This window comes from Bufo gargarizans, chromosome 3, assembly GCF_014858855.1.
Source record: "Bufo gargarizans isolate SCDJY-AF-19 chromosome 3, ASM1485885v1, whole genome shotgun sequence".
Lineage (NCBI taxonomy): Eukaryota > Metazoa > Chordata > Amphibia > Anura > Bufonidae > Bufo > Bufo gargarizans.
Genome location: NC_058082.1, coordinates 357,935,404 through 358,079,582, shown reverse-complemented (window position 1 = coordinate 358,079,582; position 144,179 = coordinate 357,935,404). Strand labels below are relative to the sequence as shown.

Sequence of the window (144,179 nt, the reverse complement as noted above, 5' to 3'; positions counted from 1 at the left end):
GGGGCCATTCATTGTGAGATTTTGAGCAACAACCTCCTTCCCTCAGTCAGAGCATTGAAGATGGGTCGTGGCGGGTCTTTCAACATGACAACGACCTGAAGCACACAGCCAGGATAACCAAGTAGAACATCTTTGGAGGGAGCTGAAACTCCATGTTGCTCATCGACAGCCACAAAACCTGACAGATCTAGAGGAGATCTGTGTGGAGGAGTGGGCCAAAATCCCTGGTCAAGAACTACAGGAAACATTTGACCTCTGTAATTGCAAACAAAGGCTTCTGTACCAAATATTAACACTGATTTTCTCAGGTGTTCAAATACTTATGTTCAGTGGTGCAAGACAAATTCTTTAAAAATCATACAATGTGATTTCCTGATTTTTTTTTTTTTGTATTCTGTCTCTCAGAGTGGGAATGCACCTACAATGGGAATTTCAGACCCCTCCATGATTTCTAAGTGGGAGAACTTTCACAATCACAGAGTGTTCAAATACTTCTGTTCCTCACTGTATCTAATGTAATTGAATAAGAAATAGGATCCAGATGAAAGCACAGAGCACAGCAATGTCACTGCTCTCTCTCTCTCTCTCGGAACTGCAAAAAAACTGCAGAAAACAAGCAAAAAGGGAGGTTACTGATGAAAAAAAATCCAGAATATTCGTGATTACAAATATATAGCTCTATATTCTACATCTTTGCGAATTCTCGAAGTGCCAATATTCGCAATAAAAATGTGCGATTACAATATTCGGGATCAACACTATTAATAATCTGGTCATTCTTCCCCAAACCCTCTCTAGCTTTTCTATGTCCTTTATAGTTCACTCTTTAACATTGAAATTACAACATAAAAAAGGACAAGGTGTTAGGGGTTATGCAAATTGAAAAAAGTATCAGTTGTCGCTTAGATCTGATCAAATTTTAAAGCACCTAGCTCCAAACTGAGACATGTAGGAGGGACATAAATGAAAGCAAAGTTTTTCAGCCACATGAAACCTCAAAAACAGGATCAAGTCAAGTGGGATGATTGTCCGATGGCTTCTGTTCATTGATGTGCCAGTTATTGTGACTTGTTGCAAACTGAGAGGGACAGACTTCTTGAACTGAGAGACCTTGGTTTATCACTCTGGATGATCGCACCTAACACTGGTTAAGGTTGTCTGCCCCGTGGTTGAGAAAACAACGATCAACTGAAATAGCAGCAAAAGGCGAACCTCTGCATGGACAGATCATCTGATTTGAAGAATGGCTGGGAGGGTCTATTCTCTTCATCAGTGAGTTCTACTTTTCTCCCAGATACAATGATAGCTGGAGATTGGTCTGGAGACCACGTGGGCAACGTCATTTAGAGGCGTTCACAAGGCAATGTCATATCAGTCAGTCCTGCTCATGGGATTATGCTGTGAGGCGGCATAATGTATGGTACCTGGACCCTTCGAGTCTTCATTTCAGGTACACTAAAGAAAAGCTTATACATAGGGACATAGCATCACAGGTGTTTTGAAGCTTGTAGTCAGTCAGTCTGCCTATTTGAAGGTTCATGGACCAAAGAAAGCTAAGGAAGGAGTCTCAGGAGATTAGAAAGAAAATTATAGACAAACATGTTAAAGGTAAAGGGTATAGGGGCGTGGCTAGCTGGGCATGTGTACAGACGCGCGTCTGCTGAGCTCCTGCACATCCTCACCAATTTATCCTGCATAATACACTGTTTCCCCCGCAAACTGCCTTACCAGGTTCCTGAAACATCCAGGACCCCTACGGTAGCTGGTAGAATCACCACACAGCGGCCATGACAAAGAGAAAGGAGGTGAGAGGAGCGGATAAAGATATTCAAGATGGCGCCGGAGCAGCAACTCCCGGACGCTCAGACGGCGCAGGGGAAATACAGCGAGAGGCTGCGGTCCAGTTGGCTAAATATGCCCGCTCAGGGACAGCTCCTACCATAAAGGGGAGCCGTGAAAAACGTTTACATCCGCAGGATGAGAACGGCCCTGAATCGGAGGAGGAATGAGCAGGGGCTGAAGTGAAAAATGTGTATAGCCCTAATAGATATGCATAGTTACAAGCATGTGAATTGGTGATGGAGTCTGGAGACAGGGTGACAGATCCGGATGAACCGACCCTCAAAGACGTTATGAGAGCCATTGCTAAATGTGCCATTGTAAATGCTCTAACTGTACAATAGTCAGACATGACTTAAGAAAACTGTCTGACCGTACAACTGATTTGGAAAACCGCATGGGGCATGTGGAAGATGTCATACACCCTCTTAAAAGACGTGTTTCAGATCATGCTAGAAGAATTGATTTACTAGCAGCCAAGCAAGATGACCTGGAAAATCTGTCACGCTGAAATAATGTGCGACTGGTAGATGCACCGGAAAAAGTAGAGGGTACGAATCCTACAGAGTTCTTTGAGTCATGGTTGAAAGAACTGTTTGGTGTAGATATCCTAACCCCTTTATTTGCGGTTGAACGCGCACACAGAGTTCCTACTCGCCCATTACCTCCGGGCGCACCACCAAGACCTGTGCTCATGAAAATACTCCATTACAGAGACTGGGATATTATCCTTAGGAAAGCCAGAGAGATGCCAGAACTTCCCATCAATGGACACAAGGTGTCACTATTTCCTGACTATTCCTTAGAGGTGCAGAAAAGAAGAGCCAGAGGTGAAGAGAAGGCTGAGAGCTCTCAATGTCACTTATTCTATGGTATTTCCAGCAAAACTAAGAGTGGCTGCGTTCGGTACCACCAGTTTCTTGGAAGACTCAAAAGAAGCGATGAAATGACTGGACAGATGAAAGACAACTAAGGGAAGAAAGGCGCCAAGACAATTAATAGCTGGTCTGTATGGTCAAGTGCAAGTATTCTAATTGCATACAAGACAGAGGGATGTGTGTGAGCGTGCCTGTGCCTTATTAGAAAATGTTTACGATATATGTCATGATAGGCTATATACATTAAGGATGTACCCATGATATTCAGATGTGGGGGAAGCAGTGTATGTAATGGATTGGCTTTGCCACCAACTCAGAGTCGAGGTTGTGAGGGGGAGACAAGGCACGATCTAGTATTCTATTAGAGAGTATATAATTGCTGTTTAGTTTTATTAGTGTTTTGTTATACTCTGTTCTATATACGCTACCGATTCTTTTGGGTGGATTAATTCACCAGTTTTTACTGGCTCCGCCAATATGTGCTCTTTGCTCCCACAGAGCTGGGAATAGATGAACTGGCGGGAACCTGTCGGGGCAGTCAGTGTTTTCAACTTCGGTTCCTGATTGCCATGGAAGAGGCTTTTGTTTGGGGGGGGGGGGGGGGTTTGGGGCTATATTCATAAGACTGTAAGAATGTTAACTAAGGGCTTATGGAATCCAACTAAGGTCCACAATGTAATCAATATGCATACTTTAAAGGTGTACTTGTATGGGAGGAGAAAATTGGTTGCATACAATATGTCCCGGGATAGCTATGGCTAGTTTAGTTGAGTTGGAATGTTAGAGGTTTTTGAGCTGGAATGTTAGAGGAATTAAAGAAGCTAATAAGAGAAGGGCTATCATGGATTGCATTAAGGCATATCACCCCTTCATATGCTGCCTACAGGAAACGCATCTATTGGCAGAGCAGGTCCATTTACTTACTCCCAAATGGACAGGACAGTGCTTTCATGCCACTTATTCCACCTATGCAAGGGGAGTGAGTATCCTTATCCATAGGAGTGTAGTATTTGAATGTATGACACAACAGTTGGATGAGGAGGGGCGCTACATCTGTCTGTATGGAAAGCTGTACACAATTCCCTGTGTTATAATTGGGATCTATATTCCTCCACCATACTCGCCGTTAATAGTTAGAAAAGTGATCTTCTTTTTGGCTGAACTGCCGGATGTAACTGCAATACTGTTAGGGGATTTCAACAATGTAATATCTCCAGCGTTATATAGAATGAACAGATCTGGACATACGTTAGTAGGGAAAAGCGCCCCGTTTGGCCGGATTCTATGTGAAGCCTCCTTGATAGATTTCTGGAGAGTGAGAAACCCACAGGGAAAACAATATTCCTGCCACTCCACTACATATGGAACACTGTCTAGAATATATTTAATATTGGGTAACGTTATGATGAGCCACCTTATTTGGGAGATCAGATATCTTCCGCGACAGATTTCTGATCATTCCCCAGTGCTTGCTGCTAAAGGAGTTCTTGCTGTTAAAGGAGTTCTTTACGTATAATTTGCCTACGACAGCTAGACTAGTTGTGTGGGACATGATGAAAGCTTTTCTTAGAGGGGTGTTAATAAAGAGGAGGTGAATAAAAAAATGAATGAAACCTGGGCCACGGTTCGTAAACTGTTAATGGAAGTAGAGATGGCAGAAGCTAGGTATGTAGAACACTTCACAGTTGAGTCTGAAGGGCAATGGTCAGAAGCACAGCAAAGATTGAATAAGCGTTTACTACTAAATGCTAAAAATAAAGCTTTTTTCAGAGACAATCGTATTATGAAGAGGGGGAAAAGGTGGGTAGAGTATTGGCACTGGTGACTAGAGCACAACAGCAGCCAACCTATATAGCTTCCCTACGCAATGTCAGAGGTGAGTTATGTAATACACCAGAACAGATACTAGAAATTATGCATTTATTTTACTCCTTTCTGTATGTTTCCAAAATCTGTGCTTCAGAAGCAGAGATTAATGACTTTCTTGACCCGTTAAGACTCCCAACTCTAACTGTAGAGCAGAGGTCTATGATGGACGCTCCTATCACAATAAAAGAAATGGAACTAGCAGTGGGGGATATGACCAATAATAAGGCCCCTGGAGGAGATGGACAGCCCGTAGAAATTTATAAAACTTTTGCTTCCATACTTTTGCCACAATTATTAGAAGGGTATAACGAAGCTCATAAGTTGGGCAGATTGCCCACTTCCATGAATGAAGTGATCATAGTGGTGATTCCGAAGCCAGGCAAGGATGTCCTGGAGGCGGAGTCTTACAGGCCCATCTGCTGAAAGTGGACGTAAAGATATTGGAGAAAGTACTTGAACATTCAGGTGGGTCAGGTTCACACCTTGAATGCAGTGGTCGTGTCTCTTGACGCGGCCAAAGCATTCGACAGTGTGTAATGGCGATATTTATGGAAGGTTCTTAAAGTATTGGGGTTTGGGTCAGAGTTTATCAAGTCGATACAAATATTGTACGCCACTCCCACGGCAAAAATAAGGGTGAATGGGAGATTTTTTGAATCTTTTACATTGCATAGAGGGACTAGGCAGGGATGCCCTCTATCGCCCTTATTGTTCGCTATGGCAATAGAACCTCTGGCAGAAGCACTCAGGAAGGTGATTGGGGTGAAGGGATTTCAATATGGGTCTTTGACTGAAAAGGTGGCTTTGTATACGGATGATCTGTTAATATTCTTGGACGAATGGGGCTCCTCTCTTCCAGAAGCTATGTCCATAATAAACGGTTTTGGCAGACTGTCAGGTTTAGTCATAAACTGGACGAAGTCAGTTCTATTGCCATTATCGTAGAATGTAATAGATGATACTACTCCTGCAGCAGGCTTACAAATAGTGTCCTCCTTCAAATATCTTGTCATTAATATATCGGCTAAAAACCAAGAATTTGGATAACTGAATTTGACACCGATACTTGATAAGTTTAGACAGAAGATTCAGGCATAGACACGTCTGCCACTTACAATGTTAGGACGCATTAACTTAATAAAAATGATTCTCATGCCTCAACTTCTATATCTGTTACATAATGCCCCAACCGAAACAATTTTTTAACACTGTCAACGCGATCTTTAGAGACCTTATCTGGAGGAGAGGAGTCCCATGTATAAAGCTATCCACACTATGCAGACCAAAAACACAAGGGGGTCTTAAGGTCCCGGATCCACGGATCTACCTTTTGGCGGCTGAACTGCAGCATATTTGAGGATGGGGAGACGAGAATAGGATTAATACAGCTGGGAGAATTGTGAGACATCTCCTTAAAGGCAAATGTCTGATGTCAGCCTTAGAAGATGGAACCTTTTATAAAGGTACTTACTTTATAGGAGGTACTTACCAATTGTTACGAACAATCCATGAGGTGTGGTGGAAATCCAGGAAGGTAGCGGATGTTCATGGGTTTACTAGGTTTACACCGATTTGGCTCAACCACATGTATGGGGAACTGAATAAAGTAGCTAATGCACAAGTGTGGGAAAAATACGGTCTTAATCGTATTCACCAATTGCATAATAATGGGGCACTCAAAGAATTTGGCCATTTGCAACAAGAATTAAAATTACCTAGAACCCTCTTCTATGTCTACTTGCAGATAAAACATGCCATGAGTTCCCAGGAGCAATACGGTAAAATAACACCTGCCGCAGAGCATCCTGTTATAGATCTTACCGCTTCTCGTGGAGCCACTGGTGGAGTAATTTCACTTCACTACTGGAGTCTTATGGAGGCAAAATGGAAGGGATGTCCATTGGCTCTATATGACAAATGGTGTCAAGATATGACAGAACTGACAATGGGAGAAACAATGGGAGACAGGAAAACGGCTGACTTCCCAGAATATTTAGTTTTCCAAGTTCTTGTCCCGACGCCACCAATCCAGAGAGTTTTTTTTCTTTTCTGGTCAACATAATTCTCTTTTCAAGAGTCATTTGAGATCTGTTCCAACTCCTGAGAACAAATTGCTGAAGGGGTCTCATAAGAAACTGGGCCGAAGCTACTGTCGGTATACATGAGGACAGGGTTCCTAAGATTTCTAATGCTCTCCCTGATTGTGCACCTTGGTTTTCTCTGGAACTGGTGTATCTTGTCTTTGAGATCTTGAATCTTTTGAGCAGGTAGAAACGATCTCTGGAGATGAGAATCCAGCAAAATCTCTAGAAATAGTTTTCGGCTGTCTGGTATCAGACTGGATTTTTCCCAATGTATTATCCATCCTAGTGTCTGAAAATGTGACACGACAATCTAAAGATAAACCTAGAGAAGCTCTTTGTTGTTTGCCACTATTAAAAGATCGTCCAGGTATGGGATTATTATAATGCCATGTTGTCTGAGGCCTGTTACCACTACTTTGGTGAAAACCCTGGGGGCTGACGAGATTCCAAAGGGGAGACAAGTGAACTAAAAGTAAAGGGTGTGATTTTTTTTGCTGGGCTGCAAACGGCATGAGATGCCTGGAGCTGGGATAGATTGGAATGTGGTAATAGGCATCTCTTAGATCTAGAGTGGCCATTACCACGTCTTTTTTAAATTAATTTTACTGCTGACTTTACTGCCTCCACCTTGAATCTTTGGTATACAATACATTTGTTTAGAGGTTTTAGATTTATTATAGTTCTGAATTTCCCATTCGGTTTCCTTATAACGAAGAGCCTGGAATAATGACCTTTGCCCTGTTCTGTAAAAAGGACGGGTTCTATTGTTCCTAACTGTAGAAGCTCTGAAATGCTTGAAATTAGGTAGAATTGTTGACCAGTTTTTATAAACTTTTGAGGGAGAGGAGACTGTAGTTCTATTTGTACAGTGTTCATTTTAGGACATGGTCAGATATCATAGTCAAGTATCAAAATAATGCCAATGTGTCACCTGACTCTGACACCTGACTCTGACACCTGACTCTGACACCTGACCCCGACACCTGACACCGACACCTGACCCTGACACCTGACCCTGACACCTGACCCTGACACCTGACCCTGACACCTGACACCTGACCCTGACACCTGACTCTGACCCCTGACACCTGACCCTGACACCTGACCCTGACACCTGACCCTGACACCTGACCCTGACACCTGACCCTGACACCTGACTCTGACCCTGACACCTGACACCTGACACCTGACTCTCATAGGTCAGGGTCAAAGTGAGAATGAGTTATAGATATATACTATGTATTTGTATGCTAAATCACACAACCAAAGTATGTCTATTGCTGAGCTTATAGCTCTGTGCCTAAAATGCTGTAAGCTAACACATTACAGTGTTATGAGCGCAGAGCTGATAGCTCAGTGGTAAGGAAGGAAACAAAGGATTTTAGGTTTACTGTGGTTTTGAATGCTATATCACATAGATGAACAAAAAGCCTAAGCTCATACAAGGCAAGCTGGTGGCTCAGTGGTAATGCTGTTGCCCCATGTCCAGGCCTTCTGAGTTCAAAGCCCCTTTCAGCCTCAAAAAAAATATTTACATTTTATTATGCCCTAGATAAGAGGCAAATTTAAATGATGTGTGACGCTGACGTGTGACGCTGATATCTGACGTCCTTCACTTCTCAGTGTCACAAGGGATTTTAGCTTTACTGTGGTTTTGTATTCTACATCACATAGATGAACAAAAATCACAAGCTTATCTAAAGCAAGCTGGTAGCTCAGTGGTAATGCTGCTGCCCCATGTCCAGGCTTTCTGAGTTCAAAACCCCTTTCAGCCTCTAACAAGTGTTTATATTTTATTATGCCCTAGATAAGAGGCAAATTTAAATGATGTGTGACGCTGACGTGTGACGATGATATCTCACGTCCTTCATTTGTCAGTGTCGCAAGGGATCTTAGGTTTACTGTGGTTTTTGCTATACTACATCTCATAGATCAAAAAAATCACCACCTTTAGTGTCTAAAGCTATAGCTCAGTGGTAAGACACTTGCTTTGCATGTAGTGTTCATGGGTTCAAAACCCCTTTTAGGCTTTTAATAAAATTTATATTTTATATTTTATTGAGCTCTAGATCAGAGTCAAATTCAAGTGGTGTGTGATGTAAGTAGTCCTTTTTTTTATTTTATTAAGAGTACATGGGCAGCACTATAGTAAAGGGTGCCCTGTATACAGAGCTGTATCCTGGATTTTACATATATACTGTATATATGTGTATTATACACACAGTGTGCTACAGCTTCACCACACTGAGATCTGCTCAGAAAGCTGCTATACATTACTGGTTTATCCACAGACACAATATATGGTCATACAGATGGCAGTACTATGTGATAGCTTCTAAGTATAGAAAACCATGTGGTAATGTTATAGCTCGGAGGTTACATTAATGGCTTTGCTTGTTGAAGTCCCCAGAAAGACATATGTATTTTTCTTTTATAGCATATACTATAATAAATAATATGTCATTAACCCATAGGATACCAGAGCTGTACATGTATGTCGCTGGAAACACAGTCACAAATCCCAGCGCCATACAGGTACAGCGCTCTGATCGGGCGGCCACAGGAGCTACTCCCGCCTGATCAGCTGCAGGGGTCCGGCAGGCACTTATAGTTGGACCCCTGCTGTATGCACCGGCATCGGTGAAAACACTGATGCCTGCTCATTAACCCTTGCACTGCCGCAGTCAGCGCTGACGGCTGCATGTGCGGTATCCCCGTTGTGCTGTCATGTCAGCCTGCTGTCTAGCCCTGTCAGTCAATGGGGGGAGGGGTGTGTGTGCAGAGCACAGGGGGTGTTATAGAGCATTGCTCAGAATATTAAGCCCCGCCTCTGAGGGCTCCAATTGTTTATTTGCATATGAATCTCTGCATATCTCTGCAGCTATTTATCATACATAATCAGCATAATGAGCCCTACCAGGCAGTATGTATGGTCTAATAGGGTTGATTCTGGCGACAGAGCCTCTTTAGCCTCTTATGGACACAGGGCGTACCTGTGTATTTCCGATCACCGCTGCACGGCGGGCAGTGTTAGGAACGGTGTGCCTGCTGAAATCATTCAGAAGGCACCCTGTGACAATGCCGAGGGGGGGTCCTGTGACCCCCCCTCCATACCGGCGATTGCTGCTAACCGCAGGTCAATTCAGACCTGCGGTTTGCAGCATTTCCAGGTTATTCAGGTCTCCGGTGACCCGGAATAGGAGGGGGATCAGTGGTGTAATATACACCACCAATCACCCTCCGTAGATCCTGTGAGGTGGCGGTGACGGAGGATGAGGGTGAGGATCGCCTGTGATTGGTTGGAGGGACTGACCTGGAGATAAGGTCCTGGAGCTCCTCTCTCCCCGCCCACAGACTTCTGTGTGAGTAAGGAGAGAGGAGCCCTGTGTCGGTCCATTTGCATCCCACACGATCCGCCGCCATCCGTGGCCCCTGAGACCCCATAAAGTGCCATCTGGCATATAAACATTTAGGGAGAGCTTTAGGTTAGGCAGGGGTAGTGAAAAAAAAAAAAAAAAAAGTTAATTTTTGTGTGCAGCACCCGGATCTGAGGGTGTCTGGGGTCCCCAGCAACTTGTGCGACCCCCGTCCCCCCAGGGGTGCTGCAGCTTGCCCCCCCCCCCCCCCACATATTTTGGGGCGCAAGCGCATTTTTTTTTCTTTTTGTAGGTGCGCTGACTGTGGCCGGCACTCTTAGCTGTAAAAGAGCGCCTGGCCACTGTTAGCGCATCGCTCACCCCACTGCTGATCAGCGAGTTTTTGGGCTGTGAGCAATTTTTCGGGGATTCTGTTAGGTTAGGGTGGGTTAGGGTAGGGTATACATAAAAACACACCGCCCCCCCCCCCCCCCCACACACACTAAATAAAGTTTTACACACACACGCACTCCCCTTTAGCGTTCTAAGATGGCCCGCCGGATGTTCTCGGCCGAGGAGGCATACGCCCAGCTGCTCTCCGACTCCGAGAGCCCCAGTGAGGACGAGGATGACCCCACTTTCCTGTTGTCATCCTCGTTCTCCTCATCATCTAGTGATGATGATGAGCCCCAAGGCGATGGAGACGCCGCCAGGCGGAGCCCCCCATGCCAGGAACCCTGTGGCCCACACTAGTATGAGCAGCCCTGGGGCTTGTACTAGTTTTCCGGCCCACCAGGCAAATTCACCTGATCCCTCTAGCGATGAACTTGACTGGAGTACCCCAGAGGATTTTGAGCCCTTGATTCCTGACTTTTTTGGCCAACCAGGAATCCAGACACAGTGGGCTTCACTGAATATGACATTTTTAGGTTTTTTTCAGTGAACAATTTGTGAATCTGATGGTGGAGCAAACTAACTTGTTCACCCAACAGTTTATAGCCCAATTTCTCCCGAGTCAGAAAATACCTCATATGTGGATGTAGAGTGATCTGCGGGTGAACTACGCGGCTCAGAAGAGAAAGAGCGCTATTGGGATTTTGGACAACCAAAATCGCAATGGCGCTCCTTTTCTTATGAGCCATGTAGTTCGCCTGCAGAGTACTTTACGTCCACATATGGGGTATGTCCTTACTCAGGAGAAATTGGGCTACGAATTTTGGGGCGCGTTTTCTCCTATTACCCCTTGTAAAAATTAAATAAAAGGGGCTACAAGAACATGTTAGTGTAAAAAAAAGGAGATTTTGAATTTTCTCCTCCACTTTGCAGCTATTCCTGTGAAGACTGTGAAATAAATTAAAATGGGGGAAGAGCAGGGGCGGACTGAGAACCCTCAGGGCCCCCGGGCAAAATAAATCAAGGGCCCCCTTACAGGCCCCACCCATGTTCTGCTGCAAGACCCACCCTTGTCCCGCCTCCATGCCCCGCCTCCAGCCACACCCTACACAATCTTTAATAAGATTTCAAAGTTAAAGCGACACAAAAGGCACCCAGACCACTTCAGCTCATTGATGTGGCCGGGGTACAGTGTCCCTTTTGCAAATCGAGCTGCAATGTTCTAGAGAAACTGCATTGTTTACGTTCCAGCAATAAGTCGGCCTCTAGTCGCTGGCGGCCACCTGAGGGCTTCCTGGAGTAAAACAGACCTTTAGTCCGGTATCTGACGCTGGACGTCCTCACACTCTGCATGATGACCTCCAGGGTCAGATTTTTCCCCATAGGAAAGCATTGATTCAATGCTTTCGTATGGGGTGATCTAATCTCAGCGTCCATTAGTGAGCCTCTGTTAGAAACAGTCCCCTCCACCTTGTACTTGTTCCACTGATCTGCTACTTGCGGGCTACGTGGGCATGAGTTCAGTCACTTCGGCGCGTGATCCCGCGAGACCCGTGACCTACAGCGGCGGGTCTCGCGAGATCACGCGCTGCAGGACGGGATAGCGCACCGAAGTGACTGAACTCATGCCCGAGCAGCCCACAAGTAGCGGAACAATTACAAGAGGGGTGGGGAATAGCCAAATTAAAAAAATATTTTGAACCAAAAGGTGTGCTTTTGGTGGGTTTTGAACTAATGGTGGTCTGTGGATGGCACTGTTGTGGGGGCTCTGTGGATGGCACTGTTGTGGGGGCTCTGTGGATGGCACTGTTGTGGGGGCTCTGTGGATGGCACTGTTGTGGGGGCTATGTGGATGGCACTGTGGGTGACACATATATAGCACCTTATGCTATATATGTGTCATCCACAGATACCCCCATAACAGTGTCCTGTGAGTGAATGACCCCCAATACAGGGTCTGGGGGCCGGCATCTGGTGTTGTAATGGTAGCGGGGCCCGGTGCAGTCACTGTATTCTATTGCACCGGGCCCCGCTCACTGTAATACTAATTTTCATATGTGAACAAGAACAAGAGAAATCCTCTGCGATCCTCTCCCTCTCTGTACTCACAAACTCAGTAGCAGGCAGGCCGGGCGGCAGCGCAACTCACTGACGTCACGCGCCTGCTCCTCCCACTTTATGAATGGAGCAGGCGCGTGACGTCAGTGAGTTACGCTGCCGCCTGGCCTGCCAGGCTGTTACTGAGTTTGTGAGTACGGAGAGGGAGAGGATCGCAGAGGATTTCTCTTCTTGTTCACATATGAAAATTAGTATTACAGTGAGCGGGGCCCGGTGCAATAGAATACAGTGACTGCACCGGGCCCCGCTGCCATTACCACCATTACCAAGCCAGCATAACATTCGGAATTGGGGCGCTGGGCATAACACATTATGCTATTCTGCGGCGGGCCCCCATCCCGGCCGGGCCCTCGGACCATGTCCGAAGTGCCCGACCGGTCAGTCCGCCCCTGGGGAAGGGAATTATAAATTTAGTACTCCATTGAAGTGTGGTACTCCCTGAAGCAACCGTCAATACAGAGGCATGTGATCGGGGCACGTGTCACACTGAGTGGTGGTGTCCTTCAGTTACCCCCTCCTGTTACACACGCTGCACTTTTTTGGGGACCGTCCCTTCTTTCCAGTATGGGGGAACCACACCTTGAAAGTGTTGGCCAGGGACGATCCGGGCGCCTCCAATTCCCAAGGTACTCCGGCCTGCTCTTTCCCGGTCAGAAAAGATCAGGTCTTTGAGGACTGCCTCATAGAACTGACGGAATTTCCCTGTGCTGCCAGCGCTCCGTGACAGCACAAAAGAGTTGTACAAGGCAACCTGCACCAAGTAGACCGCAACTTCTTTGTACCATGCTCGGGTTTTGCGCATGGCGTTTAGGGTTGCCACCTTTTCTTCAAGCCAAACCTGAACAGAAGGGAGGGAGGGAACCCTTCCAGGCCCCACCCATGTCCTGCCTCCAACCACGCCCATGTCCCGCCCCCAGCCACACCCATGTCCCGCCTCCACCCCTGGTCGCTGTCGCACCACGATCGTTACGCCCCTGATCCCGTCACTACAGAAATACAGCGCCTCATACCTCTTACATCCAGTGACGTCTCCTTTGATGTAGATGTTCTCTTTCCTCATCTTCTCCTTTCAAACCTTCAGACCAGACACCATTTTTCAGCCATTTCTCGTCAGCCAATCTTAGTTTACTACTTTTCCATCATCCTCCCATCTTCTGGACAAATCATCCTACTACCCCCAATACTGTGCCGCTGTGCTCCCCAATACTATACTGCAGAAACAGATAAACCCCCTGATAATGGTAGTTCCACACAGAGCCCCCCATATAAAATACCCCTTCTTTGTGGCCTCAGTAGAAGCCCCCAAATAATGTGCCAGTAAGAAGTGCCCCCATAGATGCCCCAATGTGTCAGTAAGAAGTGCCTCTTTTCTCCCGCCCAATATGTGCCAGTATAAGGTGCCTTTTCCCCCCCTTCCCTTATATGTGCCAGTATCAAGTGCCTCTTCCCCCCCTTCCCTTATATGTGCCAGTATCAAGTGCCTCATTTATCCCCCCCAATATGTGCCAGTATAAGGTGCCTCTTTCCCTCCCTTCCCCCCATATGTGGCAATTTCAAGTGCCTCATTCTCTCCCCCCAATATGTGCCAGTATGAGGTGCCTCTTTCCCCCCCTTCCCCCATATGTGGCAGTTTCAAGTGCCTCATTCCCCCCCCAATATGTGCCAGTATAAGGTGCCTCTTTCCACCCCTTCCCCTATATGTGCCAATTTCAAGTGCCTCTTTTCTCCTCCACCCCCAAATATGTGCCAGTATAAGGTGTCTCCCCCCCCTTCCCCCATATGTGCCAGTTTCAAGTGCCTCATTTCTCCTCCTCCCCAATATGTGCCAGTATAAGGTGCCTCTTTCCACCCCTTCCCCCATATGTGCCAATTTCAGGTGCCTCTCTTCTCTAAAAAAAAAAAAAAAATAATTTTTACTTACCTCCAACGATGCGATGCAGGCCTCTTCCCGGCCTGTGTACCGTGCTGTATGGCTCAGGCGGCGTGATGACATAATCGCGCCGCCTGCACCAGCCTCTGATAGATAGAATAAATAATATGTCATTAACCCATAGGATACCAGAGCTGTACATGTATGTCGCTGGAAACACAGTCACAAATCCCAGCGCCATACAGGTACAGCGCTCTGATCGGGCGGCCACAGGAGCTACTCCCGCCTGATCAGCTGCAGGGGTCCGGCAGGCACTAACAGTTGGACCCCTGCTGTATGCACTGGCATCGGTGAAAACACTGATGCCTGCTCATTAACCCTTGCACTGCCGCAGTCAGCGCTGACGGCTGCATGTGCGGTATCCCCGTGGTGCTGTGACGTCAGCCTGGTGTCTAGCCCTGTCAGTCAATGGGGGGAGGGGTGTGTGTGCAGAGCACAGGGGGTGTTATAGAGCATTGCTCAGAATAGGGTTGCCACCCATACGGGAATGACCCGGACAGTCTGGGTTTGCAATCCTGTGCCCGGGTACATGCCTTTGTCAGACCCAGGCACAGGATCAGCTGTAAATGATGGCGGCGGTGGCTGGGCACAGGGAGATGAGCGTTTCCATTGTGGAAGCGCTCATCTCCATAGTCATCTGTATCGCCGTCCTCAGGACAGCGATACAGACAGCTGTGCTGCGGCAGGGGAGGGAGAGGCGTCTCCCTCCCCTGTTCCTCTGATAGGCTGCAGGCACAAGGTCCGCAGCCTATCAGAGGCTGGTGCAGGCGGCGCGATTATGTCATCACGCCGCCTGAGCCATACAGCACGGTACACAGGCCGGGAAGAGGCCTGCATCGCATCGTTGGAGGTAAGTAAAAATTTTTTTATTTTTTTTTTTTTAGAGAAGAGAGGCACCTGAAATTGGCACATATGGGGGAAGGGGTGGAAAGAGGCACCTTATACTGGCACATATTGGGGAGGAGGAGAAATGAGGCACTTGAAACTGGCACATATGGGGGAAGGGGGGGAGACACCTTATACTGGCACATATTTGGGGGTGGAGGAGAAAAGAGGCACTTGAAATTGGCACATATAGGGGAAGGGGTGGAAAGAGGCACCTTATACTGGCACATATTGGGGGGGGAATGAGGCACTTGAAACTGCCACATATGGGGGAAGGGGGGGAAAGAGGCACCTCATACTGGCACATATTGGGGGGAGAGAATGAGGCACTTGAAATTGCCACATATGGGGGGAAGGGAGGGAAAGAGGCACCTTATACTGGCACATATTGGGGGGGATAAATGAGGCACTTGATACTGGCACATATAAGGGAAGGGGGGGAAGAGGCACTTGATACTGGCACATATAAGGGAAGGGGGGGAAAAGGCACCTTATACTGGCACATATTGGGCGGGAGAAAAGAGGCACTTCTTACTGACACATTGGGGCATCTATGGGGGCACTTCTTACTGGCACATTATTTGGGGGCTTCTACTGAGGCCACAAAGAAGGGGTATTTTATATGGGGGGCTCTGTGTGGAACTACCATTATCAGGGGGTTTATCTGTTTCTGCAGTATAGTATTGGGGAGCACAGCGGCACAGTATTGGGGGTAGTAGGATGATTTGTCCAGAAGATGGGAGGATGATGGAAAAGTAGTAAACTAAGATTGGCTGACGAGAAATGGCAGAAAAATGGTGTCTGGTCTGAAGGTTTGAAAGGAGAAGATGAGGAAAGAGAACATCTACATCAAAGGAGACGTCACTGGATGTAAGAGGTATGAGGCGCTGTATTTCTGTAGTGACGGGATCAGGGGCGTAACGATCGTGGTGCGACAGCGACCAGGGGTGGAGGCGGGACATGGGTGTGGCTGGGGGCGGGACATGGGCGTGGTTGGAGGCAGGACATGGGTGGGGCCTGGAAGGGGGCCCTCCCTCCCTTCTGTTCAGGTTTGGCTTGAAGAAAAGGTGGCAACCCTAAACGCCATGCGCAAAACCTGAGCATGGTACAAAGAAGTTGCGGTCTACTTGGTGCAGGTTGCCTTGTACAACTCTTTTGTGCTGTCACGGAGCGCTGGCAGCACAGGGAAATTCCGTCAGTTCTATGAGGCAGTCCTCAAAGACCTGATCTTTTCTGACCGGGAAAGAGCAGGCCGGAGTACCTTGGGAATTGGAGGCGCCCGGATCGTCCCTGGCCAACACTTTCAAGGTGTGGTTCCCCCATACTGGAAAGAAGGGACGGTCCCCAAAAAAGTGCAGCGTGTGTAACAGGAGGGGGTAACTGAAGGACACCACCACTCAGTGTGACACGTGCCCCGATCACATGCCTCTGTATTGACGGTTGCTTCAGGGAGTACCACACTTCAATGGAGTACTAAATTTATAATCCCCTTCCCCAGGGGCGGACTGACCGGTCGGGCACTTCGGACATGGTCCGAGGGCCCGGCCGGGATGGGGGCCCGCCGCAGAATAGCATAATGTGTTATGCCCAGCGCCCCAATTCCGAATGTTATGCTGGCTTGGTAATGGTGGTAATGGCAGCGGGGCCCGGTGCAGTCACTGTATTCTATTGCACCGGGCCCCGCTCACTGTAATACTAATTTTCATATGTGAACAAGAAGAGAAATCCTCTGCGATCCTCTCCCTCTCCGTACTCACAAACTCAGTAACAGCCTGGCAGGCCAGGCGGCAGCGTAACTCACTGACGTCACGCGCCTGCTCCATTCATAAAGTGGGAGGAGCAGGCGCGTGACGTCAGTGAGTTGCGCTGCCGCCCGGCCTGCCTGCTACTGAGTTTGTGAGTACAGAGAGGGAGAGGATCGCAGAGGATTTCTCTTGTTCTTGTTCACATATGAAAATTAGTATTACAGTGAGCGGGGCCCGGTGCAATAGAATACAGTGACTGCACCGGGCCCCGCTACCATTACAACACCAGATGCCGGCCCCCAGACCCTGTATTGGGGGTCATTCACTCACAGGACACTGTTATGGGGGTATCTGTGGATGACACATATATAGCATAAGGTGCTATATATGTGTCACCCACAGTGCCATCCACATAGCCCCCACAACAGTGCCATCCACAGAGCCCCCACAACAGTGCCATCCACAGAGCCCCCACAACAGTGCCATCCACAGAGCCCCCACAACAGTGCCATCCACAGACCACCATTAGTTCAAAACCCACCAAAAGCACACCTTTTGGTTCAAAATATTTTTTTAATTTGGCTATTCCCCACCCCTCTTGTAATTGTTCCGCTACTTGTGGGCTGCTCGGGCATGAGTTCAGTCACTTCGGTGCGCTATCCCGTCCTGCAGCGCGTGATCTCGCGAGACCCGCCGCTGTAGGTCACGGGTCTCGCGGGATCACGCGCCGAAGTGACTGAACTCATGCCCACGTAGCCCGCAAGTAGCAGATCAGTGGAACAAGTACAAGGTGGAGGGGACTGTTTCTAACAGAGGCTCACTAATGGACGCTGAGATTAGATCACCCCATACGAAAGCATTGAATCAATGCTTTCCTATGGGGAAAAATCTGACCCTGGAGGTCATCATGCAGAGTGTGAGGACGTCCAGCGTCAGATACCGGACTAAAGGTCTGTTTTACTCCAGGAAGCCCTCAGGTGGCCGCCAGCGACTAGAGGCCGACTTATTGCTGGAACGTAAACAATGCAGTTTCTCTAGAACATTGCAGCTCGATTTGCAAAAGGGACACTGTACCCCGGCCACATCAATGAGCTGAAGTGGTCTGGGTGCCTTTTGTGTCGCTTTAACTTTGAAATCTTATTAAAGATTGTGTAGGGTGTGGCTGGAGGCGGGGCATGGAGGCGGGACAAGGGTGGGTCTTGCAGCAGAACATGGGTGGGGCCTGTAAGGGGGCCCTTGATTTATTTTGCCCGGGGGCCCTGAGGGTTCTCAGTCCGCCCCTGCTCTTCCCCCATTTTAATTTATTTCACAGTCTTCACAGGAATAGCTGCAAAGTGGAGGAGAAAATTCAAAATCTCCTTTTTTTTACACTAACATGTTCTTGTAGCCCCTTTTATTTAATTTTTACAAGGGGTAATAGGAGAAAACGCGCCCCAAAATTCGTAGCCCAATTTCTCCTGAGTAAGGACATACCCCATATGTGGACGTAAAGTACTCTGCAGGCGAACTACATGGCTCATAAGAAAAGGAGCGCCATTGCGATTTTGGTTGTCCAAAATCCCAATAGCGCTCTTTCTCTTCTGAGCCGCGTAGTTCACCCGCAGATCACTCTACATCCACATATGAGGTATTTTCTGACTCGGGAGAAATTGGGCTATAAACTGTTGGGTGAACAAGTTAGTTTGCTCCACCATCAGATTCACAAATTGTTCACTGAAAAAAACCTAAAAATGTCATATTCAGTGAAGCCCACTGTGTCTGGATTCCTGGTTGGCCAAAAAAGTCAGGAATCAAGGGCTCAAAATCCTCTGGGGTACTCCAGTCAAGTTCATCGCTAGAGGGATCAGGTGAATTTGCCTGGTGGGCCGGAAAACTAGTACAAGCCCCAGGGCTGCTCATACTAGTGTGGGCCACAGGGTTCCTGGCATGGGGGGCTCCGCCTGGCGGCGTCTCCATCGCCTTGGGGCTCATCATCATCACTAGATGATGAGGAGAACGAGGATGACAACAGGAAAGTGGGGTCATCCTCGTCCTCACTGGGGCTCTCGGAGTCGGAGAGCAGCTGGGCGTATGCCTCCTCGGCCGAGAACATCCGGCGGGCCATCTTAGAACGCTAAAGGGGAGTGCGTGTGTGTGTAAAACTTTATTTAGTGTGTGGGGGGGGGGGGGGGGGCAGTGTGTTTTTATGTATACCCTACCCTAACTCACCCTAACCTAACAGAATCCCCGAAAAATTGCTCACAGCCCAAAAACTCGCTGATCAGCAGTGGGGTGAGCGATGCGCTAACAGTGGCCAGGCGCTCTTTTACAGCTAAGAGTGCCGGCCACAGTCAGCGCACCTACAAAAAGAAAAAAAAATGCGCTTGCGCCCCAAAATATGTGGGGGGGGGGGCAAGCTGCAGCACCCCTGGGGGGACGGGGGTCGCACAAGTTGCTGGGGACCCCAGACACCCTCAGATCCGGGTGCTGCACACAAAAATTAACTTTTTTTTTTTTTTTCACTACCCCTGCCTAACCTAAAGCTCTCCCTAAATGTTTATATGCCAGATGGCACTTTATGGGGTCTCAGGGGCCACGGATGGCGGCGGATCGTGTGGGATGCAAATGGACCGACACAGGGCTCCTCTCTCCTTACTCACACAGAAGTCTGTGGGCGGGGAGAGAGGAGCTCCAGGACCTTATCTCCAGGTCAGTCCCTCCAACCAATCACAGGCGATACTCACCCTCATCCTCCGTCACCGCCACCTCACAGGATCTACGGAGGGTGATTGGTGGTGTATATTACACCACTGATCCCCCTCCTATTCCGGGTCACCGGAGACCTGAATAACCTGGAAATGCTGCAAACCGCAGGTCTGAATTGACCTGCGGTTAGCAGCAATCGCCGGTATGGAGGGGGGGTCACAGGACCCCCCCTCGGCATTGTCACAGGGTGCCTTCTGAATGATTTCAGCAGGCACACCGTTCCTAACACTGCCCGCCGTGCAGCGGTGATCGGAAATACACAGGTACGCCCTGTGTCCATAAGAGGCTAAAGAGGCTCTGTCGCCAGAATCAACCCTATTAGACCATACATACTGCCTGGTAGGGCTCATTATGCTGATTATGTATGATAAATAGCTGCAGAGATATGCAGAGATTCATATGCAAATAAACAATTGGAGCCCTCAGAGGCGGGGCTTAATATTCTGAGCAATGCTCTATAACACCCCCTGTGCTCTGCACACACACCCCTCCCCCCATTGACTGACAGGGCTAGACAGCAGGCTGACATGACAGCACAACGGGGATACCGCACATGCAGCCGTCAGCGCTGACTGCGGCAGTGCAAGGGTTAATGAGCAGGCATCAGTGTTTTCACCGATGCCGGTGCATACAGCAGGGGTCCAACTATAAGTGCCTGCCGGACCCCTGCAGCTGATCAGGCGGGAGTAGCTCCTGTGGCCGCCCGATCAGAGCGCTGTACCTGTATGGCGCTGGGATTTGTGACTGTGTTTCCAGCGACATACATGTACAGCTCTGGTATCCTATGGGTTAATGACATATTATTTATTATAGTATATGCTATAAAAGAAAAATACATATGTCTTTCTGGGGACTTCAACAAGCAAAGCCATTAATGTAACCTCCGAGCTATAACATTACCACATGGTTTTCTATACTTAGAAGCTATCACATAGTACTGCCATCTGTATGACCATATATTGTGTCTGTGGATAAACCAGTAATGTATAGCAGCTTTCTGAGCAGATCTCAGTGTGGTGAAGCTGTAGCACACTGTGTGTATAATACACATATATACAGTATATATGTAAAATCCAGGATACAGCTCTGTATACAGGGCACCCTTTACTATAGTGCTGCCCATGTACTCTTAATAAAATAAAAAAAAGGACTACTTACATCACACACCACTTGAATTTGACTCTGATCTAGAGCTCAATAAAATATAAAATATAAATTTTATTAAAAGCCTAAAAGGGGTTTTGAACCCATGAACACTACATGCAAAGCAAGTGTCTTACCACTGAGCTATAGCTTTAGACACTAAAGGTGGTGATTTTTTTGATCTATGAGATGTAGTATAGCAAAAACCACAGTAAACCTAAGATCCCTTGCGACACTGACAAATGAAGGACGTGAGATATCATCGTCACACGTCAGCGTCACACATCATTTAAATTTGCCTCTTATCTAGGGCATAATAAAATATAAACACATGTTAGAGACTGAAAGGGGTTTTGAACTCAGAAAGCCTGGACATGGGGCAGCAGCATTACCACTGAGCTACCAGCTTGCTTTAGATAAGCTTGTGATTTTTGTTCATCTATGTGATGTAGAATACAAAACCACAGTAAAGCTAAAATCCCTTGTGACACTGAGAAGTGAAGGACGTCAGATATCAGCGTCACACATCATTTAAATTTGCCTCTTATCTAGGGCATAATAAAATGTAAATATTTTTTTTGAGGCTGAAAGGGGCTTTGAACTCAGAAGGCCTGGACATGGGGCAACAGCATTACCACTGAGCCACCAGCTTGCCTTGTATGAGCTTAGGCTTTTTGTTCATCTATGTGATATAGCATTCAAAACCACAGTAAACCTAAAATCCTTTGTTTCCTTCCTTACCACTGAGCTATCAGCTCTGCGCTCATAACACTGTAATGTGTTAGCTTACAGCATTTTAGGCACAGAGCTATAAGCTCAGCAATAGACATACTTTGGTTGTGTGATTTAGCATACAAATACATAGTATATATCTATAACTCATTCTCACTTTGACCCTGACCTATGAAGAGCATAAGTCAAACTCAGATATGAGAGTCAGGTGTCAGGGTCAGGTGTCAGGGTCAGGTGTCAGAGGTCAGGTGTCAGAGGTCAGGTGTCAGGGTCAGGGTCAGGTGTCAGAGTCAGGTGTCAGAGTCAGGTGTCAGAGTCAGGTGTCAGAGTCAGGTGTCAGAGTCAGGTGTCAGAGTCAGGTGTCAGGTGTCAGGGTCAGGGTCAGGGTCAGGTGTCACATTGGCATTATTTTGATACTTGACTATGATATCTGACCATGTCCTAAAATGAACACTTATTATGTTCGTTATCCAATATTATTTGCTCCCAGATGTGTAACATGAAGCTCTATAGCCCAGTGGTTAAGGTTCTTGACTTTAATGTAGATGGCTGTGAGTTTGAATCCCAGCATAATCATTTCAAAAACAGAGGCTAAATAAAACTTAAATAGACACACCATTTTTAATTTGTGTAACTATTATTTTCTGTTGGGAAAGGGTGGCAACCCTAACAGAACCCCTGCTCCCCGATGACCCCTATAACCTTTTTTTATAGTTATGTCTACAGAGATGTGTGGGGGATCATTTGAGGGATATGTGTCTTTTTTGACAATACCATTGTGGGGTGTGTATGACTTGATTACTTTTTATTCAATTTTCTTGGAAGACAAAGGGTTGAAAAAACTGCAAATCAGCCTTTTTATTTTTTACTGTTACATCCTTCACCATATGGGCTAACTTTTTAAAATATTTTAATAGTATGGGTGTTTTCGCATGTGACAATGCCCATAATGTGTAACGGGGCTCCGAAGGTGCACTTGGTCTCAAATTAGCCGCAGACCTGCTGCTTAGCTTCGGGAGCGAGGAGCTGTGCTTGACCTCGTTCCCAGGGCGGATTTGCTAGTTGGGAGGTTCCCTGCTCCTAAGTCTGCCTTGAGCGCCGAGCGGATCACTCGGTGCTCGACTGGTTGGTCTGTCGGTGAAGGCCTAAAGTCAAGCTACTCACTGTTCCCTGTACAGTGGCAGGCTCCTGTCCTGATCCCAGGGTGGTAGGGGTGCTCATGGTGGTAGTCCAGCCCACGCTGCCTTAACTACTGCCACTCCACTCTGGAAGCAGGGTATTTTCTGCTGGACGCCATCTTTCCCCAGACCCTGCTCTTTATCCCCATGTGGCCTGCACCAGGGCCCAGGACGTGACGTCAGTACGCTGACATCACCACCCGGCAGCCGGAGGGTGTCAGAAAGTTTGATCTCAGTCGCAGGTCATGGGTCCTCCAACAGGATAATGTCCCAAAACACACAGCTAAAAACGGTTAAGAGCAAAGTATTGGACTATTCTGAAGTGGCCTTCTAGAAATTAGTTGAAACATGCAGTCTGGAGAAGGCACCCTTCAAACCTGAGATAGCTGGAACAGTTTGCTCACGAGGAGTGAGCCAAAATACCTGTGAACAGGTACAGAATTTTCATTGAGAGTTACAGAAATCGATTGATTGCAGTGATTTTCTCAAAAGGTTGTGAAACAAAATGTTAAGTTTAAGGTACCATAATTTTTGTCCTGGTCAGTTTCATTAGTTTGTTTTAAAAATTATTCTATTCAAACACAATTCATAAGCAATGTCTGCAGCGTGGGAAAACGGGAGCGAGTGCAGCAGAGTTTAAAAATCCTGGCAGCGCTCCACTCAACAAACAGAATTCCGGTCACCCCCCAGATGTTAGGAGAGCGCCTGTGGCGATCAGAAAAGCAGACTGGCACCCCCTCCACCAGGAAAAAAAAGCGCAGGCGGCGCTGCGCTAAAGGAAAAAGGGAGAAGAGACCAGCACCATTAAGGATGGAGGGAGGGAGAGAGAAGGGGAGCAGAACAGCCCCATGGAGGACAAATGAGCTCGCTAAGTAGCATTAACCCCTGATACCCCTGCCCTGTATTGCTAACCCCTGCAGCAGTAACCCCTTCACTGCTGCTGCCCTGAACCCCTGCTGCAGTAACCCCTTCAAGGCTACTGCATTAAACCCTCAGCTACCAGCAGCAGATTAACCCCTGTACCCCTACAGCAGTGTGTTAGCCCCTTCACTGCTGCTCTATTCCTGCTGAACCCCTGTACCAGCCCTGACCCTGTGTTAACTCACCAATCTTAGGTTAACCCTTGCTGTACCACTCCCTGTAAATATATCCCTGTCCTGCATCATATATTAACACTTGCAGTGCCACTATTGTGTTTCTCCATAGGGGCAGTATATAGACAGGCTGGGTGGGTGCTGAGATTAATGTGAGTGTAATGTATAGCTTGTGGGGTGGAATTGTGGATTGTACTGTGTGTAGCGTAGTTTAGGTATATTATAGTGTCATTATTGTATTGTGCGTCTGGTGTGTGCGTCTATATGTACAGTACAGACCAAAAGTTTGGACACACCTTCTCATTCAAAGAGTTTTCTTTATTTTCATGACTATGAAAATTGTAGATTCACACTGAAGGCATCAAAACTTTGAATTAACACATGTGGAATTATATGCATAACATAAAAGTGTGAAACAACTGAAAATATGTCATATTCTAGGTTCTTCAAAGTAGCCACCTTTTGCTTTGATTACTGCTTTGCACACTCTTGGCATTCTCTTGATGAGCTTCAAGAGGTAGTCACCTGAAATGGTTTTCACTTCACAGGTGTGCCCTGTCAGGTTTAATAAGTGGGATTTCTTGCCTTATAAATGGGGTTGGACCATCAGTTGCGTTGTGGAGAAGTCCCCAAGTGCAGTCACAAAAACCATCAAGCTCTACAAAGAAACTGTCTCACATGCGGACTGCCCCAGGAAAGGAAGACCAAGAGTCACCTCTGCTGCGGAGGATAAGTTCATCCGAGTCACCAGCCTCAGAAATCGCAGGTTAACAGCAGCTCAGATTAGAGACCAGGTTAATGCCACACAGAGTTCTAGCAGCAGACACATCTCTAGAACAACTTTTAAGAGGAGACTGTGTGAATCAGGCCTTCATGGTAGAATATCTGCTAGGAAACCACTGCTAAGGACAGGCAACAAGCAGAAGAGACTTGTTTGGGCTAAAGAACACAAGGAATGGACATTAGACCAGTGGAAATCTGTGCTTTGGTCTGATGAGTCCAAATTTGAGATCTTTGGTTCCAACCACCGTGTCTTTGTGCGACGCAGAAAAGGTGAACGGATGGAGTCTACATGCCTGGTTCCCACCGTGAAGCATTGAGGAGGAGGTGTGATGGTGTGGGGGTGCTTTGCTGGTGACACCGTTGGGGATTTATTCAAAATTGAAGACATACTGAACCAGCATGGCTACCACAGCATTTTGCAGCGGCATGCTATTCCATCCGGTTTGCGTTTAGCTGGACCATCATTTATTTTTCAACAGGACAATGACCCCCAAACACACCTCCAGGCTGTGTAAGGGCTATTTGACCATGAAGGAGAGTGATGGGGTGCTGCAACAGATGACCTGGCCTCCACAGTCACCGAACCAATTGAAATGGTTTGGGATGAGCTGGACCGCAGAGTGAAGGCAAAAGGGCCAACAAGCGCTAAGCATCTCTGGGAACTCCTTCAAGACTGTTGGAAGACCATTTCAGGTGACTACCTCTTGAAGCTCATCAAGAGAATGCCAAGAGTGTGCAAAGCAGTAATCAAAGCAAAAGGTGGCTACTTTGAAAAACCTAGAATATGACATATTTTCAGTTGTTTCACACTTTTTTGTTATGTATATAATTCCACATGTGTTAATTCATAGTTTCCAGCTCATCACCACGACGGATACGAGGAGATTGACCCCTGACCTCTGTAGGGCAGGAACAGAGAGAGGGTTTAAATCACCCCCTCCCACCACCAACACCAGTGTTTCCTGTCCCTACAGAGGACAGGGGCAGAGAGAGTCTCCCTGTGGGGAGATGAAGACGGATCCTTTTCCTGACACCTACCGGTGTTCCCCCTGCCCTCCTGCGGTCGGCGTACTAATGCTGGGCAGGGGTGAAGGAGGGAGGCCTCACTCCATTATTAGATGAGAGCCTGCTCCCGGTCGCGATCTCCCGCTGAGCCCCCGGGGCGTTCGCCGGGTGCGCACCGAAGTGCTTCTGAAGGCGGCTGACGTCACTTCCGGTGGACGGGGGAAGTGACGTCATCCAGGAAGTGTCTCCAGTTTCAAATTTCGGCGCCAGCAAGCGCTGAATGTCTCCTGTACTGGTGTACTTCGGAGTCTGTGTGCAGTCATGTCGGCTGAACCCCGCTCCCCTGGAGACCCTCCTGTGCCTCCTACCGTAAGTCCCCTGTGGGGAAGCGCTTATTGCTCTGTTACTTGTTCCCTAAAACACTGTACCAGGTTGCCTACTCCTCCTCCTCCACTTCTCAGGCTTGGGGCTGTTATCTCCATGTTATCTGATAGGGATTATTTCCCCCAGTTTCCTAAGGAGGCCCAGAAAAAAATCAGGAAACAGGCTAAGTGCGTGTCCTGCCTCAAACAGCTTCTGGACGACTACCGCAAGAAACTTTGCAAGGACTGCATTTCTAGCGTCATTGCGGAAGAACAGCCTTCCTTCCTTGATGAATTGAGGTCTATGATCCATGACTAAGTAAAGACCTCCTTTATCCCAAATTTCCCCCTCTCTCAGGGACCCGCCTCCACCTAAAAAGCGAAGGGAACCCTCTCCCTCCTTATCTGACCCGGAGGTAATAGAAGAAGATGCTTCTACATCTAGAGCCTGGGAGGACGAGGAGGCTTCCTCTGGTATTGACACTACTGAGTCAGAGAGGAAATTTTGTTTTTCGCTAGATGTGATGCCAGACCTTCTAAGGACTGTCCGGGCCACAATGGGGATAGAAGACACCCCAAAAGCCCACTCAATTCAAGACGAAATGTTCGGGAGACTCCGGGTTAAGAAAACCCGTGTGTTTCCGATTAACAAAAATATTCGAGACATGGTACTCGACGAATGGTCCAACCCTGAGAAATGGTTGGGGGTATCCAAATCCTTTAAGAACCGTCTGTTATTTGACTCTAACGAGGGGAAGATTTTCAATGAGACACCCAAAGTTGACATTCAGGTTGCTAAAGTCAATAAAAAGACTGCCTTGCCCTTTGAAGATACCTCCCATGGATAGGAAGGCAGATAGTCTCCTAAAAAAATCATGGGAAGCGGCCATGTTTAATCTAAAAGCAAACATCGCGGCCATCTCGGTAGCTAGGTCCATGAGGTTGTGGCTAGACGAGTTAGAATCTCACATCAGAGATAATACTCCCAGGGAAGAGATCCTTAGGTCCCTTCCCTTATTGAAGTCCGCCACAGCCTTCATGGCAGACGCCTTGGCTGAATCCGTTAGATTCGCCGCAAAGGATGCTGGGCTTTCCAACGCAGCCCGCCGCGCCTTGTGGATGAAGAGCTGGTCGGGCGACAATACTTCAAAAATTAAGCTATGCTCCATTCCGTTTTCAGGGGAATATGTTTTTGGCCCGGTCTTGGACCGTATCCTTGAAAAGGCTGCGGACAAGAAAAAGGCCTTCCCTGAGGAAAGATCCTATAAGAGGAAATATCCCTTTTGGGCCCCCACTAGCCAGAATAAACCCTTCAGGGATAAGGGGAAGTCAGGACGTTCGAGCTATCCTAAAGGGGGCAGGGGTAGAAGTAACCCCTCTTCCTCCCAAAGTAAGTCCTCGGACAAACAATGACGCCAGCGTGGGGGGGAGATTGAGGAATTTTCTGACTACGTGGGAGTCCATTACCCCGAATCCTTAGGTCCGGGACATCATAAAATTCGGTTACCAAATCGAACTTTCCTCATCTCCCCCAAACTGCTTCATCATTACGAATCCAAGCTCCTCCAGTATACGCATAAAAATTCTGCAGGGAATTCAGAGCCTTCTAGCAATGGATGTGATAGTATGGGTCCCTCCTTCACAACTAGGTCAGGGCTTCTATTCAAATCTTTTTCTGGTAGAGAAGAAAGAAGGGTCTTTCCGTACAATTATAAACCTAAAAGCCTTGAACAGATTCATAATTTATCGGAAGTTCAGGATGGAATCCCTAAAGCCCCTGATCCCCCTAATAGGGAAGAATGCCCTGATGTGCTCAGTGGATCTTCAGGACGCCTACTACCATGTCCCAATTCATCCGGAATCCCAGAGGTTCCTAAGATTTGCTATCCAGGACCACAGGGGGGTAATCAGCCACTTCCAGTTTACGGCCCTCCCCTTTGGGATATCATCTGCGCCCAGAGTCTTTACGAAACTGGTAGTCGAAATGGTAGCCTTCCTGAGACACAAGGGATTAGTGATTATTCCATACCTGGATGACTGCCTCTTGGTTGGGAATTCAGAGGACAATCTCAGATCAGACTTACTAACCTTCCTATCTCTCATCCAGGATCTAGGGTGGTTGGTGAACCAGAAAAAGTCAAATCTTGTACCTTCCAGCACTATCCAGTTTTTAGGTGTCATCCTGGACTCCCGGGCTCAACGTACCTTTCTTCCACCAGACAAGATCAAAAGCCTCCAATTGAAGATTCGTCGGTTTCAGAACAGGAGGTCTTGTCCCATAAGGGAAGCCATGAGCCTCCTGGGCCTTCTCTCGTCCTGCATCCCGTCCATTCCCTGGAGCCAGTCCTACTTCTGATCTCTTCAGTCATGGATCCTCTGAACTTGGGACAAACAACAGTCCGCACTGAATCACAAGGTTCTGATCCCTCCTGCGGTGAAGGCCTCCCTGAACTGGTGGAAAAGCACAGCCAACCTGTCCTTGGGAGTCGCCTGGGAGAAGACCCCCTACATCCAAGTTCTTACGGACGCAAGCGAAAAAGGATGGGGAGCGAAAGTGGGAGATCATTTCTTTCAGGGTTCCTGGATTCCGATAACCCGCTCCCAATCTTCCAACTTCAGGGAGCTGGAAGCGGTCCGAAAAGCTCTGAAAGTGGCAGAAGTCCCACTTGTGGGTCACCACAGAAAAATACTTTCAGACAATACAACGACGGTAGCATACCTCTCTCACCAGGGAGGCACGAGATCGGAGAAGCTGATGTCCATCGCAAGAAAAATCTTCGCTTGGGGAGAGTCCCGCGTGAGGACCATCTCCGCAATTCATTTGAAAGGGATACTGAACATGGAGGCAGACTATCTCAGTCGCCAGTTGATAGACCATGCCGAATGATCTTTGAATCAGGACGTGTTTCAGACTCTGGTGGAAAGGTGGGGCACTCCACAGGTGGGCCTGTTCGCCTCCAAGAATGCAAAAGTGCCATTTTGTTCATTGAACCCACAAGACAATCCTTGGGCTCTAGATGCACTCACGATTCCTTGGGACTGGGATCTCTGTTATGCGTTCCCACCCTTGCCTCTGCTTCCCAGGATAATTCAAAAGCTCAACCTAGAAGACTCGACTCTGATCCTAATAGCTCCCTATTGGCCGAAAAGGAGCTGGTTCCCTTCCTTAAAGAACCTATCGATAGAGGACCCATGGCTTCTTCCCTCCAGGAGGGACCTTCTTCATCAAGGGCCGATACTTCACCCAAACTCGAGTTTCCTCAAGTTATCTGCTTGGATCCTGAAGTCCAGAGGTTGAAATCTCAAGGGCTTTCTGACCAGGTGATATCTACCCTGAAAGCAAGTAGGAAGAAAGTTACCTTCTCGATATATCTGAATATATCTGAAGATCTGGAAGCGATTCTGTTCCTGGATCGGCAGTCCTGACCCCAAATCTAGAGCCGCCCAATTTCCAGAAGATCTTAGATTTCCTCCAGCAGGGACTTGAATTGGGTCTTAGACCTTCCACCTTGAAGGTACAAGTCTTGGCCCTAGCTTGTTTTTTTGATCAGGATCTAGCCAATCATCGCTGGATCAGAAGATTTATGAGAGCTGCTTCTCGACTACGCCCCTCTCTGAAAACCAGGATCCCCAACTGGGACCTCAATACGGTGCTCACAGGCTTGACCCTCGCCCCGTTCGAGCCCCTAGCTAGTTGTTCTACCAAACATCTTTTTCTAAAAACAGCTTTTTTGGTGGCCATCACGTCCGCAAGAAGGTTAGGCGAGATTCAAGCTCTATCGATTCAGGAACCCTATCTCCGTATCACCGATGATCGAATTGTCCTTAAATTAGATCCAGGGTTTTTACCTAAAGTAGTATCGGATTTCCACCGTAACCAGGAGATAGTATTACCCTCATTTTGCAGTAATCCCTCTAATGATAGGGAGTCTAGCTTCCATTCACTTGATGTAAGACGCTCAGTCCTGCGATATCTCGAGGTGTCTAAAGATTTCCGTAGATCCAATAACCTATTTGTCCTATTCTCAGGTAAGAATAAGGGTCTAAAAGCCTCTAGGTCCTCCTTAGCTCGGTGGATCAGGGATTCCATTTCCATTTCCTACGAGTCTCAAGGCCTTCCTTGCCCCACAAATCTGAGAGCCCACTCTACCCGAGCTATGTCCTCCCCCCAAGCCGAGCGGGCCGGAGCTTTCCTTGAAGATATCTGTAAAGCTGCTACTTGGTCTAACATTCACACCTTCACTAAGCACTATAGGTTAGACCTATCCAGTTCAGACTTGTCTTTTGGACGTAAGGTCCTTCAGGCAGTCGTCCCCCCCAGGCTATAATTTTTTATATCTCCTCGTAGCCGTCGTGGTGATGAGGTGGAAAGCTGGAATTAGACTTACCGGTAATTCAGTTTCCACGAGATCACCACGACGGCACGTATATTCCCTACCCTTTATTAAGTTTCCTTGGGAGGTTATGAAGTAATACCCTCTTGACTTGTTATGTTTTTTGTTCTCACCACTTATTTTTGTCTCTGTAATTTTGGACACACTGGTGTTGGTGGTGGGAGGGGGGATTTAAACCCTCTCTCTGTTCCTGCCCCTACAGAGGTCAGGGGTCAATCTCCTCGTAGCCGTCGTGGTGATCTCGTGGAAACTGAATTACCGGTAAGTCTAATTCCGGCTTTTGATGCCTTCAGTGTGAATCTACAATTTTCATAGTCATGAAAATAAAGAAAACTCTTTGAATGCGAAGGTGTGTCCAAACTTTTGGTCTGTACTGTATATATATTTATAACCATTAACATATATATATATATAAATATATAGAGATATAGCGTAATAGTGGACTGTAGACTTGTATTTGTTTTAATAAATACTTTATTGTTAAACATACACTCAACTAAAGAATTATTAGGAACACCATACTAATACGGTGTTGGACCCCCTTTTGCCTTCAGAACTGCCTTAATTCTACGTGGCATTGATTCAACAAGGTGCTGATAGCATTCTTTAGAAATGTTGGCCCATATTGATAGGATAGCATCTTGCAGTTGATGGAGATTTGAGGGATGCACATCCAGGGCACGAAGCTCCCGTTCCACCACATCCCAAAGATGCTCTATTGGGTTGAGATCTGGTGACTGTGGGGGCCATTTTAGTACAGTGAACATTGTCATGTTCAAGAAACCAATTTGAAATGATTCGATCTTTGTGACATGATGCACGATCCTGCTGGAAGTAGCCATCAGAGGATGGGTACATGGTGGTTATGAAGGGATGGACATGGTCAGAAACAATGCTCAGGTAGCCCGTGGCATTTAAACGATGGCCAATTGGCACTAAGGGGCCTAAAGTGTGCCCAGAAAACATCCCCCACACCATTACACCACCACCAGCCTGCACAGTGGTAACAAGGCATGATGGATACATGTTCTCATTCTGTTTACGCCAAATTCGGACTCATTTGAATGTCTCAACAGAAATCGAGACTCATCAGACCAGGCAACATTTTTCCAGTCTTCAACAGTCCAATTTTGGTGAGCTCGTGCAAATTGTAGCCTCTTTTTCCTATTTGTAGTGGAGATGAGTGGTACCCGGTGGGGTATTCTGCTGTTGTAGCCCACCTTTCTTTCCCATTCTGACATTCAGTATGGAGTTCAGGAGATTGTCTTGACCAGGACCACAACCCTACATGCATTGAAGCAACTGCCATGTGATTGGTTGACTAGATAATCGCATTATTGAGAAATAGAACAGGTGTTCCTAATAATTTTTTAGGTGAGTGTACATTGTATAGTCATTTATTGTAGTAGTCGCCGCCGTAGTATATCGTAGTAATAATTTGCACGTAGTTCAGTGTAGAGTGAGGTAATAGAAGTAATTATTTATAGCATAAATAGGCGGAGTCATCAATAGACGCCTATTTATGAATAATTATTAAGATTAACACAAAATATCAATGATTAATATTTCCTTTAACATTGGCGAGGAGACTAGATAGGCGGGGTCACAGTAGATGATTGTACACTATTTATGAATATTCATTATTGACATTAACCAAAATATTAATAATTAATATTCCCTTTAACATTGGCGAGCTTACACTGTGAACTAGTCAGGCGGGAGGGACACGGTCAGTGGATTCTGAGCGTCCAGAGCCTGATAGTTCTGACAGGTAAAGCGTTTTTTTTTCAATCAGAACCAAACACAAGGCAATATCTACAGCAGAGAACATAAAATCTTTAGATTTTAGGATTTTAAAGATTTTCTGATTGCCTTACACGAACCTCGAACACGTGCGAGCAATTGCGGGAGAAGCATACCGTCACTGTGAGAGTACCATCGCCATTGGAGCTGAAAAGAAGAAGTCCGGCTGGACGGGAGAAGGCGTTCCTGGTACTAAAGGACCTCCTCCACGCAGCGACAAGGACAGGAAAAGTCCGCTCCAGAGAAGATGGATTCTCAACAAAACGTAAGTATGGACTTCTCAACACTGCAACACCTAGCTAAACATAGTACATTTAACCCCATCCTCCCCACCACTTACAAGTCAGCAGAAATGCAGATTTTTGTGTATTAACGATTTTCTGATTGCCTTGCACGCCCACTGAACACTTGCAACTAGAAGAAGTCGTCACATACCGCCACTGGAAGAGAACCATCACCATTGGAGCTAATCAGAAGTCCAGCTGGTCGGGAGAAGGCGTTCCGGATACTACAGGACCTTCTCCACGCAGCACACAAAGGACAAGAAAGGACAGCACCAAAGAAGATTGCCTCTCAACAAAAAGTGAGTATGGACTTCTCCACACTATACCACCTAGCAAAACACAGCACTTTTAACCCCATCCTCCCGACCACTTACAAGTCAGCAGAAATGCTGTGGTCCGATTTGTTAGCACAGTCTTGTAGCTTTGACAAGCTATGTGTTAACAAACGGACGGAATTGAATAAGGCAACCAAACGGCATCAGATGCTAGCCAAACTTGTGCATACATTTGAGGTTAGCATCTGCAAGCCAAAGCAAGTTGCGCTGGTGTCTCGGTCAACTGAGAAAATTCCTCCGACCATTCCTTGCCAGTGCTGTGCCAGTAATTCGGACCAGGATTCGGCATTGCGGGTGCAGCTAGCAGAGAATGTACAGTATACTGTTGACCAAGATACGCAGGTGGCTAGGATAGAGTCACAGTTAGTAGAGCTGCAAAGGCAGAAGGAGGAAATTGAGGCTCAGTTGACTCAGTCCTTCGCCGAGATCAAGGCCTTCAAGGAACGGGCGGCCTCTACTGACGTGACTGTAGCCAAATTGAAGGATGAGGTTGCTGTAAGATCCCAGCTAAGTCATCACCAATTTTTCCAAGATGGTGCCGGCCCTTTCTTTTTCCTCAATGTCAGGGCCAAAATCTCCCCAAATCTTGCCCTGTGCAGGGCAAAAAGGGGGGAGAATAGTATGTGACAGGCCAAATCTCCCAAAATTTGAGCCTGTCCAGAATAACAGAGATTTTTCCCTGACTTTCGGAAAAAGAAATATTGTAAAGAGTGCGTCTATGAGGATGGAACAGTACAAGAGAAGGGAGCACAATGGCAATATAGACAGACCTAAGCCATGCAGGGCAAACATTAGATGTTTTATATGTGGTGGCCTAGGGCATATAGCAAGACACTGCGAATCAGGAAAGAACAAGGCACATAGGACAGGAAGCCAAGTCAGGTGCTTTTGGTGTGGGAACAAAGGACACATTGCAAGGAATTGCCCGTGTGCAAGTAATTGCAAAGTGTCCAATAGTAGTAGCCAGGCAACAAATTGTGCAGTGGGGTCTAGTCAGTTTGGCCATAAAGGGCCACATGCCTTACCAGGCGCTGAGGGGTCAGAAAGGCCAAGCTAGGTTAGGGAATAATTGATACCCCTGTACGTTTTGTTACACCCTTTGTTCCCTGTGTATGTCCATGTCATGTGTTTTTGTTATCTGTTTGTATGTTTTTGATGTTGATGGCGATAGTCCTTTTGTATAAATGTGTTTCAAAATGCTGATTTTTGTAGTTTGCATTCCCTGCTGTGAGTCCAGTCGCTGCTGTTTTTTTTATCCATTCTTGTGTCCCCTTTGGGTAGAACTGTGTTATACTGTGGACCGAGAAAGTTGTTGGATTGCGGAAAAGGTGACACTGGTACACGGTTAAGTGGGATGTCACGGATGTGCAACCAATGTCTCTGATCGATGCGGGTAACACTGTTTTGCTCAAGGTTTTCGGTAGGGTTGTGTTATACTGGGGCGGGCAGACAACATCAGTGATGTTGCACTGCGCACTCACTTTCTAGTCCGATCAGATAGAATCAGATGGGGATTGGACTTCCATGGCATGATTTATGCCATGGATTCTGCTGTCCTCCACAAGACAGGATGACAGGGAGAAATCAGCCTGAGTATGCATGAGTAAGCCGGGGATACAGTACCTCCAAGAATAACATGGTGCTTCATCCACAGCTCCCCTCGGATATCCTAACCTATTAGAGTGGCCATCCTTATTTGTTGATGCAGAGGGATGTGAAGCAGAGGGCGCGATCCTCTAAAGGGTGGGTGTTCATACACCAGTGTTAGGATAATGAGAGGTCCTGTGAGATGAAGGTCAGGCCAATACCTTTCTCTTCACTACGGTCAAAGGTATTGGTGCTGGGAATTGGCAACTAATTGCACAGTGAGGGGAGAATTCCCCCAGGAGCGCCTGGTATTTTCTTCTGTCATAGGTATGTTTACTATGAAGCAGAGGGAAAAACCCAAATGAAGCCACAGAAGAGACTTGCTATCCGCCCTGACACTCTTGTAAGGCTCCAAAGGATCCCACTGGGTTTTGGCAGTCAGCTCAAGCGACCCTTGTTAGACTTCCGCTCAGAGGGCTTCAAGAGACAGAGAATTAAGCCACAATCTAGCGGGAGCATTACTACAACGGGAATCTCCCATGGCTTGGAGAAAGACTTGGAGGTGTTAGGATGGAAGAGCTTGTTCAATCTTTTTATACACCCAGTGTTGGTTCTCCTGGTTCTGGTTATCCGGAGGGTCAAGGGACTTGCTGACCAATTACACCAGAACCAGACAGAACTGTACAGAGCTAACCGGAGGAGGCTCAGTACGTAACTCCAGTAAAGTCCCGAAGCCAGGTGACTCATGGACATGAGAGACAGCGAAGATGAAGGTTCTGGGTCTAAGTTTTGAGAGGTCCGGAACATTAGGACTCAGAAATCCTGTCCTGAACACCCACGACCATACATATACCTGGTCCTGAAAACCCATAATGTCATATTTGTATGTTTGTTAATTGTGTACCCATGGACACTCTAGGTGCAAATGTGTGACAGCCTGTACTACAATATGGCTGTATACATTTGCATCCTATAGAAGTTTCCCATTGACACGTGGGTCTGTGATCTACCTGTGTCTTTGGAGGTGTAGAGTCATATGCCCTGTTGCATGAGTCTATGGGTACACACACTAAATTTAATTTGGTGGTGTTGGGAGGGGGAGGGATGTGATCTGTTGTGTGTGAATGGGGAAAAGAGTAGATCCCCTAGGGACAGGCCCCCTCCTTTACAAGTTATTTGACACTTTAACCCCAAGAACGGTGAAGTTCGTAAGGGTTGGACTGAATGTCAGATAGGGCGGTGTTCTTTCCCTCAGTTAGAATTTAGGTACTATGACATCGCCTCTTACTCCAGAAGTTCTGACCTGCCTTGTAAAGACCTGCGTATCTGTCCATGGGAGAACCTCCTCAGCGATAGATTCTTCAATCAAGATGAAAGAAGATGTCTCTGTGCGGAGGCAGGGACGGCCAGGGCGCTTGCGTCATCAGCGCGCCCGGCGTCGCCCATTCCTATGGTAACCGCAATGGGGCTGAGCACCAAGCTGCTCACTCGGCTCTCGGCTGTATTAAAACTCAGAAGTCATGTGACGCTGGCCACGTCACATGACTCCACCAGCGCCCTATTTAAACAGGCAATCTGCTGGCCATAGATTGCCTGTTATTGACGTCCTTCCTGCGATTACTTACCTGGTTTTCTGTTCTCCTGCTCTTGTTAGACTTCCGTCTGTCTCATCCTTTGGTATTGGTGTTCCCTCCTGGTTCTGACTTTGGCTTCCTCCTGACAATCCTCTGCTTGCTCCTCTGGTACCTTGCTACTCTCCAGGTTATGACTCGGCTCGTTTGACTATGACACTCGCTGTTCTACTTGACAGACGTGTTAGGGAGAGGCGGCAGGAACGTTTGCTTTTTCCCCAGGAGGTGGTCCAGCCAGAGGTCTGTTCTTTGAGCAGAGCCGATATTTCTTCTGAGGAACCCATGCAGGTCAGGATGACTCGTAGAGATCAGCGTTGCCGACGTGGGGCTTGTTTCTATTGTGGAGACTCAGACCATTGGATTAATCAGTGCTCCAAGAAGCCTTCCTCTTAAATCGACCAAGACGGGGGAGCCTAAGAACCAGGTATATCCAAACGTGCTCAAGAATAAGGTATTAGTACCTATTACTATCGCCGTGATTAATAACAAATGTTCTGGTATTGCTTTTATCGACTCTGGTTCTGCTGCCAACTTTATTGATCATAAATTTGCACTAGGGTTGGGCATTCCGATTTTGACACTACCCACTCCCATCCACATCATGGCGATCGATTCCACCCCCCTGCAATATATGGATGTGTTCTCCTCATCTGACCCCGAGTCTTTACCACCCCATAGGTCTTACGATTGCGCCATTGAATTGGTAGAGGGTGCCAGGTTTCCCAAGGGATGCATTGATTCTTGATTTGTTTAATCAAGTACAGGGGGCTTCCGGGTTTTCTAAAATTGATTTGAAGGGGGCTTATAACTTAATTCGAATTAAGGAGGGAGACGAGTGTAAGACCGCTTTCTATACTCCAGCTGGACACTTTGAATATCTTGTAATGCCTTTTGGACTCAGCAATGCACCAGCGGTATTCCAAAATTTTATGAATTATATTTTCTTGGGTAAATTTGTGAATGTTTACCTTGATGATGTTTTAATTTTTTTCCCCCTGACCTTGAGAGTCATGTGTTTCATGTTAAACAAGTGTTGGAGATTTTGAGGAAGAATCAATTAGCTGCCAAACTAATATTATATCTAGGGTATGTTCTCACTCCTCATGCTTTTAAAATGGATCCTAGCAAGGTATTAGCAATTATGGATTGGGTAAGGCCATCGTCCTTAAAGGTCTTACAATGTTTTTTGGGGTTCGCCAAATTTTACCGCAGATTATTAAAGAATTTTTCGGTAATTGCTAGACCCTTGACCGACCTCATAAAAAAAAAGGGGCGGACCTGGATAACTGGTCTGTTGAAGTTACTGAAGCATTTGAAACTCTTAAAAAGGCCTTCAGTAGCGCTCCTGTTTTGATTCAGCTGCCTCAAGAGAGACCTTTTATTGTGGAGGTGGATGCCTCTGAGGACAGAGTAGGGGCGGTCCTCTCTCAAGGCCCTTCTACTCTTACCAATTTAAGGCCTTGCGCCTTCTTTTCCATAAAATTTTCTCCCACTGAGAGAAATTATGAAGTAGGGAATCGGAAATTGCTAGCCAGTAAATGGGCGTTTGAGGAGTGGAGGCATTTTCTTGAAGGGGCTAAACATTGTGTCACCGTTGTCACTGATCACAAAAATCTAATGTTTCTGTAGTCTGCTAAGAGGTTAAATCCCCGTCAAGCCAGATGGGCATTGTTTTTTACACGTTTTAAATTTCTCCATCACCTTCAGGCCAGGAAGTAAGAACGTGAAGGCCGATGCCTTATCTCAGAGTTTTTGTGCTTTTCAGCCTACGGATGCACCACCTGAAACCATACTGCCAGCTAATGTCTTTTTAGCAGCCTTGTCCCAAGACCTTACAGCTCTTATTAAGGCAGAACAACACCCACACATACAGATAAGTTGTTTGTCCCCGAACAATTCCGTCTCCGGCTGTTGAGTGAGTGTCATGACTCTGTATTGTGTGGACATCCTGGTATTGAGAGTACTAAAGACCTGGTATGAAGGTCTTACTGGTGGCCCACCCTAGTCAAGGATGTCAAGTCCTATGTGTCGGCCTGCAAGGTTTGTGCCAAGTCTAAAACCCCTAGAACTCGCCCTGCTGGTGAGTTGCGAAGCCTACTCATTCCCAGTAGACCCTGGTCTCATATTTCTATGGATTTCATCACGGACCTGCCACCTGCGGAGGGTAAAACTGTGGTTTGGGTAGTGGTCGATAGGTTCAGCAAGATGGTACATTTTGTTCCTCTTTCTAAGCTTCCTAATACTAAGACTCTGGCCGCTGTATTTGTAGAACAAATTGTATGTTTGCACAGTATTCCCAAAAACAATGTATCGGATAGGGGGGTCCAGTTTGTGTCTAGATTTTGGAGAGCCTTCTGTCAGAGGTGCCAAATTTAATTGTCTTTCTCGTCTGCCTATCGTCTTGAGAGTAACGGGCAGACTGAACGACTTAATCAGTCTGTGGAACAGTTTCTCAGGACATATATCTCCTATGATAAACAATTATGGGTTAAGTACCTTCCTTTGGCAGAATTTACGATAAACAACCGTGTCAATTCCTCCGCTGGTGTCTCCCCATTTTTTTGTAATTACAGTTTCCACCCTCGATTTAATTCTGGGTCATCTGTCTGTCTCCTCATCTAACCCCGAGGCGGATAAGGTCTCGTCAGAACTGTGCACAGTTTGGGCTCGGGTTCAGTCGAACCTAGAAAAAGCTCAAAACAGTATTAAAATCAAAGTGAATAAGAGACGTTCTAAGGGGATGGATTTTTAGGTTGGGGATAAGGTGTGGCTATCTTCTAAAAATTTGTCTCTTAAGGTGGCCTCCAAAAAGATTACACCTCGTTTTATAGGTCCGTACGAGATTACTGAGGTAATTAACCCAGTATCTTTTAGGTTGAAACTGCCTGAGTTTTTCCACATCCATGACGTCTTCCACAAATCACTGCATAAGAGACATGTTGCACCTGTTGTTCCTTCTCAGTCAGCTCCTCCGCCGGTACTGGTTAATGATTCTGTGGAGTTTGTGGTTTCCCAGATATTAGATGTTAGAAGAGTCTGTAACTCTTTACAGTACCTGGTGAACTGGAAAGGGTATGGACTGGAGAAAAGGTCCTGGGTGCCAGCTAACGATGTTCATGCCTCTAGACTTGTGAAAAAATTTAATATGGAACATCCTGAGAAGTTGTCACCTGGGGCCTTGGGTCCGGTGGCCCTGCGTAAAAGGGGGGGTACTGTCACGGGGGGCTCTGTGCAGAGGCAGGGACGGCCGGGGTGCGCTTGCGTCACCAGCGTCCCCGGCATCACCCGTTCCCATGGTAACCGCAATGAGGCTGAGCGCCGAGTTGCTCACTCGGCACTCGGCTGTATTAGAACTCAGGAGTCATGGGACGCTGGCCACATCACATGACTCCACCAGCACCCTATTTAAACGTCAATCTGCTGTCCACAGATTGCCTGCTATGTCCTTCCGGCGATTACTTACCTGGTTTGCTGTTCTCCTGCTCGTGTTAGACTTCCGTCCGTCTCATCCCTTGGTCTTGGCGTTCCCTCCTGGTTCTGACTTTGGCTTCCTCCTGACGATCTTCTGCTTGCGTCTCTGGTACCTTGCTACTCTCCAGGTTATGATGCGGCTTGTTTGACTGTTCTGTTTTGTCCATCTTCCCTTCACTTATCCTAGTTGAGGGTTTTTCGACCAATTGTCCCTTGTCACTAGGACTTGCGAGGATCTACATAGATATAGTTGTGTGGGTGGAGTGCACAATCTTTTTACCCTGCCCTGAGCCCAGTGCCAGAGAAAAATAACTTTTATCCGTCTGTTAGTTAGGTGGGCTGCAGCGGCCATTTTATGAGGGCTCAGTGCACCAGCACTGCATCTGTGCTTTTGTGACATTCAAATCCAAGCTTGAAATAGTGCAATAATAACCTGGCTTTGAAAAAACACACATTTTTGGCAATATCCAACATCTGGTGCCTTAGCAGGATTAGTCAGTGTGCAATTTAAAGAGGACCTTTCATCGGTCCAAACATTGTGAACTAAGTATCATGACATACAGTATACAGCGGCACCCAAGGATCTCACTGCACTTACTATTATCCCTGGGAGCCGCTCCGTTCTCCCGTTATGTCCTCCGGTATGTTCGGGGACTTGGTTATAGTAGGAGGAGACTTAGGGGACTTGGTTATAGTAGGAGGAGACTTAGGGGACTTGATTATAGTAGGCGGAGTCTGCTCTTGTTCTGCTGGGCGTCTTTTTCTCCTAGGCTGTAGCGCTGGCCAATCGCAGCGCAGAGCTCACAGCCTGGGAGGTTTTATCTCCCAGGCTGTAAGCTCTGCGATGCGATTGACCAGCGCTACAGCCCAGGAGAAGGAGACGCCCAGCAGAACAAGGGCAGTCTCCTCCTACTATAACCAAGGCCCCGAACAGACCGGAGGACATAACGGGAGAACGGAGCGGCGCCCAGGTATAATAGTAAGTGCAGTGAGATCCCTGGGCACCGCTGTATATGTCATGATACTTAGTTCACAATGTTTGGACTGATGAAAGGTCCTCTAAGCTAGAAAAACAGCTATAATTTTCTGGGTTTTTAAAAACACCCTTTTTAGGCAAAATAAACAATTTTACAGCCCTTGCTGCATCAGCACATATAAAATTCAAGGGTTATATACTGCTGTCATATTCTGTTATTAAACAAACACCCATTTTGGGCAAAAAACTTTGCCTAGTCTGCATCTGTACGTGTGAGATACAACCTTTACATACTGTCGTTCTATTCTGTTATTAAACACCTATTTATTGCCAGATCCTAAATTTGAGAAATATGAGGAGAGCGTCAAATAAGGAACGTGGCCGAGGTCGTGGTGCTGCTGGTGGAGCTCCTGTTGCAGGGAGAGGACGTGGTCGATCTGTGCCAGCTAAACACACAAGTGAAACCCCTTCCTCAGGTGCGAGTAGGCGACAGAACCTGCAGCGGTTTTTGGTTGGCCCTAATGCGGCTCTACGAATGGTGAGGCCAGAACAAGTACAGGCGATAGTAGATTGGGTTGCTGACAGTGCTCCAATTACTTCACATTGTCTCCAGCTGAAAGATCAGAATTGGCACCTGCAGCCGATGTCCATCAGTCTTTCACCTCAACCCCTTGCAAATCAGCCAAGCAGTCTGAGCCCCAAGTCATGCAGCAGTCTCTTCTGCTTTTTGATGACTCTGTTAGCAGGGTTTCCCAGGGCCATCTACCTATCCCTGCCCCAGAAGTGGAAGAGATTGAGTGCACCGATGCCCAACCACTTATGTTTCAAGATGAGTACATGGGAGGACCATCGCAGCACGTCTCGAATGATGACGAAACACAGGTGCCAACTGCTGGGGCTTTCGAAAGTGGGCAGACTAAAGAAATGAGGGCAGGGGTGAAGAATGGGTGGAAGATGATGTGGGGGACGATGAGGTCCTCGAGTGACCTGTGTAGTTCGGAGGAAGAGGCGGTGGTCGCACAGAGCCACCAGCACAGCAGAAGAGAGAGCAGGGTGCAAAAGCGGAGCGGCCATCCCCTAGACAGTATGCCTGCTACTGCCCACCGCAGCAAGGGACAGAGCACACCAAAGCCAGCTCCAAGGAGTTCCCTGGCGTGGCAGTTCTTCCGACAATGTGCTGACGACAAGACACAAGTGGTTTGCACGCTGTGCAATCAGAGCCTGAAGCGAGGCATAAACGTTCTCAACCTGAGCACAACCTGCAAGACCAGGCATTTAAGTGCAAAGCACGAGCTGCAGTGGAGTAGACACCTCAAAAACCAAGAAAGGTCTCTGGCTCCTCCTTCTTCCTCTTCAGCTGCAGTCTCGACCTCTTTATCCACCTCTGGAGTGACAGTGCCACCTCCCACCCTGCAAACAGAGGATCTGCCAGCAACACCACCTGGTTCACCAAGCATCTCCACAATATCCCACCGAAGCGTTCAGCTCTCCATCTCCCAAACACTGGAGCGGAAGAGGACCCACCCGCGATCCCTGGACCTGAATGCCAACATTTCTAACTTACTGGCCTTTGAAATACTGTAATTCCATCTGGAGACGGATAGTTTTAAAGCCCTTATGGTGGTGGCTGTCCCACAGTACATCGTGCCCAGCTGCCACTACTTTTCCAGGCGAGCCATCCCTTTCCTGCACAACCAAGTGGGGGACAAAATTAGGTGTGCACTGCGTAACGCCATCTGTGGAAAGGTGCACCTCACTACGAAATCATGGACCAGTAAGCACGGGCAGGGACGTTATATCTCCATAACAGCACACTGGGTAAATGCAGTGGCGGCTGGGCCAGAGGCGGATAGCAGTTTGGCGCATGTCCTTCCACCACCGAGGATCGCAGGGCACTTCAGTTTGCCTCCTGTTGCTTCCTCCTCCTACTCCGCTTCCTCATCCGGTCAGCGTAACACCTTCACCACCAACTTCAGCACAGCCAGGGGTAAACAACAGCAGGCAGTTTTAAAACTTATCTGTTTGGGGGACAAACCCCACACCGCGCAGGAGCTGTGGACGGACCTTGAACAACAGACTGATGAGTGGTTGGTGCCAGTGAGCCTCGAGCCCAGCCTGGTAGTGTGCGATAATGGGCGAAATCTTGTAGCTGCTCTGGGACTAGCTGGTTTGACGCACATCCCTTGCCTGGCGCATGTGCTGAATTTGGTGGTGCAGATTCCTTAAAAATGACCCCGATATGTTAGAGCTGCTGCATAAAGTGCGGGCCATCTGTTCGCGCTTTCGGCATTCTCACCCTGCTGCTGCTCGTCTGTCAGCGCTGCAGCGTAACTTCGGTCTTCCCGCTCACTGGCTCATATGAGACGTGCCCACAAGGTGGAACTCCACCTTGCACATACTGGCCAGACTGTGCGAGCAGCAGCAGGCGATAGTGGAGTTTCAGCTGCAGCATGCACGGGTGAGTCACTCTGCGGAACAGAACCACTTCACCACCACGGACTGGGCCTCCATGCGAGACCTGTGTTCCTTGTTGCGCTGTTTTGAGTACTCCACCAACATGGCCAGTGCCGATAACCCTGTTCTCAGCGTTACTATCCCACTTCTATGCCTCCTTGAAAAAAAACGCTGCTGGCAATGATGGAAGAGGATGTGGCACAGGAGGAGGAGGAAGAGGAATAATTTCGTAGGGTTTCTGGCCAGTCATTCACAAGTGGCTCCGAGAGTGGGTTCCTGCACCCAAAAATGCCAGGTACACAATTGTCCAGCTAGGGCACAGTTCTGGAGGATGACGAGGTGGAGGAGGAGAAACCTTGTTCACAGCAGGGTGGCACCCAGACCAGCTCATGGCCATCACTGGTGCGTGGCTGGGGGGATACAGACGATACACCTCCCACAGAGGACAGCTTTTCGTTGTCTCTGGGCAGCCTGGCACACATGAGCGATTACATGCTGCAGTGTCTCCGCAACGACCGCTGAGTTGCCCACATTCTAACTTGTGCCGATTACTGGGTGGCCACGCTGCTGGATCCCCATTACAAGGACAACGTACCGTTCTTAATTCCGTCACTGGAGCATGATCGTAAGATGTGCGAGTACAAGCTCACGCTGGTAGACGCGCTGCTGGTGGCATTCCCACCTGACAGCGGGAGCACAGTGGAAGCGCAAGGCGAAGGCAGAGGACGAGGAAGAGGTCGCCAATGCAGCTGGGGCACCGCCAGCACCTCAGAAGGCAGGCTTAGCATTGCCGAAATGTGGAAAAGCTTTGTCAGCACGCCACAACAACCAGCACCACCAGCTGATATGGAATGTCGTAGCAGGAGGCAGCATTTCACCAACATGGTGGAGCAGTATGTGTGCACACGCCTACACGTATTGATGAGGTGTCTGCCCCCTTCAACTTCTGAGTCTCCAAATTGGGCACATGGCCTGCGCTTGCCCTTTACGCTTTGGAGGTGCTGGTCTGCCCTGCAGCCAGTGTATTATCTGAACGTGTGGTTAGCACGGCAGGGGGCGTGATCACAGACAAGCGCAGCAGCCCGTCCACAGCCAATGTGGACAAGCTCACGTTCATTAAAATGAACCAGCCATGGATCCCACAGGACTTGTCCGTACCTTGTGCAGAATAGACATGTATACCAGCCATTGTTATACTACAGAGCAATTGCTCATTCTTGTATTTTGGATATTTCACACTCTTTTGGAGTGTACCCTAATAAAAAATAAAATGATAATTATAACCAAAAACCAGTGTTGGTTACCTCGTCCATCGCTGCTTCCACCTACGTCCACCGCCTCCTCAAACTCCTACTCCATATGGACCTCCACCTCATAAAATCAATTTATTTTTTGATTTGTAGGTATTTTATTTTTTGTCATTTCACTAATTTGTCTGTTACATTTTCGGGTGAAATTCACCAATTTTTGGGTGCATTATACCCCTCCTCTATCTAGTTGACAGCTTAATAAATTTCACTAATTTTCTTTTACATTTTCGGGTGACATAAAAAAAAAAAATCTGTCATAGACCCCTACTATATCAAGTAGACATGTTAATAAATGTTGTACAGAAGTAATAGTGGCTCTCCCAGATTACTTCCTGGGGTGGTGCTCTTGTCTAAAGTGGTTCACCTAACCACTGGTGGATGTCTAAATGATAAAATAAGAAAATTGACAGGCACTCTATATCTGGTTTTAAACGATTTATTGTTGGATCTTATACAGAGTTTTTATTTAATAATGATTTTAAAACATTTGGAGTGGTGTTCTGGATGGATTAATATAGGAGTGTGGGGGGCTTAGTGTTGGTGTTATCACCCAAAATACTGTGGTAAGGATGTGATGCGAATCTTGGGGGTATCGAAAAATCTAAAAATGGTGGTGGAGGTGAAAAAATATGGTATATACATATAGAAAATATATATATATATATATATATATATATATATATATATATATATATATAAATAAATAAATAAATGTCCAATGGTGTCCAAGGAGTAGGTGTCCGAAAAAATGTCTAGGAATGTCCAAAAAATATATATAGTGTCCAAGGAATATGCGGAAATTGTCCCAAAAATGTGTATAAGGAGATTGTCCCCCAAAAATATAGGAATGATAAAAATAAAATAAAACATATATTAGATTGAAAAATAAGAATAAAGATAAAAAGATAAAAAACAAAGCCAAGTAAAGATTTGAAGTTGGTCCAGTATTGATAGTCTTTGCAGGTGTAAATAGGTGAATATAGGCAATACTTATCTGCCGTCAGGGGGATTTCACTTTATGCTTTATTACTGGTGGCGTCCCACACAGCAAATAATTGTACTCACCCTGCGGTCCGAGTTTGATACCTGTGATGGTGGAGCATTAGTCTGTATGGTCTTCCCGGTGGTTGGTTTTGTCCACACTGTGTGTTGCGCCCTCTTTCCTGCTTGTTCGGCGTCTCACGTGATCAACCACGTGGTAGTTAGCCGTTCGGTTGATGAGTTTTTCTTCGTATCTCAAACTTCAAAGATTCATATACTTCAAAAGTTCGTAAGCAGGTTTCCTATGTAGTTGCGATAATCCAGGGTCCTTTTAGCAAGGCGTGGGTATTGGTGGGTAGTCGTAAAATATAATGCCAAGTTGCCATACGTGTTTCGAGGTGTTCCTTCCTCTTCATCAGTGGCCATATTGGATTTATTTAGACTGCCCTCTTATATACCCACTTCTTTATTATCCCACCAAAAACCCGGCCTGGATGTTGCTAATTGGAGTTGAGCAGGTTGCTTACTGATATCTTTTTTCATGTTTTGAAGGGAAAAAGTTGGTTCGTTTGTTTTAGATTTATATTTTCTTCTTCTTTTATGTTTTATTGATGATCTGTATTGATCTTTTTTGAAGATGGTTTTTTGAAGGTATTTTCTTATTTATGGTATCTTTTAAGATGTCATATTGGTTATTTTTAATTGGTTGCTTTTTTGTTGCTAGGGGTTGGATGCTTGTGTGTTTATATAGTGGTTGGTGCACAAAACGCAGATGCGGTTTTGATGCTTTTTTTGGGGGTATATGCGTTTTTTGTCCAATTGTGTTATTTTGGTTTTTCTGTTTGCACCTAATACTTTGTATTGGTTTCTGAGGTATTGGAATTCAAAATGTTGGCAATTATTGTAGATGGTAGGATTATTTTCCATGTGGACAGAATGTTTGTTTGTTTCCTATATTGCTTTGTTTATCTTTTCTTTATATTGTCTATATCTATGTTATTTAATTAGATTTGGATATTTTGTGATTCCTTTGGTCTTTTTTGGGGGATTTTTATATAATATGGTGTTTTTTGTTTTTTTAGGGATTGAGTTTTTATGTTCTTGTGTTTGTTTGGCATATAAAATGCAGGTACGGTTTTGGGGCTATATGCGTTTTTTGTTTATGTGTGTTGTTCTTGCCTTCCTAATATATTTCTGAAGTGTGTGTGTGGGGAGGGGGGGGGGGGGGGGGGTGACATAATGAAGGTTGTCCTATTTGGTGAAGTTTAGCATGTTTTTTGTTGTGGTTGATGGTTTATTGTGTTAGCGTATATGGTTATCCGACTTCTTAGGTGTAAACGGTTTCATTAATTGGTAAATGTATATATAGAAAGAATGTCTAAAGAATGTATTAATAGGGAATTGTATAATTGAATAATTTTGTTTGTGTTTAAGGATGGGGTGGAATACCCATATCGAGGAACGGACGAGGTGCTGGTAAACAGCCGGACACTCGTCTGTCTGTCAACGTGGGTGGTGGCCCCGGTAATTTGGTTTATAGAAAACCGAATAGTTCAAGTTCTGCGTTTAGTCCGTCTGGTGTTATTGTTTCGAAGTCGTAGATTCTACGTGATTCTTGTCTTGACATTTTGGATATATGGTCGCCTCCTCTCCAACTAATTTCTACTTTTTCGAAGGCAGCAAATGTCATTAGGCTTGCATCTTTGTTGTGATGAATTTTGTAGTGATTTGATAATGTGCGTTTTTCGTAGCCATTTTTTATATCGTTTCTATATTCCGATATTCTTTTTTTCAATGATCTTTTGGTCCTTCCTATGTATTGTTTATTGCAGGGGCATTTGATTTTGTAAATTACGTTTGATGTGTCGCAGGATAGGATTTCATTTATTTGATAGGAGAATTTATTTGTTTTTGAGGAGATCTCCACTTTTTTTTAGGGAATTTGGTGTTATTGTTGCATCGTCCACATCTGTAGAAGCCTTTCAAGTTGAACCAATTGTGTGGAGTGTCTTTGTTTTGTGTCTTTTTGCGATTTTTTACGGTTGGTGCCACTTTTAGTGCTAGATTGGGGGCTTTGGTATAGACAATTTGTGGTGTGCTTGTTAAGAGGGGGCCAACTAGTTTGTCTTTAACCGCCTCCGGACCATCTAACGCAGGATCGCGGTCCGGAGGCGGCAGCTCTGCGCAGAGTGACGCGTCATCTCGCGTGAGCCGAGATTTCCTGTGAAGGTGCGCGCGTTCACAGGATCGGAAGGTAAGCGAGTGGATCTCCAGCGGCGATCGTTCGCTGGCAGGCTGGAGATGCACTCGCTTACTTTCCGATCCTGTGAACACGCGCACGCCTGTGTGCTCGGCTCACGTGAGAACGCGTATATGCGTCACTGCGCAGAGCTGCCGTCTCCGGACCGCGATCCTGCGTTAGGCAGTCCGGAGGCGGTTAAAGACAAACTAGTTGGCCCCCTCTTAACATGCACACCACAAATTGTCTATACCAAAGCCCCCAATCTAGCACTAAAAGTGGCACCAACCGTAAAAAACAACCGTAAAAAAAAAATCACAAAAAGACACAAAACAAAGACACTCCACACAAGTGGTTCAACTTGAAAGGCTTCTACAGATGTGGACGATGCAACAATTGCAAGAACACCAAATTCCCTAAAAAAACGTGGAGATCTCCTCAAAAACAAATAAATTCTCCTATCAAATAAATGAAATCCTATCCTGCGACACATCAAACGTAATTTACATAATCGAATGCCCCTGCAATAAACAATACATAGGAAGGACCAAAAGATCATTGAAAAAAAGAATATCAGAACATAGAAACGATATCAAAAATGGCTACGAAAAACACACATTATCAAATCACTACAAAATTCATCACAACAAAGATGCAAGCCTAATGACATTTGCTGCCTTCGAAAAAGTAGAAATTAGTTGGAGAGGAGGCGACCATATATCCAAAATGTCAAGACAAGAATCACGTAGAATCTACGACTTCGAAACAATAACACCAGACGGACTAAACGCAGAACTTGAACTATTCGGTTTTCTATAAACCAAATTACCGGGGCCACCACCCACGTTGACAGACAGACGAGTGTCCGGCTGTTTACCAGCACCTCGTCCGTTCCTCGATATGGGTATTCCACCCCATCCTTGAAACACAAACAAAATTAAACACAAACAAAATTATTCAATTATACAATTCCCTATTAATACATTCTTTAGACATTCTTTCTATATATACATTTACCAATTAATGAAACCGTTTACACCTAAGAAGTCGGATAACCATATACCCTAACACAATAAACCATCAACCACAACAAAAAAACATGCTAAACTTCACCAAATAGGACAACCTTCATTATGTCACCCCCCCCCCCCCCACACACACACTTCAGAAATATATTAGGAAGGCAAGAACACACAGACAAAAAACGCATATAGCCCCAAAAAACGCACCAAAACCGCACCTGCGTTTTATATGCCAAACAAACACAAGAACATAAAAACTCAATCCCTAAAAAAAAACAAAAAACACCATATTATATAAAAATCCCCCAAAAAAGACCAAAGGAATCACAAAATATCCAAATCTAATTAAATAACATAGATATAGACAATATAAAGAAAAGATAAACAAAGCAATATAGGAAACAAACAAACATTCTGTCCACATGGAAAATAATCCTACCATCTACAATAATCGCCAATATTTTGAATTCCAATACCTCAGAAACCAATACAAAGTATTAGGTGCAAAACTGAAAAAACTAAATAACACAATTGGACAAAAAACGCATATACCCCCCCCCCCCCCCCCAAAAAAAAGCATCAAAACCGCATCTGCGTTTTGTGCACCAACCACTATATAAACACACAAGCATCCAACCCCTAGAAACACAACCAATTCAAAATAACCAATATGACATCTTAAAACATAACATAAATAAGAAAATACCTTCAAAAAACCATCTTCAAATAAGATCAATAGAGATCATCAATAAAATATAAAAGAAGAAGAAAATATAAATCTAAAAACAAACCAACTTTTTCCCTTCAAAACATGAAAAAAAGATATCAGTAAGCAACCTGCTCAACTCCAATTAGCAACATCCAGGCCGGGTTTTTGGTGGGATAATAAAGAAGTGGGTATATAAGAGGGCAGTCTAAATAAATCTAAATATGGCCACTGATGAAGAGGTAGGAACACCTCGAAACGCGTATGGCAACTTGACATTTTACGACTACCCACCAATACCCACGCCTTGGATTATCGCAACTACATAGGAAACCTGCTTACGAACTTTTGAAGCATACGAATCTTTGAAGTTTGAGATACGAAGAAAAACTCATCAACCGAACGGCTAACTACCACGTGGTTGATCACGTGAGACGCCGAACAAGCAGGAAAGAGAGCGCAACACACAGTGTGGACAAAACCAACCACCGGGAAGACCATACCGACTATTGCTCCACCAAAACAGGTATCAAACTTGGACCGCAGGGTGACTACAATTATTTGCTGTGTGGGACGCCACCAGTAATAAAACAGTGAAAACCCCCTGACGGCAGATAAGTATTACCTATATTCAGGCTCACTATTTACACCTGCAAAGACTATCAATACTGGACCAACTTCAAATCTTTTCTTAGCTTTGCTTTTTATCTTTATTCTTATTTTTCAATCTAATATATTTTTTATTTTATATCATTCCTATATTTTTTGGGGACAATCTCCTTATATACATTTTTGGGACAATTTCCGCATATTCCTTGGACACTATATATATTTTTGGGACATTCCTAGACATTTTTTCGGACACCTACTCCTTGGACACCATTGGACCATAATTATATATATATATATATATAGTCTATAAGTATATACCATATTTTTTCACCTCCACTACCATTTTTAGATTTTTCGATACCCCCAAGATCCGCATCACATCCTTACCACACTATTTTGGGTGATAACCACCAACACTAAGCCCCCCACACTCCTATATTAATCCATCCAGAACACCACTCCAAATGTTTTAAAATCATTATTAAATAAAAACTCTGTATAAGATCCAACAATAAATATCTTTTAAAACCAGCTATAGAGTGCCTGTCAATTTCCTTATTTTATCATGTTAATAAATGTCACTAAAATTTTCTGTTACATTCTTGGTTTGACATTTTACAATTTTGGATGTGAATAAACCCCTGCTCTGCAAAAGTGACAGGGACAGAAATCTTTAAAAATCATCTGTTCCATTGGTGGTCGACATTAACCCATTTCTGGCGATTAAAAACCCCCGGCTCTGCATAGGTGACAGGGACTTAAATTTCTAAAATTCTTCTTTAATTGATGCACGCCACCTCCTTTCATTCAATGCTTAAACTTTAACAAGTTGTCCCACATTTGTGCTTCAATCATTTTTCCAACATTTCACTCTATCATATTTAATTTTAAACAACCTTCCTTGGATGTGATCTCTCTTTCTCACGCTCCCTCTCCGGAGTGGAACCCTGATTCGGCGATAACCGTGATCAATATCGTAGGCTCAGAAAAGAACATCGAAAGTTGATAGAGAAGATATCCAAATGGATGGTGGACGTCACAGGGACGTGCGATCAGGCAGAAGTTATCTAGAGTCAACAAAGCAGAAGCAGGGCCTCTCCTGTTTAACGTTTCCAAATCCAAAATATCCCAGTGACATTCCCTATAATTTTTTATTAATCATTCCAATAACAGGGCATCTTAAAGGGAACCTGTCACCGGGATTTTGTGTATAGAGCTGAGGACATGGGTTGCTAGATGGCCGCTAGCACATCCGCAATACCCAGTCCCCATAGCTCTGTGTGCTTTTATTGTGTAAAAAAAACTTATTTGATACATATGCAAATTAACCTGAGATGAGTCCTGTACGTGAGAGGAGTCAGAGACAGGACTCATCTCAGGGTAATTTGCATATGTATCAAATCAGTTTTTTTACACAATAAAAGCACACAGAGCTATGGGGACTGGGTATTGCAGATGTGCTAGTGGCCATCTAGCAACCCATGTCCTCAGCTCTATACACAAAATCCAGGTGACAGGTTCCCTTTAAGAGTCCTGTATTGTTATTTATTGTTACTACCTCCCCGAGTCGGGAGTGGGTAATTGCCGCGCATGTTCCTTTTCTTCAATTCTTCAGTTTTAATAGCTTCTCCCACATTTCTGCTCGATCAGAATTAAATTTTATGCATTGATCTCCCTTGGATGTGGTCTCGCTTTCTCACACTCCCTCTCCGGCGTGGAACCCTGATTCGCCACTAACCGTGATCAACATTGTAGGCGCAGAAAAGAACATCGAAAGTTAATACAGCAGATATCCAATTGGATCGTGAACATCGCGGGGACTACACGAATTGACTGATGGTTCTGCCCCCTGCAACTTCTGGGTCTCCAAATTCGTCACATGGCCTGAGCTTGCCCTTTAAGTCTTGGAGGTGCTGGCCTGCCCTGCATCCAGTGTATTGCCTGAACGTGTGTTTAGCACGACTGGAGAGGGTTATCACAGGTTATATTTCCCAATGTTTTGGGGTGTACCCTAATAAAAATTAATAAATACATTTAAAACAAAAAAGCAGTGTAGGCTACCTCCTCCTCCACTGCCGCTTCCACCTACACTGCCACATTCACTGCCTTCTCAACCTCCTACTCCATATGGACCTCGTCCTCCTAGATCAAGATTATTAATTTTAAATTTTTATGTATTTTATGTTATTTAAAGTAATTTCCCTATCCACTTTTGTTTGCAGTGCACTTGCCATGCTCTTAACCACATTTTGCAGCCCTTTTCCATGACATTTTTGTGCTCAAACGTTCGGGTCCCCATTGACTTTAATTGGGGTCCGCTCAACTCTACTCTCTACTCCTCCTGGGCTACATTATCTGACGGTGGCATAGAGATGGATCCCGAGAAGATGTCTGCTGTAGTGGACTGGTCCCACCCTACATGCTATCCAGCGGTTCATGGGCTTCGCCAATTATCACAGGCAATTTTTACCTCAAGTTGCCACCTTGACTACCCCTATTTCTGCCCTTATACAGAAGGGGATGAATTACACAGAGTGCCTTGCAGAGACCGAGTCGGCCTTCCAGTTTCTCAAGCAATCCTTCTCCTCTGCCTCAATTCTTCATTGTCTGGATGTCTCCAAGCAGTTCTTTCTGACAGTGGATGCATCTTTTCTGGGAGCCACAGCTATTCTTACCAGGAAGGGTGCCTCTGGCAAGATGCTCACCTGTGGCTTCTTCTCGAATGTCTTCTCCGCAGTGAAACCAAATGATTTAATCCATTTGGAAATTGTAGAGTGGTATCATCTGCTGGAACATGCCTGCCATAATTTCCACAGACCACAAGAACTTATCTGCAGTCAGCTCACCATCTCAAACCTTGCCAAGCTCAGTGGCCATTTTTTATTTTTTTTTTCATGTTTCAGTTTCCTGCTACATCTCCATTCGGCCAAATAGAATACCAAGGCAGATGCCCTTCCTCATTCCTTTGACCCTGCAGATAGGAGCTCCAGCACATCATCAATACTGCCCATATTCCCTGTTGCTCCAATTCAACTGAAGGACATCCAGCCGGGTAAGGTGTTTGTCCCCGTGGCCAAGTGGAAGCAGATTCTGCTCTAGGGAATCATTTAAAGTTGTCGAACAACTGTCTGCACATGACAATTTCTAAAAGATGTTTGAGACTTTGTTCCTTCCTTGACTACCTGTTCCCAGAACAAGTCTCTAAAACGAAAACCTGCAGGACTCCCTTGCTGGTACCCGATGTCCTGTGGCAGCATATCGCCATGTATTTTACCAACCTATATCCTCTTCCTCAGTGTGCATGGTAATCTAGGTGGTGGTTGATGGATTCTCAAAGAGGGCTTACTTTGTACCTCTGCAAGATGTTCTGCCTACTAATCAACTGACCAAGTTGTTTCCACCTGTACGACTCCTTAATATTTTGTGCGATTGGGGAGTACAATTTACCTTTAAGTTTTAGAGAGCCATGTGCAAGCTGTTCAATATTAAATTGTACTTTTCCTTGGCCTACCATCTGCAATCTAATGGTTAGATGGAGTGTACTGTATTAATCAAATCCTGGTCAACTACCTGCATCACTTCACTTGTGCACACCACGATGATTGAGCGGCTTTACTCCAGTGGGCAGAATTTTCTTACAACAACCATTCTAGTGAGTAAGACCCCTTTCTTCTCAGTTTATGGCCATCTATTAAGGGTCCCTCTTCCATTGACAGTTTCCTCTGGTAGCTGTGTCCACTATCAATAGCTTCTCCCAGATCTAGCAAGAAACTAAAACTTCTCTACTTCAGGCCTCTACTCACATCGAGAAGTCGATTGATTGCAAGCGCAGGACTCCAGCAAGGATGATGTATTTTAAAATAAGGAATATCCTGGAAACGAAGGAAATCAGAGGTAAAACATTTTTCCCGATGGACTGGAAGGGCTATAGTCCAGAAGAAAGATCTTGGGCGCTGGATCTTAATTCACTTATATAGCGCTGACATTCCGCACCACTTAACAGACATTATCATGGCTCACAATCTAAGTTCCCTATCAGTATGTCTATGGAGTATGGGAGGAAACCTAAGTACTTGGGGGAAACCCACACAAACATGGGGAAAACATGCAAACTCCTTGCAAATGATGGTTGGATTTAAAACCAGGACCCCAGCGCCACATTGCACAAGTGCTAACCATTAATGCCCCAGTTATTCTAAAAATTCCTGCAGCAATCCCAAAGAACGGTTAGCGTAATGGAAGGGGGGGTACTGTCACAGTAGCAGCCAGCAGCTTTTGCTTACCTTGCCAGGCGGCCTAGGCCCACCTACCGCTGTCTTCTTCCATGTAGGTCCAGTCGCTGGGTCTGCAATATCCCTCCACACGTGCTGCAGCCTGCTTGTTGGCAAAGCCACTAATCCTCTGCGCGTAAGGGCTCCAGCTCTTAAAGGGCCAGCACACACACTAGTCGTCATCAACCAATGTCTGGAACCCTTCGGCTAATTAAAAGGTTTTCCAAGATTTACTACTGATGACCCATCATTAGGCTGGGTCATCAGTATCTAATGAGTGGGGGTCTGACACCCGGGACCCCAGTCCAGCTGTTTGAGAAAGCACCGACGCTCCTGTGAGCGCTGCGGCCTTCTACATGCTCACCAAGCACAGCACCGTACATTGTATAGCCACTCTGCTTGGTTTTGCGCTCAGCGCCATTAACTTCATAGGGGCTGAGCTGCGCCAAGGCCACGTGACATATGAACGTGTCGTCACTGGCCTAGGAAAAGCTGCGAGAAGGCCGCGGCGCTCACAGGAGTGCTGGTGCCTTCTTAAACAGCTGATCGGCAGGGGCCTCAGGTGTTGTACCCCCACTAATCAGATACTGCGAACATATCCACAGGAAATCTCGAAAAACCTCTTTAAGGCACCTTGGGAGGGAGCCTGAGCAATAGGTTCCATAGCTTGTTAAATTCCTTTGAAGGTCTGCAGTCTCTTTTGTCTGCCTGTGCACCGACCTCTGCCTATTTACTGAAGTCTGACCCTCCACTGCTTGCTTTGACCCAAGACCATTTTCTGTTAAAGGGGTTCTGAAGCCGGACATAACCCCTTTTTCACTAAGTGGAGTATCAGAGCATTGCAATATCCTATGCTCTCCCTTGCCCTGAGCTGCAAGGGCTTTTTCTTTACCTCCGGTGACGTACCAGGTTTTTCATGGGTATGCTAGCAAAGGCTTGCAGAGATCCCGGTCATGTCACCGACACTAATGAGCAGACCTTTAGCGCTGCTCTAGCCTGTAAAACAGGCTGTGACAATGAAAATAAAACAGCCCTTGCCCTGTGCAATGCAGCAAGGGTAGGCATCAGAGCAAGAAATTCTCTGATGCATCACTCATTTATGTTGAATGGGTGAAGGGGTTATGTCCAGGTTCAGCTCTGAACCCAGACATTCCCTTTAAGCAGTACTCCGACTGCCCTGATCAAGGTCTGTTCCCGACTATGATTTTGCCTGACCCATCAGTGCTCAGCAAAGGTGTCCCAGACCTCTGTGGGTCAGCGGTCATACAGAGACTACTGTACCAGCCTGGTGGTTCCTCTGCAGCAAAATCTAGATCCCTGTAAAGGGTGAATACCAGGGGACTGCCAGGATTAGCCACATGTCAAATTTGTTGGAGGACACAATGGCTCCACACCCCCTGCTGTAACACTCATCCATCCAGGTTTCCGTTATACCGACTACATCATCCATGTCTGTCAGTAATATTTCCAGTTTATTCATTTTATTTGCCAGACTCTGTGCATTCACCAGTACGCATTTGAAGTAACCAACAGCTCTTTTCTTGTGTGTACAGTAAACACCATATCCATTTTTGAGCTGCGGAACAGACATATTGATGTGGATACCACATGGTGTTCTGTGGCCACAAATAAATGAATGGGTCCGCATGCAGACATGACATACGGTTGTATGCACAGGCCCTTATTCCTAGTCATCTGAACACTGTTGTGTTGCAGTTTGTACAGATTTGTAAAGATGGCATATCCCTTCCTAATTTTGGCTTGCTGAAAGACATAGAAACATAGAATGTGTCGGCAGATAAGAACCATTTGGCCCATCTAGTCTGCCCAATATACTGAATACTATGAATAGCCCCTGGCCCTATCTTATATGAAGGATAGCCTTATGCCTATCCCATGCATGCTTAAACTCCTTCACTGTATTTGCAGCTACCACTTCTGCAGGAAGGCTATTCCATGCATCCACTACTCTCTCAGTAAAGTAATACTTCCTTATATTACTTTTAAACCTTTGCCCCTCTAATAAACGCTTCGGGCCCCCGGGACACTCAGTCAAGAGCATCGGGGAGGCGCTGAGAGGCAGGGGCTGGGACAGGCGGTAGCTCGCCTCGCGGTGGACCGCCAGCTCGATCCCAAGATCCAACTACCTTTTGGTAGTCCAAAGACCTTTTGGTAGTTGACCATCTATGAATATAAACTTCTGATAGGAAATAGAAAAGACCATACTTTAACTAATTGGGTTGTGAGGGTACTACTCAATGATGGCAATGAAGAAAAATAGTTTTTATTCAAATTGAAACATTATGAATTAAAAAAAAATAATAATAATCCATAACAAAAAATGATAAAACATGAAGAGAACAATACTTGGCACAGGCACAAAAAATTAAAAGTCAACAAACACAGCTTTGATTTTAGGTAATCTATAAAGATGCTCTGCTAAAAGAAAGCTAGTGGGTACATTGGTAATTTTTGAGCCCAGGTGTCTAACGGGATATTCCCATCTTGGACTTTTATGGCAAATTCATAGGGTATGTCATAAAAGTCTGTTAGATGTGGGTCTTACTTCTCACGAACGGGACCCGTTTGCCAGCTGAAGTGTATAGAGAGGTGGTCGTGCATGTGTGGCTGTCTCCAGTCATTTATTTGGTAGTTCTTAGGAAAGCTGAGCAACTGTTTTGGGCTGTTCTTGGACCTCCCACAGAAGTGGAGAAAAATGTGCATGCACGACCACCTCTCCATACACTTCAGACGGCAAACGGGAGCCCGGTTCTCAAGATGGATGCGGGCCCTAGGAGGTGTGACACGCATGTATCAGACTTTTATGTCCATAAAAATCTGATATAGGAATACCCCTTCAAGTGGCTACCAGTCCCACAACAGTGCCTCTTACAGATACCCTAAATACACCGCTCTGTCTGGTAACAAATGCTCTTTAAATAATAAAAGAACTTTATTAAATTTCAAACATGTTTTTTTCAGAAATCTATTTTACCACTTCACAAAACGGGTTTTCCTTTTACAGATATTGATGGCATATGGCTAGGATCACTAGAAAGAAGTGGAAGCAACTATTAGCTTTCTATGGAGGGCACGTGGCTTGAGATTGTGCCACAATGGACATTTATCATCTATCCACACAATATGGATCCCTGCCATCACTAGAGTGGGAGTCTCAAATCCTCTTTTTCACCTCAATGCACAATCACAGTGAGGAGTTAAAGTGGAGTGGTAGTGGAGCATGCACCGCAGCTCCATTCAATCTCTATGGGCCTGACACAAACCGACAAGTTCACACTCTGCTGTTTCCATCAGCCCATATTGAATGGAGCATGCTCCAAAGTTACTCCTCCTCATTCTAGTCATGCAGTAACGAAGACTAGGGGCTTGTGAAACCTGTTTTAAAGACTGGAGGTGATCCCAGCAGAGGATAGGCGATACATTTTACTATAGCACAAACCTTTTAATAGGAGTCAAAAGGTAACCTGTCACCTCAAACGCATATAAAACCGCCAGCAGTACCTTATAGTAGCCCCCAGTCTGTTATTAATCATGTGTTTGATCCGGTAATCTGATGCTCCATACATGACAAAAATGATGTTTTAAGAGTCATCTTGCCGGTCAGCTTGAAGTCAAGGGGGCAGTGGCTTCCTTGCTTCAAGTCAAGATAATCACGCCCCCTAACCGTCCTCTCTTGTGTGTGATTGACATCCTGCAGTGTGGCCCGGCATCGAGTTAGTCTCGCCCCTTCCGCGGTGCGCTCCTTGTTACTGCGCGGTCCCATCTCCGGCAGTTAGCCGGGTTTCATCAACACACCGCGCATGCGCGAGACTAACGCAATCCCAGGCCGCAAGATAGCGCCACTTAAAACATTGTTTTTGTCATGTAGTGAGCATCAGATTACCGGATCAAACACATGATAAGGGTCTATTCACACGTCCGTTGTTTGTTTCCTGATTTGTTCCGTTTTTTGCGGAACAGATCAGGAAAGAAACAACGGACGTGTGAATGGACCCTAAAGAACAGACTGGGGGCTACTATAAGGCAATGCTGGTGGTTTTATATGCGTTTTTGAAGGGACAGATCCCTTTAATAGGAAATTCCGAGAATGTCCAATTATTAGAACAGCATGGATTTGGCCATGCATAGTCTGTCGCTTTCTACTGAACTCCCTATAGTACATATGAGCTACTTTATACGTGTTGGAGGCGGTTTCTGTATCTCCTGTAGAGTTCAGTGGGCAGAACTGATATGCCATAAACGTTAATCATAGGAACAACCTTTTTAGGCATACCAAATATACTCCAACAAAGTTTGTGTCCTGAAATAGAACAGTGGGATGCTCACAGACCAGAAGAGGTTTTAATTTCTGAAATAAATATAAAACATTAACATAAGGTGCAGAGTGCAACCTGTTTAATAAAAGGGAATCCGAAAAATGTCATGGCTCTGTAGGAGAGGCCGATCTAGATTGCCGTTTGGTAGGGGAGTTAACTGTTGGGGATTCTTCTTTTGTGTCATCAGGGGTAGAAACTTTTGGAGGCGTTTGAGCAGGGTTGCCATCTTCAGGTTCTTCTCTGCACACAGTCTTAGCTTCCTGAATTTCGGTATCAGACTCTGCAGTAAATGTCTCAGTGTCCTCTCTGTTGCTTTTTGCAGAAGTCTCGCTACTGCTGCTATGATCTTCTTGGTGAAGTTTCCTATTTCTCTCTATGCTTTGACTGCGGCTTCTTTTACCATTTCTTTCGACGTCTTTGTGACTTTTGCCACTTTTGTTGCTTTGACTGTATCCATCATCATAGCTGCTGTTTCTCTCGGTTTCGTTGCTTGGACTCCTGTATCTGCTTCTGCTATGTTTTTCTCTTCTACCTCTGCTCTGGCTTCTGTCCCTATTCTTTAGATCCCTAGACCCACTTCTATCTCTCCTGTCTTTGCTTCGACTTCTATTTCTTTCTTTTCTTGGATCGCTATCCCTTTTTTCCCTATTGTGACTTCTGTCTCGATCATGGCTAAAACTTCTTTCCCTTTCACAGCGTTCCTTTTCTGGACTTATTTCTCTTGGACTTATTTCTCTTTCTTGACTATCATTCTTTTCCCTCTCATTAACTGGATCTTCTCTTTCTTTGCTAGGACTTCTTTCATTACTTTTGCAGTCCCTCTCTTCGCTTTGACTCCTACTTTCTCTTTCCTTGCTTCGACTTGCATTCTTCTTTTGTTCTGTAGTAGGGCTTCTGCTATCTCTACTCTTTTGCAATTTGCTACGACTCCTGCTCCTATTTTTGCTCCTTTTTACCCTATCTTCACTGTAGCTATGACTTAGTCCCCTCTTCCTTACACTTCTGTTACTTTTACTCATGCTTCTCTCTTTAGTACGACTCCGGCTATCCCTTCTACCCTTGCTAACACTTTTGCTATGTCTCCTGTCTTTGCTGGGGCTTTTGCTTCTCCGTGTTCGTCGCTTGCTTCTGCTACGTGATCTGTGAATTTTGGGGAAAATATATGATAAGGCATAAACACAACACCTCCACTACTGTTTTAAAAACAACTAAAATTAACAATTTAGCTCCATCATTAATCATGATATAGAACTGGCAGGTACCAGACAGTGAGGAGGTAACAATGTTTTGTTAACCGTTTCAAGACAGGGCCATTTAAACCCTTTTCTGACTAGACACACTTTCCATTTTTTTATTATGTTTGCAAATTTTTCCAGTGATACCTGGAACTATTTTTATGTCATTTTAATTGTCAATTTTTTCTAATACCTGTTTTTAAAAAGTTATGTCACCTTTCCATAATAGTCATTTTGATATAGTGTGACATACAGTTTATGGTCGCCAGTACAGAACCAGGAAGCTGTGGTATTTTTTTTTTTACACTTTGTGTCTCCCATAACATTATATGAGACAAGTGGGGGACATGTGATTCCTAGGACTTGGGGACATTGCCGCTTCCCGATCATTATTTACAAAGCACTGTACACTGTTACGTAGAAGGCAAGGACAATCAATCCAGATGTTTAAATAGATGATAGCAATGCAGAAATGAGATTCACACTGCCATTTATTCTATAATGAGGAAGTCTACATACAGTTGCCAGTGTGAGTCTTCATGTGCTGCTCAGTACCTAAATGTATCACATAAATCGATTCATAAGATGGCCGGATGAAGTGCAGTGTTGCACAAAACGGCCGTCACTCAGTTTTATCCTTATCCGATATATCCTTCTTGAGCAAAGTTTTTTCCAACTTCTTCTACATCATTTAACTAGAACTTGATGTGTAGCCCAATTTTTCAAGAAGGGATATAAAAAGTGATATATATGGGATCTAAATTTAAAAGGAACCTTCCAGGTGCATGTTTTATTACAATTTTTGGCTGTTCATTGTTATTTTGGCAGTACTATGCCACTGAAAAGGAATACAAAATATTGTACTTCTGTAACAGTCAACACAAAGGACAAGACCTCCAATACAGATAGGCAATCCATTGTCAGTTTACGGCTGTTAAGAATGTTCTTGGTATCATTACATTCAGCTGAGCTTGTCATACAATTGGGGGTCATTTATCAAACTGGTGTAAAGTAGAACTGGCTTTTGTAGAGGCGTAGTGTTGGCTCACCTATTCTATGCTTATGGTAGGGTGCCTCCAACCAGATCAGATACACCCAATCTGTAGAAAACAAAAATGTAGTATAATAGTGGGTTGGGCACACCTCACTCGGAAAAATCTATATATAGAATATCTATATATTAAAATTAATTTTATTACAGCAGTATTATATAAAAACAATATGTATCATACAAAATATATATATATGCGCATATACAAAAACACTCCGCATATAAAAACATATGCAGAAAATACTTTCAATGAGCTTTAACATACATCTGTTCAGATATATGTATTGAGACCCATATATTTTATATTGGTATATGAGGGGTGAACAGGCAGCGTATTCATGTATTCTTAGATGTGATTATTTCTCACATCCCTCTCACACCAATATATATTGAACTGCCACAGTCCAAAATTAGATCTTATTTCAAAGGATATAATATGAGATAAGAAATATTTTTTTCTTTTCTCTACTCAGTTAAAAGGATTTCGTCGATATATATGAACTGTGCAAGGCTGTGATGTCCCCCTCCACACTATATATATGTGGCAGTAACAAAGTACAAGGTTTGGTGGTTCTACTATGGTAACTCAAACAGTCGTAGCGTTATGTCCTTTAGGCCTCATGCACACGACAGTATTTTTTCACGGTCCGCAAAAACGGGGTCCGTAGGTCCGTGACCGTTTTTTCGTCCGTGGGTCTTCCTTGATTTTTGGAGGATCCATGGACATGAAAAAAATGTCGTTTTGGTGTCCGCCTGGCCGTGCGGAGCCAAACGGATCCGTCCTGAATTACAATGCAAGTCAATGGGGACGGATCTGTTTGACGTTGACACAATATGGTGCCATTTCAAACGGATCCGTCCCCATTGACTTTCAATGTAAAGTCAGGAGTCCCTTTTATACCATCGGATTGGAGTTTTCTCCAATCCGATGGTATATTTTAACTTGAAGCGTCCCCATCACCATGGGAACGCAGGCGTTCCCATGGTGATGGGACGCTTCAGGTTAGAATATACTGAAAAACTGTGTACATGACTGCCCCCCCCCCCTGTTTTTAACTCATTGGTGGCCAGTGCGGCCCCCCCCCCCCTCCCTCCCCTGTAGTTAACTCATTGGTGTCCAGTGGGCCCCCCTCCCTCCCCTGTAGTTAACTCATTGGTGTCCAGTGGGCCCCCCTCCCTCCGTTGTAGATAACTCGTTGGTGGCTAGTGGGCCCTCTCCCCTCCCTCCCCCTCCTAATTAAATTCGCCCCCCCCCTATCATTGGTGGCGGTGGAGAGTACCGATCGGAGTCCCAGTGTAATCGTTAGGGCTCCGATCGGTAACCATGGCAACCGGGACGCTACTGCAGTTCCGGTTGCCATGGTTGCTTAGCAATTTGTAGAAGCTTCATACTTACCTGCGAGCTGCGATGTCTGTGACCGGCCGGGAGCTCCTCCTACTGGTAAGTGAAAGGTCTGTGCGGCGCATTGCCTATAGCACAGACCTGTCACTTACCAGTAGGAGGAGCTCCCGGCCGGTCACAGACATCGCTGCTCGCAGGTAAGTATGAAGCTTCTACAAATTGCTAAGTAACCATGGCAACCGGGACTGCAGAAGTGTCCCGGTTGCCATGGTTACCGATCGGAGCCCCAGTGATTACACTGGGACTCCGATCGGTACTCTCCACTGCCACCAATGATGGGGGGGCGATTTTAATTAGGAGGGGGAGGGAGGGGAGAGGGCCCACTAGCCACCAATGAGTTAACTACAGGGGAGGGAGGGAGGGGGGGGAGGCCGCACTGGCCACCAATGAGTTAAAAACAGGGGGGGGGGTCTGCCCCCTGCTGCCTGGCAGCACCTGCCAGGCAGCAGGGGGCAGTCATGTACACAGTTTTTCATTATATACTATCCTGAAGCGTCCCCATCACCATGGGAACGCCTCTGTGTTAGAATATACTGTCGGATCTGAGTTTTCACGAAGGGAAAACTCACCTCTGAAAAAGCTTTTATGCAGACGGATCTTCGGATCTGTCTGTATGAAAGTAACCTAAGGCCACGGATCACGGACACGGATGCCAATCTTGTGTGCATCCGTGTTCTTTCACGGACCCATTGACTTGAATGGGTCCGTGAACCGTTGTCCGTCAAAAAAATAGGACAGGTCCTATTTTTTTGACGGACAGGAAACACGGATCACGGTCTCGGCTGCAAAACGGTGCAGTTTCCGATTTTTCCGACTTTTGAAAGTCAATGGGTCCGCGAAAAAAAAAAAAAAAACGGAAAACGGCACAACGGCCACGGATGCACACAACGGTCGTGTGCATGAGGCCTTAGGCTGTAGTTAGCATACTGGTTCCGTTGCTATCTTTAAGGTATCCAAAGATTTAAGACAGTATAATTGTAAGTCTTGTATTCAAATGTCACTTTGATCCAAATTGCATCAGTATTCGTATACTTGGAGTGCATCATGAGGACATTTACGAATATTAACTCTCCTATCCAAAATTCCTGCCTACGGCTACCAGGACTATTTGTGCCAACATTGAATCAGCCGGCACCTGGATACTGACGACGAAGTATCCTGAGCAGGAGTCTACATGATGCACTCCAAGTATACGAATACTGATGCATTTTGGATCAAAGTGACATTTGAATACAAGACTTACAATTATACTGTTTTAAATCTTTGGATACCTTAAAGATAACAACGGAACCAGTATGCTAACTACAGCCTAAAGGACATAACGCTACGACTGTTTTGAGTTACCATAGTGGAATCACCAAACTTTGTTACTGATATATATATATATATATATATATATATAGATATAGATATATAGTGGAGGGGGACATCGCAGCCTTGCACAGTTCATATATAATCGACGATATCCTTCAACTGAGTAGAGAAAAGAAAAAATATTTCTTATCTCATATTATATCATTTGAAATAAGATCTTTCTGAATCGCATCGATATAGCTAATTTTGGACTGTGGCAGTTCAATATATTGGTGTGAGAAAGCTGTATGTTAAAGCTCATTTAAAGTATTTTCTGCATATGTTTTTATATGCGGAGTGTTTTTGTATATGCGCATATATATATATATATATATATATATATATATATATTGTATGAGGTTTTAAATAGAGATACATATTGTTTTTATATTATATAATACTGCTGTAATAAAATAAATTTTAATATATAGATATCCTATATATAGATTTTTCCAAGTGAGGTGTTCCCCACCAACTACTATACTACATGTTAGAACTGGCTTTTGCGCGTATCAACCAATCAGATTCCACATTTCATTTTTGACAGCTCCTTTGGAAAATGAAAGGAGGGCTCTGATTGGTTGCTATGGGCAACTAAGCGAGTTCTAATTTACACCATTTTGATAAATGACTCCCTGGTTTAAATGGGGTCTATTCTGTTGATATACGTTGTTTAAGGACTCAGGTTAAACCACGCTCCTGCACTCAATATATTTGTTACATTTCCATGGCCAATCACAAAAAACAAAACAAAAAAAACAAAAAAACAAAAAACCTCTCCCCTCTGGTGTTAAATGGAGGGTTTCTTTACATAATGATTTTACACATTTGCTCAAGTGGTGGCTTTTTTCTGGGGGTAAGTGGTGGCCTGCATTCAGCTGAAATACTTGAACATTAGTAAAATAATATCAAAATATTATGGGGTTTCAAAATTGCAGTGTTGTTAACATAACAGTACTCCTTCCTGCCCTACCTTGATTTAGAACGGCTGCTCCTCTGCGATCGAGATCTGAAATTTGACCTAAAGATTAAATTCCAAAAGTAAACAGTATTTTAAATGACACATCTGCAAGTGAGAATCTGTTCTGGTCACATCTGTTTTCGTATAATGTAAGAATTCATCAATCGAAGGCAATGAGGAACTTGGTGCATTCGAGTAGAACACCCCTGCCCCAATCATACCGAACACAATTTCTTTAGGCAGGAAACGACAATACTGTTTTGAACAACTGTATTTGGGCTGTGTGGTTGCAGAGGGGAGGCCAGTTCTGAGGGCCTCTTCTTGAGAGCTACAGCTGCAATTTTAGTCTTGTTTGAAACGGACAATCTTATATGCTTTATACAGCAATTAGAAACAGGTCCCAGTGAGAGCTGCATAAGACCTGAAGCACTCGTTTCAGATGCATTTACTAAATGCTGTATTTCTGGCAGCCAACACCGTGACCTGGCAGCTAGGATTGACAGCCTTCAAAGAAGACCAGGATCACATCTCTAGCTGCTACACAACCTCAGATATTAAGGGTTAAATCTCAGCCAGCATAAGGGGGGCAGTGGGGAATGTGCCGACAGGCAGCAGGAGGAAAGACACAGACTCTGGTCTCACCCTGTGTTAACCCGATTTACTAATTAGCGGACTTCTGGAGGCTATTGGTTACACTGGCTTTTATTTAGGTACATGGGGTTAAATACAAAAACACGCTTTCCAGATTTTAAATTTATCAAATTTTTTGAAAACTATGTATTTTCTTTTCACTTCACACATACTTGCTACTTTATGTTGGTCTATACATAAAATCCCAATAAAATTTAAGTTTGTGGATGTAACGTGAAAAAAAAAAAATGTGGAAAAGTTCAAGGGGTATAAATACTTTTTCAAGACACTGTACATGGACAAATCTGAGACAGTCTGGAGAACCGGAGTGGCAAGGAGCAGATAACCAGATAACTATGAATCTTTCACGTAGAGCGGTAGAGTGTGGGCAATTGCTAAAAACGAATTATTCCCAGAGAACCCATTTAAGAGTGCTGGGTCTAAGACTCTTGTTATGGCCCTTCTGCAAGAAATCTAACACAAGCGAAATGTTAGGATGCAAAGCAATGTCCACAGAATCATAAGCAAATCTAACAAAAGCCTTCCAGATTCTGACAAATACTAGAAGTAACCTTTTTCCCCACTGGCCTGAGGAGTAGAGATAACCTTATCAGAAAGATCCAGGCAGTCAGATGCAGCTTCTCTACTTCTTGATAGATGAGAAGACCCTAAAATAACAAATCCTTCTTCTGTGGCAGAACCGATGAGTCATACAGGGACATACTCCTGAGCCCTGAGCCACTTGAACCATACCCTTCTGAGTCAAAAGGGGCAAAGAGGATCACTTTCTCCCCTTCTATCCTTATTTTTATATTACTCTGAGAAGGAGGCTGAGAGGGGAAAAGGCATAACCGAGATCCTCCTTCCACTAGGGCTGCGCATCTTCACTCGTCTCACGATTCGATGCGATTACGATTATCAAGTCCACGATTCGATTCGATTCGGCGATGCATCACGATGCATCAAGATTATTACCCAAGTCCCCTTGTTTTTCAATTTTACATCAAAAAATTAATTCAATCAGTCAGAAATTGCACAAAAATATTTATTTGTATCTATTGTCAGGCGGATCCGTCTGACAAATGCATTGAAATACCGGATCTGTCTCTCCGGTGTCATCTGGAAAAACGGATCCGGTGTTTATTTTTTTCACAGATTTAAAGGTCTGCGCAGATCGGAAGAACGGATCCGTCAATGCAGCAATTTTAATGCCGGATCTGGCACTAATACATTTCAATATAAGTTTAAAGCTGGATCCGGCAAGTGTTCAGGATTTTTGGCCGGAGAGAAAACTGCTGCATGCTGCGGTATTCTCTCCGGTCAAAAAACGTAAGAGGGACTGAACTGATGCCTCCTGAACGGATTGCTCTCCATTCAGAATGCATTAGGATAAAACTGGTCAGTTCTTTTCCGGTATTGAGCTCCTAGGACGGAACTCAGCGCCGGAAAAGAAAAACGCAAGTGTGAAAGAACCTGAGAGACCATCAGTATTAGGCTAGTTTCACACTAGCGTTCGTCGGTCCGTTCGTGAGCTCCGTTTGAAGGGGCTCACGAGCGGACCCGAACGCCTCCGTCCAGCCCTGATGCAGTCTGAATGGAGCGGATCCGCTCAGACTGCATCAGTCTGGCGGCGTTCAGCCTCCGCTCCGCTCGCCTCCGCACGGACAGGCGGACAGCTGAACGCTGCTTGCAGCGTTCGGGTGTCCGCCTGGCCGTGCGGAGGCGAGCGGATCCGTCCAGACTTACAATGTAAGTCAATGGGAACGGATCCGCTTGAAGATGTCACCATATGGCTCAATCTTCAAGCGGATCCGTCCCCCATTGACTTTACATTGAAAGTCTGGACGGATCCGCTCAGGCATCTTGCGCACTTAGAAAATTTTCTAAGTTATTAATGCAGACGGAACCGTACTGAACGGAGCCTCCGTCTGCATTAATATGATCGGATCCGTTCAGAACGGATCCGATCAAGCGCTAGTGTGAAAGTAGCCTTAGTCCTGGAGGTTTCAGGTTGATAGATCCTGTGTATCCACAATCACCATCCTCTCAGTAGGGACTGATACACGTGTGAAGGGGCTCTGATGGTGCAGGATCAGTAACTGTCAGTAAATCTGACACCCCAGCAGTTTCAGATCCCTGCCCTTAGCTGAGAGTTGTCAGTGTGGATCACCTCCTGCTGGGAGCAATCTCCTGAATAGTGTGAGATAAATGTAGACATTCCCAGACTGGCCACTAGGGGCCGCTGTTTGACCGCCTTTCATAGACCCGGAACCTAAAGTTCCGTCCACTGTAGACGGAGGGGAAGAATAAGAAGATACACAACCGGAAAAATAAAGAAGAAACATGGCGCGGGCGGCAAAGGTATGAGAAGCGGCAATATGAGCTGTGTAGGTGGCAGGCGGTAGGTGTATATGCTGTGTAGGTGGCAGGCGCTTTGGAGGTAGATAACTCACCTCGCCGCCAGCCACCGCACGTCCGCACTGCCGCCTGCTTCTGAGTGTCTGACTGGGAGCCGGAGATGCGCGGAAACCACGCCTCCGGCTCCTCCTCACTCAGTCAGACCCGGCTCACTCAATGTTGTGGCCACCCCCTCTGACACGTCAGCGGGAGGCGGGAAAGAAGGCGCCCAAAAACTTTTTTCCGACTCGGCTGCACGGCGGACGCGTCGCTAACGTCATTAACATGCATCGATTATTTAAAGCAACCGCATCGATGCAGAATCGCCGGGGGTCGAATCGCGATGCATCGCTGCATCGATTATATTCGACAGCCCTACCTTCCACCTATGAAAAAGGGCATCCACAACCCCAAGGGCAATATTTTGGATTGATGGGAAAAGAACTTCCTGCATTTCCTGTCCTCCCAGGTAGTACAAACATCCATCGAAGGAACCCCTAACAGCTTCACTATCTGATTGAAGACTTCCTGGTTCAGACACCACTCCCCCTGGCTGACTTGAATGTTGACTGCGTCTGCGTTAACATGGTCTTTCCCTTTTGGAGGAACTGTCGAAAGGGAGAAACAGACACCCTCTGCCATCTCTAGAAGCTCCTGATATAGGCTACTGCTGTCATATTTTCCAAAACTGAATGGCACCCACAGCCTTTAGGACTAGCATCTGTGGAGATTACAATGGGATTGTCACTGGACCACTCCACCCCTCTCATGAGATTTTTTGGAACCTCCCACCACCTGAGGGATGAGCAAACTAAGACTGACAGACAAATCTTTTTGGTTAGGGAATAAGGAGACCTGTTCCATATGGACAGAATTTGAGTCTGAAGGACCCTTGAGTGAAAGTTGGCCCATAACACAGCCGGAATGCAGGTCATAAGACAGAGGACCCATGCTTCCCTTAAGGACACCCTTAACCGACTCTCCTCTGAATGATATCCTTTTTACGCTCAGAAGAAAACAAGCCAGTTTACTCGTGACTAGAATGATCCCTAGAAAAGAACACTGATAAGGGCAAGATAAGACATATCCCAGGTCTCCATCCACACCAACTCTGCTAGGATTTGCAAAATCTGAACCCTGTGACTGTATGGAGAGTGCCCCACTATCATATCAGAAAGTCGTCTAAGTAAGGAATGATGACAAGTATCTTTGATGCCCACTGACACCATTACACCGTTTTTGACCACATAGAGGACCATGTATGCTGAGGATTTCATGCAGAATTTTTACATAAATGATGGTGTAGAAGGAGCCATTTGGCTTTGGGACCAGAAAAAGAGCAGCATAGCAACATTGTCTCCAGTGGAGAGCGTCACAGCCAGGGAGAAGGGGAGTTTTTTTTCTCCCTGGCTGTGACACTCTCCACTGCGATTGGACAGCTCACAGCAAGGGGGAAATAGGGCAGTCTCCCCCGCCCTGTTCCGATGCAAAAAAATTTGCATACAGTGCAGGAGAATTTAACGGGGGCCACAGAGGGCAAACGGAGAGGCGTCCAGGAAAAAAAATAGTAAGCGTATGCCCTCCATAGCCCGATACTTAGTTTATAAAGTCTGGACCCATGAAAGGTCCTCTTTAGGTCTGTTATCTTGAATCTCTCAGGTAGGGTTTGTTGAAATTGAGCCAATAGTCTCCATTTATAATACTTCTGGCCCAGAAACTTTTGGAGATGGTTTTCCGGGCCTGCAAGAAGAAAAAAAGTTAACACCCCCCCTCCCCCTGAGACCTGGTGTCATTGCTGAGTGCTACTGGAGGACTGAGGCTGGGACTTAAAGAAGAAACACCAAGATTTGCTTTCTCCAATCTGACCGCTTTTTAGAACCCCCATATCTCTCTCTGCTTTGCTTTTTCAAGTCCACGATTTTAGACATAGTAGGGACAGACTACAGAAGTTGTTCTCTGGGGGTTCTAGTCAAAATATGAGACTCTAGCTGCCTTAACCACAGCCTAAGGGCTCGTGTTTTGCAGACCACAAATTTCAGATCCGCAAAACATGGATACAGGCTGTGTGTGTGTGTTCCACATTTTGCAGAATGGAATGGGACCCCTAATAGAACAGTCCTATCTTTGTATGTAATGCGGACAAGGACTTTTTTTTTTTTTGCAGAACGGACATGCACACAGTCATTTCTAAACCGAACATATATGGGAAAATAAATAAATTATATTATATATATATATATATATATGTGCATGAGCTCTAGGAGACCTAGCTACAGAAGGTGTGGCCATGTTTGACTTGAAGGCCGATATGGATGTGTCACGATTCTAAAATAAACATCGGCCCTCTTATTCATCGGATCCCAAAGCACCCAAATCCTCAAAAGGCAAGGCGAACCTCCTGCTAATTTTAGCTACTGGAGCATGAACTTTGGAATTAGTCTGCCACATAGCAATATCGTCCTCCTCAAACAGGTTTTTTCTTTTTACCTCTTTTGGAAAGGAAATACTCTAGATCTCCTGGATCCAAGACCGTCAAACATCTGCTCCTAAAGACACCTAGGTACTTCAATATCCTCCAATTCCATAGTCTTTGACCGCTTTGAGGAAGGGATCAATATCTTTTTTGAAACGGGAACCTTTCTGACTGATCATCAGAAGACGAGTCAGAACCCCCAATATGCCCTTCCTCTTCCAAATCATGAGTCACTAGAGTCCGCTACTGATATTCGCGCAGACTTTTTCCTAATGTAGTGTGGTGAAGACTTTTAAAAATCTAATCATGCTCTGAATACTCAAACAAGAATGGAGACTCTTCTTTCACCAACTTATTAAAACAAGACAGGAAAAGTAACTTGGTATAAGTTGGTGCCAGTTTCTTTCTACACCTGCGACATTGCTTGCCCTTGGACTTGTGTCTAGATTCTTGTGGGTGTACCCAGTACCCTAAAACAATACACACCATATCAGTAAATCTAAATCTCTCTCCAATAAAATGAAAAAAAGATAGGGAGGGGGGGGAGACGCTCTTCTTATCCAACCCAGCGTACAAACCCTGTTCCGTCTCCTTCCTGCATGGCTGTTTGGCGGTACAAAACCTCTTCCCAAGGTAGCTGGCTGGAGTCTCCAACTTGTAGGGTGTGCTCTCCCTCCCACTGCTGAACCCCTTCTCTACTTCCGGACTCCACTCTGGAATGCAGGTGTCATGCTGCAGTACCACTTCTGCCGAACATGCACACCCGATCCCCAAAGCTCTCTTCAACATTCTCCACCCAGAATCCCGCAAACTCAATGAAAGGCAGGTGCTCTTGTGCAGAGAGTGCCATACAGGAGGAGGAAGATGACCGGAGTCGAACAGGGCGTGGGGTAAGGAGGCTCCCCTCTCATCCAAACACTAGAGCCAGGCCCCCCAGAGGGATACAATGGAGGAACCAGCAGTGGCACACCACCAACACTGTGGGAGCCAAGAGCACAGAGAGCCTTTGCAGGGCAAATGTAAATTTCCAGACTACATGGTTGCTCCTGGTGGAGACTTACACCAACCAGGTAACCTCCATTCCACAGATGCTATAGGGAGGAAGGAGGTCCAGCAGCATCTAACCCAATCCTAGGGCCATTCCCCTGTCCTATGGACAGAAACTGAGGAGGGTGATAGTACTTTTAAAGATCTTGGAAATTAGTGTTTCCTGCCTGGGGGATGGACTCCACGTGCTGTCATGAGGTGTAATGGAAAACAAATGATTTTGTTAGGGCTTTTATTATGCAAATAGCATAAGCCAATAAAAACTATATTCATTTTTGGCATTATTTTAAATCATACTGCCCCCCACATACCTTATTGTACCCCGAAATGGTTCCCAACTCAGGGCTTATGCACACAAACGTTTTTTTTCCATGTCTGTTCCGGGTCTTTTGTGGACCGTATGTAGGGCTGAAACGATTACTCGATTTAATCGAGTAATTCGACACAAAATAATCCTCGATGCAAATTTTTTGCATCGAGGATTCGTTTGTGTCATGTGATCACGGAGCGGGAGTGAAGCGCTTGCTATTACTCCTGCTCCGTGGTCTCCCGCTGGCCTGCAATACTCACCTTTCCAGCAGACGGCCTCCGGACACTCCACAGAACGTCCATGGTCCTGCGCTGCTCTGACCTCCTGACGTACGCACGCCGTGACCTGACGCACTGTGTGACGTCAGGAGCAGTGCAGCGCAGAACGATGGAGTGTCGGCAGCACCCCTGCTGGAAAGGTAAGTTGGTGAAACCGAGGGGGTGGGGCGCAACTAAGGCCAGGCGCCTGGAGTGCACAGCGTCATAGAAACCAGTGACGCTGTGCAATCCGGGTGTCAGGAGGAGCGTGGGGGCAGAGCTGATGGGGCACCGTGTGGGGGCAGAGCTGATGGGGCACCGTGTGGGGGCAGAGCTGATGCACTTGGGCTGATCGCACAGTGGGGAACAAAGGGTGTTGGGGACTGATGGCAGGGGGTCTGATGAGTTTTTATAAAGGAAATTATTATTTTTTTCTTATTAGATTGCTCGATTAATCGTAGAAAATAATCGATAGAATACTCGATTACTAAAATAATCGTTTACTGCAGCCCTAACCGTATGCGGAACAATTCATTTCCATGGGTCCGCAAAAAAAACCGGAAGTTATTCTGTGTGCATTCCGTTTCCGTATGTCCGTTCCGCAAATAAATAGAACGTCCTATTATTGTCCGCATTACCGACAAGAATAGGACTATTCTATTCAAGGCCAGCTGTTCCGTTCCACAAAATGCGTAATGCACACGGACGTCATCCATATTGTTTGCGGACCACAAAATACACACGGTCGTGTGCATGAGTCCTCATCATGGAAAATTCAAGGTCTCATAAAGCTAGTCCTATAGCTAAAAGGGTTAAAGTGCGTGGTTGTTGAGGGGTGTATTGTCACCATTAAAAACTGACAATGTTTAACCCTTTCCCTACTGCCTGTTGACTATACACATTCAGGTGGTCGGCATATGTCAGCACGGAAGGTTTAAACCAACTGTGCAGAGATCTCAGTGACAGCAAGGCTCCCCATAGAGAAAGTAGGGATGTTCTTTCACCATGCCTTCCCTCATCGCCCTACAGATAATGTACAGAGATCCGGTCCGGTCCAAGCAGCTATATGACCTCCAGGAGTTGTGAGTCTGCTGGGTCTTCTCAGACTCAGATCAACTCTGCAGAGATGGTGTACAAGCACGCACAACCTCTCTAAGGGCTGTATTCCCCTTGTAAGTTGGGATACTATGTCAGCCCCAGTTACAGGAGAAATATGCAATAAAAAAAAATCAAATTGTAATGTTAAATGTTCCCCAAAGGTCTTGTATTTTGCACAAAGTTTAAAATAAAAAATATATTAAAAAAAAAAAAAAAAAAAAAAAAAAAAAGGCACCACATGCCGCAATGCAGCTTCGAGCCATGTCCCCAGCGACCATAACCCATACATCCCATATAGCTAATCAACCTGCATGGAAAGGAGACCTAATAAAAAATAATTTTATTTTAGTTGACCATTGTCCAATTAACCAAAAAATGTATTGTGTTTATTGTTAAAAACAAACTATTTTTCCTTGTTTTTAACATTTTTCCCCACTTTTAGAAAAATTAAAAAATACTAAAATAAAAAATGACAAAAAAGCCCCATGTATCACCGAAAAGTCGCAAAAATTCTTTACATGTAGATAACTGAACGGGATAATTTTTAATGGATTTCAAAGATGCATATACTACAAAAACAGAAAATGTGCCTAGTCAGGAAAGGGGTAAATGGTCCAGTCTTGTACTAGTCAAAGGAAATGTGTCACCAAAATTTTTATCTGCCAGTTAAAATCAGAGAGTGGCACATATCTTTTTTTTTTCTAATCCGTTTTGCTTTTCTGATTGCAGATTTATTGCTTCTATTTCCAGAACATGATGATTATGAAGGCAGCCATCTTGTCTGCGCTATTCTTAAAGGCATTTAAAAATCATTAATGGGGTTGCTCCATGAACAATATTCTAGTTTTCAAACCAGCAACGGGATCTGAATACTTTTATAATTGCATGCAATTAAAAATTTAGCATAGCCACAAAGTTATTTAATAGAATATATCTGTATCTGCTGTTTGTTTTTTCAATTTTTTTGTCCTGTTCACCTAGATGGCCGCACATGCTCAGTTTTATCCTTCAACTGCCCCCTGAGCTGCGATAGGGAGAGCTGAGACAGGCCTCCTGAGCTGCGATAGGGAGCGCTGAGACACGCCCCCTGAGCTGCGATAGGGAGAGCTGAGACAGGCCTCCTTAGCTGCAGCAGAACAGACACTCCCCTTGAGCTTTCAGCTTGATATAAATCTAGCAGAGCAATAAATGGGGAGATCTCTGGATCCATGTACGTTATAGGGCTGGTTCTGGCTTTGTTATGAAGAGATTGAGATGAGAAATCATAAAGTACATGACATTTTTTTACATTAGTCATGGGATAACCCCTTTAAGAAAATTGCAGCCCCATGGGCCATAGACACAATGGTCAGGAGGGGACCCCATTGACTTACAAGGGAAAGGTCATTGTAGAAAGAACGAATAGATAAGCTTTAAAATCATCTACTCTGTATAGTGGATCCTGTTTTATCTATACACAGAGGTGATATCATTACAGGCAGGATTAGAATGAGTTAACTGCAATAAAGTAATCTGTACAAACCAAGAAGTGGCGCCAATTAGACATGTAAATTGCACGGAAAATTAAAAATATATGTTTAAACATAAAAAGTGATTTTAACAGCAGGTCATTTTCTGATGACACATTCCCTTTAAGCAGAGTCACTTTTTAAAAAGGTACGGTTTTACTTGTACTGACCCCCTGTGATACAGCCTGTATTCTAGTCCACAGCTTAAAGGGGTATTCCAGTAGGTAAAAATTATTCCCTAGCCACAGGATAGGAGATGACTACCAGATCGGTGGGGGTCCTACCAGTGGGACCCCCATCGATCACAATAACCGCCTGCTGCTCCCCTCAAATGGCCGGAGTGGCTGGTCGCTCCACTGATTTCTAAGGGAGTTCCGGAGATAACAGAGTAGCGTGCGCTCCTATCTCCAAAACTCCCTTAGAAATTAATGGAGCGGCTGCGCACATGTGCAACCGGCCGCTCTGGTCATTTCAGAGGAGCAGCAGGGGGGCCCCTGTTCTTAAGCTCAGTGGGGGTCCCAGCAGTAGGGCCCACACCAATCTGATAGTTATCCCCTATCCTGTGGATAGAAGATAACTTTTACCCTTTAATTCAGAAGTCAGTCTAATAATTGATTAGTTTAGCAACTTACATCATTGAACATATTTACCTTGAACGGCTGCGTGAGGAAGAGCGTCTGGCCCAAGATCCAGCTCTATCCTCCACAAGACGGATCTTTCGACCATTGATTTCTTTACCATCCAGTCTTTCGAGCGCTCTCTTCATATCAGAGTATGAACGGAATTCTGTGATTCCTTCATTAGGCCGTAGGTGATTAGCATCAACAAAGGTGACCTCCCCCACTTGCCCCATAAAGTCCTTTAAAAAGAGTAAATGGTGAAAAAAAATAATTACTTAACAAGGCTCTCCGTGAATTAATACAATGAAAATTCTTTATCTTTCATTAGGTATAATGGCTCCTTTGGTCTAGGGAGCAATCATTAGGAGAAATAAAATGGCCGCCTTCCTATTAGTAAACACAAAACCTGTCCTAACCACACAGCAGGACAAGTTACTTCACAACACTGAGGTAAAGAGCTGCCTCATCCTCCTGTCCTACTTGTCAGGGATGATGATCCTGAATACAGGTGGGAATATCTTTAGCTGAATCTCTGTAGGAATGGAGCTAATGAGAAATGAAGTACAGAGGACTGACAGAACAGACTGTGGTAATGGAGACTGCATACAAGTGCTGCTGCTCATTAGCCTCACCAACACCCTGCTGTCTGTACTTCATGTCTCATCCTGAGCTCCATTCCTACAGAGATTCAGCTGAAGATCATATTAAACTGTATTCAGGATCATAAAAAATTAAAAAATTAAAACCAGCAAAGGAGACAATATGGACAATCACAATACATTAGTAAGTGCCTTGTATTAACTTTCTCTACATAATAAATGCCCTTTGCTGAAGTGAAACAACCCCTTTAGGACCACAGATCAGCTGTAGATTACTATTTATTATGACTGATTTAACCTATTTATTTACCAAGCAAGTTTTGGCATTAAAGGGGTTGTAAAAAATATTAAAGGGAACAACTCGCTGATCGGTGGGGGTCTGACCGCTTGGCCCACATCGATCCTAAAAACAAACCCCTGTCCTGAGGGAGCTGCAGGTTGAGCAGGCGCCCCGCGACTCCTTCAATTCTCTATGGGACTGCCAGAGATAGCCGTGTCGTATTTGGCTTTTGGCTATTTTCAACATGCCCCACAAAGAATGAATGGAGCAGCAAGCCTTATGCTCGACCAGGATGAGCGAAATGGACCACTGCTCTGAGGATCAGTGGGTGGGCAAGAGGTCAGACCCTCACTGACCAGTCAGTAATCCCCTTTAGTACTTGGTACAACCTCTTTAACCCCTTTACTACCGAGCCACTTTTCATCTTAAATCCCAGGCCGATTTTTGCAAATCTGACATGCGTCACTTTATGTGGCAATAACTTTGGAACTCTTACTTATCCAGGTCATTCTGATATTGTTTTCTCGTGACACATTGTACTTCATGAAAGCGGTAAATTTGAGTCGATATATTTCACCTTTTTTATTAAAAAATCCCAAATTTACCAAACATTTGGAAAAATTCACAATTTTCTAAATTTGAATTTCTCTACTTTTAAGACAGATAGTAATACCTCATAACATAGTTATCAATCAACATTCCCCATATGTCTGCTTTACGTTGGCTTAATTTTGTAAATGTAATATTTTTTTTAGGGCGTTAGAAGGCTTCGAATTTTAGAAGCAATTTTTCAAATTTTCACCAAAATTTCCAAAACCATTTTTTTTTTTAAGCACCAATTCAGTTATAAAGTGATTTTGAGGGGCTTACGTAATGGAAACCACCCATAAATGACCCCATTTAAAAACTACACCTCTCAAATTACTCCAAACTGATGTTACAAACTTTGTTAACCCTTGAGGTGTTCCACGAGAATTAAAGGGAAATGGAGGTAAAATACCCCTAACAGTGGAAATCCTCAAAAAGTGACCCCATTTTGGAAACTACACCCCTTAAAGAATATATTGGGGGGGGGGGGGGGGGGTACTGAGCACTTTGACACCCTAAGCGAAACACCTGACTGTGCAAATGAAAAGTTTCATTTCTTCCAATAAAATGTTGCTTTAGCCCCAGATTTTTCATTTTCACAAGGGGTAACCGAAGAAAAAGCACCCCAGAATTTGTTACCCATTTTCTCCTGAATATGTCAACACCGCATATGTGGTGGTAAACGGCAGTGGGGGCTCATGGCAGGACTCAGAACGGAAGGAGCGCCATATGGCTTTTGCAGTGCAGATTTCGATGGATTGGTTTACGGGTGCCATTGGTTTTCATTTTTTTAGTGATTGTCTTATGTGAGGGCTCATTTTTTGCAGGATGAGGCAACATTTTCATTGGTATCATTTTGGGGTACATGAGAGTTTTTGATCGCTTGGTATTAGGCCTCTTGCACACTAACGTATTGGTTCAGTTCCGTGTATTGGGGACTGCAATTTGCGGTCCCCATTGCATGGGCAACGTCCGCAAAAAGATAGAAAAGGCCATATATTTTTGCGGAACAGAAGCACTGATCGGAACTCCACGGAAGTACTCCGTAGTGCTTCTGTGGGGTTCCCTTCCGCACCTCCGGACCCATTCAAGTGAATGGGTCCGCATCCGTGATGCAGAATGCACACGGCCGGTGCCCTGTGTATTGCGGAACCGCCGTATGCGGCCCACAATATGGCCGCGAGCAAGAGGCCTTACATTTTTTGTGAGGCAAAGTGCCAAAAAGCTGTTTTGGCATAGAGGGTTTTTTTTTTTTTTTTTTTTTTTTTTTTTTTTTTTTTTACAGAATTCACCTGACCATCTCGGGATTTTTTGATCACTTGGTATTACACTTTTTGTGAGGCAAGGTGTCCAGAAAAGGCTTTTTTGGCATTGTTTTTATTTATAATTTTTTTACCGCATTCACCTGACAGGATGGATCATGTGATATTTTTATAGAGCCGGTCGATACAGAAGCGGTGATACCCAATATTTTTTCTCCTATTTTTATTTTTTTACTTTATTTTGGGAAAAGGAAGTTTTATTTCAGTTTTTTACTTGAAACTTAAAAAATTCTTTCGTAAAACTTTATTTTTAACTTTATTTTTTGTCCCACTCTGGGACTTCAACTTTTGGGGATCTGATCCCCTTTACACTTGCCTGGTAATACACTTCAGCCAGCTTGCCTGTGAGATCCAGGGGGCTGGATTTCACAGGCTGTCACGGAAGGCAGCCACAATGCCTAAGGAAGGCATCGGGCTGCCGTCCAAGTCATCGAGTCCACCCCATTTTAAATTTTTTTTTTCCCCCACTTCCCAGCACATTTTATGCAACCGTAAATGGTGCCATTAGAAAGTACAACTTGTCCCGCGAAAAAAACAAAAAAAAACAAAAAAAAAAAAAAACACCTTATACGGCTATGTGAAAAAATAAAAAGCAATGGCTTTGGGAAGGCTGGGAGAAAAAATAAATAAAAATAAAATAATAATTTCTCCATCATTAAGGGGTTAAATAATTTTTTAAAAGCATTTTCCAGAACCATAAAAAAATCTCATCTGTTTAAGATCAGTTCGGACCAAATGCTGAAGCCCCATTTTTCAAATCTGACACGCGTCACTATCTGGTAATAAAAAAATAAAAAAATAAAATCACTGAAAAAGATACAAAACACCCTGCATGATATGATAACTAAACATGCGAATGTGCATGGCTACATTTATAAAGAAAAATAATATATATTTTTATCAAAACACTGCCTGCCTACCAGCATTTTGTATCTTTTTCAGTGTTTTTTTTTTTCTATTAGGCCCCTTTCACACGGGCGAGTTTTCCGTGCGGGTGCGATGCATACGGTGAACGTATTGCACACGCACTGAATTCTGACCCATTCATTTTTATGGGGCTGTGCACATGAGCGGTGATTTTCACGCATCACTTGTGCGTTGAGTGAAAATCGCAGCATGCTCTATATTGTGCGATTTTCACGCGACGCAGGCCCCATAGAAGTGAATGGGGTGCGTGAAAAATCGCATAGCATCATAGTGCGGCTGTGGTGCGATTTTCACGCACGGTTGCTAGAAGACGATCTGGATGGAGACCCGAATATTATTATTTCCCTTATAACATGGTTATAAGGGAAAATAATAGCATTCTGAATACAGAATGCACAGTAAAACAGCGCTGGAGGGGTTAAAAAAAATAAAAAAATAATTTAACTCACCTTAGTCCACTTGATCGCAAAGCCCGGCATCTCCTTGTGTTTCCTTTGTTGAATAGGACCTGTGGTGAGCATTAAATACAGGTAAAGGACCTTTGATGACGTCACTCCGGTCATCACATGGTACGTCACATGATCTTTTACCATGGTGATTCACCATGGTAAAAGACCATGTGATGACCGGAGTGACGTCATCAAAGGTCCTTAACCGGTATTTAATGGAGCAGCTCACCCCAGGTCCTGTTCAGCGCAGAGGAGACACAAGGAGATGTCGGCTTCGCGATCAAGTGGACTAAGGTGAGTTAAATTTTTTTTAATTTTTTTTTTAACCCCTCCAGCGCTGTTTTACTGTGCATTCTGTATTCAGAATGCTATTATTTTCCCTTATAACCATGTTATAAGGGAAAATAATACAATCTACAGAACACCGATCCCAAGCCCGAACTTCTGTGAAGAAGTTCGGGTTTGGGTACCAAACATGAGCGATTTTTCTCACGCGAGTGCAAAACGCATTACAATGTTTTGCGCTCGCGCGGAAAAATCATGCATTTTCCCACAACGCACCCGGCTCTTATCCGGGCCAAAAATAAGACGCCCGTGTGAAAGAGACCTTAGTCTTCTATATGGGGAGTAGCATTCATGTGCACTTTTGCCCCACCTGTCCCACAGGTGACCTTGATAAGGTGGTACATAAAGCTGTGTCTGCTCCTTCTTTTATTGGTTGCTTGGTGCACACAGAGGACACTAGGAGCAGCACACTATGTGCAGGGTCTACTCTCCTGAATATAGATGCCCATACGGCATAGGTAGGTTTAGAGTAGGACCTGCCTGACTGAGACCACCTTGGTGCGGGTAGGTGGGCACAGATGTGTTTTGATCAAAATATATTGGCTAAGAGTCTCAGATTTTATCATTAGTCAGGGTTTAATCCATATATAATGTTTGCATCTATTGTGTTAATGCGTCATTTTTTTACTTTAATAAACTTTGGAACGGTTTTATTGATCCAGGAATACGAAGATTGTTTTCTCGTGACACATCGTACTTCATGTTAGTGGCGAATTTGAGTTGACGTGTTACTTTTATGTAAAAAAATTAAATTAAAAAAAATCCTAGTTTCAGAAAATTTGGAAAAATTAGCAATTTTCTAAATTTCTCAGATTTTAAAGACAAATGATTCCTTGCAAAATGTTCCATTAAAGGAGAACTGTCACATTTAGACCCTAATTTCAATTTTCATATATGTAGTTACTGATAACATGATATTCCAGAATCAGTTACTATTAGACTGACTTACCCCATATTTAATAAGATTCAGCCCTTAGCAACCAGTCTGCATAAAACTGCAATTTCACTATTCAGTTAAGATGGCCGCCACTGCCCTCACCCTGAGGCTAATCCCGCCTGCCCTCACTAGCCAGTAACAATAGCCCCCCAAAAGTGTCAGTAACCAGAGCCCTCCCCCTAAAGGGTTAATCTCCTGCAGCACAAAGGGGTCCTCTTACCACATGTTGCTTTCATTTATACACTGAGCAGATGGCAGATCTCCCTTCCCTGGTCTGCGCTGCTTCAACTCTGCATTCTCCAGCTCTGCTGAGTGAGGGAGCGTCTGCCAAGCGCAGGGACAGGGAGAAGTGCACACAGCCAAGGCACTGTTATCAGCTGCTGGGGAGGACCTGGCTTTAATCATTTACTTACAGTCCCTGGCTGTCTGTAATCTGACCTTGCATGCAGCCTGCTTCTGCGTCCTTCAACAGATAGACGGACCATGCCTAGCAACCCTATTTTAAGCACAGGTAAAAGTAGGCAGTACAGGGAACAAAAATGTCGAATTAAGGGGTAATTGAATACGCAGTGAAAAGTTGAAATAGGGCCACCAAGATGATATCACCACAATCCAATACTCCCCAAAAAAATAAATAATATGACGGTTATACTTTAAAGCAAACCGGAGGTGAAATTTAAAAATATATTTCTTTTGGTGCAGATTTTACATTTAAATCAATTTTTCCTGAAATAAAAGCAAGGGTTAACAGCAAATCAAACCTCAATATTTATTACCCCGATTCTGAAGTCTACATAAACACCCTATATGTGGTCGTAAATCTCTTTATGGGCACATGGTAGGACTCAGAAGTAAAGGAGCGCAATATTGTTTTTTGAGGGCAGATTTTGCTGGAATGCTTTTCAAGTGCCATGACACATTTTGAAGAGACCCCTAGAAAGAAAACCACAAAAAGTGACCCCATTGGAAACTACACTCCTTAAGGATTGATCAAGGGGTGAAGTGAATGCTTTGACCCAACAAGCGATTGATAGAATTTAGAAACACTTGGCTGTGAAAATGAAAAATTACATTTTAGTTCCAATAAAATGTTGCTTTAGCCTCAAATTTTTCCTTTTCACAAGGCACTAGGAGATAATGCACCCCACAACTTGCATTTTTTCCTGAATACAGCAACATCTCAAATGTGGTTGTAAACTGCTGTTTAGGGAAACGGCAGCGTTCAGAAGGGAAGGTTAGCATCAGGATTTTTTAACATGAAATTTGCTGAAATTGTTTTTAGGGGCCATAACATTTACATTTTTTTGTTGACTGAGCTTTGTGAGGGCTTGTTTGTTGCAGGACAAGCAGTAATTTTTTTGTACCATTTTTGGGTACAAATGACATTTTTATCGCATTTTTAGCAGGTGAGCTGGGCAAAAATTGCAATTCTGTCAGTCTTATTTTTTATGGGGTTCCTCATGCGGTATATATGATATAATTCTATTCTGTGGGTCGATACAATTTTAGCAGTACTAAATTTATATAGTTTATTTATGTTTTGCTACTCTTTCAGCAAAAAATAAAAATCACTTTTATATTAAAAATAAATGATATTTTGCATCTCCATATACTAACATCCATAACATTTTTATTTTTTCACCAATGTAGCTGTGTGAGGGCTTGTTTTTTGTAGGACGGACAGCATTTACTAAGCGGGAATAATACCATAATCCTTTTATAGATCAAATTTTTTTTTTTTATCACTTATAAATGAATGGATATGGGAAAAGGTAAGTTGCTGCTGTGCATGTGTAAATGTGCGTGCTCTTGTGATCCCAGCATATCAACGCATCCAGAGTAAGCAAAGGACTTCATATCTCACTGCATAAGCGCGGCTACTGCTGCAAGATCGCAGTGGTGGCCGAATCCTCTAATCACGAGCAGAACACATATCGGGAGAACGGGGAGCCAGAAACTGGAAAGGGGCACTTCCAATAAATCATTGTAATTGGTAAGTGCCTTCTGCTGATTTTTGCTGCACGAGGGGACCCAAATGGCAAGATGGGAGTATATCTTTAATCTTGCGTGGCAAGGCAATTATCTAGCGGTGTTTCACTTTCAGGTGTCCCTTTCTTTTTCCTACACGTGGGAGTTTAGAGAAGGACTGAAGAGTTGCCGAGTTTCCCCTAGCAACAATCTACAGTGATTGACCATCTAAAGAGGGTGTTCGGAAGGAGTTCCTTAAAATTAGTTGTGAATTATCCTTATATAGCAGATCCATTTTCACTTTTGACAGTAAAGGATAGTACTGATTAGTAATGTACTAATAAACATTAGACTTTCATATATTTTAGATTCATTACACACCAACTGAAGTAGTTCAAGCCTTTTATTGTTTTAATATTGATGATTTTGGCATACAGCTCATGAAAACCCCAAATTCCTATCTAAAAAATTAGCATATTTCATCCGACCAATAAAAGAAAAGTGTTTTTAATACAAAAAAAGTCAACCTTCAAATAATTATGTTCAGTTATGCACTCAATACTTGGTCGGGAATCCTTTTGCAGAAATGACTGCTTCAATGCGGCGTGGCATGGAGGCAATCAGCCTGTGGCACTGCTGAGGTGTTATGGAGGCCCAGGAGGCTTTGATAGCGGCCTTAAGCTCATCCAGAGTGTTGGGTCTTGCGTCTCTCAACTTTCTCTTCCCAATATCCCACAGATTCTCTATGGGGTTCAGGTCAGGAGAGTGACAGTAACACCATGGTCAGTAAACCATTTACCAGTGGTTTTGGCACTGTGAGCAGGTGCCAGGTCGTGCTGAAAAATGAAATCTTCATCTCCATAAAGCTTTTCAGCAGATGGAAGCATGAAGTGCTCCAAAATCTCCTGATAGCTAGCTGCATTGACCCTGCCCTTGATAAAACACAGTGGACCAACACCAGCAGCTGACATGGCACCCCAGACCATCACTGACTGTGGGTACTTGACACTGGACTTCAGGCATTTTGGCATTTCCCTCTCCCCAGTCTTCCTCCAGACTCTGGCACCTTGATTTCCGAATGACATGCAAAATTTGCTTTCATCAGAAAAAAGTACTTTGGACCACTGAGCAACAGTCCAGTGCTGCTTCTCTGTAGCCCAGGTCAGGCGCTTCTGCTGCTGTTTCTGGTTCAAAAGTGGCTTGACCTGGGGAATGCGGCACCTGTAGCCCATTTCCTGCACACGCCTGTACACGGTGGCTCTGGATGTTTCTACTCCAGACTCAGTCCACTGCTTCCGCAGGTCCCCAAGGTCTGGAATCGGTCCTTCTCCACAATCTTCCTCAGGGTCCGGTCACCTGTTCTCGTTGTGCAGCGTTTTCTGCCACACTTTTTCCTTCCCACAGACTTCCCACTGAGGTGCCTTGATACAGAACTCTGGGAACAGCCTATTCGTTCAGAAATTTCTTTCTGTCTCTTACCCTCTTGCTTGAGGGTGTCAATGATGGCCTTCTGGACAGCAGTCAGGTCGGCAGTCTTACCCATGATTGCGGTTTTGAGTAATGAACCAGGCTGGGAGTTTTTAAAAGCCTTAGGAATCTTTTGCAGGTGTTTAGAGTTAATTAGTTGATTCAGATGATTAGGTTAATAGCTCGTTTAGAGAACCTTTTCATGATATGCTAATTTTTTGGGATAGGAATTTTGGGTTTTCATGAGCTGTATGCCAAAATCATCAATATTAAAACAATAAAAGGCTTGAACTACTTCAGTTGGTGTGTAATGAATCTAAAATATATGAAAGTCTAATGTTTATCAGTACATTACAGAAAATAATGAACTTTATCACAATATGCAAATTTTTTTTAGAAGGACCTGTACATTAATGCATGCCCTAGCAGTCACGAAGAATCCTACCTTCAATTCTTGGCAACTACATCGTGCAGACAGATTTTCGACTTTCAGACGATACATTGTGCGAACTGGAGGTCCAGACTTCTCGGTGGCACTTTTTCGGTAGCCATAGCCATCTGTGACATAGGGAGAGAGACCAGAGGCAGCTGAAATTGCAGTTATTCATGAAAATAGCAAAAAGGTGACACTGGTAGAAGCGCCTGTCCAATGTATGTTAAAGGGGTTGTCTCACTTCAGCAAATGGCATTCATCATGTAGAGGAAGTTAACACAGGCACCTACTAATGTCCTGTGATTATCCATGTTGCTTCCTTTCCTGGCTGGATTCATTTTTCCAACACATTATACACTGCTTGTTTCCATGGTTATGACCACCCTGTAATCCATCAGAGGTGGTTGTGCTTGCACAATATAGAAAAAAAGCGCCAGCCTCTCTGGCAGCTAATAACGTGGGTGCGCACTTAGGCAGGTGCTTTTTTCTACAGTCTGCAAGCGCGACCACCTCTGATGGATTACAGGGTGGTCATAACCATAGAAACGATGAGTATATAATGTGATGGAGCAATGAATCCAGACAGCAAAGGAGGCAATATGGATAATCACAATATACGCATTAGTAAGTGCCTTGTATTAACTTAATACTTGATGAAGTGAGACAACCCCTTTAAGGCTGGCTTTACCAAATTTTCAACAATAAAATGTATTGTATATAGAACATTGCATTCTCATAGGGGGTCCCTGTTCTCAAAATCAGTGGGGGTCCTAGCTGACAGACATCCAGCGATCATACATTTATCTTAGAGGTAGGTGATAAACATTGTAAACTCCGGCACCGTTTACTGCTACACGCACCATTATTTTGTCTTGCCGATAGTTGGCATATATGCCGCAAAGTGGGTGGATTACAGCTGGATCACATTACAGTGAATAGGGATCTGGTGGTGCAGGGTGGCAGATACAGTGAACTCCGGCAGTCTGCTACTCCACCGGAACAGACTGCTGGAGTTCACAGCACAGATGTGAAACCAGGATTAATGGGCTTTCCTAATTCCTTGCATTGTCTGTGTAATCCCATCAAACAGAAGGCTATTTTATGGCACTTTGTAATCTGGGTTCTTTCCACAGATTACTGGCTGCAATAAACAGTGTAATCACATGATAGTACAACAAAAACAGTAAAGGTGGATGTACACTGCCCGATTTTTGGGGTAGATTATCAGAAACGACCATTCCTGTGAATGCTCGTTTCCGACAATCAGCCCGTTTAAATGTGACGCCGCTGATGAATGAGCGAAACGCTCGTTCATCGGGGAATCTGTTGTTCGTGCAGGCACTACCAATCATGGCTTCTGGGCAGCAGATTGTGTGGTCGAAACAGCGACCTGCTGCCGAGAGACAAGGATTCTGTAAGGGGACGAGTGATAGTGATCCCTCGTCCTCATACTGTGGAGGAGATTGCTACATGTAATTGTCCTTCACTGAACGAGCAGCGTACTGTCGGGGAAGGAATGTTTCCGTCCCAACAATCAGCTGTAACGCCATGCAGTGTAAACCTGTCTTAAAGGGGCATTGGCACCTCAGTCGGCCCGTGTAAGTTATTGGAAAGGAATAGTTTCTGCTCGTCAGTGGAGGTAATAGTTTCATTTACATGCAGCAATCACCTCCACTGTATGAGGACGAGCAACGGCTACTTCTCCATCTGTTGTTTCTGGGCAGCAAATCGCTGTTAACAGAAAGGATGATTTAGGTGTCCGCATCAGCAATGATATCACCCGATAAACAAGTGTTTTGCCTGTTCATTAAGTGATCTGCGGCACCTTAAGGCTCCATTTACACATCCGTAATAATGGGTCCGCATCCATCCCGCAAATTGCGGAACGGGTGCGGACCCATTCATTCTCTATGGGACGGAATGGATGCGGAGAGCACACTACGTGCTCTCCACATCCGCATTTCCGGAGCGGCCTGCCAATCTTCCGGCCCATGGCTCGAAAAAAAATAGAACAGGTTCTATTCTTGCCCGCAATTGCGGACAAGAATAGGCATTTCTATGGGTGCCGACCGGGTGTATTGCGGATCCGCAATGCACCACGGATGTGCGATTGGACCCTATGGATAGGGTGATTATCTGGAATGAGCATTCGTACTAATGTTTGTTCCCAATGAGCGGCCTGACAATTGCCCTGTGCTAATCAGGCTTTAGAGCGTCCCCTAGCCTACCTGACATGTAAGCTTCACCAAATAATAATGCTAACAAAAGCACAATAATCTTTCACTGATATACTTACTGTGCAAACCCCTCCTTGGCGCCCGTGTGTGTTCCACAATGACGCGCTCTCCACATAGGTCTCTCCCATTCATTTCATACACGGCATCGTCAGCATCGCGAACATCTTCAAACTCCACAAACCCATAGCTTGGACACAAACAAGATTGGACATTTCATACAGGTTAGAAAGCACAACAATAGACCGCATCGGCGGAGGTTCAAGAAGGGAGGCAGACGTATCTTCCCTATGGACGACATAGCTTCATGCAGGTCTAACGGTAAACCCAAATGGGGAGATTTATTAAAGGGAACCCGTCACCATGAAATTGTGGTGTAATCTGAGGAGGACCGCCAACATGACTCCCAAGCATAAAAAGATTAAATTACAAGCTTTATTGAATCTTTTTCGATAGAACTAGATATATTCTTCTGGTGTAAAAACAAAAAAGGCACAAATTTGGTTGGGAGCAAGTTCCTTTTTAAGAACCTCATCACTTTGTAAAAATGGAAGCAAAAAAGGCAAGATGAGGATGGGCACACAAGATGAATATGGAGTGGTAGCCTAATGGCCCACAGACACGGGTAACCAACAAAGAAATAAAACGAGGCTCAGAAGCGCTGCTCAGAGCTCTCTGCCCCTCGGCCTTCAGTGTGTGGAGTACAGATCCCATAAACATTCTGTGGATCAGTACGCCATACACTCAAAAATATGAGCAGAGCCGACAGAAGCCTAAGAGACACAGCTTCTGCTCCTTTGTGTTTTTTTATTTTTATATTTAGGTCCCCTTTAATGTATAAATGTTTGGTTCACATTGCCTGGTGGGCTCGATCCACCTCATCCACACTGTAAAGCAGAACTTTAGGAGGCACCATCAACAGCACTCAGGAGATCTAAAGCAGCAACTCCTTTCCAGAGGGGTGAAACTCATTCGAAAAAAAATAACAATTTTTAAAGAAGGGGTATTCACCCTTACCGATTCCCTACCGTCTCTCCTGCTAGACTACTCTCAACAAGCAGGAAATGTCTGCTTTGCCAATCACTGGCTGAGAGGAGCCACCACTGAGGCAGCGACCGATTGAGCAGGCATCTCCAGAGCATGGACCTGGTAAGTGGCAGGACGGGACCAGCATGTTGGATGAAGTGGATCACTGCTCTTGGGGCTCCTGAAAGGTCTTTTAGTAAATCCTTGTACATTGTGTAGGAAGGAACAAGGGGCCATCATTGATGGTCGGTATGCGTTACTGAGGTTCCTGGCCTTGTGAGGTAAGAGACACTTTTTATTATTGCAGATTGCAGTCTGACACTTCAGCTGTTTAGTATGGCTGTAAAGCTGACCGGGGACGGCTTTTACTGGGTTTAGTCAAATGTGCTGGGTGGGTGGCTACTCCCCACGTTCTAGGCCGGGTCTGGGCAGGCTTATAAAGCAGTTAGCACTATCAGGTGGTGTCGATCTACCTCCATCTGACAGTAAAGCTGTGGAGTCCTCTGTGCTGAAGGCTGAAGACTGCAAACAGGTGTGCAGGCCGCCTGGAAGCCTGCCAGTGAACTTATCTGTGGCTGAGCATTCAGCCGGGTGTGAACTGACACCTAGTATTCCGGGTGAACATTGTTTTGTTTTGCTGTGTATGAACAAGCACCAAGACTGTTATGTTTTGCCGAGTGTCAATAAAACACTAAGGTTTGATTTACAACCTGGTTCCTTGCCTCTATACTGCGTCCGCTAACCTGACTACCAGAGCAAATCCCTACAATTGGCAGAAAAAGAGAAAAGTACAACATGAATGTGGAATCATGGCATGGAAGAGTATTTGGGGTTGCCAGGTATCTAGAAACCCATCTAAAGTCCATAAAAATAGAAGACATTTTTCCACGACCATGAAATACCGTACATGTGTTGGTGAGTTTTTAGGCTGCTGGTACTCGAGCAGATTGTCATCACTTTGCAGCCCACAGTAGATGATGGTAAGTGCTCATACCAGCGTACTGAACTATACACATCTCTTAAAGGGGTGGTCTCACTTCAGTAAGTGGCATTTATCATGTAGAGAAAGTTAATACAAGGCACTTACTGATGTATTGTTATCATCCATATTAGGGATCGACCGATTATCGTAAGTACCGATATTATCGGGCAATATTAAGGATTTTGCACATTATCGGTATCGGCATCTAACCTTGCCGATAATGCGCATAAAGCGAATACTAGTGAGCGCTTCCATAAGCGCTCACTAGTATGCATCGGGTGCAGGGAAGAAGCGCAGCAAGCACTTCCAATACTCGCCCTCCCTGGTCTTCTTTGATAGGGCCCGCGCTGCACTGTCCTGACCCGCGCACTATGACCTGACTCTGCACGCTGTCAGGTGACAGTGCAGCGCAGGCCAGAAAACACAGGGGAGCGCGACAACGGACCCGGAGATGAAGAGAAGCCGCGGCGCAGGAGAGGTGAGGAGTTTTTTTTATTTTATTCATCTGAGGTCTGATAGGGGTTAAATAAAGTCTGATCTTAAGGTTTGATAGGGGTTAATAAAGTCAGTGAGAAAGAAAGACTGCCGCTCCGTCCCCATTGACTGCCGGAATAAATGTCAGACATGTAGTAGTTTTATTCCGGCAGCCTGTCGCCATGCCTCGCCGGAACTCCGCCCCCCATTATAGTCAGTCCGGAGGCACATGGTCACTAACGGAAGGACGGATCCAGCAGGCTGTTCACCCAACGGAAAAGCCTGCTGGAGGTCCGTGCCACTAATGTGAAAGTAACCTAAGGGCTTTATTAATTTATAATTTACCGTACATTTATAATACACTAGTGCCAAATGCAAATGTCCACCACCTCAGTGACTACCAACTAATATAATATAATATATAAAATATCGGTATAAATTATCGGCTATCGGCCTGAAAGTTCACAGATTATCAGTATCGGCTCCAAAAAAATAAAAAATCTATATCGGTCGATCCCTAATCCATATTGCTTACTTTTCTGGCTTGACTCATTTTTCCATCACGATATACACTTTTTGTTTCCATGGTTATGACTAGGAATGAGCGAATTCCATATTTGGAAATTTGTTTTCGGTTCGCGTTGTGTATTATGTTGAATTGCGTTATGGATTCCGTTACCACGGACCATAACGCAATTCCATGACGGAATGCCTTTAGAGGCATTCCGTTATTCATTCCATCATAATAGAAGTCTATGGCCAGCATAACGGATCCATCCGGTTTACTTTATACTGAAGTCCTCTCCTGCATAATGTAAACCGTCATGGAATTGCGTAATGGTCCGTGGTAACAGAATCTATAACGCAATTCAGTAAATAACACAACACAAACCGAATTTAAAAATATGAAATTCGCTCATCCCTAGTTACGAGCACCTTTCAATCCAGCATCGGTGGCCGTGCCTATGTACTATAGGAGAAAGCGCCGGCCTATGTCCACTCCTATGGTCTTGGCCACCAGAGAGGCCAGTGTTTTTTCCTATACTGTGCAAGCACGGCCACAGATACTGGATTGCAGGATGGTCTGTAACCATGGAAACGAGCAGTGTATAATGTGATGGAAAAATGAATCCAGCCAGCAAAGGAAGCAATATGGATAATCACAATACATTAGTAAGTGGCTTATATTAACCCTGTATGCATGATAAATGCTATTTTCTGAAGTCAGACAACCCCCTTTAAGGCTACATGCACGCGACCGTTGTGTGTTTTGTGTTCCGCAAATCGCGGCTCCGTAAAACACGGATGGCGTCCGTGTGCATTCCGCAATTTGCGGAAGGGCACATACAGCCTTTAATATAACTGCCTATTCTTGTCCGCAAACAAGAATAGGACAGGTTATATTTTTCTTGCGGAACACGGAACGGAGCAACGGATGCGGACAGCACACGGAGTGCTGTCCGCATCTTTTGCGGCCTCATTGAAGTGCATGGGTCCTCATCCGAGCCGCCAAAACTGCGGTTCGGATGCGGACCAGAACAACGGTCGTGTGAATGAGGCCTAAGGCTCATCTACAAGACCGTTTTTGTTTTTTTCTGCATCCAATTTGCATTTTTTTGCAGGTCAGATGAGGACCCATTTATTTTAACAGGGCCACAAAAGATCAGTGTGCTGTCCGCATCCGCACATCCGTTCTGTGGCCCCAAAAAATGTCCTATTCTTGTCTGTATTAGGGAGAAGGATAGGACTGCTCTGAAGAGGGCCAGGCGGCCTGTACAATGAGGAAGGAGCAGGGCCAGTATCCTAGCTACAGCCGTGTGCATGAGGCGTTACCTACAAGCGGTATCATCTACGCGTACTTTTACCACAAATGACTGGAAAAACTTCAGGATAGATCTGATTCCATACCTATGTTCACACATGCCGGTTTTGATAAGGTTTTTAATACCAAAATTAGGTGTGGATATAGCAAAATAAAGAACAGATACATCTCTACTATCATGAAACTATCCCTGGGTTTGGCTTCCAAAATCTGCATCCAAAAAACCTGAGCAAAATCTGCAAGTGTGAACATCCCCCTAATAATCCCGATGGCCAGCCGAGGCCAGAACAGAAGAAGGACATGCCAGCTCCAATCAGAGCACCTGACGACACACACTGGTCACTCACCCATTCTTCAGATCCACCTCCAAGATCTTGCCGAAGCCCTTGAAGAAGCGCTCTACGTCGCTCTGCCGGGCCCGATGGCTGAGCCGTCCGATGTAAATCCTTGGCATGGCCGATGACCGCGACATACCTGTGCTACACACCGCGTCGCAGCTGTCACCAAGTCACTGGCTCATTACCCAACATGCAATAGCGACGGCGCAGGCTCGGAAGTGAAAGTCTGGGCCGTACAATAGCGCGTGGAACGCAAAGCCTGCGTGATGACGTAATTCCGGGGGGCGGGCTCTAGTGGAAACATGGCTGTCAGTGTGAACGTGGGTACTGTGGTTGAAGCTCTGAAAATACTGATAACCCCTAGAGGTGAGGACATTGTGCAGTCCGGAGCAGCTGTACGTCCCAGTGGGCAGGACTTGCTGGGATTTGTAGTCACTGGATTAAAAACAGGATAGACTACAGATATGGCTGATCTAAATGTATCTGTATCTAAGTTATTGTCATTACCTTTCAGTGGCAAGATGTTAAAAACCCCCTACTAAACACTGTGTCCCAACAGTGTCCTCCCCTCATATACAATATACATAGCGCCATATACTGCACAACTAATAGTGCCGCTATACATTTCCCGGATGATGCATCCTGTAATATCCAAGTATTATATGACATATTACAGTCCTAGGTAAATACTGGCCCCAGACAAGCAGTGTTTTAGGCCGGGTTTACACAAGGCGGCCACAGACCCTCCCACGTGCAGTGTTCAATGGCTTCCCACATTTGCAGGGTAGCGGTGGTATCCCCTTCACATTCATGCTCTTGGCTGCTGAGGGTGGGTGGGGTTGCAGCTGCCTTGTGAAAACCCATCCTATATGGCTGTTTGATGGCCACTCCAGCTGTGGTAAAACTACAACTCCCAAGATGCACACTTGCATAGAAAGGAATGGAGCATGCTGGGAGTCGTAGTTTCACCACAGCTGGAGTGCCGGAGGTTAGCCATCACTGCTATATGTTCACCTGCACGTAGTGTAGCACACGGACATTCACCCTCTGCAATAAAAAAGGTTAAAAATCCACTGCAGATATCCGCAACGTAACCTGACATTTAGACTCCCCACCACGTCAAGTTATGTGCGGTTCCTCACCAAAATGTCATCCACTTCACTGCTACTAGAAAACCCTGCCGATTTCCACACATAATTCCACTAGGGGAAATCTGTGGCTGTACCCAGCAGCAGGGGTGGATATAGCGCTTTAGATGTGTGACGCCAATTAGGCCTCTCAGGACTCACCACTTTCAAATACATCAATGGTGGCTGCCAGTCATACGCTGCTTAGTTAAACAGTGCATGTATTGCCCGGATTGTGCCATGAAGTGCCCTGATAAATGGTGCATCAGAGTGTGCCATACATTACTGCTCTGATTAGTACCTGTCTGGGTGTTATTTAAAGGGGTTGTCCCAAAATGACACCTTATCACCTATTCTGTGGCTTGGAATACTTGTATTAAAACATTAATTACCTACTGTAATTGCTGGCACCCCACCGATCACAGGAGAATGGGGTTCTCCGACCCCCTGTAGGAAAGGAGCAGTGGTCTAACATTTGCACTGCCATTTCATTCTTTTCTATGAAACTGCTGAAGAGAGGGCAGGTAGAGCATTTGGCAATCATGCTCAACCACTTCACCAGTCATACCGGGAGACGCTGAACCCCGTTCTTATGATTGGTCAGGGTCCCTGCAGTCAGAACCATACCGATCACACACCACTTATTCTGTAGATAGGTGATGTCATTCTTGGGCCAACTCTTTATAAGATTTTTCATGGCTGAGATTTGAATAGCCCTCGCTTAAGGTGGACTGGGGTATTCTGTTTTGTAACTCCTATATACTAGAGACTAGCTACCCTGTTTCCATAACTCGCGGATTGTGATCCTCTAAAGACTACTATTAAATGTACTTCCATATTATTTTCTTCCAGAATCTGGATCTACTGCCCATAACACTGATAAGCAAGCTGCCTTACTCAGCACCTTACAGTTTAATGTGTCTTCCTTGGAGGAAGAACTAAAGCAAGTCTCAAAGTGGGGGGCTCTAGTCACTTTGCGAGAACGACTTTCAAAAGATGCCCCAGGGTTTCCTGAAAGTTTACAAGAAGATCCATCATGGAAGTTCACTTCAGTAGCCCTGCTACTACTGCTATGTCTTAAGGAGTGCATGATTGAATTGGCAAAGTCTTTTCAACCCTCAAAACCCAACCTGAGGACCCCTGAGGCAGCCCCTTCTCTGAGTCCAGATACTCTTAGCATATCTCAGCAGAAGACAGTCCAGTCAGTGCTGCAGTTTGTGGTGTCTATGGGAATCTGCCCATACCTTCTTCCAGGCATTGGTCTTCCTTTACAGCATCGATCTGAATTTGGAGCCCTTGTGTGTTCAATGGTGTCGTGTGACTTGCCACAAGTTCGTACACGTAGGCTGTACATTGCATGCATGTCCTTGTTGGAGGTGTCCCACCATTCGTCTCTGGGAAGCCTGCTCTTTACACAGCATCTTGGAGACCTTATGGCTGGGCTGTGTCAACTTGGATATTGCCCTGCTAATCAGGGCACAAAAGAGAGTCTGAAGGTATAAGATTAACTCTGTGTTTTCCATTTCTTTGGCATGTAGACTTGGTCTGGGATTCATATATTACAGTTTTTACCCAAATCACTATAAATGATTATAAGTAAATCACTGTGAAACATTGCCAGTATCCAAAGCAATTCATCAGATCAAGGATTTCGTTTTACAAGGCGATTCTGCATAGATTCTGCAGATACTGGAGGTTAGGGCAGAGAATTGGCAAATAAACTTTAAATGGGTTGGCTGGAAATTGTTAAGTTTTAACCAATACTCACAGCCTCGCCTCTGCTGTGGAAGGAAACATACTTACCTGCTCACCGCCACTCCTGTCCTGTACACAGGGTCCCACTGCCCATCTTCCAGCTTGTTTATTTCCTCCCCAGCATGGTCATATAGTTCACTGGAGCCAGCCACTGGCTTCAGCAGTGAGGTGTCTATCAGAACTGCAGTGGCCCATGCCGGGAAGAAGTAAACAAGCCACAGACCGGTAGATGGACACTTGAGTCGGCATGCAGGACTGGAGCCTCAGGCAGCAGGTAAATATGGGTCTTACCATAGCGGTGGCAAGGTTTTGGGCATCTGTTTCAACAACACTGTTCTTTTTAAGGGCTTGTTCAAGTAACATAATTGCTGCAGATTTTCTGCCCAGATTTGTGGGGGTGAATCCAACACGGCTGTGGAGTCAGTAAGCCAAAGTTCTTACTCTGACTCCTGCATAAATGGCCAATACTTCAGTAATAGCACATTTCCTATAATAAAATAGTAACTTTTGGCTTTTTCTTACTATCATGTAAGCAATAAGGTTACTTAGATAGAACTGAATATTTATTGGAAGGCAATTTTTTCATTCCTGAAATTTTCTACATTCCTGTAAGTGAATGTGTGATGCATATGCATTTAATGACTGGAAAAAACACTGTTATACTTAATATTTGTAAGGAATCTATGAATTTGTGCTCAGAAAATGTTAGAAAAGCTCTATATATATGTCTTGGAAATGAAGAGAATCTTGTGAAAGAGTTGTCTGGAAACACATAACTTTTCACAGGTACTGCAGCCTCTGCTATGGAAAGATTCATACTTACCTGCTCCCTCCTCTATCTGGTCCTGCACACTGGCTCCCATGTGTCTGTCTTCCGGTCCGCAGACTGCCTACTTCCTTTCTGGAATGATCATCTGCTCCGCTGTAGTCAATGACTGGAATTAGTTTTGACGTATCCGTAGGTAGTAATTGGCTTCAGCGGAGCAGATGCTCATGCCCATTCCGGGGAGAATTAAAAAAGCAGCAGAAGGGAAGATGGACACACAGGAGCTGGCACGCAGAACCAGAGCGGCAGGGAGGTAGGTAAGTATGATCCTATTCATAGCAAAGTCAGGCTGCAGGCACCTGTGGAGACAACACCCAGACAACATTATTCCCAGACAACACCTTTAATGCTGTCTTCTTGTCCTGCCTAACAGTCCTAAGATGACAGCAGGCATTCCTTCTCTGGTCCTTAGAGGATGAACTTACTACTGAGCATGTGCAGCATAGTTTCAGGCATTGTAACTAAGGGCTTTGGAGCAACATGAAGATACATAGTATAGGGGACAGGAGAAGTAAGAACTGATTTTCTGTCACCACTAGAACACCCTGCGTATCATTGTTTATAGCATAAGGGAAAGGAGAGAAAACAAGAGAGTTGAGAATGGATTTTCTATCACCACTAAAACACTCTGCTTATCACGGTTTATAGTATAAGGACAGGAGAGAACATGTGAGAGGTGAGAACTGATTTTCTATCACCACTAGAACACCATGCTTATCACTGTTTATAGTATAAGGACAGGGGAGAACACAGGAGAGGTAGCAACTGATTTTCTATAACAACTAGAGCACCCTTATCATAGTTTATAGTATAGGGACAGGAGAGAACAAAGTAGAGGTGAGAATTGATTTTCTATCACCACTAGAGCATCTTGGTTAACAATATATGTACGATGAGAAGGAGAGGTATAACAAAGTTGCGGCACTCACCAGAATACTGAATTGATTCTTTATTCAGGCTTCCTTGGAAAACAGCATGAGGGATCCAGGGGCAGACACAATGTTGCAAGCATACTACAATATATGTAGTATAAAGACAGGAGAGAACACATGAGAAGTGAGAACTGGTTATCATTACTAGAATTCCCTGCCTATCACTGTTTGTAGTACAGGGGAAGTGAAAACTGATTATCACCACTAGAACACCCTGCTTATCACTGTTTATAGTATAAGGACATGAGAGGTAAGAACTGATTTTCTATCACCACTAGAATAACCCTGCTTATCATAATTTACAGTATAAAGACAGGATAGAACAAAGTAGAGGTGATAACTGATTTTCTATCACCACTAGAGCATCTTGCTTAACACTATTTGTAGTATTAGGACAGGAGAGAACACACGAGAAGTGAGAACTAATTATCACCACTAGAACACCTTGCTTATCTCTGTTTATAGTATAAGGACAGGAAAGGTAAGAACTGATTTTCTATCACCACTAGGACATTCTGCTTATCACTGTTTATAGCATAAGGACAGGAGAGAACACAGGAAAGGTGAGAACTGATTTTCTGTCACCACTAGAATAACCCTGCTTATCACAGTTTACAGTATAAGGGCAGGAGAGGTGACAGCTGATTATCACTACTAGAACACCCTGCTTATCTCTGTTTCCAGTAAGACAGGAGAGAACACAGGAGAGGTGAGAACTGATTTGTTATAACCACTTGAACGCCCTGCTTATCACTCTTTGTAGTATAAAGAAAGAAGAGAACACAGGAGAGGTGAGAACTGATTTACTTTCACCACTAGAACACCCTGCTTATCACTATTTTGGATAAATAAGGGTCTTTGATAGAACATAAAATATATTTATGATTAACTTTTTTAAACTTTTCTAAATTTCTATGAAAGTTAATACATTACACAAATTTAACTGAAGTTGGTACATTTCTGCTGACTACAACTCCACCCCATAAAAAGTATTACTATGCAATGAATAGAGCATTTCATAAGAAGTATTATTGCAAAATATGCATAACAAAAATAATGTTTGTTTTTTAATGTACATTAGATTTTCCTCTCTGGTAGCGCCCCATGCTGTCCTGGAAATGCAGAGAATGTGGGTATATGCACCAACGAACAAAAGGGTAACAATGTTTTGAACTTTTGACTTTCAGGCTCCATATCTCACCATCCACTAAAGCTTCGAATGTGAGACTATCATCATTTTATAGACAATCATCTTGGCTATTTAATACATGAATTGGACTTGCATCTATTTAGCATATAATTAGTTATGCAGATTCTTGTCATGTAACTGCATTGTTACTGTTTTGCCCCAGGTGGTGGAACAGTATTTTTCTACAACCTGGTCTCACATTTCCTAATAGCTCAGTGTGTTATTAGGTTGATTCACAAGCGAAAGGTCACTGGTTGGAATTGAGGATCAGCCATGAAGAAAATTTCCCAAGAAAAGAGAAACCGCATCATCCAGCTCATCAATAGCGGTATCTCGGCCAAGAAAATTGCCAAACTGCATCATATGAGATGACAGATGGAAGAATACGAAATTAAGTCTGTCCATCCATTCCAAAGCCAAGAAGGTGGACGTCCAGGCAAAGTATCGGAGTCAACAAGTCGTCTTATCATAAGGTCAATCAGTTCTGCTGCAACAAACATGGCAGTGGAGGTGGCTCTTATGCTTCGTAATAGTGAGATCACAGATGTCCATGCAAGAACAGTGCGACACGCATTACACAAGTCTGGAATGGTGGCTCGAAAAAAGGTGAAGAAGACGACTTCAATATCGTCATAAGAAGCATTGACTCGAATTTGCAAAAAAGTACGAACAGTGGGCAGTAGAATATTGGAAACAGGTGATTTGGAGCGATGAGCCAAAATTCAATAGACTGGGTTCTGATGGGTCTGGAAGAAACAAGGGAAAGGGGGCTAACAGATCGAGAAATTTGAAGGAAATGGCAAGTTTGGTGGAGGAAGCCACAAGCCAAAGGAGTTGGATACTTGACCAGGATCGATGGTGGTCTCAATGCTGTGCTATAGGTGAGTATCCCACAGGACGAGTTACTTTATACACCCGAGTACTATGGGTATGAAAAGGACAACATAGTGTTCCAGCAGAACAACCAACTGAAGCATACGTTGAGATTGGCGAATAAGTAGTTCAATGACAATGAGGTAGAGGAGCTAGATTGGCCCCCACAGTCCCCAGACATCAACCCCATCAAACACTTGTGGGTAGAGTTGAACATTGGGAACGTGTAGAAGAGAACTGGGAACAGATTTCGGTTGAGACATGCTTGAATCTGATCAAGGGCGTGCCCAGAAGGATTCAGGCAGTATTGAAAACCAAAAGTGGATTTACAAAATACTAAAAAAATATATATATATATATATACATATACACAGTACAGACCAAAAGTTTGGACACACCTTCTCATTCAAAGAGTTTTCTTTATTTTCATGACTATGAAAATGGTAGATTCACACTGAAGGCATCAAAACTATGAATTAACACATGTGGAATTATATACATAACAAAAAAGTGTGAAACAAAATATGTAATATTCTAGGTTCTTCAAAGTAGCCACCTTTTGCTTTGATTACTGATTTGCACACTCTTGGCATTCTCTTGATGAGCTTCAAGAGGTAGTCACCTGAAATGGTCTTCCAACAGTCTTGAAGGAGTTCCCAGAGATGCTTAGCACTTGTTGGCCCTTTTGCCTTCACTCTGCGGTCCAGCTCACCCCAAACCATCTCGATTGGGTTCAGGTCCAGTGACTGTGGAGGCCAGGTCATCTGGCGCAGCACCCCATCACTCTCCTTCATGGTCAAATAGCCCTTACACAGCCTGGAGGTGTGTTTGGGGTCATTGTCCTGTTGAAAAATAAATGATGGTCCAACTAAACGCAAACCGGATGGAATAGCATGCCGCTGCAAGATGCTGTGGTAGCTATGCTGGTTCAGAATGCCTTCAATTTTGAATAAATCCCCAACAGTGTCACCAGCAAAGCACCCCCACACCATCACACCTTCTCCTCCATGCTTCATGGTGGGAACCAGGCATGTAGAGTCCATCCGTTCACCTTTTCTGTGTCGCATAAAGACACGGTGGTTGGAACCAAAGATCTCAAATTTGGACTCATCAGACCAAAGCAGAGATTTCCACTGGTCTAATGTCCATTCCTTGTGTTCTTTAGCCCAAACAAGTCTCTTCTGCTTGTTGCCTGTCCTTAGCAGTGGTTTCCTAGCAGATATTCTATCATGAAGGCCTGATTCACACAGTCTCCTCTTAACAGTTGTTCTAGAGATGTGTCTGCTGCTAGAACTCTGTGTGGCATTGACCTGGTCTCTAATCTGAGCTGGTGTTAACCTGCGATTTCTGAGGCTGGTGACTCAGATGAACTTATCCTCTGTAGCAAAGGTGACTCTTGGTCTTCCTTTCCTGGGGCGGTCCGCATGTGAGCCAGTTTCTTTGTAGCGCTTGATGGTTTTTGTGACTGCACTTGGGGACACTTTCAAAGTTTTCCCAATTTTTCAGACTGACTGACCTTTATTTCTTAAAGTATTGATGGCCACTCATTTTTCTTTACTTAACTGCTTTTTTCTTGCCATAATACAAATTCTAACAGTCTATTCAGTAGGACTATCAGCTATGTATCCACCTGACTTCTCCACAACACAACTGATGGTCCCAACCCCATTTATAAGGCAAGAAATCCCACTTATTAAACCTGACAGGGCACACCTGTGAAGTGAAAACCATTTCAGATGACTACCTCTTGAAGCTCATCAAGAGAATGCCAAGAGTGCGCAAAGCAGTAATCAAAGCAAAAGGTGGCTACTTTGAAGAACCTAGAATATGACATATTTTCAGTTGTTTCACACTTTTTTGTTATGTATATAATTCCACATGTGTTAATTCATAGTTTTGATGCCTTCAGTGTGAATCTACAATTTTCATAGTCATGAAAATAAAGAAAACTCTTTGAATGAAAAGGTGTGTCCAAACTTTTGGTCTGTACTGTATATATATATATATATAAATTTTTAATTTTAGACGCAAAACAGTAATAATGCAATTACATGACAAGAATCTGCGTAACTAATCATATGCTAAACAGCCAAGATGATTGTCTATAAAATATGGTAGTCTCACGTTCGAAGCTGTAGTGGATGGTGAGATATGGAGCCTGAAAGTCAAACTTTCAAAACATTGTTACCCTTTTTCTCGTCAGTGTATATATATCAGACCCCTATCAAAACCACAAGCTCCATCAGAACCCATTCCTCCCCAGACCTCAGATCAGTCCCCCAAGCTCCATCAGACAAAAAATGAACTTCTCCTGCTCTGGACCATGCTGACACTCACCACTCCCTGGTCTTCTACCGGCCTAGCGCTGCACTGTGACCTGATGTCACACAGTGTCAGGTTATAGTGCTACGTTCTGATGCTACGCACAGTCAGGACATGTGCAGTGCAGCACCCGGAAGAAGACAGCCATAATGGAAGCCGCCCTTTTTTGTATGAGCCTAGAGGTCACCTTCCTCACAAACTCAACTGTTAATGGTGGAGATGTTTGTATCCAGTGGTATGCAATGAGCCTCCTAGCAACATAGAGCAATCTTCCACACCCACTTTCTCGTGTTCTGTCAAATGTAGATCCTCCACCAAACCTAGTATACATATCTTAGGGTCTTTCCGCAGGGTCACTCGATAACAGTCAGAGATTATCTTTAACACTGAATACCAGTAAGAGATAAGCATTCGACATTGCCAGAGCATGTGTATCATCCCTGCCCCCTCCTCCCCACACCTAGCAATCGTCCGACCGAACACCTATCTTACGTAAAAATATCAGTGTCTTGTACACTTGGTGTATGATATACAATTGTGACAGTTTGGCACCTTCGCCCGACCATTCAGCCTCCGTTTATCCTTCCTACCGCCTGCTCCCATTTTGTCCTCCTGGATAATGGGAGTTTCATGAGTCCTATATCTTTTATAGTATATGAAGCCCAAAATTGAATCCAGTATTCAAGAGGTGACCTTACGAGGGATAATGTTTTAATTTTTCACCTCTGTCAGCAGTATAAACCCTATTAAATTAGCTATATTGTGTGGTGGGCTGACCCTGCCCAATTGAAAACATGCCTTTATTCCACCAAATTGTTGCTGTGTGAAGAAATACGTGTTTTCAAAGTTTGCCGATTGAGGCATGTGTGCATCAAGGGTGGGCCCTAGCCCTTCCTTTAGTGCACCTCAAAGAGAACCTGTCACCAAAAAATGCGAAGCAATCGGAAAGCACCATGTTATAGATGATATATGATATATCGTTTGTGGGAAAAGATTCAGTAAAACTTGTAGTTTTTACATTTATATCTGCAGGCCTATCGGTACAGGAGGGCGGTGTTATCAGTGACTGACAGCTATCTCTCTATGTACACTTATACACACAATGCCATCAGTCACTGATAACTCCTCCTCTCTGTACCGATGCTGTTAACAGATGGTAGAAAAAGCAGAGATATAAATGTATAAATGACAGGTTTTACTGAATCTTTTCCCACAAAATCGTATATCAATCTTCTCGGCTTATCCTGCTCTATAACATGGTGCTGTTAGATTGTACTGCATTTTTTGGTGAAAGGTCCCCTTTAACTCCTCTGCTCTGCTTCCCTGGCCCTGTCAATCAAGTAGAGGGGGTGTCCAGGGGGCGGAACGGGACTAAGGTGCGCTGAGTGGCTAGAACTCTGCTCTTGGTGCACTTATGTCCTAATTTGGGGTTGATCCTGCTGACATATGCCTTTTTAAATTACACTATATGACCTACACAGGCCTTGGGTGGCCTCTTCGGTTATATTGTATATTGCCGGTATTACAAATTCCTATTTTTTCTTTTCTCCAGGCCCTGTCAGAGAGTGAGAGGGGCCAGTGCAAGGAGGCTTTAAGAGGACTGTTGGATCAGTTGTACCAGCCACTTGTTATCCGAGAGCTGCTCATTTTGCAGGGGGGTCCTAGACAGGTAAGTCTCTTGTTATTGCGTATTACATTGACTATTGTCATTCTTTATAGGTATTTGAGGGATGAGAAAGACTTTAGCTCTTTGTGATTACAATGATAAATTGCCTATTTTCTAGGGGCCTCGTCCTTCTGGTGCCGCTGCCTCCCTGCAGAGAGCTCCGGCACCTGCCTGGTTGCGCCGCCTCTCTGGACAGTTGCTCTCAGAAAGATTGATGAGACCTAATGGGGTACAAGCTGTGGTACGTGGGATCCTAGAAGATGCAGGAGGTTAGTTCAGTGCTGAAAGCTAGTTAGTTCAGTGCATATCGCACATACTATTTAAAGGGGTTGTCTCAGTTCAGCAAATAGCATTTATCATGTAGAGGAAGTTAATACAAAAAACGTACTAATGTATTTTGATTGTCCATATTGCTTCTTTTGCTGGCTTAAGTAATTTTTCCATCACATTATAGACTGCTCATTTCCATGGTTATGACCACTCTGCAATCCAGCAGCACATTATAGGAAAAAATGCTGTACTATGCACACTCCCACAGTCCTGGCCACCCAAGAGGCCTGCAGTTTTTCCTGTATTGTGCCTGCACAACCACTGCTGCCGGATTGCACGGTAGTCGTAACCAGAGAAACGAGTAGTGTATAATGTGATGGAAAAATTAGTCTAGCCAGAAGGAGACAATATGGATGATCACAGTACATTATTAAGTGCCTTATATTAACTTTCTCTACAAGATAAATGAAATTTGCTGAAGTGAGACAACCCCTTTAATATTGCATAAAAATAGTAAATTATCGATGGTTATCTTAAATGTAAAATTGTGCTTTGACTCTAACTTGATCTTATTAAAAGTTGTGCTCATAAGTTTACATACCCTTGCAGAATGTATGAATTATTAACCATTGTTCAGAGAATATGAATGATAACAGAAAAACTTTTCTTTCACTCATGGTTAGTGGTTGGCTGAAGCCATTTATTGTCAAACAACTGTGTTTACTCCTTTTAAATCATAATCACCACACAAACTACCCCAATGACCCTGATCAAAAGTTTACATACCCCAGTTCTTAATACCGTGTATTGCCCCCTTTAACATCAATGACAGCTTGAAGTCTTTTGTGGTAGTTGTGGATGAAGCTCTTTATCTTCTCAGATGATAAAGCTGCCCATTCTTCCTGGCAAAAAGCCACCAGTTCCCCTAAATTCTTGGGCTGTCTTGCATGAACTGCACGTTTGAGGTCTCCCCAAAGTGGCTCAATGATCTTGAGGTCTGGAGACTGAGATGGCCACTCCAGAACCTTCACTTTATTTTGCTGTAGCCAATGACAGGTCGACTTGGCCTTGTGTTTTGGATCATTGTCATGTTGGAATGTCCAAGTATGTCCCATGCAGAGCTTCCGGGATGATGAGTGCAAATTTTCCTCCAGTATTTGTTGATACATTACTGCATTCATATTGCCATCAATTCTGACCAAATTTCCTGTGCCTTTGTAGCTCACACATCCCCCAAAACATCAGCAATCCACCACCGTGTTTCAGAGTAGGAATGGTTTACCTTTCATCATAGGCCTTGTTGACTCCTCTCCAATTGTATCATTTATGGTTGTGTCCAAACAGTTCAGTTTTAGTCTCATCACTCCAAATGACTTTGTGCCAGAAGGTTTGAGGCTTGTCTCTGTGCTGTTTGGCATATTGTGAGCGGGATACTTTGTGGCATTTTCATAGTAATGGCTTTCTTCTAGTAACTCAACCATGCAGCCCATCTTTCTTCATGTGCCTCTTGAAACAGCCACACCACATTCTTTCAGAGTCCTGTATTTCACCTGAAGTTCTTTGTGGGTATTTCCTTGCATCCCAAACAATTTTTCTGGCAGTTGTGGGTGAAAGTTTCGTTAGTCTACCTGACCGTGGTTTGGTTTCAACATAACCCCAACTTTTCCACTTCTTAATTAGAGTTTTAACACTGCTGATTGGCATTTTCAAGATCTTTGATATTTTCTTATATTCCTTTCCTGTTTTATAGAGTTCAACTTTTAGGCACTGTGAAAAAATTATATTTTGAGAACCTTTATTTCAAAGTTTTGTCTTGAAGAAAAAGTTTCGTAAGAATTTTGATCATAGATGTTTTTTCCTTCAACACAGAATAGAAAGTCTGATTTCTTATTTTACAGTTGGAGTAGCTGGGGGTCGTGAAGCCGAGGCTGCTGCCAGTAACTGGAAGAAGTGTGATGCAGTGGCAAAGGTCCTGGCATCATGTCCTCAGCAGTCAATTACTGTTGAGGAGTATTACCGAAAAGTATGTCCGCAGGTAAAACTGACCAATAGATATCAAATTAAAAGGAGTAAATCCTGTCAGGCTGCTCAGACATAATGACATATCATAGGCAGGATCACATCATTACTGGCTATTGTAGAGTAATTACAAAAAAAACAAAATGGCTGCACACCATTATATATGCAAACAATAGAGCTAAAAAATGGGGGTCATTCTAGATAAAAGTGGTACAATACCGACTCTAAATGAGTAATGGAAGCTCTTAGCGCACATACGTGTCGGGCCCACCTACCAAGCGTCAAGGTGGCTTCCGCAGATGGGTCCCTATCACTAAAGATACTGCCTCACTATGGACTTACTAAAGCCTCCAATATAATGGTGTGCAGCCATTTTGTTTTTTGTAATTATGTTTGCTTCATGGATATGCATCTGTGATTCTGAAGGTTTTAGTCTAAATTGTCTTGCAATATTGTAGAGTAGTGTAATGATGCCCAGACCCCTCACCCCCCTAGGCAGCTCTGCAGGTGTAGGCACACAGTCCTTCTCCCATTCTAGGACAGGTTGCTGGTGGCCATTTTAAATCATTCCTGGAGAACCCCTTTAATATGTGGTGTGTGTAGCTATGTCTTACCATTTTTTAGGCTGATATAGATTATATACTATGTTATTATGTAATATATTCTTCTGTATTAGAGCCTCAGTTATTGTTTGTGGAGTGTGAACATGGTACCATGAGGCATGGTAGTACCACAGCAGTATTTGATGCATCACATTATTCAACTATTTTGGGTCCCCGTGCAGGTGACTTTCCCTATAGACAGCCTAAGCAAATGTATGTAGAAGCCTGGATGTATTTCTGGAGTGTAATAATATTACAGGCTATAGCTACTAGAGAGGGGTTGTTGATCCAGGGAGTTATTCTGATTGCCTGATTGGAGTCGGGAAGGAATTTTTTTTCCCGTAAAGTGGGGAAAATTGGCTTCTACCTCACATTTTTTTTTTTTCGCCTTCCTCTGGATCAACTTGCACATTTTTGCAACCGTTTTTTCTGTCCCATTGCATTTGAAATGAAAAAAACTCAAATAACTAATCTTAAGAATCTCCTGCAATTTTGTGTCTACAGCTCCGATGCAAGCTTTTATGTCTTCATGGTTACAAATTGCAATCAGACCACTTGATTATGCCCCTATCTTTTGACAGTAGGAACTGTTAGGAGACAGATAGAAGGGAGTGTGACTGCAGAATATGACTACACTTGTTTGCAATCTACTACCATGGAGATAGGTCTTCCTAGGAGCTGTAAACTCAAAATGGCAGATTAGGCTACTTTCACACTAGCGTTCGGGTTTCCGTTCGTGAGCTCCGTTTGAAGGAGCTCACGAGCGGACCCGAACGCAGCCGTCCAGCCCTGATGCAGTCTGAATGGAGGCGGATCCGCTCAGACTGCATCAGTCTGGCGGCGTTCAGCCTCCGCTCCGCTCGCCTCCGCACGGACAGGCGGACAGCTGAACGCTGCTTGCAGCGTTCGGGTGTCCGCCTGGCCGTTCGGAGGCGTGCGGATCCGTCCAGACTTTCAATGTAAGTCAATGGGGACGGATCCGTTTGAAGATGCCACAATGTGGCTCAATCTTCAAGCGGATCCGTCCCCCATTGACTTTACATTGAAAGTCTGAACGGATCCGCGCAGGCTACTTTCGCACTTGCGCACTTGCGAATTTTTTTAAAGTTATTAATGCAGACGGATCCGTACTGAACGGAGCCTCCGTCTGCATTAATATGAGCGGATCCGTTCAGAACGGATCCGCCCGAACGCTAGTGTGAAAGTAGCCTTATCTAAGACAATTTACAAAGTTGGATTGTTTTTTGTTTTTCTGTTTTTTAAATGCAGTTAGTTTAACTCCCTTTAAGAAGCTATTGTGATTCTTCCAACTTGCCTTCCAAGACGTAATTAAAACCCACATGAACCCACGGTTATATGCTATTCCTGTAGGGCAGGGCTGGCCAACCTGCGGCCCTCCAGCTGTTGTAAAACTACAACTCCCACCATGCCCTGCTGTAGGCTGATAGCTATAGGCTGTCGGTGTTTGCTAGTTTTGCAACAGCTGGAGGGCCGCAGGTTGGGCATCCCTGCTGTAGGGGATGGTGGGACAGAAATTGTTTCTGTGATATTTCCTACACATATACATATTTTCCCTGAATTAAAGGGCTGTTCCACCAAGGACGTTTATTGCTGATGGATTGGGGATTTTTTTTTTCTTAGATCCTGGATTTGCTCCACATCCAGAACCCTCTGACAGCTCGACAGTTTCAAAGAGTCGCCACTGAAACATTTTTGAAGATGGGGCGGGAGCAGTCTCAGCTGGCAGAGAAATATCTAATTATGCCCATGCTGAAACCCTTACTGTATTGTACCACAACAGAAGCAGGTGAGAACCATTCAGTCCAACTGGATGAGTGCCATATCCAAACCTAGTGTCATGCAATGCAAAATGCAATTTTTTTTAAAATAAAAATGAAACCAGTTCAAGGGGTTCAGTGTTTTAAGTTTAATAATGCCCCCTCAGTTACACAATATAGATACCACATCCAGTTTAGTCAGCTTGCTTGTTGCATGCAGGCAGGATCTACCACACTAAAAAAAAACTACTAAAAGTGTTGTTGAATTCTATTTTCTACATAATTTATACTGTATCTTCTAATGTAAAATGCCCCTCACCAGTGGCGTGGTGTACCTACTATGGAGGCAGACCTGTAGCTGCTATAGGGGCAGTGGGCTTCTTCTCTTCCCAGCATAAATCCACCACATTTTCCTGCAGCGACCATTAGGAGGAGCTCTGTCCAAAGAGATTTTTACAGCTTTCCTTGCATTTAATGGTAGCTGTTTAAATAAATTCCTATGCACTGAGCTCCCCCTAGTGGTGACTGCAGGCAGCCGGTTTTATAACATATTGTGAGGGGAAACCGCTCACACAATATATTATTTATTGAACAGGTGCTTTATTATTAAAGTGCCAGTTACACCTTTTCTTTTGCAAAAGTTGGGCAAAGTGGGTGATGCAGAGAACAATGTTTTTTCCCCCCCAGTTAATAAAAGAGAAAGTGGGGGGAGGGATGGCACAGGGGGCATTTGAATGTTGCTTCTCCGGACCACAGCTTTTCTTATATACAAGCAAAGTTTTTTACCGTCTTGCTGTTCTTAATAATATGAGGTGATCCTGAACAGTGTGCCCCTATTAAATCCATATGCCTTAGTAGGACGTATGGAAAGGGGATGTATATAGAAGATTGTAAGAGAGTATATCAGTGTACTGTGATATGTCTGAATAGAACATTTTCTCACTTTTGTTTAACCTCTTCTTAGATAAGGCTCCAGACCCTGGAGAGACGCTGGTGTCTGAATCTGCACTGTCACAATGTATTGAAGACATTGTTAAGGTACGTGGTTAAAGGTTTTATCAGAAGTATTTGGTCTACTATGTTATTATCTGTGGTTTAATTTACAGATCCATTGCTTCCATCAGCAACCACCCTTCAGCACTTCATATTATATGCTCTTATCGTAAGAATTTCATGTCCCCATCAGATCAGTGTCTACTTTCTAATTGACTTGGAAGAGGCAATTATATGTGTGTGTATAAATATATATATATATATAGTTATTGATGTGGATGGGGATTTGTCAGAACAAAAGAAAAGTGCTGATGAGATGCTACCATGTTGGCACAGAAACAGGTGTAATCATGGCATTGGCATCAAATATAAACAGGAATGGAGATCACTGGCAGTAGGGATCAAGCCTTTATGAATATTGGATAAAAAGTATGTCACTCATACACAAGAGTTTATTGATTTTTCTAAAGAAAGAATTTAAAGGGAGTCTGTCATCTGCAGTATCTCACTGAGGGCAGCATAGTGTAGTGTCAGACTCTCTGATTTCGGCGGGCTGTCATTTCTATGATAGCAGTCAGGACTTATAGTACTGAATTGCGGAAGCCTGCAGTGCACGCCAGTGCTGTGAAGTGGATGAGACACTCTACCCCCTGCACGACGAGGGGCAGTTTTCTTTCCTGTTGTGCATAGCTGCTGTGTTTGGTAGGTCAGTACTCTAAAACCACCGACTTTCAGAAGTGACAGACGGGCAGCATAGTGCAGGTGACAGGTTCCCTATAAAGTCTCAAGAAATAAGGAGTCTTCCTACTGTCTAACTGTCGGTGTTGCCATTTGCAGGTGTTCGTAGTGGGCAATGATCCCACAGTTGCCATATTGAATGTCAGCAGACAACTCCTCTTGGTCATCTTTTCCTTGTACTGTTTTGCCAGGCAGAATGCATCCCACATACGGTAAGGCGACACAAAGTACAAAGACGGTTGAGGCATTCAGATGTTGTTGGATAGCTGCAATATTAAAACACATTGAAAATTACAGGTAGTTGGGATGGCTAAAGTCCTGTGGATTATCAGACATTCCGAATATCGGTTGGTTATACAAAGATATATTATTAGTCTGTAAAAGTCTATATAACCTCCTGCAGAACTTTGTGTATCAGCAGTAGGTTCAGTGGACTTTCAGGTGGTAGATTAAGAGAAATTTAATACATTTGAGATTGTGTTTTTTGCAAGTCACATATTCTTTTATTAATAGCTCTGAATGCCTTATCCGGGAATGTGCAGTAAAGGTGTCCTCTTCTATGCTGTTCCATTGTATTTGGAGGAAAACATAGTGCAGCATGAAGCTGAAATTACAGAACCTGATGGGGCCACCATGTCACCCAGCTGTCAGCCTGAATTCTGTTCTTCTGCTCCTATGATGGAACGGGAGAATTTCTAACACAAATGTGAAGGTTGTAATGTTCTTAACATCTATAGCAAAAGACAAGTTAATGCTATTCATTCCTCACAGCTCAGCATGCCAGGATATCCTCCTCTGGTTTCTAGAGAAGTCCGACAGAGAATCGGCAGTGTCAGCACTGGCAGGATTGAGTGGCCTGGAATCCTCTCTTCCATCTCTGCCTTACTATAGCTATATCAAGCCTGGGAGTGAAGGAGGAGCAGTGATCGCTATACGGGAAGACCGGAGGTGAGAGGTGGCTTTTTCTTACCATATAAAAAAAACAGTATTGTTTCTGCACAAACTATCAAGTATAAACCGTCTCTAAATAAGCTCCTGTTGAGACTCCACCACATCTAATATTCCCCTATACAAACAGTGCAGTTGGTTCGTGATATAAATCACTCCTACCTTGTTGTACCTCCGATAGTCCAGTTGTGGTAAAAGCTCCAATGGCTTAGCTCAATCCCGGAGTCCTTTAGAGGCAGTTTAGTTCTTTCTTTCAGATGGAAGCATGCCCCGGCCGGCAGCACGCCTCCTGTTTGATGCTCGCGCTCCTGTATGGAGTGGGGTGATGTCACAGTTTCCCATTTCAGCTTTTGTAGCTGTGCTCAGGTGACGTTTATACTTGATAGTTTGCGGAGAAACAATACTGTTTTTTTATATTGCAATTATCTTAGTCAAGTGCGGTACCGTCAGTTTCCTGCAGCACTATCATTTTGCATTTCGGAATAGCACCAGTGATCACAATTCTTGTTGCTTTATGTTACTACTTTTATTTACCACACGATAAGTAGGGTGAAATAATTAGGGGTTACCGCTTCACTGAACCTTTAGCACATCATATTCATTTAAAGGAAATCATCTCTATGGGTATGTTCACACAGCAGATTTTTAACAAGAATTTTGGCACTTTTCTGCATACCGGTATGTGATTTTTACAGTAATATTATCCCTGTCTTTTACATTCTGAAGTAAAACGTTTGGAGGAGCATAAGAACCCTATTATTTAACCAATTCTATCATTTGACTTATTCTTCCAGCGAAGATGATGAGGATGCCTTGTATGACAGGGTGACCGGGGAGCAGTGGAGATTGCAGTGTTTAGCGGATTTACTCTCCATTAATCCTCACACTGGCCTAGCAGCTGATTTCTTTCTCTATTGTCTTAAGGTAACTCTGCACCACAAAACTACCAAGGCTCCTGTTTTAAAGAGACTCTGTCAGCATGATCAACCCTATTAAACCAGGCATACTGCCTGGTAGGGCTCATTATGCTGATTCAGTCCTGCACCCAGGGGGCAGGACTGAATTCTTGTAGCACTGCTTTTGTAACCGCCTCTGTGCCCAGCACACTACCTACTCCCTTTGATTGACAGTGCTAGACATCAGCAGGCTGAGGGCAGAGTTGTTTCCTAGAGCTGTGTCCTATACTGTGTCCACTGTATTCACCCAAAAAAATAAACTGTCAGATGAAATGCAGAATGTAAAAGTCAATTTCCCATTAAAAGTGCCCTGTCTGACCCAGGAAGAAGTACAGCGGCGTCTTAAAAAGATTAAAATAGACAAATCACCAGGAACAGATGGCATACACCCCCGTACCCTAAGAGAATATAGTAATGTCATAGCCAGACCCTTATTTCTCATATTTAAGGACTCTATAATGACAGCAAGTGTTCCACAGGATTGGCGCATAGCAAATGTGGTGCCAATAATCAAAAAAGGTCCAAAAACAGAGCCCGGAAACTATAGGCCGGTAAGTTTAACATCTGTTGTGGGTAAACTGTTTGAAGGTTTTCTAAGAAATGCTATATTGGAGTACCTCAATGAAAATAAGCAAATAACGCTATATCAGCATGGCTTCATGATGGATCGGTCATGTCAAACTAATTTAAGCAGTTTCTATGAGGAGGTAAGTTCTAGACTTGACTGCGGCGAATCAATGGATGTTGTATATCTGGACTTCTCCAAAGCATTTCACTCTGTACCACATAAAAGGTTAGTATAAAAAATGAGAATGCTCAGACTGGGAGAAAACGTCTGTATGTGGGTAAGTAACTGGCTCAATGATAGAAAACAGAGGGTGGTTATTAATGGTAAATACTCAGATTGGGTCACTGTCACTAGTGGAGTTCCTCAGGGGTCAGTATTAGGCCCTATTCTCCTCAATATATTTATTAATGATCTTATAGAAGGCTTGCACAGTAAAATATCAGTTTTTGCAGATAACACTAAAGTAGTGTAAATTAATTAACACTGAAGAGGACAGTATACTGCTACAGATGGATCTGGATAGATTGGAGGCTTGGGCAGAGAAGTGGGAGATGAGGTTTAACACTGACAAATGTAAAGTTATGCACATGACAAGGAATAATGCAAGTCATCAGTACATACTAAATGGTAAAACACTGGGTAACACTGACATGGAAAAGGACCTAGGAATTTTGGTAAACCGCAAACTAAGCTGCAAAAGCCAGTGTCAGGCAGCTGCTGCCAAGGCCAATAAGATAATGGGTTTCATCAAAAGGGGCATAGATGCCCGTGATGAGAACATAGTCCTACCACTTTACAAATCACTAGTCAGACCACACATGGAGTACTGTGTACAGTTCTGGGCTCCTGTGAACAAGGCAGACATAGCAGAGCTGGAGAGGGTCCAGAGGAGGGCAACTAAAGTGATAACTGGAATGGGGCAACTACAGTACCCTGAAAGATCAAATCAAAATTAGGGTTATTCATGTTAGAAAAAAGACGACTGAGGAGAGATCTAATAACTATGTATACATATATCAGGGGTCAGTAGAGAGATCTATCCCATCATCTATTTATCCCCAGGACTGTGACGAGGGGACACCCTCTGCGTCTAGAGGAAAGAAGGTTTGTACACAAACATAGAAGAGTATTCTTTACGGTAAGAGCAGTGAGACTATGGAACTCTGTGCCTGAGGAGGTGGTGATGGTGAGTTCACTAAAAGAGTTCAAGAGGGGCCTGGATGTATTTTTGGAGGGTAATAATATTACAGGCTATAGCTACTAGAAATAGGTTGTTGACCCAGGGAGTTATTCTGATTGCCTGATTGGAGTCGGGAAGGAATTTTTTCCCCTGAAGTGAGGAAAATTAGCTTCTACCTCACAGGTTTTTTTTTTGCATTCCTCTGCATCAACTTGCAGGATAACAGGCCGATTTGGATGGACAAATTTTTTTTTTCAGCCTTATAAACTATGTTACTATGTTACATATCATATACACCACTTACTGCAGCCTTATACATTGAGAAGAGTGTCTATAAATAAAGCAGTAATATGTATTAGTATTCTAGGCCTAGAAAACTAATACATATTACTGCTTTATTCTTAGGCGCAATATCTGATTATAATGAAACCAGTAATATATATTAGCTTTATAACTATAGAAAACACACAGTCCTCAATATAATAAGGTTATATCCAGAAAGTAAGTCGTCAACCTTCGACACAAACTAGGTTTGAATATTGGGAGAGATTTTCAGATTTTTTGCTTCAAACATTTAACCCACAATAAAAATCTAGCCTTATATTGAGAATAATGGGGGACATTTGTGACCAGGTATGTGCCACTTTTGTGGCGTCTGTAACGTAACGTGAATTAAAAAGATTTGAGAATGAATATACTTACACAGGCTGTTAATGAATATATTTACTTAGTGTGATTAAATATGATAACACAAACAAATCACATACAGAATGATAAAAAGTAAATAAACATCACTAGCCTAAATGGAGTGTAGACTCCGTCGATCATGCTATAACCCAGGGCTGTCTACCACATTATAACACATGACCGACACCCCAGGGTGTACAAGAGAGATAGGACAATCATACTTACATCCTACCTAGAATGAAGAGCCTGGTGGAATCCCAATAAATTTGTTAGTTCAGAACACACTTACTCTTATCAGCCCCTCCTCCGGTGTGCATCACGCATGTCTCGGAGATCATTGAGGAATGTATTCTTATCAGCACAATGGCGGATGGGTACTATCTCTAACCCACTTCATTACAAGGAAAACTTGTAAACTATTACAAAGAGTATTAAACAGAATTAAATGGGACAGAACCAATCAGTACTTAAAGAGAGTCTGTCACCTACAGAACATGTTTTAAAATGATTATATAGCTCTGTGGGAGGCAGATCCATAACACTGATGGTACCCGGGTTTACGAGTGCCCAGGGGCAGAGAGTGTGCTGCAAGTGCCCAATGCTCCCCGCCTTACTTGCTCCTGACTCCTCCCCTCTATATTGTCCGGCCACCCCTTTATCATTGTGGCGTCATTTTCGTCTCCATTCATAATCCAGTGCCTGTGCGCTTAACTGCCAGGACAGGGCATGCGCAGTACATTGCCCACTGTGGGCCGAGGCATACCGATATGCAGTGCGCATGCGCCTGTTAATCAACGGGCCCGGCAGTGCAGCGCACAGGCTCAAATGGAAACGAGAATGAGGCAGTAAGGATTCAGGGCCGGACAATATAGAGGGGAGGAGTCAGGCGCAAGTAAGGCGGTGAGAACTGGGCACTTGCAGCACACCCTCTGCCCCTGGGCACTTGCGATAGGTAATTTGCATATCTTTAAAACTGCTTTTTTGGCACTTTAAAGGCTCTGAAAACTCAACCCGGGTACCATCAGTGTTATGGATCTGCCTCCCACAGAGCTATATAATCAGTTTAAAACATGTTATGTAGGTGACAGACTCCCTTTAAAAATACCCTTACAATACAGCGTCTATCTGGCACATATTCTGTGTCACACCATTGTTCTGCAGAATCTACTTCTTCGCTCATGTCAGGTCTAAAAAAAAGTGGGCAGCGGAGGGGCCGGTAGGCATGTCTCATTCGTTATTTTCGATTCCTGGTTTAGGCGTAGAAAATTGTCTAAATTTAAGACATCAAAGAAGCTGTCTTACATTTAGAATCAGCACTCTACATAAATTTGCTAATCCACCACCAGCTATAGGGCTTATAATGTGCCCCAATGTTTTTTATACTTAGAAAGCTAAAACACATTACTGGTTTGAAAAATAAATTGGGGGTTAGTCAGCACATCCCAGCACGCAGGTGCACGTTGCCATGGCTGGAAGCACAAAAGCCAAAAACAAACAATGCAACAGCATAAAGTAAATACAATAGTGCCATACTCACTATAGGAAATGTAAAATGCTAATTCTACGTTATAAATGTGAGATTCGTGGCAAATACATTACCATTGGTACCAATTTTGTTGTGCCTGTCTGCCAGCGTCGAGGCAATCTCTTTAGGACAGGAACCTAACACTAAATACTACATCCACTGGTGTCATACCGGAATTCAGGAAATGCAGGGTCCTGGTTTCTTTATGATCTTATATTGTACCTGTGGAAAAAAACTGTAATATGTTTTAAGTTTCTAAGTATAAAAAACACTTATCAATACAGTGAGGTTATAGGCTTTTAATATGGGTTAAATTAGAGAGAAAAAAACATATATAATTCTCTCCTGGGACGTCAACTTAGGATCTCTACATGCAAGGCTGACCACTTATCACCAATGTATAGCATTACCACATCGAGAAAGAGGGTTTTTCTATACTTAGCTATTACACATTACTGGTTCCATTATAATCAAATATTGGCCCTATGAATAAAGCAGTAATATGTATATATAGAAATCCACTCTTCTCAACGTGTAAGTTGGGTATATGATATGTACAGTGCATGCTGGGACACAGCTCTAGGGTACAGCTCTGCCCTCAACATGCTGATGTCTGGGCCTGTCAATCAAGTGGAGAAAGGCGGTGTTACAAAAGCAGTGCTTCAAGTATTCAGCTCCACCGCCTGTTTCTCCAACTTGCTCATTTGCATATAAATAAAAACACATATCTCTGCAGCTGTTTGGCATATAGACAAAATAAAGGTGTTGTTTTTTAATCAGCATAATGAGCCCTACCAGGCAGTATGCCTGGTTTAATAGGGTTAATCATGCTGACAGTGCCTCTTTAAATAGAATGTATTGTTAGAAAATGACATATTTAAATCATTGAATTATTTAAAATGTTATAATACTTTTATGATAATCTATATAAAATCAAATCTTTACATATTTTAGTTTTCACACTGGTGAATAGAGCATAGTAGAGTGACATTTCCTCTGCAGCTCAGTTGTCAGCTTTGCTCTGTAGATTGTGACGGGGTCAGCAGAGCAGGGAGTATTTAATAACGGCTCTGTTGAACTGCTGGAGGCAGGGCAGTAATACTTTGCTTTCTATAGACTATAGTTGTCACTTGACGAGTAGCATTTTTCAGTTTTTTAACTCCCATTCATCACAGCTTCTATAAAATACACACACACACTGCTATAGAGACAACACTGGAAGGATGTGTATGACTGTTGTTGAGCAGAGCAGAGCTTCTCAAACCTATTCTACTCAGGTCTAACCAGCCAATCCAGGAGCCATAATACTCCCTAGCAGCACAATATACCGCAGAGCAGCTCAACTTACCTCTATAGCAACGCAAACAAATACTTAAAGGGGTTGTCTCACTTCAGTAAGTGGCATTTGTCATGTAGAGAAAGTTAATTCAAGGCAATTACTAATATATTGGGATTATCCATATTGCTTCCTTTGCTGGCTGGATTCATTTTTCCATCACATTATATACTTCTTGTTTACTTGGTTACAGACCACACTGCAGTCCATCAGTGGTGGTCGTGCTTGCACACTATGGGAGAAAGCATCATCCTCTCTGGTGGCGAGGACCATGGGAGCGCACATAGGCTAGGGCTTTTTCCTATATTGTGCTAGCACGACCACCACAGATTGCAGGGTGGTCTGTAACCATGGAAACGAGCAGTGTATAATGTGATAGAAAAATGAATCCAGCCAGCAAAGGAAGCAATATGGACAATTACAATACATTAGTAAGTGCCCTGTATTAACTTTCTCTACATGATAAATGCCACTTACTGAAGTGAGACAACCCCTTTAAGTGCTGCACAAAATACCAGTACCGCCGAACAAATATCAAAGTGCAGTATAAAATACCTTCACAGAAGAGCCTAATATTACAGTGCAGCACAAAAAAATTCCCAGCAGGGCCAACCAAATACCTCAGTGCAGCACACAATACCTCCCCAGCAGCAGTAGTCCCTGGAGGATGTGCATAAACTACAAGTTGACTTGGACACTGTGTTTGGCCATTCATTTGACAAATTACATTCCTTGTGGATAACTAAATTATGCATCTGAGTATTCATAGGTGGAGTAAAACCTGGAGAGTGACTTGCACTTGGCGCGAGGACGTCAGCACTCTGTGACCTTATGCTGTGCACGTCATAAAACATTTCTCTCAGAAATGCGGACACATATGAACATGAGACCAACACAGATGCCTTCAGCTTCCAAGCGCACATGACAGGTCAGCCAGTGTCATAGGTACAAATCTGCTGACAGATGCCCTTTATAGTAAGTACCTCCTCACATAATGGACAACATGGGGTTACTGTTAGGCGATTGGGTTATTTACTATTAATATGAGGCACATGGAGGTCCAAACTGATGTGCCTGACATTAAGAGTCCATTCACACATCCGTAAGTGTTCTGTGGATCTGCAAATTGCGGATCTGCAAAACACTGGCAATGTGCATTCCGCAATTTGCGGACCGCACATGTCCGGCACTATAATAGAAAATGCCTAATCTTGTCCGCAATTGCGGACAAGAATAGGACATGTTCTATTTTTTGCGGATGCGGACAGCACATTCCGGCCCCATTGAAAATTAATGGGTCTGCACCCGTTCCGTACAATTGCAGAACAGATGTGGACCCGTTTTGCGGACATGTGAATGTACCCTAAGGCCTCACGCATGTGGTGAGTTTTGCAGTCTGCAAACCGCATATCCACAAAACTTGGTTGCGGACCGAAATTACAGTAGTATGATGGCGTTACTACAGTCCTGATCACTAAAATCATATTTAGCATGGCTGGATCTTAACAAGATTCCAAGTAGAGCTTCAACATGCAACAAGAAGAAATGGGAGTGAGACAAAACATTTTTTGAGCATTCAATTTAATGAAAACAACAAATAAACTGAAACACGTTGTTTTTCAGCTGATCAAAAGTTTAGGGCCACACCTCCCCCCCAAAAAAACTAAACCCCCCCCCCCCCCCCAAAAACAGAAATCCAACTTCCAAACATGAACTCAGTAATGAGTAGCTCCGCCGTTATTGTTTATCACTTCCAAAATTTGTGTGTACTGTAGCGGGCATTGTGTACTGTAGCGGGCATTGTGTACTGTAGCGTTGTCCTGTTGAAAAACCCAGTCGTTACCACACAGACGAGGGCCCTCAGTCATGAGGAATGCTCTCTGCAATATCTAGACATAGCCAGCGGCCGTTTGACACCCCTGTACTTCCTGAAGCTCCATTGTTCCACTTAAGGAAAAAGCACCCCAGACCATTATGGCGCCCCCTCCACTGTGGCGCGTAGAAAACATCTCAGGTGGGATCTGCTTGTCATGCCAGTAACGTTTGAAACCATCAGGACCATCAAGGTAAAAAAAATTCTCATCAGGGAATAAAACTTTCTTCCACCTTTGAATGTCCCATGTTTGGTGCTCTCTTGCAAAGTCCAAACGAGCAGTTCTGTGGCATTCCATGAGACGAGGTGTTTAAAGACGTTTTTTGTTTTTGAAGCCCTTCAGTCTCAGATGCTGTCTGATGGTTATGGTGCTACAGTCAACACCAGTAAGGGTTGAGGATCGTCCACTGTCTTGACGGACAGCCAATTGGATCCTCCGGCTCAGTGCTGATGAAATTTTTTGGGGTCTTCCACTTGACTTTTTTGTTCCATAACCCTCAGGATCATTTAAGAAATTCCAAATGACTGTCTTACTGCGTCCCACCTCAGCAGCGATGGCACGCTGTGAGAGACCCTGCTTAAGCAGTTCAACAACCCGACCACGTTCAAAAAGGGAGAGTTTTTTTGCCATCACAACGTGTGACTACCTGACAGAAAATGACAATGAATCCACATCTTTGCACAGATTTGGCCTTTTAAAGGCATGTGGTCCTAAAATTTGGATCAGCTGAAAAACAGCCTGTTTCAGTTTAATCGTTATTTTCAATTAATTGAATGCTCAAAAAATGTTTTGTCTCAATCCCATTTCTTCTTGTTGCATGTTGAAGCTCTACTTGGAACCTTGTTAAGATCCAACAATTTAAAATATGATTTTTTGCCATTTTTCAAGTGGTTTTAAACTTTTGATCAGGACTGTATTAATGGTAGGCACATGCTTTTATCAATTTAGATTTCCATGTGCCTCACATTATTAGTAAGTAATAATTGCAGACAAGATTAGGCATTTTCTATTATAGTGCCGGCAATGTGCGGCCCGCAAAAATGCGGAATGCACATTGCCGGTGTCTGTGTTTTGCGTATATGTGGATCCGCAAAACACATACGGACGTGTGAATGGACCCTTAATATGGATGCGAAACCAATGCCCAAAGTGTACAATTTTATTCGGGAGTTATGTGCAGCTTAGGTGTAAACCAACCGGCCAGACACAACTGATATATGGGAACACCCCTTCCAAGCACAGCAAAAACTGGGTGGATGTTCTCAGAGAGAATCAAGAGGGCACCATAAAAAGTATGTAACAGCAGTATCTAAATATCTGGATACCGATGCAATTTAATAATTGTTTGCATGAACTAACGTAAAAATAGGGGTATTATGTCGTATCCACACGATGTGCCACAAAGGTCCCACCTCTAGGAGTGTAAAAACAACACCTTTACCACAATACACCTACAGCCAAGGATGCGCCTCACAGATCAACCTGAAGGGAGCTGCATTGAGGTGACCGGAAATTTTGAATGCAGATTAGGATGTGACTGCAGATCTGACCTATATCAGTAATGTAAATGAAATAAGTAAAGTAGCTATTATATATCTATCTTCTCCTGACAGAAGATGTAAGGGGCTGTCTCTATATACAGTAGATTGTAGGCGACCCAGTGGAAATCCTCCTCCGCTGGAGGACTTACCTATCGCTTTCTACTTCAGTTCCAAAAGGACACGTGAGAATCTGACACTTTTTGCAATGCGATGGTTCTGATAAATCTCTGACACTATGGATTGTATGAAGATCTCTGTCATGTCTTGTAATAAGACCCTTGCTCCCATCCTATATAGAGGCTGACACCCATTACTGCAGAAGAGGAAAGCCCGGGCCTCAGTCCTAGTACAGAGGATAGTCTTTTAGATATAGAGCGTAAGCTCACACTTCGTTATCAGTCTGGAGAGAAAAAGCTTCAGCTTCTTCAGGTTTTGTCGGTGCTCTGTGAGAGGATCTCGGACTCCATTTTTACAGACGTCAAGCAGGTAAAGATCGATTCTACAGATCCGTTTAGTCTAAGCAGGGAATTGCTGTTCTTCTATTGAATGTGTCCTTATCTGTGTTCAGGTAGTGGAGTTTGTTTTGATGACTCTTGAGAGGGCCTGCACCAGTCTTGCCACCTCTGAAGGAGGTACCGTGGCATCTGAAACACTCAGCATGGCAATGGGACTCGTTGCTGCCATGTTGGGAGCTGTAGAGGTAAGTGCAGGAATTTGTACATTCTGGAACATAACCCTGAAAGGCTATCTCCACCTTTTGGTCTGCCTGACCCCTTTGTTCCTTTATGGTAAATTTAACTTTTAGTGACTTCCAGCAAAAATTGTTTAACCACTTCCCATCTGGGCCATTTGCCCCCTTCCTGACCAGGCCTAATTTTGCAAAACTGACATATCTTACTTCATGTGGTAATAACTTTGGAACGCCTTTATTTATCCAAGTCATTCAGAGATTATTTATGAAAACATCCCAAATTTACCCAAAAATTTGAAAAATTCGCAATTTTCTAAATTTCAATTTCTCTGCTTTTAAAACAGAAAGTGATACCTCATTAAATATTTATTATTTAACATTCCCCATATGTCTACTTTATGTTGGCATCATTTTGGAAATGTCATTTTATTTTTTTAGGACGTTAGAAGGCTTAGAAGTTTAGAAGAAATTCTTCAAATTTTTAAGAAAATTGCCAAAACCCACTTTATAAGGACCAGTTCAGGTCTGAAGTCACTTTGTGGGGCCTACATAGTGGATACCCCCATAAATGACCCCATTGTAGAAACTACACCCCTCAAGTTACTTAAAACTGATTTTACAAACCTTGTTAACCCTTTATGCGTTCCACAAGAATTAAAGGAAAATGGAGATCAAATTTTTAAATTTCACTTTTTGGGCAGATTTTCCATTTTAATCCAATTTTTTCTTTAACACATCGATGGTTATCAGCCAAACAAAACTCAATATTTATTACCCAGATTCTGCGGTTTACAGAAACACCCCACATGTGGTCATAAAATGCTGTATGGGCACACGGCAGGGCGCAGAAGAAAAGGAACTCCACATGGTTTTTAGATGCCATGTCCCATTTGAAGCCCCCTGATGCACCCTTACAGTAGAAACTCCCAAGAAGTGACCCCATTTTGGAAATTAGGGGATAAGGTGCCAGTTTTATTAGTACTATTTTTGGGTACATATGATTTTTTGATCATTCATTATAACACTTTATGGGGCAAGGTGACCAAAAAATTGGTTGTTTTAGCACAGTTTCTATTTATTTATTTATATTTACAGCGTTCACCTGAGGGGTTCAGTCAAGTGACATTTTTATAGAGCAGATTGTTACGGACGTGGCGATACCTAATATGTATACTTTTTCTCATGTATTAAAGTTTTACACAATAATAGCATTTTTGAAACAAAAAAATTATGTTTTAATGTGTCCATGTTCTGATAGCTATAGTTTTTTTTTATTTTTTGAGAGATTTTCTTATGTAGGGGCTCATTTTTTGCGGGATGAGGTGACGGTTTTATTGGTACCATTTTGTGGGACATACGCGTTTTTGATCACTTGGTGTTGCACCTTTTGTGATGCAAGGTGACAAAAATTGCTTGTTTTGACACTGTTTTTTGGGGGGTTTTTTTACGGTGTTCACCCGAGGGGTTAGCTCATGTGATATTTTTATAGAGCTGGTTTTTACGGACGTGGCAATACCAAATATGTCTATTTTATTTTATTTTTTCTATTTTTAATTTTTTTTTTTTATTCCTTACTTGGGGACCTTTTTTTTTTTACATGTGAAACTTTTTTTTATTTTATTTTTTTCAACCCTTTATTTTATTTTATTTTACACTTTTCGTCCCCCATAAGGTCATACAAGACCTCTGGGGGACATTTGCTTCACTTTTTCTTTTTTTTTCACTGTTGATTTCTCCTGTAACTGGGGCTGACATAGTAGCCCCAGTTACAGAAGAAATGCACCCCCCAGAGAGGCTGTACAGCGTGATTCTGCGCTGTACAGCCTCAGAGCAGGGCTGATCGAGGTCTCTGTAAGACCTCACACAGCTCCTGCACGCTCCGGTCCCGGCGGTCACATGACCGCCAGGCCGGAACAGGAAGCGCACAGCGATCCGGAAGGCAGGGACACCTGGGCACTGTCCCTGCCTTCTCTCTGGGTTGCCCTGCTGTCACTGACAGCGGGCAACCCGATCAGCAGCTGCACGATTAGCGTGCAGCTGCTATTTCTGAAAGGACGTTTTAAAACGTGCTTTCAGAAATAGAGGTCCACCCATAGGACGTTTATATCCTATGGGCGGACTTAAAGCCGTTAAAAGTGTTGTCCAGTACTAAAAAAAAACATGGCTGCTGTCTTCCCATAGCGTCACCAGGTTCTTTGTGGCATTGTAGCTCAGACCAATTCCAGTGACGGGTGTGGTGCTAATTTCTAACCCTTTACAAACCCTTAAAAGGACATTTTTGCACTCCATCCAGTTTGTTTAGATGCTGTTAGGAATGGCTTATAATAACAGTACCTTCACACCTTCCTCTGGATCAACTTACAGGATAACAGGCCGAACTGGATGGACAAATGTCTTTTTTCGGCCTTATGTACTATGTTACTATGTTATGTACTATGTTACACCCATTAAGAGCTCATTCACATGACTTTTTAAGGGTGCCGTAACAGCGTTGCGGGCTGCAATGCACGGGCACCGGCCTTGTGAATTTACTTGAATGGGTCCGCGATCCGCAAAAGATAGGACATGTCCTATCTTTTGTGATGCGGAGGAACAGAACCAAAAGTCCATGGAAGCGCTTCAGAGTGTTTCCGTGGGCTTTCAATCTGTGCCTCCACTCTGCAAAAAACAAGACATGTCTTCTATTTTTTGCTGTATCTTGCGGATCTCGGACCCATTCAAGTCAATGGTTTCGCATCTGCAGCATCGAGTGCACACGGCCGTGCCTGTGTATTGCGGACCCGCTGTTTGCGGTCTGCAATACGGGCACGGAGGCCTTACTAATGGACCCTAATACGAACAGCCCTGTAGGTCCCTGACTATTTGATTTGCTATATATAGAGCACAGTGCTTTTCTATAGGGCATATTGCGCTCTCCTAAAGCTCTACACTGTGCTGTTCTTCTGTCGTTCCACCTCAAAATTCATAAATAAATCGATAACTGATAACCTAAATTCCGTTACACACTGTGGTACTTCTCAGTCTGTACTGGTGGTGCCAGATTTTGTATGGACATGCAATTGACAAGGAGAATGGTAATGCTCAGTGACTGGTTTATTCATACATTTCCAGGAAGAACAGCAGAAAAGATGCAGTTCCGCAATTTTATTTAATAGGGAGTATTTTTTTTATAACAGAATTTTTTTAGGACAGCTGACGTGCCCTTGTGAAATTAAAGAGACCCCTAAAGTGCTAAATAGGAGGGGTGAAAAAAGTGCTTCCTAGTTCCGAGAACTAGCCAGTCAGCAGCATCAACATGTAGGCATACAGGTAACTATTCTACACGACTGGAGTTTTCTGAGATTCAGAAACTGATAGAAAAAAGGATAGGTCATCAATATCAGATCGGTGACTTCCGACACCTGGGACCCCACCTCTTTGAGGAAGCCACGGTTCGCCAGTTAGTACCAGGGCCTCCTCGCGGGTTACGCAATGCCGTCCATTGCATAGTGGCTCTGCTTTGTATCTTAGCTCAGCCCCATTTATTTGAATGGGATTGAGCTTCGCCTTGGCAAAGTGACTGATGAACGTGAACTTTGGCCTAGGAAGAGGCTGTGGTGCTCACTGGAGCTCAAGCAGATGATTGGCGGGGGTCCCAGCCAATCTGTTATCAATATCTGAATCTCAGAAAACCCTTTTAAATTATAATCATTGTAGTGTAGCATAAAGAAAAGGTCCAAGCAAAATGTATGCACTTTGTTATATGGAGTTTAGAGCCGTGTGGTGTGATACATGATGCTTCAAAGAACACAAGACAATGCCTGTGTTGTCCATCATTGCCAATATGTGTACTGCCTGGAGGTTTCCTTAAATTTCGGCTAAGGCTGCATGGGCTGGGCATACTTCCAGTGCCATCATGCAGTCCATAGAAATGCAGCGACTGTGAATAGTTGCAGAAGGGACAACCCAGTGGATGGAGAGTTCCATCCTCTCACAGAAGTTTCCGTCTGGTACTAACATCTTCTTACATAATTACTTTCACTCTTTTATACAAATGTCAGTAAGCCGGTGCCCGAATTGGGAGCATGTGGCACTGTGGGCACCATACTGGTTCTGGGCTCCTCTGTCAGTGATGCCACAACCGTTGTATATTACTGTATTATTCCGATTTATTTTTGATATGTTCTTCTACACAGCTGACCTCAGCAGATTTCGAATATTTGAAGCAATTGATTCCAGTGTTGGAAAAAGTAATGGAGTCCCACCCGGAGCCAGTCATTCAAGAGCTGGCTAGTGACCTGCGAGTTACCATTGCCACACATTGTGCTGTTCCCTTACCAAATAGGACACATAATGACAGTGACACTGAGAAGAAAGACACAAGACAGCAAAGCCTTAACAAAGATGCTGACCTACAGAACATACAGGAGATCCTAAGCTCAGCCAGAGATCCTGATGTACCCACCAGGGCAGCAGCTCTGCGCTTCCTCACTCGTCTCCTAGAGCAGAGGCATCCTCAGCTGACAGAACATCGGGAGCAGGTGATGCAGGTATGCTGGAACACATCTTATCCACTAGGTGGCGCTGTCTTCATATATTCTAATATGTTTTCCATTTGTCTCAGCTCTATGTGGAGAATTTAGAGCAAGAAGACCCCTTTGTGTATCTGTCTGCTATACAAGGTACGCTTACTCGCAGACGTGCTGTCCAGAAGTAAGATACACAATGTGAATACTGTGAATTTCTTAAATGTACCATGTGATCAATTCTTAATTCCCACTGATAGCTCTCAAAAATAGCCACACTCCTGGAGTAACAGAACAACATCCATTTACTGCATGTGGGTTTCCGTTTCTGTTCACATTCAAAATAGATGGAAACCACGACACAGTGCTGGATCGGCATCTCTGGTACTCAACAGACTCCATTAACTTATAATGGGGTAGGTTGGGGTCTGCTGATGCATTGCCAGCAAAACTAGCTATTTTTTGTCAAATATGATGGAATCTGTAACTGAGGCTCCTAACGGAAGTTCCAAATCAGATAAGAAGCCCTGCTAGGTAATTGCTTTAATCCCTGTTCCACCTCTTCATGTCTCCAGGATAGAGCGTGACTGTAAAGCCTCTTTCACACGACCATTTATTTTTTCCGTTTGTGGGCCGTTTTTTGCTTTCGATATACGGAACCATTTATTTCAATGGTTCCGCAAAAAAATGTACTCCGTATGCATTCCGTTTCCGGATTTCCGTTTTTATGTTCCATTGAAACATGTCCTATTATTGCCCGCAAATCAAGTTCCTTGGCTCCATTCAAGTCAATGGGTTCGCAAAAAAATGGAACACATACGGAATGTACTCCGTATGTTTTCCTCATCCGTTCCGTTTTTGCGGAACCATCCATTGAAAATTTTATGCCCAGCCCAATTTTTTCTATGTAATTACTGTATACTGTATATGCCATATGGAAAAACTGAACGGAAACACAAACGGAAACAAAAAACAGAACGACGGATTACTGAAAAACAGACTGCAAAATACTGAAAAAGCCATACGGTCGTGTGAAAGAGGCCTAAGGATGAGCTGTGTGGATTGATTTCCATGTGCGAAGCTTGTCCTTTCAGCCACATGCATGTGTGCTGAAATTGTTCCACCTTCATCCATGATGCCCAGCTCCTTAGGACCAGCTTTTGAGAGTATTTATAGTAGGATAATAGTACGCTGCTGACAGTATGGCTGTTAACATGGCTATATAAAGAGTAATTTAACTTCATCACCAAATTCTTATTTCACATGTCTACCTCGGGCCCATATACCTTGTGGGGGAAATCTTACATGACCACAAATACTGTTTCACTTTTTTACAAACAGGTATTGCTGTAATGTCCGGAGACATACCTGAGCGCATCCTGCCCATCCTCCTAGCACAGTATGAGAGTGCAGTGCCACCCAAGGCGAAGCCACCAGCTCCTGAGACTAGGCTGAAAGTAGGAGAAGCACTGATGAGATGCACACGGACTCTGGGTGAGTATATCGAGCGGGTCACATGGATAAATGCCTGCTGGACATATCTGTTTGTAGTAGTACCACCCAGCACTACAAATCTCATTGCTGATGGTCGGATGACATCACATGTTCTCGGAAGTTCTGTATTACTGAATCGTAGCGTCCTCAACAGTCCCCGGCCTTTTGGAATGTTCTACTATGTGTAACATCTTTACTTTCAAACAGGGAATGACTACCGTTTGCACCATTGGAGATATTTCCACTTCACTACCAGTAATGATAATATTGTCAGCTGTCAGCCACTGTACTTCTGAACCAGTAGAGCCAGTCTGCCGTTATTTGAGTATGCCTACACTGTGCAGTCATGGTTACAGCTGATTGTTTGAATATCGTCCCAGGGGATGGCCCATCTGGGACATTGATGGCATATTGCTAGGATATGCCATCGATGTCAGATAGGTGTGGGTCCCACCTATGGGACTTGAGCCAGCGCTCGGCTATTTTAGGAACTCCCATAGCAGTGAATGGATGGTGGTCACGCATGTGTGGCTTCTCTCTGTTCACTTCAGGCATCCCGTTCTGGAGATAGATGCGGGTCTCACGTGTGGGACCTGCCCCTATTCTGACATATGTCCCAGATGAAATACCCCTTTAAAGGGATATTCCCAGAATGACACAGGGTTTCTGACCACTGAGACACACAGCGATCTGAGACTGGGAGTCCTGTGTCCCCTGTTAGAATGAAGCAGCGGCTGTGGAGCATGCACATTTCTTTTCCATTCAAACTTTTTGGTATTATACTTTGCTGTCTTCAGCAGTCCCATATTGTTTGAATAGAGTGACTGTATGCTTGACTGCTGCTTTATTCAAACAGGGGACACAAGACCCCATTGTGATGATAAGTAGGAGTTCCCAGTGATATTGAGCTGCACTGCAGTAACCAGGGACAGCCACTACATAGTGTACAGAGCTGAGTAGTCTGGTTCCAGTGCCACAGTTACTGAAAACAGCTGATTAGCAGTGATGCCAGAAGGCAGACCCCTGAGCATCTAGTAATGCTGACCACCGATGCCGAAGAACCGCACCCCAGCAGCAAAACATTACCCCTGCTGCTTGGCAATGCCGCCCTGGCACTGGGCCCCACCAGCAGAGCACCACAGCAACAATGGCCACCACACACCACTGCACCATGTGAACAGTTGTCAAAACTCACCTTATCATATTCTCTCATGAACTCCTGATAAGCAGGAGCAGTGCTTACTCTATCAGGACATGGCCTGGCTGTTACTGACAGCCAGGCCCCTGCTGTAAGTGCCAGCATTGCTGAAAACTCACATGCCTGCAATTTAACATCTTAGATGAAAGGTTTACAGAGGGAGGGGGCTCCTCTCTAACTCCATCGGTCACTTTTTGGGGGTTTCCACTGTAGGGGTACCTAAAGGGTCTTCTGCTGCAGTTTGTCTGGCCGATCCTCGGCTTGCCTGCTGAAACAGCCTGCCGTATTGTAGCTTCCGCTGGTGTGAAGATAGCTTAAAATCAGTTTTAAGTAAGTTTTAAATAACTTGAGGGGTGCATTTTCTAAAAGTCACTTCAAAACTAAATTGTTTCATAAAAAGTTGGTTTTGGAAATTTTTCTTGAAAAAATTGTGTCTAAAGTTCTAAGCTTTCTAACGTCCTAAAAAAGATTAATGTACAAAAATGATGCCAACATAAAGTAGACATATGGAAAATGTTAAGTAATAACTATTTTGTGAGGTATCACCTTAAAAGCAGAGAAATTCTAATTTTGAAAATTGCTAATTTTTCCACATTTTATGTACATTTAAAAAAAAAAAAAAGATAAATAAAACATATTGACCAGAATTTACCACTGGCATGAAGTATGCTGTGTCGTGAAAAAAAGTATCAGAATGCCTTGAATAAGTAAAAGCGTTCCATAGTTATTAACAGATAAAGTGACACAGGTCAGATTTGCTAAATTAGGCTTGGTTAGGATGGTGAAAACTGTCTGGGTTTGGATGATGATCCCAAATATAAATTGAATTGCTTTTTCTGCAGGTGACATGGTCCTCCGACACAAAGACACATTGATTCATGCATTTTTGAGGGGTTGCCGGGATCCAGACAGCTCTGTTAGAGCAAGCAGCCTTTCCAATTTGGGTGAATTGTGTAAGCAACTGCAATTTTCCCTGGGTCCTGTTATCCATGAAGTAAGTGACAGAATTCTTCCAAAAGACGGAAAGGCTTTAACTTGGATTAGACAAAAAATTGCTTTTGTGTGGTTGAACTGCAATATCAGACAAAGCGGATTGACAAGACTGGGGCGGATTCTAGAAAAAAATTGTGCATAATTTTTTTTCCAATCCCAGACAATCTATCTAAAGGGATTATACCACGAAAAGTATGTATTTTTCGCTTTATAAGACACTTTTTAGCAAGAAAAGTGTCTGCATCTTATAAACAGCAGTCAAGGAGATCCAGCATGGCCAGACCCCCGACTGCTTCCTTAAAGAGGACCTTTCATGGTTATTATTTATTCTAGATAAATACCTTTGCTTGCTGATGCTGTCACCCTGCCTGTTTTTTTTTAAATATTACTCCTGCTCCCCCAGGGGCGTAACTAGAAGTGACTGGCCCCCACAGCAAATATTTGTAAGGGCCCCCCTCAGCGCGCTTCGCACCTCCCTCCTCCTGTGTAAACCCCACTCCTTTGGCACAGTGTAGCGGTATACTGTATATTGTATGGCACAGTATAGAGGTATACTGTATATTGTGTGGCACAGTGTAGCGGTATACTGTATATTGTGTGGCACAGTGTAGAGGTATATTGTGAGGCACAGTGTAGCGGTATACTGTATATTGTGTGGCACAGTGTTGAGGTATATTGTGAGGCACAGTGTAGCGGTATACTGTATATTGTGTGGCACAGTGTAGCGGTATATTGTGAGGCACAGTGTAGAGGTATACTGTATATTGTGTGGCACAGTGTAGCGGTATACTGTATATTGTGGGGCACAGTGTAGAGGTATACTGTATATTGTGTGGCACAGTAGCAGTATACTGTATATTGTGAGGCACAGTGTAGAGGTATACTGTATATTGTGGGGCACAGTGTAGAGGTATAATGTATATTGTGGGGCACAGTGTAGCGGTATACTGTATATTGTGGGGCACAGTGTAGAGGTATACTGTATATTGTGTGGCACAGTAGCAGTATACTGTATATTGTGAGGCACAGTGTAGCGGTATACTGTATATTGTGGGGCACAGTGTAGAGGTATACTGTATATTGTGGGGCACAGTGTAGAGGTATACTGTATATTGTGTGGCACAGTAGCAGTATACTGTATATTGTGAGGCACAGTGTAGAGGTATACTGTACATTGTGTGGCACAGTGTAGCAGTATACTGTATATTGTGAGGCACAGTGTAGAGGTATACTGTACATTGTGGGGCACAGTATAGAGGTATACTGTATATTGTGAGGCACAGTGTAGAGGTATACTGTATATTGTGAGGCACAGTGTAGAGGTATACTGTACATTGTGGGGCACAGTATAGAGGTATACTGTATATTGTGAGGCACAGTGTAGAGGTATACTGTATATTGTGAGGCACAGTGTAGAGGTATAATGTATATTGTGAGGCACAGTGTAGCGGTATACTGTATATTGTGTGGCACAGTGTAGCGGTATATTGTGAGGCACAGTGTAGAGGTATACTGTATATTGTGTGGCACAGTGTAGCGGTATACTGTATATTGTGGGGCACAGTGTAGAGGTATACTGTATATTATGGGGCACAGTGTAGCAGTATACTGTATATTGTGAGGCACAGTGTAGAGGTATACTGTACATTGTGTGGCACAGTGTAGCAGTATACTGTATATTGTGAGGCACAGTGTAGAGGTATACTGTACATTGTGGGGCACAGTATAGAGGTATACTGTATATTGTGTGGCACAGTGTAGCGGTATACTGTATATTGTGGGGCACAGTGTAGGCTATATGTGCATAACATAAACATACTCCACATGAACACTTACAGTTACATGGCTTGGCCCTTGGGGATCTCGGACACCACTTCCACACTTTGGCCGGGGGCTCGGCGGAGCTGATGTTGTGTTTTATCCTAATGAGAAAGATTTTATAATAAGGATTTGGAGAAGGGGCAGAGGGATAGCAGAGCAGGGAGAGGCCGGTGCTGCTACTAGGGGGTCATACCATGGGGCAGTAATAAAACCCACCATAATGCCCCCCCCCCCCCCAGTAGTAATAATTCTCCTTGTAATGTGACAGTGCAAAAAATACCCCTTGTAATGCCCCCAGTTGAGCTAATGTCCCCATAGTGCCCCCATAATGTGCCAGTATAAAATACCCCTATATAGTGCCCCCAGTAAATTCCCCCATAGTGCTCCTCTCCCCCCTTCCTTCTAGTGCCCCCCAAAATGTACCAGTATAAAATGCCCCATATATAGTGCCCCAGTAGATGCCGCTCAGTGTCCGGCCTCTGATAGGCTGCCGGCCTAGTGTCCCCCATAATGCCCCCCAATAATGTGCCAGTAAGTGCCCCCCATCATGTGCCAGTATCAAGTGCCTCTCCCCCCCCCCCCACATGTCCCAGTATCATAGTGCCATCTCCCCCCATGTGCCAGTATCAAGTGCCTCTCTCCTTCCCACCCCCCATGTGCCAGTATCAAGTGCCTCTCTCTTCCCCCCATGTGCCAGTATCATAGTGCCATCTCCCCCGCAAAAAAGTGCCAGTATTAAGTGCCTCTCCCCCCCATGTGCAGTATCATAGTGCCAACCCCCCCCCCCACACATGCCAGTATCAAGTGCCTCTCTCCTCCCCATGTCCCAGTATCATAGTGCCATCTCCCCCCCCCCACTAAAAAGTGCCAATATCAAGTGCCTCTCTCCCTCCCCCCTCCCCATGTGCCAGTATCAGGTGCCTCCCCCCCCCCATGTGCCAGTATCAAGTGCCAACCCCCCCTCTCCCCTCCAGGTGCCAGTATCAGGTGCCTCCCCCCCCCTATGTCCCAGTATCATAGTGCCATCTCCCCCCCCCCACCACCACCACCACCACAAAAAAAGTGCCAGTATCAAGTGCCTCTCTCCCTCCCCCCCCCCCCAATGCCAGTATCAGGTGCCTCTCTCCCTCCCCCCCATGCCAGTATCAGGTGCCAACCCCACTCCCCCCCATGTGCCAGTATCAGGTGCCTCTTCCCCCCCCCCATGTGCCAGTATCAGGTGCCAACCCCCCTCCCCCCCCAGGTGCCAGTATCAGGTGCCAACCCCCATCCCCCCATGTGCCAGTATCAGGTGCCTTCCGCTCCCCCATGGCAGTAACAGTCGGGTATTAAAAAAAATAAAATAAACACTTCTACTTACCTCCATGTCAGCGATGCGATGCAGCCTCTTCCTGTGTCCCGCCTTGTATGTCCTTATATGGACTCAGTGCTTGTATTTCAGAAAAGAGTCTGCTGGGATTCGAACCCACGACCTTCTGCTTCAGAGGCAGAGCAGCTAACCACTAGACCATACCAGCTGCCTTGAGGCTGAGTGAAAAAATATGAGACTTCTACTGTTATAGCTGGCTAAGTGTACATCTATACACATGGCAGCTGTTCATATATAGAGATGTAGCAGAGCTGAATGTGCTGAGACAGCTGTCATATACAGATATAGCAGTATCTCAGATATATCTCTATATGACAGCTGTTCCAGCTCAGCTCTGCTATATCTCTATATATGATAGCTGCCCCAGCAAACCCAGCTCTGCTACATCTATGCATATGACAGCTGCCCAAACACACCCAGCACTGCTATATCTCTATATGACAGCTGTGCCAGCACACTCAGCCCTGCTATATCTCTATATATGATAGCTGCTCCAGCACAACCAGCCCTGCTACATCTATATATCTCTAAGTATTGCTATACAGTAGATAGATATATAGAGATATAGCAGAGCTGAGTGTGCTGGGGCAGCTGTCATGTGTATAGATGTAGCAGTGCTGTCTGTGTTTCAGCAGCTGTCATGTGTATAGATGTAGTAGAGCTGGGTTTGCTGGGGGCGGTTGTCATATATAGAGATATAGTAGAGCTGAGTGTGCTGGTGCAGCTGTCATGTGTATAGATGTAGCAGAGCTGGGTGTGTTTGGGCATCTGTCATGTATAGATGTAGTAGAGCTGGGTTTGCTGGGACAGCTGTCATATATAGAGATATAGCAGAGCTGAGTGTGCCGATGCAGCTGTCATGTGTATAGATGTAGCAGAGCTGGGTGTGTTTAGGCATCTGTCATGTGTATAGATGTAGTAGAGCTGGGTTTGCTGGGGCAGCTGTCATATATAGAGATATAGCAGAGCTGAGTGTGCTGGGACAGCTGTCATATAGATATATAGCAGTGCTGGTGTGTTGGGGGCAGCTGTCATGTGTAATGATGTAGCAGAGCTGGCTGTGTTTCGGCAGCTGTCATGTGTATAGATGTAGTAGAGCTGGGTTTGCTGGGGCAGCTGTCATATATAGAGATATAGCAGAGCTGAGTGTGCTGGGACAGCTGTCATATAGAGATATAGCAGTGCCTGGTGTGTTGGGGGCAGCTGTCATGTGTATAGATGTAGCAGAGCTGGCTGTGTTTTGGCAGCTGTCATGTGTATAGATGTAGCAGAGCTGGCTGTGTTTTGGCAGCTGTCATGTGTATAGATGAAGTAGAGCTGGGTTTGCTGGGGCAGCTGTCATATATAGAGATATAGCAGAGCTGAGTGTGCAGGGACAGCTGTCATATACAGATATAGCAGTGCTGGGTGTGTTTGGGCAGCTGTCATGTGTATAGATGTATTTTTTTTTTTTTTTACAGTCAGTTGTAATGCAGCCTTTATGGCTGTGAGGGTAAATGCTTTGCCACTGATTCACTGATAGATTGGAGGTTGTGGGTTCGAATCCCAGACCAGGAGACTTTAGCAGACAGTAAAATTAGATCACACTAGCGGCTGTGAAGGGGCCCTGAACATGATATTTAACTAACTTGAAAATAAACTGTCACACACGCTGCTGGGGCGCCGGGCCCCCTTGGCAGCCCGGGCCCCGAAGCAGCTGCTTCCCCGGTAGTTACGCCGCTGTGCCCCCTGTAGTTTTCCCGCTCAGTATGGTACAGGGAGGAGGAGACGCCAGGGTTTCTCAATGGGTGTTTCATTCTCCCTGGCTGTATATCAAGGGGAGAAAAACAGAACTGGATCGCACATCCACAATGCTATGCTTAGATCTAATTCACTTCTCAGCGCAATATTAAAGTGTACAGCCCCCTGTACTGCATGCTGTACAAGAGGCATTAGTGTACATTTTGATCAAAAGGCATAAGCCCACTCACCACGCCAAGGTCGCCTCTTTGAGTGGGACCTACTCTGACAAAAAAGGTGCAGCACACTGCACACTGTAACTAAATCATCAACTGATATCCTCTGAAAGCAAGAGGTTTTAACTATAAGATCGCATATCTCAAAGAGATTGCACTGTTGCACTTTTCCACAGACTTTGTGAACATTTTAGGACACCCATAACCCAAACCATCTGGCGGTATTATACTATTTTTAAAGTCAAATTTCCGGATTTTCCATCGTATGATATATGTGTCATTTTAGGTGTTGTATTCATTTTATATAAAATATTGGCATACAGAGTGTTATAGTTAGATATTGTATCCATTTTATTATACTGTTATTTTAAACATTACCTTATTAAACTATGTGGTCTCACAGCTAGTGAGAGTGCCCAGTATTTTCTATTTTCATTTTTATATCTTGAGAGGAAGGGTGATTCCTCTTGTACTGTGAGCACCTCCACCAGAGATTTTGTCAGCCCTGTGCGCCACATATTACCTATATCTTCATAATTTAACTCATCACCCCTTTGCCAGCACGGACTGAACTTAATCATGGATCTATGGAACCACATAGAATCAAAAAAACAAAAGGTTGAAAATTTCCATTTTGAAGAAATAAATAATGTAGATTTGACAGAAGATGTATGTATAGGATCAGTTTTTAGAGAATTGGAAGGGTTACTTATCAGTCAGCTAAAACAAAGATGGGAAATAAAAACCTTGAAGAGATGCATAGAAATAAATCGGATCCCTAAAGGTTTATCACATACAAAAATCCCAGCTCAGGATTTGTGCAGTCCTGTTTTTGATCAGGAATGGGAGAAATTACTACAGGAGCAATCTATAGCCCTGACCCAACTGATCATTACAAGACGTTGCACAATCCTGGAGGAAATTACGCAAAAAATTGCAGAGATAAAAATGATAACGGATAAGTTCCCAAACAATGAAGAAACAAATCTATTGCAAAATAGACTATGCAATAACTTGGACAAAATTGAACGGGAAATAATGGACAAAAAAATAAGAAAATTATTCTTCCAGAAAAAAGAAAGAAAGGAAAGGAGAACTTTAGATGTAGAAAGAGAAAAGGTAGAAGCAGGCAAGGGAAACACTGAAGTAACCACAAGCACGGAGACAAGGGAAAGGGAAAATAAAGACACAAATAAACACATTAATTTTGATATTCCAATACACAATAGATTTGAGATACTTGAAGAAAGGGAGCCTTTTTTAGATCGTACTCCCCCACATCATCGTACTCGCACGAGACACACATCACCCCCAAGAAGAGCACAGAGAACACATCACAACCCTTTAGTAGATCACCAATACAATTTGAGGGACAGACCTCACACACAATGGACACAGCAGGAGTACAGGATCCCGAGAATAGGGAAGCAACACCACCACAATCCCAAACAACACAATCACAACACGCAATACAGAAGATACCACGAAGAAAGGGAAAGACAAGAAGAGGAAGGGGAAAGAGAGAGACACTATCACAATTAACAGATACACAAGTAGAGAATGATGCCATCATAAATCTAAGCTCTACCGTTCTAACGGATGTACAAAGTCGACTTTTAAATAAAGGTTTAAAATTTGCTCCAACTGAAAAATTAAATAAATTTGCAACTTTTATTGGGGTTGAAAAATTTATAAGACAATTATGTCTAAAAAAATATTTTGCAAAAAACCCTATTGTGAGGGAATCAGAAGATAAAACTCAACATGAAAAATATACCCACACCAACCTAAAAAAACGCTCGAAGAAATACCCTAGAAACGAAATCAGCCAGGAAATGGCAACTTTTAGGGAAAATGTAGAGAGTGATTTACGCAAAATTAAAGACACCAATAAATATAAAAGGCAAAATTTATCTAAAGGGGAGATTGCTATTCTAAAACAACTACAGAAAGATAACAACATCATCATTCGCCCCGCTGATAAAGGGGGGTCAATAGTAGTACAGAATGTAGAAAAATATAATTCAGAATGCATGAGACAGTTGTCAGATATTAGGACATATCAAAAATTGTTGAAGGATCCCACAAATGAGTTTTATATGGAGCTTTTTAACCTATGCGAAGATGGAAGAGATAAAGGCATTTTAAATGAGGATGAATATAACTTCATTTTAAATAAACACCCAAGAATCCCAGTTTTTTATTGCATACCAAAGATCCATAAGGATGGGAAAAATCCACCAGGGCGTCCAATTGTGTCAGGAATAGACTCATTAACGTGTAACCTGTCACAATATATCGACACACTACTACAACCAAAAGTTAAAAAGATACCCTCATATACGAAAGATTCTACAGAAATAATTCAAACGATTGAGAACTTGAAATTTGAGGAAGGATGGTGGATGTGTACATTAGATGTACAGTCATTGTACACAATAATTAGACATGATCAAGGTAAAGAAGCTGTGAGCACCCAACTAAGAAAAGAAGGCAGCCTAAAGGATGAACAAGTGGATTTTTTAAATAAGGGGATAGATTTTATATTGACACACAACTATTTTTATTATGAAGGAAATTTTTATTTACAGACCCAGGGCACGGCGATGGGCACCAGGTTTGCCCCCAGTTATGCCAATCTGTTTATGGCAGATTGGGAGGATCGAGTCATTGCCCCCCGACTGGGGATGGACCTGGTGCTCTGGAAAAGATATATTGACGACGTGTTTTTTATTTGGAAATCGGGGAGAGACAATTTTTTTTTTTTTAAAGATATAAATATTAACGATTTTAATTTGAATTTTACCCACAGTATTAATCAGGAGACTTTGGAGTTTTTAGATTTAAAAATATATGTTGAAGATAATATACTAAAAAGCTGCACATATATAAAACCTGCCACAAGGAATAGCTACATCCTCTACAGTAGCTGTCATCTCCCCAACTGGTTGATGAATATCCCACAAGGGCAATTTCGAAGAATAAAGCGCAACTGTACAGTAGATGAGCAATTTGAAAAAGAAGCGATAAAAATGACAGAGGCTTTTAGAGAAAAAGATTACCCCGAAGACTTAATAAAGGGATCCCTGGAGAAAGTAAGAAGAATGAATAGAGAGGAATTCTTTGAAACTAAAATGGGGGAGGGGAAAGAAGTTAAGACTGATCAAATAAGAATAATTTTACCATTTAACAATGAATATAAAAAGATTCAGGGGATACTATGCAAACATTGGCATATTTTAAAAAAGGATAAAACTATAGGTCCCCTAATCTCAACTAGTCCCTGCATTTCGTTTACTAAAGCCCGAAACTTGGCGAATATTGTGGCACCTACAGTTAAAAGGGATAATAATAAGAAAAATGTACCCACTGTACAAAGTTGGATTAATATGGAGGGATTCTATAGGTGCGGACAATGTGGAAATTGCAAAATCACTACATTCCCACGAAAGATAGGAGAGATTATATCAACAACGAATGACAACAGTGACAAAGCGGCACTGCCCTAGTAGGCGGCAGGACCCAGGAGTCAAACAGCAACCCTGCTGTCTGACAATGCCACCCATGGCCCTGGATTCCACCAACCCACCAGCACAGCGCCACAAAAACAAAGGCCACATGCAGTACTGCACCATGTGATTAGTTGTCTAACACAACATGTCGATTGCTATCAGGAACTGCAGGTCAATTACCTCCCTGTACCGATGCTCATGATTAACATACTGAGCAGGATTACTACAGCCGGGCGCAGGAGCGATATAAAAAAAAAAAAACAGGCAGGGTGGCAGCATCATGGGGGGAGGGAGTACTCCGCAAGTAAAGGTATTTATCTAGAATAAATAAATAAAAACCATGAAAGGTCCTCTCTAATGATCCGGCAGAGCACTCATAGAGCGCTTTGCCCAATCAGTGAAAGAGCGTGCATCTGCGCTCACCTCGCTCTCGCAGCCGACAGCAAGCAGGAGAACGATCCATTCAGTGTACGGGGAGGAAGGTCCTGCGCTGTACTGAAAGTAGAGGAGAACTCCAAGTACGGTTTAAGGACCTTTGATGTTTTCATCAACGCGAGCAGCCAGAACAGTAGAATTATACAGCCAGCACTAGTGCAGGGAAATGTGAGTTTTTATTAAAGATGATGTGTGTGTATATGTGTGTAGCAGAGCTGTGTGTGAATAGCAGTGCTGTATGGATGTAGCAGAGCTGTATGTGTATGTCTTTGCGTGTATAGCAGAGCTGTATATATGTAGCAGAGCTGTGTGTTTGTCGCACACAAATAATTAAAAATAATTAGCAGAAGAAGAAGCATGGCAAGACACAACAGAGCAATGACAGGAGACACATTTATTTGGATAGGTACATTTACTGACCACATGCACGATTGCTGGTTGTTACACATAAGGTTTTTAACCCCTTCACTTCAGTAAAACACCAGTAAACCACATTCCCATCAAAGATGACCTAGAAAATATTTTTTCAAATTTTCTGTTGTCTAAAACTGGGGTGTGTCTTATATTCCGGTGCGTCTTATAAAGCGAAAAATACTGTATTTATCACCTATCCACAGATTATATATATTGCATTGCAGGGGAGTCCGACCTCTGAGACCTCTATCAACTATGAGAATGAGGGGTCTTCGTGTTCCTTCCCAAATGGAGCGGTAGTGTACATGTCGGTCCACTGCTCCATTCACGTCTGTGGGGCTGACGTAAGAAAGGTGCCATCAGACCCACAGTCAATGGCGCTATGGACCGATGTCGACTAGCAGCCCATTTAGAGAAGGAATTCGGGGCCCTCCATTTTTATGATTGCTGTTAGACCACCCACAGGGACCCAACATTTATTATCTATCCGTTTCTGCTTGCAAAGTGATTTTTTGCCATTTCTCTGTTTTCTAAGATGACCTCCTGCTTATCAGCTGTGGTTCACACTGACCCAGAGGCTCAAGTAAGAAGAGCGGCCATCCATGTTATCGTCTTACTTCTAAGAGGGCTCAGTGAGAGGGCAACCGAGGTAAATAATTTGTAAATTGGCGCCTTAAACTTTCCATTTAACTAAATATATGCTGTACTAGAATGTCTGCATTAAAGATATTCAAGTTCCCACTAGGAGTGCGGGCATTGTGATAAAAGTTGGCAGCCACACTTTCTGATCAGTTGTCATAGTAGCAGAGCAGGTCATAGTGACAGTGGGGACGAAGATTCGGCTTCTTTCCGTAACACCATGTATAATCTGTTCCAGATGGATTAACACGTGTATTCTGAGTGATTTGTAATAATGAAATAGAACAACAAATAAAACCTTATTACAAGGAAAGAAAATATTCTATTAAATCCAGAGATTTTAGCTACCATGAGCTACACGAACCATTGAAGTAGAGAGGTTGAATACTTTTCTAATTTCCTGATCTCATCTCCATAGATCACTACAGTGGTTTCAATATCTGCAGATATTTCCCTTCATTTACTACATATTTCATTCCCTTTTCTCTTGTGTTTTCTACCAGGTGTTACGTGATGTACTGCTGGAGCTGTACCGCTTGCTAAAATTTGTAGTGCAGTGTGAGAAGGACTCTGTATCCGTTCTTCACGCCCAGCTGGGACTGGAGGAATTGGACAGCATCATGAGAGCACTTCTCTTTCCTCCTCAGAAACTGGAGAAGAAAATTATGGTTTTACCTTAAAAGTTAATTTCATCAGACACAGCCCTTTTCAGAATATGCGCTTCGGGGCAGTCAGCTTTTGGCAGACGAGGCCGCCATTCAGATGAATGGTAGTGTTTGGAGTACATGAACAGGTCAACTCTTCTAGAATGGGGTGGGGGGCGTTGTGAGCAGAGGACCACCTTCTGTGATGTACATATGCCCTAAAATGGTATATGGAGAGGGGTTGTCTTCATAAGCCAATCCCTTTAAGTGTACTTTCACACTAGCGTTTTTCTTCTCCGGCACGGAGTTCCGTCCTAGGGACTCAATACCGGAAAATAACTGATCAGTTTCATCCCCATGCATTCTGAATGGAGAGCAATCTGTTCAGGATGCATCAGGATGTCTTCAGTTCAGTCACAGAACGGCGTTTTGGATGGAGGAAATACCGTCCAAGATTCCGAATCAGTTGCCGGATCCGGGATTAATTTACATTGAAATACCAGAATGCCGGATTCGTCCTTCCGGTCTGCGCATGCGCTGACCAGTAAAAAGGTGAAAAAGAATAGAAACGGATCAGTTTGTCCGTATGACAAACGGAGAGACGGATCTGTCTACAAATGCTATCCGTTTGCATGCAGATTGCCTGATCCGGAAGGCAGTTCCGGCGACGGAACTGCTTGCCGGATCACTCTGCCGCAAGTGTGAAAGTAGCCTAAGAGAATTGAAACATCGATTAGGAGCTAAAAAAAACATGTCTGCTCCTACTGCACCAGTATTGCAGGCTATCTTATATATTATCAGTGTCATTATTCTAGTATGTCCTAATATCTAAAGACCTGCAAAGTGACTATAAACACAGGCTGACCGCTGGACTGTTTCAAATAATAAGGAATTGTACCATGTACATGTTGAAGTATCTGTGATAGAAGAAATTTGTTCTCTAGTGTATGAAAAAGGTGGGGATTCAGGTCCACTGCTTGCCCGCCCTGTGGTCTATGTCACTCTTTCACCTGCTTATTTGTACAAAAGTCTGTTTTCGTAAAATAGAAAGAAAAATACTTTTTGTATATTTTTATAAACAAATAAATGTTGTTAAAGGGGTTTCCCGGTCCTTTATATTGATGCCTTTGACTCAGGGTTCCCTTGGGTAAGCTGTGCTGCAGTAGCTTTAGCGCTGTGACCGTTTTGTGTACAGGATGGAACTGGTAAGTGCAGAACTGCTTCTGTTCAATGGGCGTAACCACTACAAACACTGTAGTTCTTTAACTGCATGTCATTTATAAAACCATTCAGGGGGGAATTGTCAAAACTGGTATAAAGGAAAACTGGCATCTGTTCATATGTGCCTACGTTGCTGAGAAAAATTATGTTTTAATATATGCAAATAAGCCTTGGGATGCAAGGAGGTGTTGTAGTTAAACCCAGAGGCTCAGCTCTCTCTGCAACTGCTGTTTCCTCTACACTTGGATCGATAGGGCCAGACAGTGAAAATGTTATCACAACTGTCCCTGTCAATCAAAATGTAGAAGGCACAGCAGTTGCAGAGAGAGCAGAGCCTTTAGGTGTAATGGCAACACCCCTGGATTCTCATTAGTATATATTAAAACATCATTTTTCTCAGCAATGTGGACACATATGAACATGGAACCAACACAGATGTCTTCAGCTGCCAAGCGCACATGCAACGGGTCAGCCAGTGTCATAGGTACAAACCTGCTGACAGATGCTCTTTAAGAAATGCAATGTATTCGGAAAGTCTTCAGACCCATAACTTTTTTCACATTTTGTTATGTTGTGGCTAAAATATAATAAAAATAAGTTTTCCCCCATCAATCTGCACTCAATACACGATAATAAGAAATTGAAAACAGAATTTTTGAAATGTTTGTGAATTTATTAAAAAAGAAAAACTTTAATTTTGCATAGACATAAGTATTGAGACCATTTGCTAAATGTGGCAATGTGAACATTGAAGTGTGCAGTAAAGTCACGGGGAAGCATGATAAAAGGGGTATTGTTTGCACCAGGAGCGTGTCACCAAGGGGCCCGGCCTTGGTGGAGTAAAAGCCCTAGTCCAGGTGTCCACTAAAGTAGTTGGGGGACACCATATAGATAGTGTAGCTGGTTCAGCTATTTCAGGGCGGGCTTTTACTGGGAACAGGCAATGTGTTGGGTGGGTGCCTGGTGCCCATGCTCCAGTCCGGGACTTAGGGCATGCTCATGTCCAGGGATCCTATTTAATCCTGCTACTGGATCTTGGGTGTGGCTCACTCTGGAGTGTCCTGGTCCTAGTGAGGCTCTGTGTGAGTGGTCTCAGCCGGGTGGGCTGAGGGGCCACGAGGCTAGGCGATAGCCTGAACTTTGGGGGACGCGGTGACGTCTGTGAAACAAGGATCACGAGGCCAGAGTCGGGAGGACTACTGGGCCACAATTCCCCAAAAGGTATTGAAGTGTCCCAGCCTGGAGGTTGCTGGACTAAATGGCTTAGGAAAGCCACAGTTGTGTTCCATGTGTGAACAGAGCTCTCTAGGTGAGTCAGGGATACGCTTTCTAAGATATGAGTCAGGGTTTGTTATTTTGTGTGGATGTCACACGTGATAAGTTGAAGCTGCGACTTTATAACCTGTTTTGCTGAAACGTCCGGAATAAAACACGAGTTTGGACATTCTACCCTTGTCTGGTGAAGTAAACTGTGATGGCGACCCTCTAAAAGTAAACGATCGCTTACATATGACACTTGAAATTTTGCTCTGGGGGACTCCCATTTTTTCTTGATCACCTTTGAGATGTTTCTACACCTTGACAATGCAAAATGATGATGAAAAACTTGATATTTTTATTTTAGCACAAGACCGCAACATAAAATGTGAAAGGGTGTGAAGACCTTCCAAATGCACTGCATATTCTACATTTATTATCCTCGCTGATGGGCAACATGTAAGCACTGCAAATGTTGTTCATCTCGTAGGCCCCTGTTCCATGTACATTGTATAGCGAAATTCTCCATACAGCAGCGGCATGGCCTCTTTATACTGTACAGTATCCTTTGGATGTGATGTTGACCATGTAGCCGCTGTATGGAGCTCTAATGTACAGGGAGGGGGGGAATAAAAACGCTGAGCCGCCAGTGTGGGCTATAAGTAATAAGCAAAGGTTTGTTTTTTGGGGGATTTTTTTTTTTTTAATAAAGCTCAAAGGGATATTGTAGCCCAATAAAAAAAATATATTCTATGGTCTGCAGATGGTATAAAAAAATAGCTTATATTCACCTCACAGCTACCATTCGAACAGTGCCCATGTCCCTGCTACGCTGACATCCCAACATAGCAGGAAATGGCTGGGAGTGCTGCTCAGTCACTGTCATGCCCTGCTCTGACTATGTGCGGAGGTCGGCCGGAATAGCGGCACGTGTTTAGTGTTTTGTTTTGGAGCCGTGCTGGATCCGCCTCCCATCAGGTGCACTGGGTGGGGTCATTCGTTTAAATAGCACTCTATCCCAGTGCTCTGAGCGGGTTATAGAAATCATTCTGGCCTTGGAAGCAAGGAAGGAAGGTTGTCTGTTCCAACTCAGAAAAGATAAGTGTGGTTTCAGTTTTTGTTGTTTGCTATCTTGGTTGTGTTGGTGTCATCTCTCCCATCCAGGTTCTGTGCGAGCAGGCTGCTCCTATTCCCCTTTTCACCATCTCAGGGAATCTAGGTGTTTTAGCCCAGGCACGAGGACACATCATTCCTACCATCAAGGTTTGAATGTGGACTGAGCAGAGCAAGGAGAGAAGTCAGGGATTTGCTAGGAGGTGACCCTTCCCCTGCTTCTCGTGGAGAGCCTGGTTTGCTGGTTTATCTGTATGTGTGATATCCCGCCCGGCGTGACAGTCACAGCCTGAGGTGGGTCATAGATGATGCCAGTGATTGAGCGGCATTCCCAGAAGTGTCAGGAGGTCTGCAGGATCTGGGAATCCTTGGCAACGGCTGGATCTGAATTGTTAGCGTGCTCCTGCACTGTCGACTGTCTCTGAACTGACAAAAGCTTTGCAGTGCTACGATATTGGTAACCTATCCTCAGGATAGGTCATAATTATCAGATCAGCAACCCCGCCGATCAGCTGTTTGAATATTTAAGGGTAGATGTAGGGGTTAAACTGCAAATTGTGTGGACAGCCTTTCCAGTGTCTCACTCACTACCTTATCTGACTGCTACAGTATATAATTATAGGCACCACGATGCACATAATCTGCTACATCTGAACGTGACCTTATAATATATTTCAGAGTAACACATTGGCCCCAATTTACTAATCTTGTTAATTTGTAAACTAAGAAGGCCTTAAAATGCACCAACTTTGAACAAAGCACATTCTGCCCTAGCCATCAGCAGGCTCGATGCAGTGACGTCATCATGCCTACTGGGCTGAATAGGAGAACGAACAGGCATGAAATGGGCATAACTACCGTGAAGGGGCTATTCTGCTATGAGGTGGGGGCTACAGGGCCCGGGCAGCATAATGTAAATTAAACTCTTGACTCCTTTTTTGCGAGGGTGGCCAATCTTAACCAGCTGTGGAAGGAAGCAACTCCGGGGGAGTATTTTAAAAAATTGCTATGAGGTCCAGCCTTTTCTAGTTATGTCCCTGCATAGTGTTGCTGCCTCATATTCTGATTCTATATGGTGGCACGTTGAATTTCCTCTCTGAAATTCCATGTGAATATTCTTCATGAATCGGTGTTAAAAAAAAGATTTGGGGCATGCTCCATTGTATTCCATGTTATATTGGTATTCTTCCCTAGAAGCATTGCTTGTTGTGGAAAACATGGTGCCTCATGCAATGTTGACCCCTATGGGCGTTTATTATACATACAACATGAAAAGGTCTACTCTGTTCCATCTGTGACTGTTACTAATCAGTCTATAATCTTCTACTGCTAAGATGTCCATCACACTAAACTCCTGAGTGATGGTGGCATTATGCAAAATCACTGTCATGAGCAACACGGCAGACAATTCTCATTAGCCTGAACAGATTTTAGAATATCCCAGAATGCCTCTTGGTCACGTCATGAATGCCGGGATTAACCTAGACTAAAGGAGCATGGTACAGTAACGTCTTTTCTTTATTTTCATGTGTGTGACTTTAAATGTAGACAGATTCCTGTGTGTGTATTCTTTATCAGGAAGTAAAAGTTCAAATGTACAGAAAAATTATATAATACATGAAAAAAATGTGAAATTCTGTGAACAGAAAGGCAATTGTTCCCAATCAGTTCCACATCCTATTGATCACATATTGTATTACATTTGTAGCATCAGGAATGTAGAACAATGGGAGAATCATTAATAGATACAGGTGAAACTAAAAAAATTAGAATATCGTGCAAAAGTTCATTTATTTCAGTAATGCAAATGAAAAGGTTCAATATTCTAGGCTCAAAGTGTCACTCTCTAGTCAGCTAATTATTCCATACCCCCTGAGCAAAGGGGACCTCAAAATTGTGACTTTGGGGCTTCATAAGTTGTGAACCATAATCATCCAAATTATACCAAATAAAGGCTTGAAATATCTCGCTTTGCATATAATAAGTCTATCTGATATGTTAGTTTCACCTTTTAAGTTGCATTACTGAAATAAAAGAACTTTGCACGATATTCAAATTTTTTCGAGTTTCACTGCACAATGTGTTACAGTGAAACAAATAGATTTTTCTGTTCTATGCAACTTTAAGT

General features: G+C 44.1%; 2 protein-coding genes across 4 annotated transcripts; one reads left to right on the top strand and one right to left on the bottom strand.

The window, feature by feature from the left end:
• Positions 1–58,208: 58,208 nt before the first annotated feature.
• Positions 58,209–91,317, bottom strand: LOC122933096 (serine/arginine-rich splicing factor 6-like). 3 transcript variants are annotated; one of them, XM_044287863.1, is made up of 6 exons: positions 91,095–91,317; positions 86,506–86,633; positions 84,222–84,334; positions 74,925–75,133; positions 64,567–64,614; positions 58,209–59,692 (listed from the first exon to the last, which is right to left on the bottom strand). In XM_044287863.1, the coding sequence occupies exons 1-6, from the start codon at positions 91,217–91,219 to the stop codon at positions 58,657–58,659; spliced, it is 1,659 nt and encodes a 552-aa protein (XP_044143798.1). In that variant the 5' UTR covers positions 91,220–91,317; the 3' UTR covers positions 58,209–58,656. The 3 variants fall into 3 exon arrangements, with proteins under 3 accessions (XP_044143798.1, XP_044143799.1, XP_044143800.1); XM_044287864.1 differs by having other exon boundaries at positions 64,567–64,602; XM_044287865.1 differs by lacking the exon at positions 64,567–64,614 and having other exon boundaries at positions 91,095–91,316.
• On the top strand, positions 91,281–139,561 carry TANGO6 (transport and golgi organization 6 homolog). Its single transcript, XM_044287862.1, has 18 exons — positions 91,281–91,451; positions 93,065–93,708; positions 101,662–101,778; positions 101,894–102,044; positions 103,944–104,080; positions 106,308–106,473; positions 107,409–107,482; positions 108,275–108,387; positions 108,947–109,123; positions 109,918–110,047; positions 119,088–119,276; positions 119,359–119,490; positions 123,657–124,010; positions 124,085–124,142; positions 125,328–125,480; positions 127,521–127,672; positions 137,713–137,826; positions 138,320–139,561. The coding sequence occupies exons 1-18, from the start codon at positions 91,388–91,390 to the stop codon at positions 138,494–138,496; spliced, it is 3,102 nt and encodes a 1,033-aa protein (XP_044143797.1). The 5' UTR covers positions 91,281–91,387; the 3' UTR covers positions 138,497–139,561.
• Positions 139,562–144,179: the final 4,618 nt, after the last annotated feature.

Excerpts from the sequence above, each read along its gene's own strand:
- LOC122933096 (XM_044287863.1), bottom strand. The coding sequence starts at position 91,219 with ATGTCGCGGTCATCGGCCATGCCAAGGATTTACATCGGACGGCTCAGC. Across the intron at positions 86,634-91,094 it reads GAGGTGGATCTGAAGAATGG|CTATGGGTTTGTGGAGTTTG; the intron begins GTGAGTGACCAG and ends TTTGTGTCCAAG. Across the intron at positions 84,335-86,505 it reads GCCAAGGAGGGGTTTGCACA|ATGGCTATGGCTACCGAAAA; the intron begins GTAAGTATATCA and ends CCTATGTCACAG.
- TANGO6 (XM_044287862.1), top strand. The coding sequence starts at position 91,388 with ATGGCTGTCAGTGTGAACGTGGGTACTGTGGTTGAAGCTCTGAAAATA. Across the intron at positions 91,452-93,064 it reads AATACTGATAACCCCTAGAG|AATCTGGATCTACTGCCCAT; the intron begins GTGAGGACATTG and ends ATTTTCTTCCAG. Across the intron at positions 110,048-119,087 it reads TCTTTCTCTATTGTCTTAAG|AGGCTGACACCCATTACTGC; the intron begins GTAACTCTGCAC and ends CATCCTATATAG.